The following is a 137,781-nucleotide window of genomic DNA, read 5'->3' on the forward strand; positions in this document are numbered from 1 at the left end:
AGATTGAGATGAGACAGGTCAAGACGAATGATCAAGTTGCGGACTTGTTCACAAAAAGTTTAAGTACAGGCAAGCTTGGAAATTTTCGCTGTCTGCTCAGCACAGTGCAAAGAATGAGAGCTGACATTGAGGGGGAGTGTTGAGAATTAATGTCAATTGTAGGTGAAGTAGGTGGATGTTGTAGGTGAAGTAAGTGTGTGAGGTTGGTGAAGTAAGTAGAGGTTGTAGGTGAAGTAGGTGGATGTTGTAGGTGAAGTAAGTGTGTGGTGTAGCTTTCATTTGGTTTGCTATAAATACCCAAGTCCCCAAGCATTGTATATCATCCAAGGAAAAACAAAGCCTAGAGCTAAATAAGAAAAACTTTGCTAATTAGTTTGTTTTGTGAGCTTTCTTTAAGAGTGTGCTCTATTTTCTTCTTCTTGGGATCATTAGAGTTATCTTGGATACTCTTCTTATTCAACAATTACCAACACCGTGCCTTTGTTTCCCAGTAAACAAAGTGCCCAACAGACCACAATGTGAAGAAGAGCTGTGACTCCGTCACTCCAGAACCGATCATCATTGGAAACACATTGTTTTGTGTATGTAAAAATCTGTTGAGGCATTGGAGGAGACTATAGGCAAACAGGCTCGGAATCATCCAGTGGTTAAAGGCTCCTGCCTCCGCGGATATCTCATGGTCTTGGCCAAGAGCCATGAGAATGGTACTTGTGTAGAACCAGATGACTGCTAAGGGGATGCTTACTGCAAATAGTGTAAGCATTGCTCTTTGCATGTGGACTCCAAGCATGTGGTACTGTTTGGCTCCGTAGGCTTGTCCACATAGGGTTTCTAATGCACTTCCCATTCCCAACTCTGAGACATATTTCATGTTTTTGAGAGAAAATTAGAGGAAAATCACTTGGGGCTTTCAGATAATTTAAAGTGCAATGTTCTATAGAAAAAGTTGAAAGTGCTCTTATGTTGTGAAAGCACCATAAAGAACCTTAATTTTAATAAAAAATTTTGGTGGGCCTCAAAATTAAAGTGTTTTTAGCAAAAACGCTGACGGACCATAAAGAATCACAGTAATGAAAGAAGTCCATGTTACTCAACTAATGAACGACTTACATGAAATGGGAATAAAAGGTCGTTGTGTAGCAAATCAATCATATTGGCAATACAAAAAAGTTAAAATGCGCGACAAAGATGAAAAATTGCCACCTTAGCATCTTCGTTTCATGTGAAGAGAAGCAACTTACCAGTACACTGAAACCAGTGACAGAAGCAAATGAAGAGGCCATGGAAGCACTGGAGAGTGCCAACTCTCCAAGATGGCCAACGAACATGACTGATGTGACTTGTAAGCTGTACTGCAACAAGCTCACTGCAATCAGAGGCCCTGCCAGCCATAGCTGCAATTTTGCTTCTTCAATAACATCCCCACCTCTCCAAATTCCTCTTTGAGATGGTATTGTTTCACCATCAAATCCTTGATGATCTGGAATTAGAGGAGTCTTAACAATCGAGCTCACTTTTGCCATTGTTCACCAAATTAGCATCTTTGCCACTTGAATCTGATTGTTTTTGTTTATTGCTGCTAACCACACACAGAGAGAATCCATCCAAAATGTATAAAAAAATTAGAGAGAATACAAAACAATAAGGGAAGCGTTTTTGGCACTTCAAAAATCTCATTCTACACTCCTCACACGTGTATTTTTCTTTCCTAATATAAAAAATTTGGAGTGTAAAATGAGATTTTTGAAATGCTAATAACAATTCCTAACAACAAAACACATAAAATATGAGGGTTGGCTAATATGATGGAGAACTTCCAAAACTCTCATTGTCTGTCACGTGTCAAATATTTTTTTAAGCATTTCTTGTTAAAAAGCCTTTTAAAGCTTAACATTCGAGTGACATCATTCAACTCATAGAGATTTCGGTAAAAAAATGAGAGTAAACTTTCAACTCATTCCTAACCACAGTTAAAAGGCACGTTTTTTTTTAAGTTTTCAATCAGAAATCATCTTGTCGGGGGATTGGTGCAAATATTTATTGACACAACCCATTCCTAACCATAATCAAACTGGTCCAAATATTTATTGACACAACTCATTCCTAACCATAATCAAACGACACACGTTTTTTTAAAGTTTTCAATCAGAAATCATTTTGTGAGGGGATTGGTCCAAATATTTATTGACAAAGGGATCAATTAATCTTACAAAATAGTTGCAGGTTGAGTCTACCAGAATCTACCATTCCATCCCCCAACTGTCTCGTAAAATTCATCCTGCAATACAAAAAAGTGCTTGAAAAGAGGGGGAGGACGGACGTTTTCCTTTTGCCCCGAGGGCGCCCGGCGGGGAGGGGGCGGAGGACAGTCGTGATTGAAAGTGGGGGGGACGGTCGTGATTTAGGGGGAAGAGGACGGGCGTGATTTGGGGGTAGGGGTACGACGGTGGGTAAGTGTTTTTGTGAAATGACAAGACGATAACAAAGTATTTTCTCACTAGGTATTGTTTGTTAAACGAATTTTAAAAAGTTATTGCACTTGATTTTGCGTTAGTTGTTTTGTTATTAATGTATTTTTTAAAAATTTCTTTTTAAATTCCTAAATTATCATTCTTTTTTTATCTTGAGTTTTTGTCTCACGATCACATTTTTTTTTATTTGGTAATGTTAGTGAGATTAAATTTAGAGACAAAATTTATAAACTAAATGATGTGTCACTAAAAATGAATACATTTATCAATGTTTAAGTAATAAATCAATCATCAACTTTCATAAACTTTAGTTTCTAAAATTTTGTGTTATATATTTGTCTATTAATACTTGGGAAATTTTATTTAAACCCATGTAACATATTTCTACATCCAACTTACTTTTTGTACCCATTTGATTTTTAACTAAACTATCAATATCACATCCCGAACCTAGACGGATCACTTCCCGGCCCCACTACACCACTGTAGCACAATATTGTTCGCTTTGAGCTTACCATTCCCTCACAAATTTATAAACTAAATGATGTGTCACTAAAAATGAATACATTTATCAATGTTTAAGTAATAAATCAATCATCAACTTTCATAAACTTTAGTTTCTAAAATTTTGTGTTATATATTTGTCTATTAATACTTGGGAAATTTTATTTAAACCCATGTAACATATTTCTACATCCAACTTACTTTTTGTACCCATTTGATTTTTAACTAAACTATCAATATCACATCCCGAACCTAGACGGATCACTTCCCGGCCCCACTACACCACTGTAGCACAATATTGTTCGCTTTGAGCTTACCATTCCCTCACAATTTTGTTTTTGGGAACTCACAAGCAACTTCCCAGTGGGTCACCCATCATGAGATTGCTCTAGCTCCCTTCTCGCTTAACTTCGGAGTTCCTACGGAACTCGAAGCCAGTGAGCTCCCAAAAGGCCTCGTGCTAGGTAGGGATGAGAATATACATATAAGAATCACTCCCCTGGGTGATGTGAGATGTCACAATCCACTGCCCTTTGGGGCCCCATGTCCTCGTCGGCACACCACGACCAGGATTAGGCTCTGATACCAAATTGTCACATCCCAGCCCGGGGTCCACCACTTCCCGGGCCTGCTCCACCATCGTAGCACGATATTGTCCGCTTTGGACCCCGACCACGCTCTCACGGTTTTGTTTCTGGGAACTCACACGATCAATATCTCTTTAAACCCAAACTTACTACCTTAAATACCCTCACAAACCCAATTCAATATGTAAATTTATCTTTACACCCATTTGAAAAATAAAAACCCAAAATCAAGCATTTTATTTTCCTTAAGTCCCACAGCTTAACTTTCTTCTCTTTCCTAGTCTTGTTCATAAATATCTCTACCAACTTTATATATTTTTTTGTTGTGTAAAAGTTAAATATTTTTTGCTTTAAATACATGTTCGTTGTGTTCATTGGCCTGATTTGATACTGAGGTGATTATGAAAAAAGCTGGTATAAAAAAAAGTTGGGAGCTATTTTTGTGTTTGGTAAACATTCAGCTTCAGCTTTTTTTCACAGTTTTGGGTGAAAAAAAAGCCAAAAACAAGAAGCTGCAAAACCCAGCTTTGAAAAACAGGCTTTTTTTTACATCTATTTTACATAAAAGCTTACCAAACACTATAATACTGCTTTTTTTCTTTTTCAAAAGCACTTTTATAAAAAAGTTTACCAAACACTCTGCTGCTTTATTTCACAGCTGCTTATTTTTACAGTACAATAGAAGCAGTTTTTTTTTCAAAGCACAACAATACCAAACCAATCCTAAAGTTTTCTTCATCAGCTTTGGAAGCTGCTATTGGAAGTTTGCAAAATAAAATGGAATCGACATCGTTACAATAAATCCAGGATTGGTGATTGATCCTCTCTCACAACCAACTCTGAACACAAGCATGGAACCTATTCTGAATCTCGTAAATGGTACTCCTGTTCATTACTCATTAATATATTGAATGATTTTGTCAAGTAATCATTCCTACTAGAGAACCCATTTTGAGGGGTAGCATCCATCATGATTAAAAGCTTAGGGTTTGGACGGTGGATGGTTGTTAAGTTTTAAACGGAGAGCCCAAAGCTCTTCGATCAAAACGAAGATGGAAAATCCGGACTACAGAGAGGTTGCAGATTTTTAACATCATCGATGCAACAGTGAGCAACAACCAGAGCACATTGGGTTGATCAATTTACATAAAATTCCCTCCCCTCCCTCCGCGGTGGGTTGATTATGGATGCCAATTTCTTCCTCTTGATTTTAGACAAGATTGTATCTACAAAACAAATAACATCTTAGGTCAAGGTCAAGAACGTCACTCACCCACGATGAATGGGGGCCTTTGACCGAAGAACCTCTGATGCCAAAGTTAGAATTTAGAGAGAAAAGTATTTGGAGAGTTTTTGAAAATTTTACAAGAATGTGAAATTAGTCTTTCAAAGAAAATGGAGTCTTATTTATAGAGCATGACCGACCCTCTTTGGAAGAGAGAGTGGCCGGCCCTAAGATGTTTTTTGGAATGTAATGCTGATTAATTTGATGATTAATGAATTAATTAGGAATTAATCCATTACTTAGCCTAATTAATTTAATTTATATAGAAGGTTTTGAAGGTTATGGAATGATTTCCTTGTAGCGGATATGAAGTAAAGATGAATGAGATAAATTTGAACTTGTTACCTAGTTTGGGCACTCTTGACTCGGTTGATGGATGATTCTCTACTGCTCGCGTGTAGGAAACCCGGTGTGTCTCGATGGTAATTTTGTTATTTTCACTTAAAAATCTACATGTCGCCTCTTAATATTTTTGGCTTCACATTAATCAATTTACTTGGCCTCGGTCCTTGAAAAGGTCAAATTTTCTCCTCCACTCATTCCGCAATCCGCATATATTACATAAAATTCCAAATCCAAACCTCCAACGTCATTAGGCGACGAGTCACTGATTGAGCTCCACGCTTCCACAGCAGACGTCGCCATGGAAGAGAGCTTGCTGTTACCAAAACGCCGAGAAGAAGATCAGCAACAGAGAAGATATAGTACTACAAGTATTCTAACGTGGACTTCTTTTTTCGAAGAAGTGAAGAGGTTGGGATGCATAGCGGGACCCATGGTTGCCGTGATTCTCTCTCAGAACTTGTTGCAGGTCATATCGATGATGATGGTCGGCCACCTGGGCGAGCTCGCTCTCTCCAGCACCGCCATCGCCATCTCCCTCTCCAACGTCACCGGCTTGAGTGTTTTCGTAAGCGCCCTCTCTTCCTTCCTTCATATCTTTTGGAATTATGCTTTTAATTTCCAACTGTTTTCGTTTGCTACGTGTTTGAAGAAATGCCAATAAAACATCGTATCTCTTTTCTTTTATGAATAAGATTACATTGTTTTTCAAAATGTGAGATTCTAAACTACTATAATTTGTTGGGGGAGAAACTCAAACTCGGGTGCAAAAGACCTTAATCAACTGGTATAACACACGTCTACAAAACTAAATAACTTAAACACGAACCAAATCAGGATTTCCAGATTATATATACTTCTTGTATGATTGTACTTGAATATTTGCTCTAATCTATACCAGTTGCATTGCATCTGGGCAGTTTTTATTAGAACTAGCTGGTAGCCAAAAACTCAGAACAAGCTAGGTATGTGCCGATTTGCTAGTGTTGATGCAGCAAATGATCGGACCGAGACGCTTGATTCCTCTGATATTTTCTGATGAATACAAATACTACACCAAAGACTACCTTTTAGATTCTATAGAAGGTGAATCGCGTTATTCACACACTTTTTTTTTACTTTCCACACATCTCTTTTTAATTTTTGTTGTTTGGTCTCTTCCATTCATTTAATTCGACGACTAAAAATTGAAAAGAAAGTTTGGAAAGTAAAATTAGGAATGTAGACAGCATCCATGACTCAATTCCACTGCACTTGGTATCTACCTATGACAAGAATGTCGAGACGCAGCACAAAAAATTTGACTTTGTTAACGTCTAGGCCCACTTGCCATCAATCATTGGGCCAGCTAATCATGGATTATATTAAGTATGCGAGTTTAATTTGTCTACTCAAACTATTGTGTCCACTAAAAATGTTTCCATTCAAACATTGTCCACAAACCATGAAGAAATTAAATCCGTGTAGCTTTTGCAAAAAGACTACAGATGTAAGGATGCTATGACGTATATCATGAAACTACTTAATGATAATCTTATAAGCAACAAATTGAAGATAATTAAGTACAAATTTCGGCGTAGATGCAGTGTTAATATCGAAATAATGACGAGTTTCAGTCTAACAGTGCTAAGGGGTAGATTGTATAAATCTCTCTCTTATAACCAAGTGGATTTTGTAACTTGCTGTTTGAACAGTTGGGAATGGCTAGTGCATTGGAAACTCTGTGTGGTCAAGCATATGGAGCAGAACAATATCAGAAACTTGGACTTCAAACTTACACTGCTATATTTTCTCTCAACTTAGTCTGCCTCCCTTTATCTTTGATATGGATTTATATGGAGAAATTACTGATTTTCATGGGACAAGACCCTGTAATTTCTCGCGAAGCCGGCAAGTTCACAATCTGGCTTATTCCCGCGCTATTTGCTTATGCCACTCTTCAGCCGTTCATTAGATACTTTCAGACACAAAGTTTAATAATTCCTATGCTCGTAAGCTCGTGTGCGACGCTTCTGTTCCATATTCCTCTGTGTTGGCTTCTAGTATTCAAGTCTGGATTGAACAACCTGGGAGGAGCATTAGCAATCAGTATTTCATATTGGGTGAATGTGATTCTACTTGCATTATACATGAAGTTTTCTGCTGCCTGTTCCAAAACCCGAGCTCCAATTTCTGTGGAGATCTTCCATGGAATCGGAGAGTTCTTTCGCTTTGCCATCCCTTCTGCAATAATGATATGGTAGTCAGTTTATTTTTTGCATGCTAGTCTCAAGAAGACGTTTCACTATGCTTGATTCTTACAATATTTGATTTTAAACGTCATTTCTTTATTTGATTGATTTTTATTGATGGTTGTAGCCTTGAGTGGTGGTCATTTGAGCTGCTTATCTTGCTGTCTGGACTTTTACCAAATCCGGCTCTTGAAACTTCAGTTCTGTCTGTATGGTATATATTCTGTATAATAAAATAAATTTGTCAATTTGATCACCATGTAGAAAAAAGTGAGTATTTTAACCGATTGTTGTGGACAGTCTGCAGACGATAACGACGCTCTATGGAATACCTTATGGGTTTGGTGCTGCAGCAAGGTATGCTCAAGCACATTATACCATCAGATTACATATTTATAGGAAAAAAATCAGTGTATCTTTTTCTTTCTTTGCTTATTGTGCAGTACTAGAGTTTCAAATGAACTAGGAGCTGGTAACCCACAAGGTGCTCGAATTGCTACTTTTGCTGCGATGTTTCTTGCAGTCACAGAGGCAAGTATAATAACCACGACCCTCTTTGCCTGCCGGAATGTATTTGGTTACACTTTTAGCAATGAGAAAGAAGTCATCGATTATGTCACAACCATGGCTCCTCTAGTTTGCCTGTCCGTTACCATAGACAGTTTGCAAGGGGTCCTTTCAGGTTTGTTTCCTTATCTTCTCCTATTAGCAATAAACGATTGAATTCTTTCATGTTTCAGCCTAGTGTTTTGTGTTTTGTGAATGGTTAAACCAGGTATTGCCAGAGGAACTGGGTGGCAGCACATAGGGGCTTACATAAACCTCGGAGCGTTTTATCTTTGTGGGATTCCAGTTGCAGCCACGTTGGCTTTCTGGGTACAGCTGAGAGGAAGGGGCCTTTGGATTGGAATACAAGTTGGTGCTTTTGTGCAAACCATGATGCTCTCCTTAGTAACAAGTTGTACAAATTGGGAAAAGCAGGTATATTCCTCAACCCTAACTTCTTGACAATGCTGATCTTCTGCAATTGCTTCAACGATTCCGCTATTTTCTATTGGTTGGCAAGAATTTGGGAGGGAAGATGAAGAACATTTCGTATCTTATGACTACCATTCTTATCCATTTGCTTAAACTGTCCCAAGATGTGTTATTTTTCGTCAAACTCCCCACAGCTTTGGTTTTTCTTAGCACGTAAACAGAATACCTATCCAAAACTAATGTTTCTGAGAGGATTTTGATGTTGGTCCTTCGATGTTTCAGGCAAGTATGGCAAGGGAGAGGATATTTAAGGGAAGCCCCCCACAAGGCAATTGCTTGTGTGACAAGGCAGAGAGTAATGAGTTTTGATTAGCACAATTCTCTCCATCGCGGGAATAAGGAGAAAGTATTAGGTTTATCCGTACTTCTGGCACCCAAAAAAATTGTAATAACACATTCGAATATGATTCATGCATATAGACTTGTGGCATTCAGTCTTGACTACAATCAAGTGAGATAGACGTTCTCGAATGCAATATGGTGTCCTGAATCTCCTAATAGCTTGCATCGCAGTTGCTGCTCAAAATTATATTTTTAAAAAGCCCAAACCCAAAACGACGTCATTTTGGACAATTTTTTTCATAAAATTCATGGCTTTATGATGTCAATAGAGAAAAAATAATAGCAGTCAAATATTTGATTCCTTGGCTTGCTTGCTTGATTGTTAAGAATGTGTTAGTGTAGGAGAATCCGGTTAGAATTTTATTGGGCTTGATCTTGTAAAATCCTGTGGGTTTTGAATTACTTGTACTCTTTAAGTGATAGACTAGTAAATAAGATATTGTACTTGTGTTATTAATATAATTCATGAAATTATAATAATTCTACATGGCATCAATCATTTAGGTTTTTTTTTTTCCTGGTTTCAACACTAGCCCTTGCCGTTCCCACACAAACACAAAACTATATATATATATATATATATATATATATATATATATATTAACTATTATAATAATTTTGGGTACTCTAGCCTCACACCTCAAGTCTATCGTCTAGAGTCTAGACAAGATTATTCATAAAACTACTTGGTTTTGTTTTTGCCTTTTAAAACATTGAACTTATCCACAATAAATGATGAAAATTCACGCATCCAATGCAACAATTACTTCTTTACCCTATACCGAAAATTAACGTGTACAACATGATTTTTTTTTGTTCATATGAGCGTTGAATAGAAGCGCAACTTACCAACACACTGAAAACAGTGACAGAAGCAAATGAAGAGGCCATGGAAACACTGGAGAGTGCCAACAAACGTGACTGATGTGACCTGTAAGCTGTACTTCAACAAGCTCACTGCAATCAGAGGCCCGCCAGCCATAGCTGCAATTTAGCTTCTTCAATAACATCCTCACCTATACAAATTCCTCTTTGAGATGGTATTGCTTCACCATCAAATTCTTGATGGTCTGGAATTAAAGGAGTCTCAACACTTGAGCTCACTTCTGACATTTTTCACCAAATTAGCATCTTTACCACTTGAATCTGATTGTTTTTGTTTATTGCTGCTAACCACACAGAGAGAGAATCCATCCAACATGTATAAAAAATTGGTGAGAACAGAAAATGACAAAAGACAAAATATACGAGGGTTGGGTAACATGACAGAGGAGAACTTCCAATAGTCTCACTGTCTGTCACTTGTCAAGTGTTTTTTATGGAAGCATGAATTATTCCACAATTTGAATGGGAGGGTCAATTTCCAATGGGCTAAAGATATTTCTACTCATTACTAGCCACAATCAAATGATACACGTGTTTTCAAAAATTTCAACCGCAGATTCATCTGTGTTTTTGTCCTTTCACTTGTTAAGTTAACTCATCTATAAACCCATCGATAATATTTTACTGTGGTTGCATATTTTGTCATTAAAGATCATAACGGGTATTCTATTGTTGCCAGGACGTACAATCTTGGGGAGAATACTACATTTATAACTAAAGCACTTACCTTACGTGCCGCATTGAAATTTGCAAAAATCAAATGTTTTAAGAATGTCTGTGTTAAGATGACTCAACCCATTATTGATTCTATTTTAAACAAATGCAGACCGCCATGGTGAGTTTCTTACTATTATTGAGGATATCAAATTACTTGCACGATCATTTTCTTCTATACCTTGGGCTCATGTCTTCTGAAAATGTTAAATTTCTTTCTGATGTCATTTCTAGTGATGGACACTCCATTCATAATACTTGTTAACCCAATGTTGCTAAAAAAGTTTTTCTTTTTTATTGTACAGGAAACATTTGTATTTTGTAGTCCAGATTTTTCTTTTTGAATAAATTTGTTTTTCCATAAAATAAAATAAATAAATAAATAAAGTTTACATGGAGGAGAGGCTACCCCATTCCAGGGCAGGCCGCAAGCCTCTTTGAAGACTTACAGATGGATATTAGCCCTTTCTTTTCTTACCAACTCAATCAACTTTCGTTAGCGTTGATAAATTTTTATTTTTCTTATATTCTTGCTTTTCTTTAAGGTTAGCAAGTAAAGATTGTACATATTGATCTGTTTCCTTGCTGTCATATTAGTCGTATACTGCCACTCTACTCAGAGTCAGAGAAAAATGAAAACTTTTGACCTCTGTTCTTGAAAAAGGTATAAAATTTCTCCACATCTCCCTCCGCAATCCACATATATATTCCAAATCCAAACCTCCAACGTATTAGGCGACTACTCATTGATTGAGCTCAACGCTTCCACAGCAGACGTCGCCATGGAAGAGAGCTTGCTATTACCAAAACGCAGAGAAGAAGAGCAGCAACAGAGAAGAAATAGCACTACAAGTATTCTGACATGGACTTCTTTCTTCGAAGAAGTGAAGAGGTTGGGATGCATAGCGGGACCAATGGTTGCCGTGATTCTATCTCAGAGCTTGTTGCTGGTCATTTCGATGATGATGGTCGGCCACCTGGGCGAGCTCGCTCTCTCAAGCTCCTCCATCGCCATCTCCCTCTCCAACGTCACCGGCTTCAGTCTTTTCGTAAGTCTTTCTTTCACCATTCGTATCTTTTGGAAGGACTGTTCAACTGTTTTGTTTGCTATGTGTCTATACAAATGGCAATAAAGCATCCAATCGTTTTTTTCTCTTTCGAGTCAAGAATACTTTGTTTTTTAAAACGCAAGATTCTAAACTACTATAATTTGTGTGAGGAAGAGATGGGTGCAAAAGATCTTAATCAACTGACTTAATATATGTTTGCAAAACTTTTCTCGTAACATAAAATTAAGCACAAACCAAACCAGCATTGTAGATTATATATACTTCTCGTATGATTGCACTTGAATATTTGCTCTAATTCATACCCAGTTGCATTGGCATTTTTAATTTTTTTTGTATTTGGTTGCAATTTTGCTATATATTTAAGGTTTTTTTTTAGCCAAAATGGTCTCAAAGATTGGCATAACATTTTATTTTGATCATTGAACTTTAAAATCGATAGAATTGGTCCAGTTTGTCCAACCATCAATCATTTTGGTTATTTTGTGAAGAAAAACTCTATTAAATAAGGATAAAATGACAAAAATACACTCAATTTTTGTCAAATTATTTTTGCATATTGTTAATTAAATTAATGATATTTTTATCATTTTGATCCTTATTTAACAAAGATTTTTTTTCGGAATAACCAAAATTATTAATGGTGGACAAACTCACGGACCACTACTATCGATTTCAAATATAAGAACTTAAAATTATGCTAATCGCAACCATTTTGGCTAAAATGTCTTTATCTAATCAGAGCAAGATACTTTCTGATGAGTACGAATACGACACCAATCTGGGGCCAGCTAATCACTGATTATATTAAGCAAAATATGCGAGTTTAATTTGACTCTGCTGCTGTTACCTGCTGGGGCATCTTTGCTAAATGACAACAGTGGCACATTCAGATTAATCTGTCTTCTCGTAACTATTTTGTCCACTGTAAATGCTTCGTGTGCAAACATTATTCACAAACCATGTGGAAATTAAATCTGTCTGCACTGTGGGTTTGTAAAAAGACTACAGATGTGAGGATGCTATGATTTATATCATGAAGCTACTTAATGATTAAGAAAAAAATTGATGATGATTAAGTACGAATTATAACAAAATAATGACGAGTTTCTGTATAGATTTCTTTCCAAAAACTAAGTGGATTTTGTAACTTGCTGTTTGAACAGTTGGGAATGGCTAGTGCATTGGAAACTCTGTGTGGCCAAGCATATGGAGCAGAACAATATCAGAAACTTGGACTTCAAACTTATACTACTATATTTTCTCTCAACTTAGTCTGTCTTCCTTTATCTTTGATATGGATTTATATGGAGAAGTTACTGGTTTTCATGGGTCAAGACCCCGTAATTTCTCACGAAGCCGGCAAGTTCACAATCTGGCTTATTCCCGCGCTTTTTGCTTATGCCACTCTTCAGCCACTCATTAGATACTTTCAAACACAAAGTTTAATAACTCCTATGCTCATAAGCTCGTGTGTGACCCTTGTGTTCCATATTCCTCTGTGTTGGCTTCTAGTATTCAAGTCTGGACTGAACAACCTTGGAGGAGCATTAGCAATCAGTATTTCATATTGGGTGAATGTGATCCTACTTGCATTGTACATGAAGTTTTCTGTTGCCTGTTCAAAAACCCGAGTTCCAATTTCTATGGAGGTATTCCATGGAATCGGAGAGTTCTTTCGCTTTGCCATCCCTTCTGCAATAATGATATGGTACCCAGTTTCTTTTTTGGATTCTAGTCTCAAGAAGACGCTTCGCTATGCTTGATTCTTACAATATTTTATTTCAAAAATCTTTTTTTTATTTGATTGATTTTCATTGATGGTTGTAGCCTCGAGTGGTGGTCATTTGAGCTGCTTATCTTGCTCTCTGGACTTTTGCCAAATCCGGCTCTTGAAACTTCAGTTCTGTCTGTATGGTATATATTCAGTATAATAAAAATCAGTGTGTCAATTTGATCACCATGTAGAAAAAAGAAGTGATTTTATAACTGATTGTTTGGGACAGTCTGCAGACGATTTCGACACTCTATGCAATACCTTTTGGATTTGCTGCTGCAGCAAGGTATGTTCAAACATATTTATACCATCAGATTACATTTACACCATCAGCTTATCTTTTTCTTTCTTTGCTTTTTGTGCAGTACTAGAGTTTCAAATGAACTAGGAGCTGGTAATCCACAAGGTGCTCAAATAGCTACTTTCGCTGCGATGTTCCTTGCAGTCACAGAGACAACTATAACCACCACCACGCTCTTTGCCTGCCGAAATGTATTTGGTTACACTTTTAGCGATGAGAAAGAAGTCATCGATTATGTCACAATCATGGCTCCTCTAGTTTGCCTGGCCGTTACCCTAGACAGTTTGCATGGGGTCCTTTCAGGTCAATTTCATTATCTTCTCTATTAGCAATGAACGATTGAGTTCTTTCATGTTTCAGTCTAATGTTATGTGTTTTGTGAATGGTTAAATCAGGTATTGCAAGAGGAACCGGGTGGCAGCATGTAGGGGCTTACATAAACCTCGGAGCGTATTATCTTTGTGGGATTCCAGTTGCAGCCACATTGGCTTTCTGGGTACAGCTGAGAGGAAGGGGACTCTGGATTGGAATACAAGTTGGTTCTTTTGTGCAAATCATTCTGCTCTCTTTAATAACAATTGGTACAAATTGGGAAAAGCAGGTATATTCATCAACCCTAACTTTCTTGATAATGTTGATCGTCTATTCCACTATTTTCTGTTTGGTTGGCAAGAATTTGGGAGGGAAGACGAAGAACATTTTGAATCTTATGACTTCCATTCTAAATTTTCTTAAACTGTCCCAAGATGTGTTCTTTTTCTTCAAACTCCCCACTGTTTTTGTATTTCCTTGGTTTATCTTGGCCCTTAAAACAGAACATCTGTCCAAAACTAATGGTAGTAGCCATCCATAGACGCAACGTTTTATGTTTCTGAGAGGATTTTGATGTTGGTCTTTTGATGTTTCAGGCAAGTAAGGCAAGGGAGAGGATATTTGAGGGAACCCCCCAACAAGTTAATGGCTTGTGTGACAAGGCAGAGAGTAATGAGTTTTGAGAGCACGGTTCTCTCTATCGCGGGAATAAGGAGAAAGTATAAGCTTTATCCATATTCTTCTGGCACAGAAAAAATTTGTAATAACATATTCGAATATGATTCGTACATATAGACTTGTGTCCTCAATCTCCTAATAGCTTGCATTGCAGTTGCTGCCAAAAAAATTGAAATGTGTCACTACAATTTCATACAAAATAGGTGGTGAAATAAATTTGTGCATGACCATAGCGGTACTCTTGTAACATCCCACATCGCCCAAGGGAGTGATCCTTGTATGTATATTCTCATCCCTACCTAGCACGAGGCCTTTTGGGAGCTCATTGGCTTCGGGTTCCATCGGAACTCCGAAGTTAAGCGAGAGGGGGGCTAGAGCAATCCCATGATGGGTGACCCACTGGGAAGTTGCTCGTGAGTTCCCAAAAACAAAACCGTGAGGGAATGGTAAGCCCAAAGAGGACAATATCGTGCTACGGTGGTGGAGCGGGCCCGGGAAGTGGTCTCGCCCGGGCCGGGATGTGACAATTTGGTATCAGAGCCTAACCCTGGTCGCGTATGTGCCGACGAGGACGTCGGGCCCCTAAGGGGGGTGGATTGTAACATCCCACATCGTCCAGGGGAGTGATCCTTATATGTATATTCCCATCCCTACCTAGCACGAGGCCTTTTGGGAGCTCACGAGCAACTTCCCAGTGGGTCACCCATCATGGGATTGCTCTAGCCCCCCTCTCGCTTAACTTCGGAGTTCCGATGGAACCCGCATCCCACATCGCCCAGGGGAGTGATCCTTATATGTATATTCTCATCCCTACCTAGCACGAGGCTTTTTGGGAGCTCACTGGCTTCGGGTTCCATTGGAACTCCGAAGTTAAGCAAGAGGGGGCTAGAGCAATCCCATGATGGGTGACCCACTGGGAAGTTGCTCGTGAGTTCCCAAAAACAAAACCGTGAGGGAATGGTAAGCCCAAAGCGGACAATATCGTGCTACGGTGGTGGAGCGGGCCCTGAAAGTGGTCCCGCCCGGGTCGGGATGTGACAACTCTTATCTATTTAGTCTTAACGCTTGAGCTCACTTCTGCCATTTTTCACTAAATTAGCATCTTTGCCACTTGACTTTGTTTATTGCTGCTAACCACACAGAGAGAAAACCCATCCAAAATGTGGAAAAACTTAGTGAGAATAGAAAATAACAAAAAACAAAAAATATGAGGGTTGGATAATATGATACAGCAGAACTTCCAAAAGTCTCATTGTCTGTCACTTGTCAAGTTGTTTTTTTTTTTTTTTTTTGGTTGAAGCATGAGGTATTCTTCGGGGTAAGACTATTTTTAATGTGACTGAAGGCATTTCAGCTCATCTCTAACCACAGTCAAACAACACATGTTTTTTGAAGTTTTAACCAGAAATCGTGTTTTTGTCCGGGGGATTGGTCCAAATATTTATTTACTTGGATTAATTAATCTTACACAAAAGTTGCAGTCTGAATCTACCAGCATCGACCATTCCATCCCTCAACCGTCTCGTAAAATTTATCCTGCAATACAAGTGGGGTAGGATGGACGTTTTCCTTTTACCCGGCAGCGGGGGAAATAAAACATTTTTATTGATTGCAAAAGGTGAGGAGGAAAGGAGGCTACCCCATTTGAGAGAGAGAGTGCATACTACAAGATCACCTATCAAGAGGGATTGTTGGCAGCGAGAGTAAGCTTTGATTTAGTGAAGAGAACGATAATAAAACATTTTTATTTTCTCATAATAGTGTCAGTTTTTTTATATTATTTTAAATTTAAATCTTGCCTGTTTTTGTAGATTAGCAAATAAATTGTACAAATTGGTCCGTTGCTCTTGCTGTCGTATTGGTCGTATACTACCACCACGCAGTCATAGAAAAATGAAAACTTCTGGCCTCTGTCCTTGAAAAGGTATAAAATTTCTCCACATCTCCCTCCTCAATCGCCATATATATTCCAAACCTCCAACGTCATTAGGCGACTACTCATTGATTGAGCTCCACGCTTCCACAGCAGACGTCGCCATGGAAGAGAGCTTGCTATTACCAAAACGCAGAGAAGAAGAGCAGCAACAGAGAATAAATAGTACTACAAGCATTCTGACATGGACTTCTTTCTTCGAAGAAGTGAAGAGGTTGGGATGCATAGCGGGACCCATGGTTGCCGTGATTCTATCTCAGAATATGTTGCTGATCATTTCGATGATGATGGTCGGCCACCTGGGCGAGCTCGCTCTCTCAAGCTCCGCCGTCGCCATCTCCCTCTCCAACGTCACTGGCTTCAGTCTTTTCGTACGTCCTTCTTTCTTCATTCGTATCTTTTGGAATTAATGTCCAACTATTTTTGTTTGCTATGTGTTAGTAGAAATGCCAATAAAACATTCTATCTTTTTTCTTTCATGAATCAAGTATACATTGTTTTTCAAAATGCGAGATTCTAAACTACTATAATTTGTTGGGAAAGAGACTCGTGAGTGAAAAAGTTAAAACACAAACCAAACCAGCACTATAGATTATAATATACTTCCTGCATGATTGTATTTGAATATTTGCTCTAATCTACACCCAGTTGCATTGCATCTGGACAGTTTTAATTTTTTTATATTGGGTTGCAATTTTGCTATATATTTATGCTGGTGCTATCCACACACTTATTTTTACTTCTCACACACCTATCTCAATTTTCGACCGTTAGATCGAATGAAATGAAGAACATCAACGGATAAAAATTAACAAAAGTGCATGGAATGTGTGAATAGCACTACCATATTTTTAATCACTTCTTCTGATATTCTCTGATGAATACGACACCACGGCACCAAAGATTGCCTTTGGATTCTGTCGATTTTATTGAACTATATGATATGGGGAATATTTTTGCTCACACTCTTTAAGTGATGGTGATATTCGCCACTCATTTATTACCATTGAATTTAAATTTTGAGATATGTGTAGCGGATAAATACAAATCTGAAAATTTAATCCAATTCAATAGTAATAAATAGGGTGGTAAATATTACCAACAAATATGCACCGGAATCATGAATGACTTAGTTCCACTGCACTGGGTATCATCTATGACAAGAGAGTCGAGACAAAGCACAAAATTTTGTCTTTTTGTTTTGGCCAAAGGTTTAAGGATATACTTCATTAATTATAAGAGGTTCATTAGGATTTTGCCACCAACCGGCTGATCACGAGTTTAATTGGACTTTGCTGCTGCTGCTATTGGGGCATCTTTGCTAAGATTCACTGCATGACAACAGTTGCGCTTTCAGATTAATTTGTCTTCTCATAAACTATTTTGTCCACTAAAAAATGCTTCCTGCGCAAACATTGTCCACAAACCACGTAGAAATTAAATCTCCGTGCACCGTGGGTTTGCAAAAAGACTGTAGATGTAAGGATGCTATGATGTATATCATGAAACCACCACTTCATTATAACCTTATAAGAAACAAATTTTGATGATGATTGAGTACGAAGTTCATCGTAGATGTAGTATTAACATCGAATAATGACGGGTTTTAGTGTGATAATGCAAGATTGAAACCATTAGCCATGCATTGCTGAAGGGTAGATCATGTACTGGTTTTTGTATGGATCTCTTTCTTACAACTAAGTGGATTTTGTAACTTGCTGTTTGAACAGTTGGGAATGGCTAGTGCATTGGAAACTCTCTGTGGTCAAGCATATGGGGCAGAACAATATCAGAAACTTGGACTTCACACTTACACTGCTATATTTTCTCTCAACTTAGTCTGTCTTCCTTTATCTTTGATATGGATTTATATGGAGAAGTTACTGATTTTCATGGGTCAAGACCCTGTAATTTCCCGCGAAGCCGGCAAGTTCACAATCTGGCTTATTCCCGCGCTTTTCGCTTATGCCACTATTCAGCCACTCATCAGATACTTTCAGACACAAAGTTTAATAATTCCTATGCTCATAAGCTCCTGTGCGACCCTTCTGTTCCATATTCCTCTGTGTTGGCTTCTAGTATTCAAGTCTGGACTGAACAACCTTGGAGGAGCATTATCAATCAGTATTTCTTATTGGGTGAATGCAATTCTACTTGGATTGTACATGAAGTTTTCTGCTACCTGTTCTAAAACCCGAGCTCCAATTTCTATGGAGGTATTCCATGGAATCGGAGAGTTCTTTCGCTTTGCCATCCCTTCTGCAATAATGATATGGTACCCAGTTTATTTTTGCATTTTAGTCTCAGGAAGACGATTCACTATGTTTGATTCTTACAATATTTTATTTCAAACATCATTTCTTTATTTGATTGATTTTTATTGATGGTTGTAGCCTTCAGTGGTGGTCATATGAGCTGCTTATCTTGCTGTCTGGACTTTTATCAAATCCGGCTTTTGAAACTTCAGTTCTGTCTGTATGGTATATATTCTGTGTAATAAAAATCAATTTGTCAATTTGATCACCATGTAGAAGAAAAGTGATTATTCTAACTGATTGTGGTCAGTCTGCAGACGATTTCGACACTCTATGCAATGCCTTATGGGTTTGCTGCTGCAGCAAGGTATGCTCAAGCATATTTATAACATCAGATTACATTTATACCATCAACTTATCTTTTTCTTTCTTCGCCTATTGTGCAGTACTAGAGTTTCAAATGAACTAGGAGCTGGTAACCCACAAGGTGCTCGAATAGCTACTTTTTCTGTGATGTTTCTTGCAGTCGCAGAGATAAGTATAACAACCACGACCCTCTTTGCCTGCCGGAATGTATTTGGTTACACTTTTAGCAATGAGAAAGAAGTCATCGATTACGTCACAACCATGGCTCCTCTAGTTTGCCTGGCTGCTGCCCTAGACAGTTTGCAAGGGGTCCTTTCAGGTTTTTTTTTCTTTATCTTCTCCTATTACCAATAAACGATTGAGTTCTTTCATTTTAGTCTAATGTTATGTGTTTTGTGGATGGTTAAACCAGGTATTGCTAGAGGAACTGGGTGGCAGCATATAGGGGCTTACATAAACCTTGGAGCGTGTTATCTTTGTGGGATTCCAGTTGCAGCCACATTGGCTTTCTGGGTACAGCTGAGAGGAAGGGGCCTTTGGATTGGAATACAAGTTGGTGCTTTTGTGCAAATCGTTATGCTCTCTTTTGTAACAATTGGTACAAATTGGGAAAAGCAGGTATATTCATCAACCCTAACTTTCTTGATAATGTTGTTCTATTCCACTATTTTCTGTTTGGTTGGAAAGAATTTGGGAGGGAGATGAAGAACATTTCAAATCTTATGACTACAAGTCTAATTTTCTTAAACTGTCCCAAGATGTGTTCTATTTCTTCAAACTCTCCATGGCTTTGGTATTTCCTTAATGGTAGTAGCCATCTATAGACGCAACAATTTACATTGCTGAAAGGATTTTGATGTTTCAGGCAGCTAAGGCAAGGGAGAGGATATTTGAGGGAAGCTCCCCACAAGTTAATGACTTGTGTTTCAAGGCAGAGAGTAATGAGTTTTGAGGAGCACAATTTTCTCTGTCGCTTGAATAAGAAGAAAGTATTAGCTTTATCCATTCTTCTGGCACTAAAAAAATTTGTAATAACATATTCGAATATGATTCATACATATAGACTTGTGGTATTCGGTCTTGACTACGATCAAGTGAGATAGACGTTCTCGAATGCAACATGGTGTCCTGAATCTACTGATAGCTTGCATTGCAGTACCTGCCCAACATCTGTATCAGAATGTCTCCGGAAAGTGTACTGCAATATCCGGCAAGAAAGAACAGCTGAGTTCTGAATCAGCAAATTTATCATGATAAGATGTGTAAAGTTGACAAAAACTCAGCTGAGTTATGCAATTTATTCACACATCCAATACAAGGATTACTTCTTTCTCAACCCCTATATCGAAAATTAACGTGTAAAACGTGATTTTTATTTTTTATTCATTTCAAATCAGCCGTATAATATTTGCTCTGTTTTTCTTGCTGTCACATTGGCTCTTTTTTTGTAGCCTAGCAAATAAAGCAAGCAAATAATTGCTCCATTTTTGTATAATATTAAAAAAATCTGCACAGAATCTTTAGAAAATATGTAAACTACCACTATGCAAATAATGATGCTACATAACTGGTTTGCTTCTCTTGCTGTCATATTGGCGGTATACAAACCACTCTTTGCAAATGCCGCCGCGGCGATTGAGTTCCACAGCAAAAGACACAGCCATGGAAGGGAGCTTGCTATTGTCAGATTACAGTAAAGAGCAACAAAGAAGAAGTAGAAATTCAAGTAGTAGTAGTTGTTGTCTGACATGGGGTTCTTTTTTCGAAGAAGTGAAGAGGTTGGGAGGCATTGCAGGACCCATGGTTGCTGTGGTTCTTTCCCACTTCATCCTGCGGTTCATTTCAGTGACGATGGTTGGTCACCTGCGTGAACTTGCTCTCTCCAGCTCCTCCATTGCTTTCTCCCTCGCCGGCATCACCAGGTTCAGTCTTTTTGTAAGTCTCTATCTTCCTTCCATCTTCTTCTTCATCTTTTGTTTGGTTTCTGTTGGTAGAAATCCCAATTAACCTTACCATGTATAGAATGCATGAAACTTCTGTTCTGTTTTTATGAATCAAAAGTCCATATCTTTTCACAATATGATATTCTAAGCTACTACGTCTATTGAGATGAGATTTGAACTCGGGTACAAACTGCCATGATCAACTGGCATAACCACATAAATTTTAGCGTAGAAATAATCTGTCTCGCAAAACTAATTTGATTTGTAACTTGCTGTTTGAACCGACAGGAGTGGCAAGTGCACTGGAAACTCTGTGTGGGCATGCATATGGAGCAGAACAATGTCAGAAACTTGGACTTGAAACTTACACTGCCATATTTTCTCTCAACTTGGTTTGTCTTCCTTTATCTTTGATATGGATTTATATGGAGGAGATACTGATTTTCACCGGTCAAGACCCTGTGATTTCTCGTGAAGCCGGCAAGTTCATAATCTGGCTTATTCCTGCTCTATTTGCTTATGCAACTCTTCATCCACTCGTTCGGTACTTCCAAACTCAGAGTTTATTAACGCCTATGGTCATAAGTTCTTTCGCCACTCTTTTATTCCATATTCCTCTCTGCTGGATTCTAATATTCAAGTCTGGATTGGATACACCGTGTTGCACTGTGCAGCAGAGTCAGGACATGCGGAAGCGATTGAGATGTTGGTAAAGAAAGGAGATGATGCTGAAGCTTGAACTAACAAAGGTGTGACTGCACTGCAGATTGCTGAGTCTTTGCACTACGTTGGGATTACTAGGATACTTATTCATAGAGGTGCAACAAAAGACAATAGTAATATGGCACATATCTTGACCCAGGCCTCAATTTCATTTGGGAAAAAATCTATGGGACTAGAGGAGGAGATCATCAAAAGAGGAATGAAGAAGAAGAAATCGAGTCAAGCTAAAGCTCTTTGTGGGAGCTTCGATCGTTCGATGCCTTTGGCTGTTGTTTAGCTAGTAAAGCTGGAACTAATATTGGTGCATTGGTATTTTGATAAACGTAGGATAAATTGGAGGATTCAAAACTTCAAAATCACGATCCATCAATAAATAAATAAACTTGGTTTTCTCTATGAGAGCTATTAGGGTTTTAGCCGGAATGAACGTAGGATAGACAAAGAGTGATCCTAGGGTTTAATTATAATGTTTGAGTTTATTGATAATTTTGAGTTTTATTATTAATTTCATTTTGTACTTAATAGTAATTCAGCAATCGGGTAATAGACAATTAACATTTAAAATTTAAGTTGGGTGTAAACAGAGGTTACATGGATTTAAATAAAATTTCCTTTACAAAAATGGTAAACCATATAAAAATAATGAAACAACAATGAAATACTTATCTTTGGTAGGTAGAGAATGTAGAAATCACAGTTTCTAAATATCTCTCTTATATTAATTCTTTATTAAAAGTTACAATGATATGGCAGTGTACATATAGACAATATACTGCCCTTACAATTACAATTATACCCTTGTCTAATCTATCTATTTACATAAGAAACCTAACAAACATTTAACAAACATCTAACTAATTTTACTTGATCCTTTACACCCCCTCAAGCTGAACTTGGATGCATCAAAAGGACCAAGAGAAAGCTTGGATTGCAAGTATAGAAATCGGGATTTAGACAGAGATTTGGTATGAATGTCGGCTAACTGATCTTGAGAACACACATACTGAACTTTGAGAAGATTGGCAAGGACCAGCTCTCGAATATAATGGTAATCAAGTTCTATATGCTTGGTGCGAGCATGGAAAACTGGATTGGAAGCAAGAGATATTGCAGACAGGTTGTCACACCAGAGAGAAGGAACATGAGGAAGGTGAAGACCAAGATCCTTGAACACTTTACAAATCCATGTGATTTCAGCTGCTGTGTGGGCTAACGACCTGTATTCGGCTTCAGTGGAGGAACGAGCAACCGTTGGTTGCTTCTTAGCACTCCAGTTGATAAGATTGGATCCCAGAAATATACAATATCCACTAGTAGAGCGGCGATCAAAAGGACAGCCGGCCCAATCAGCATCAGAATAGGCAGTAAGATGAATATCACATTTCTTGAACCACAAACCATGACTGACTGTTGCTTTCAGAAATCTGAGAATGTGTTTAGCTGCTTGAAGATGTGGTGCACGGGGAGCATGCATAAATTGACAGACCTGATTTACAACAAAAGATAAATCAGGGCGGGTCCAAGTTAAGTATTGCAAGGCACCAACAATGGATCTGTACTCGTGTGGATCAGGTAACAAGGAACCTGTGTGATCAAGTTGGACCGACCCAAGAGATGTAAGACAGGGTTTAGCACCAGCCATGTTTGTCTTTTGAAGCAGGTCAAGGATATACTTGCTTTGATGTAGGAAAAGACCAGCAGAGGATCTCTGAACCTCAAGACCCAAAAAATAATGCAAGGGGCCTAAGTCCTTCACAGGAAAAATAGTATTGAGTTTCTGAATGAAACTGTGACAAGCAGTAGGACTTGGACCGGTGACAAGAATGTCATCGACATACACCAAGACAATGATAGGGACAGGTGTTTGAATTACAAACAAAGAAGCATCAGATTGTGATTGATGGAATCCCAAGTACTTCAGAACTACAAAGAGTTTGTCAAACCAGGCCCGAGGAGCTTGCTTCAATCCATACAAGGATTTTCGAAGTTTGCAGACATGATTAGGATAATTGGGATCACTGAAACTAGGGGGTTGCTGCATATAGACATCTTCTTGAAGGTCTCCGTGCAGAAAAGCATTACTGATATCCAATTGGTTGAGAAACCAATCACAGTGAACGGCAAGAGATAGAAGAATGCGAATGGTGACTGGTTTGGCAACTGGACTGAACGTTTCCTTGTAATCCAAACCAGTTTGCTGATGAAAGCCTTTGGCCACAAGCCTAGCTTTGTATCGATCTATAGTGTCATCCGGATGTTTCTTAACCCGAAACACCCACTTACAGCCAACAATATTCTGATGAGATTGAAACGGAACGAGAGACCAAGTGCATGTGGACTGCAGGGCATTATACTCATCCTGCATAGCAGATCTCCAATGGGCATGTTTAGAGGCCTGAAGATAAGTAGAGGGAATAACATCAACAGTGTCGGGTAAAGGATGGTTGGTGGCTGAGTAGGCTTTGGGTTTAGAGATACCAGCTTTAGATCGGGTGATCATAGGATGGATATTAGTGGGAGGAGAGGAGAGTGGAGATAAGGTGACTGAAGAGGGCACAGGAGAGGGATGCACTTGAGAATGCAGTGGAGGTACAGGAGAATGTGTGCTGGAGGGATTGATCAAAGGAGTAGGTGATGAACTCAAAGGAGCAGGGGAAGAAGGAGCATGTATAGGAAATTGCAGGTTGACACAGGATTGACTTGGGAAGTATCAGCAAATGAAGAAGGGGGAAGAACAGTGGCAGAGGATAGAGTATGGAATGGAAAAGTGGTCTCATCAAATAGTACATGCCGAAAGATATAAACACGTTGGGTAAGTGGATCAAGACAACGATACCCCTTGTGTTGAAGACTGTACCCAAGAAATACACAGGATTTACTCTTACTATCCAACTTGGAAGTCGTATAGGGTTTGAGCCAGGGATAACAGCCACAGCCAAAAACTCGAAGGCGAGAATAATCCGGAGAAGTGAAGAAGAGGAGTTCCCAAGGGGATTGCAGTAGACCACCAAGTGGAAGTCGATTAATGAGATAGATAGCAGTAGAAAAAGCTTCAACCCAAAACATATGAGGCACTTGAGATTGCACTAAGAGTGTACGAGCAGTTTCAACCAAATGGCGATGTTTCCTTTCAACGCATCCATTTTGCTCAGGAGTATGAGGGCAACTAAACTGTTGTAAAATGCCATGAAGTTTAAGAAAATGCTGAAACTGATGACTTGTAAACTCACCCCCTGAATCAGATCGAACAACCTTGATTTTATTACCAATAGTGTTCTCTACATAGGATTTGAACTCCACAAAGATTGAAAAGACAGAAGACTTAGACTTTAAGGGAAAATACCAACTATACTTGCTGTAATCATCAACAATAAGCAAGTAATATCTATAGCCACTGACGGATACAACAGGAGACGGCCCCCAGACATCACAATGCAACAATTCAAGACTGGTCGAAGATGCAGATGGAGTAGTACCAAAGGGAAGCTTGTGATTCTTTGCCAAAGCACAGTCTTTGCAAAAGAAGTCGGGAGACGATCTGCCTTGGACAACAACTTTATTCGTAGACAGAACTTTCCGAAAGATAACAGAAGAGGGGTGACCAAGTCTGCTATGCCAAATACGAACATTAGTAGAACTACTTACTAGTGCAGTAGGAGAGGTAGGAGCTTTGGAGGAAAAAGAGCCTTGAAGAGGAAAGAATCCACCTCTAACTGGGCCCCGCAAAAGCGTCCTCCCCGTAAAACGATCCTTGACAGAGGATCCATGAATGTCAAGAGTCAATGAACAATCATTATCTTTGATAAACTGATAGGCAGAGAGTAGACTATGTTTCATATGAGGCACATGAAGAACATTGTGTAATTGAAAAGAAGAAGCAGGAGTATGCAAAGTAGATGTGCCAGTATGAGCAATAGACAGACCTTTACGATCTCCGATGTACACCTTGTCTTCACCATGGTAAGGAGTTGGAGATTGAATATTGGAGATATCATTTGTAATGTGAGAGGTAGCACCCGAATCTATGAGCCAAGAATTGGAGGACTTCGCAGTGTAATGAGCACACATGGCAGCAAGTTTAGCTGGGGGAAACTTGCCTGAGATTTCTGGATTCATTCTGTCGAAGCAATCAAGAGCTTCATGGCTAGTAGAACCACAAATTTGACAAGAAGTTTTGTGACCTGAAGGAGAGGCATGACGGTTGAATCCAGAATTATAAGAACCACGAGAGAAACTAGAGTTGGAGTTGCTACGATTAAAACCACGATTGGAGCCTCGATTGGAACCACGGGTGTAGCCTCGATTAGAACCACAATTGTAGCTTCGGTTAGAATTATACCGAAAGGAATTCTGAAGTGGTGATGCTCCAGGAGTCTGAGCAGCAAGAGCCTGTGGTGGTGTGGGAAGTAGAGGCGGTTGACCTTGCACAGAAAAGGCATGAAAAGGCTCAGAGGAAGAGATTTTCTTACGACGCTCCATGGATAACTCCTTAGTGAGCAACAGGCCATGTAATTCATCCAAAGAAGTAGACGAAAGGCGAAGTAAGATAGAATCAGTAAACGATTCAAAATCATCAGAGAGACCAGCAAGAGTTGCGGCAATGAGATCACGATCAGTGAAAGATACACCAGCAGCAGTGAGAGAATCGGAGATCTCCTTGATTTGTTGAAGATAGTCAGACATGGACTGAGAACCTTTCTGAATATTTTGAAGCTTCGAACGTAATTGATGAATGTGTGCATCCGAGACACCACCAAAACGTTGCTCAAGTTTGAGCCAGAGATCACGAGCGGAAGAGACACCGACTGTGAACGGAATGATTTCCTCAGAGAGCGTTGAATTGAACCAGATAAGCAGATTCTGATCTTTCTCATACCATTGCTCAAAAGCAGGATTAAGAGAGCGATCAGGAAGAAAGGGAGATGGACAAGGCTCAGTGCCATTAACAATCCCAAGGAGCTTGTAGCGACGAAGAATCGGAGCAAACAAAGCACGCCATGGCAGATAATTGGATCGCCGGAGCTTGATCGGAACCATGCTGCCAATGTTCTGGATCGTAAGAGAATTATACATTTGAGAGGAATTGAGATTTGGGGAAGAAGAATTAGGGTTTGGAGGAGGCACCGACTCAATTGGAGATGAGGATGCAGAGGGAGACGCCATGAAGATTCAAGAAAAAGAAGTCGAGAACCTGAATCGAAGTAGAAGAACAACGCAATCAATTTCACCGGAGAAGAAGATCAGAAAGGAGCAGAAGAAAATGACAGGATCGAAGAAGCCGTGAGGCGATTTGGCGATGGTACCATGTAGAAATCACAGTTTCTAAATATCTCTCTTATATTAATTCTTTATTAAAAGTTACAATGATATGGCAGTGTATATATAGACAATATACTGCCCTTACAATTACAATTATACCCTTGTCTAATCTGTCTATTTACATAAGAAACCTAACAAACATTTAACAAACATCTAACTAATTTTACTTGATCCTTTAGAGAATACTCTTCATCGATCCTTGATTAGAACAAGATTTAGGTTGAGGCGTGTAAGTTCACTGTTCTTAAGAGTACATTCCGCCTCTCTAAGACTAAGTCTCGATGTAGCAGATTATGGCGCCCTACCTTTCAGAATACAACAATCTATAATCCTTGTAAGCTTACACTCGCAATACTTGAATTGGATGAACAGCCCAATATTTACTTTAGTATAAAAGTGAACAATGAAAGATATGGATTGAAGACTTAGAGAAGTGAAAGGGACAGAAGATTGGAGCTCTATATTTCTCATCTTTTTATTTACGCAATAGTAGTGTATATATAGGCTTAATCACAAACGGACGTTGGCCAGATAATGTGAATTCAAAGAGCATTATTGCACAATCAAATGCTAACATTATAAACCCCTTTTAAAGCATCAGTTTTGGTTTTACAAATAAAGACTGAAATTAAGACTTTAAAACAAATTGAATAGTATTAAGTGACTAATGAAGAGTTGCATTTTAAAATACCCAATCAAAAATTCCAACAAACCCACCCCCACCCCCCTCCCGATTCTTCCTCCATTTTCACCGCTTCCCAACTTGTACAGTCAATGTTGAGAATGAATTTTATATTGATGGGAGGAAAGATTCTGCAGGAGCTTATAGGTTAGGCTACTTCCCATATTGCTTTTACGGTCTCAAGACTGTCGAAGGTAGCATTAAGACTTTTCAATGAATACCTCGACTAATCTAGAAAAACAAGTTGGTTCCAAATGCATCTTCCATTCATCTCGATTTGGGTTTTGCCGCACCATATTTTGATATGCCTCTTCTTCAATCTGGAACTCTCAGTGAAAAAATGCGGATACCACTGCATCTAAGCTAATGTAAGTACTAATGTAAGTTGTTGATTCCACTCAGTAATTGGCCTAGCCAGAGCACCAATTGAACTAGTCCTAGCCAGCATCCCTGTTGTTTCGAGGAGGTGATCCTATTTATGTACAAGAAATGGCTATATTTTATACAATTTTTTTTCTAGGCATTTGACTTAGGAAAAAAAATCGTTATGGTGGAATCACAACTTTCTTTATTCAACACCAACCACTCAATAATTTAGATCGCCTTCCGCATCTATTTTCTGGAAAGACTTCCATTTTTCTTCTAAATTCAGAGATTCTTATATCATTCTTCAAGAAAATCAATTAATCGAACACAAGGCCGGAAAAAGAAGTAAAATTGCATCTTAAAATAATGTTCAGCAGAATCCCGCCGCTATTTTCGACAATATTTCGACACACTACGTCAAATAAGTGATCAACCAACCAAGACCGGATACTTAGTTGATCAACCAACCAAGACCGAACAGTTAGTCATTCGGTGGTAACGACCGTACCGTCATTTAGTGATCAACCAACCAAGACCGAATAGTTGTGTGTATATTACTTTAACGCAGGCTGAGCGTGCAAAAGGTGGCCAAGACACTTCACAGACAGATATGGAAGAGATCTTGTTATTGCCAAAATGCATGTTGCCGTGATTCTACCTCGGTACTTATTGCCCTCTAGCACCTCCATAGCCATCTCCCTCTGTGGCGTCACCGGCTTTATCTTTCGTGCAAACCATTCTACTCGCTTTCGCTTTCGTGCAAACATTTTTCTATACTATAAGCTGAAAATCGTTTTCTTGAAACTTCGCCCTCGGTATTGGTACTTCCTTTTTATTGTCTTGGCAACCAAAAGACAAAGGTTATAGTAAAACTCATTGATATAGCAGCTAATACAAAACAACAACATTTTATTATTAAAATTGCCTAATTTTACCGACAAATTTTTAATTGTGACGGGAACATAAGTGGTACACCATGTGTTTTAATAGAAGTGGGAAATTTCATTTTTTAAGTTATTAACTTTTTTAGTACACATATCTCACCATTTGTATAGTGACACGTAGTGTACCACCCTTATACCAGTCCATTGAAAAATCTCTCAATTTTACCAGCCTTTGTTAATTACAAGGATCTTAACATACGTTGGGTTTTTCTATGTTCCAACCAAGGCAAGGGAGAGGATATATCAATGAAGGTGTCTAAATTCTAATGATGGATAATGCATTGTACAACTGATTTAAGCTTGATGAGCTTAATTTTATTCATCGAGAAACATTTCGTGCTAAAAGAACTACGTCGAGTTTTATTCATTTACTCTGCTATCCTTTTGATAAAACCACTTATCCAATACAAGCCAACATCTACATTTTGTTTATTTTGATTCCTGGAGTTTACACACATACACACAAACTTAGGTGTGGATTAAATCAAAGGAAAACTAATGAAAAGAGCTTGAAAATTTGAGTTTTAATGATAAGGACAAAATAAAGGATAAAGTGAATAGTATCAGGAGTGACTTTTTAGTGTAAAAATGTGGTTTTTTGTTAAAGTGAACAGTACCGTGGGCTTTTCTTTAAAACTCCCTTAAATCAATAATCTCACTTTGTATTTTCTTAAAGGAAGAGAATAAAAACAAGAAATAGCACGAAAACGTGAGTTTAATTTACTCAAAATTCCATAAATAATGGAAATTTGGAGAGTACAGACTATTACTTCATCCTAGAGAGAGGTCATGGTCGATGTGAAAGCACCCGTTGTAACATGGCGTTCTTCCTTCCAAGAAGCAAAGAGGTTGTGTTACATAGCAGCACCCATGATTGCTGTGAACTTATCCCAGAGCTTATTGCGCGTTGTTTCGATGATGATGGTAGGTCAACTTGGCGAGCTTGCTCTCTCTAGCACCTCCATAGCTATCTCCCTCTCTGGGGTCACCGGCTTTAGTCTTTTCGTAAGCCTTTCATCCTCCATTTTTGTTCTTTCGTTGTTTGTAGAAACTAGTTAAGTATATTTTTGTAACATGCTGACAGCTAGGGATGGCAAGTGCATTGGAAACTTTATGTGGACAAGCATTTGGAGCAGAAGAATTTAAGAAAGTTGGACTTCATACTTACACTGCTATATTTTCCCTCACCTTAGTTTGTCTTCCTTTATCTTTGATATGGATATTCATGGACAAGTTACTAATTTTGATGGGTCAAAACCCTGACATTTCTCGCGAAGCCAGAAAATTCACAATCTGGCTTCTACCTGGTCTTTTCGCTCATGCTGCCCTTCAACCACTCGTTAGATACTTTCAGGCACAAAGTTTGACATTTCCTATGCTTGTAAGCTCTGTCGTCACCCTCTTGATCCATATTCCTCTCTGTTGGGCTCTCGTCTTCAAGTCCGGGCTGGATCACCTTGGAGGAGCATTAGCAATCAGTATATCCTACTGGCTCAATTTGATTTTACTTGGAATGTACATGAAGTTTTCCTCTGCCTGTTCGAAAACCCGAGCTCCCATTTCTAAGGAGATATTCGAAGGAATCGGAGAGTTCTTTCGCTTTTCAATCCCTTCTGCACTAATGTTATGGTAGCTCTTCAACTAGAATTTTCTGACATGTTTTCATAAAATATTTCCTTGTTTTTTTTAAAATTAAAAATAAGTAAATAAATACAGGATTAGGCGAGATTAGCTCCTCAGTAAACGTCAAAAGTCTTTGCAATTGATTCTTGTTGATGGCTTTTGTAGCCTTGAGTGGTGGTCATTCGAATTGCTTATCTTGCTCTCCGGGCTTTTACCAAATCCGGCCCTCGAAACTTCAGTACTGTCTGTATGGTAAGTTTTTATGTTTTCGTTCTATAATTTATGTAGAAATTTTAAAACCAGTTTTTGAATTTGGATTTGATTAGATCTAATCAAATTGTTTCTGGACAGTCTCCAGACCATTTCAACACTCTATGCAATACCATATGGCTTTGGTGCTGCAGTAAGGTATGCTTAATCAATACAGTTAAAATCTGCATAAAAATTAACTAACAAATCGATCTTTTTAACTTTACATTTTGCATGCAAAATTGTATAGTACTAGGGTTGCAAATGAACTAGGAGCCGGTAACCCAGAAGGTGCGCGTTTAGCTGCTCGCGTCGCAGTGTTTCTAGCAGCCATAGAGACCAGTATAGAAACCACAACCCTGTTCGCCTGCCGGCACATATTTGGCTACATTTTTAGCAAGGAGAAGGACGTCGTCGATTATGTCATAGCCATGGCACCTCTAATTTGTCTGTCTCTTATTCTAGACAGCTTTCAAGGGGTCCTTACAGGTTAAATGTTTTGTTATATTTTTACTGCCAATAAGCTAATTAAGCATCTTGCTTAGAGATAATTACATTGTTTAAATTTTTAATCTCGAGATTAAAAATCAGGTGTTGCTAGAGGAACTGGGTGGCAGCATATAGGGGCTTACGTAAACCTTGGAGCATTTTATCTCTGTGGGATCCCAGTTGCTGCACTATTGGCTTTCTTGGTACACCAAAGAGGAAGGGGACTTTGGATTGGGATACAAGTTGGTTCTTTTGTGCAAACGGTTCTGCTCTCCTTGGTAACAATTCGTACAAATTGGGAAAAGCAGGTCTATTTCTAACTTCAATCTCTTCATAATTTCGGCATATGATCATTTAGTCTAGTAGCACTTAGTTTTTCTTCCGGATCTTCATAGAATTTGGGTTTTGTTTTTTCAGGCAAGGAAGGCAAGGGAGAGGATATTTGAGAAGAAGGCTTCAATTGGATAATCAATTGTGCCACTAAGCAAAGGTTGACGGAAAATCTTGGCTTCGTACTTGTTCCTCCGTACATGCATACCACAATTTAGCACATGTTCAAAAATGCTTTCCTACGTCGCTTATGTATATTTGTCAACGGTTTTATAGGTAAAGAGAAATGACTCTTTAACTATAACGAGCAAGTAGTGTTCTTTTATTATTTATCAGAGCTTTATATTTCTCGGTATTTTCAATTTTACTCACATTGTTGAAATACATTGTGAACTCGTATGCACAAAGCATATAATTTGATATTTTAATCTCAATCGATCAGAACCATAATAGTGAGTTTTTGATCGAGTTAAGAAATCATTTGCAAGATAAGAGATTGGCCTCATATCTTCCTTGTGCCCTGTGCAATCAGAGATTGATTACAAATTTACAAACGATATTTCTATTTCAAATTAAACTAAGAAGAGGACGGCATTCAAAAAAAAAAAAAAAAATTAAGAAGAGGACAGGCTCGAAGCTATGCGATAGGACGAAAAAAGAAAAACAAAAGATTTCTCACAAAGATAATTCATCATTTATATAGAGCCATCAGATCTTACATATCAGCACTTTTGCAGTTGAATTTACTAAACCGTGAACGTACCCGGCTATATATCCGCATGTTGTCTCACACATCACGTGGTGATACAAGAGATCATGATCCACACATGTTCATAAAAGTGTTTTTTATTATCAGAAAGACTTTTAGTCATTCTAGAAGTAATCCCAAACATATGCCCTACAAGATACAAAATTTGGCAAGTTTTGTGTTTGGTGAAGTATGCACAAATAGGCCCGATTATAAACTTTGATCGAAAATGAACTTGAACGACACTAAACATACATTAGCGGGATATTAAACCCTGTTTCTATATGACTTATAGTGACCTCCCAAATTCCCAGTTCCCTTTTAGAATGCCAAATTTTTTCAAGTATTTGTGTGTATTGAGAGAAACTTACCCACACATGAGTCAGTTGCGACATTGATCACAGTTTAAATTAATTTAAAATAAAAATATTTTTTGTATAAAAAAAAATCAGAAAATAACCTATTGGGCGATTTCGAACGAATGATATATAGATGGAATTTTATTTGTAACTATGGTTTAGTATGTTGACAAAAGTGAAGTCTTACATCAGAAACATATATAAGAGCAACCAAAGAGATAACAGATGATCTTTCTAACTATGGAGGAAAATTGAAGTCTTAAAACACAAAACTGACCTAATTAAAACACTCAAAAACTTTGGCAAATCATCTCTCTCAGACTCTACTGACACTCTACCTGAATCGTTACATGACTGATATTATATTCTCGCTTGATGTAGTTTATAATCTCTTCCAGTACCATGTCGGCATTAGCATCTGGCTTAACGATAAAATGGCAAGCGATTAGTACCTTACCAACAGTTATCGCCCAGATGTGCAATTCATGAATGGCAACTACCTCATCCACCTCACAGAGATCTTTCTCAATCTTTGTAGCATCAATCTCTCTCGGAGTGCTCTCCATCAGAACACCCAAAATGTTCCTCAACATCGGGATTGTGGTCGAGAACACGATTACTGAGAATACATGGGTGCATATCAGATCAACAATCTACCACTCGGGCTTGTACCATATAATTGCTCCACCAATCATCACTCCGATACTCTGAATGGAATCGCCAAGTACAAGAAGATAAGCCCCCTGCACATTTTTCTTCGGTTTCTTTTCACCTTCACAGCTATGCTTGAGTAGAGGTTCCGCGGTTTCAACTATATGACGGTGTTTGCCATCGTGATTGCAGTGCACCTCATGATGGTAAGAGTGATGTGTCGTCACAGTAATCCCATGGTTATGAGTCTCATCGGGATCCTCATGACTATGAGGATGATTATCATGTCCCTGTCCATGTCCATATCCATGATCTCATGACAAAATAAGAATGCCATGCTAATCTTAACCACTAAACCAAACGTAGAAAGTGAAGTTTGACTTTTGGCTTACTTTTGTGTTAAAACGGTTTTCTCCACAACTTCGTAATGTATGGCTAGCTTCAAGGTTTTTCTTGCTAATGGCTATTTGGAAGATGCGTAACAAAGTGAAGTTTGAAAGTAAACCCTCTTCCTTCTCACGCCTTTGCCATTCCACCTTGGCTTGGATTAGCCAGGTTGGAGTTCTCATCCCTTGGTCATGTACAAGGCATTTTGGATAGGCAACTTTTAGTCTCTCTTGGAATCTCGGCTAAATCTTGTAAAGCTCCTTTTATAGTCCCTGTTCTTTGGCATCCCCCTCCTTTTTCTTGGGTCAAAGTGAATACTGATGGCCTTGCTAAAGGTAACCCGGGTCCTGCGGCTTGTGGCGGGGTTTTCCGAGATTCTGCAGGCTATTTTCTTGGTGGTTTCTCCCTAAGCTTGGGGCATCATACTTCTTTCTATGCGGAGCTCCATGCTGTCATCATTGCTGTGGAATTGGCTCATGCGCGGGGTTGGCAAAATCTATGGCTTGAAAGTGATTCTTCTAACGTGATATCCTGTTTCGCTTCTGGATCCTTCTCTCCTCCTTGATCACTCCAGACATGCTGGAACAATTGTATTCTCCAATTGCAAAACATGGTTTTCCGTTGCTCTCATACATTTCGAGAAGGGAATGATGTTGCTGACAAATTAGCCAATTTAGGGCTTCTCTTATCTTCACTTGTTTGGCATTCTGCTCCTCCTATAGAGATTCTTCCTCATATGCACTCAGATTTCTTGGGCATGCCAGCCTACAGGTTTGTCTCCCCTTCTTGATGTGTGATTTCCCTTTTTTACCTAATCTTTTTGGATTTCCTTTTTCGCTTTGCAGCTTGTCTTGCAGGTTCTTACCTTTTAAGGTTTATAGAGGGGTTTGGGTATATGTCCACCCAATCTTTTTCTTGTATTTTCTTTTTAAAGAGGGGTATGATCTATGTCCCCCCTTTCTTTTTTCTAGTATTTTCTTTTTCAAAAGGGGTAAGGTGTATGTCCCTCCTCTTTGTATTTCGTTTTTCTTGTTCTATGAGGGCTAATGTTTATGTCCCCCCTAACTAGGTGTAACTTCTTTTTATCAATAAATTTACCTCATCCTGCCGAGGTTTTCGAAAAAAAAAAAAAAAAAAAAAAAAAGACTTAGGAACAAGAAACATAATATAGCCCTGAATTTCACTTGCACTACCATGGATAAGTCCTGCAATGGCTTCATAAACAAGGATCCCAGAAAGCGCCCAAATCAGCTGGACCGAAACTAGAGCGCCTAGTATTTCAATCCTGCAGAAGCCGTACGACTGGCGAGGAGTTGCCTCCCATCCCGATGCCCAAACTGAGAACAAAGAAATTGCAAATGCTGCAACATCCGTCAACAGATGAGCTGCATCGGTGAGAATTGCAAGACTGTTGGCTTTGATACCTCCAACAACCCATGGCGTAGTCAGAAATTATTCGGTGGGTAGGTTAAGCTAAAATTATCAAGTTTTTAATCCTATGTTACATACATAAAGTTATATAATAGTAAAAACTTGAATGTAGTAATTTAAAGCAAGAATTTTATACTATGTTTTCTAGGTTTCTAGTCTTCAAAGCTTTCAAGTAAATAAAATAAGGAACCATTGGTTAAAGTGATGAGTTTATTTAACATCTATTAGCTCTTATTATTCTTAAAAATAAGCTTACTAATAAAAAATTTCATTTCTTATGTGAAATATGACAATTAAAAATCATAAACTAACCTAAAAATTAATATTTTTAAGCTTGAAGAGCCATACTCTCCCTATGCTATAGCCTAAAGAAGCCTTGTACTTGACTCTGCCCTTGCCAACAACTTCCACGCTCATGAAAACGAAACAAAGTGCAACTGCTATCATAAGCTTGCGCATGGATGCCAAACGTCCCTGTGCATCTTTGGAACTAGATTTATCATCTAAAAATCCGCAGGATCCATCCCGACATATCTTTGTCCCACTCAAGCTGGTTTCTATAGCGGGAACATCTTCACGTACTTCGATTATACGCTCACGTTCGGAATTTTGCGCTTCCATCTCTTGAATGCACTACTGTGCTGTGGAGGGGGAGGCCAAGGAGGAGGTACAAGAGAATGGTGGTGGTGCTATCAGATTCTTTGAATATTATTATGAGGGAAGCTTGGTTTTTGTGACGTGATATATATAGATATACATACATACATTAAAAGTCCAAAGATATTAGGGAAAATCTGTTTCCCTTTCGGATGGGTTCACTTATTATATTAGGAATGAGTTTATTTTCGCCTTCAGGTTTAAGAAGATAGAGGCTGTATATTTTACTTTCCCATATTTTCTATTGAAATACAAGTCTGCAAGCAGCTCCTTACTCTGTCATTAATCCAAAGCTGTGCAACATTGGGAATAAAAAGGTAAATTCAAAAGGGAAAGGAAGAAGTTGTGTGATCTTAAAAAGGACAGCATCGATTTCGAATATTTGAACTCGAAATTCACAAGCCTGTTTGTGATTTCTTAAGCGTATACAACATATTGTTGGAGAATTAAAAAGCAGGAAAGTATATGAAATTGGTATGAATATATTTCCTACTTTTAAGAGGAAGTGATATATCTAGATTTAGATTAAAGTAAGTGGTAAAGGTATGGCCTTTCAATGGAGCAAGTTCAAGGACCTTCTAGATATAATTGGTGATTTGTTATTCGAAGATAAAATTTAATTGTAATTAGTGCGGGATACTTTTTTCTTTTCGATCAGGTTGAAATCTCTGACAATGTTTTATCCAGGCCTAAATAAAGGCATCATATCCTTGTATTGTTGTTGACCCTAAAAACTACCAAGCCTACGTGGCGCGCAGGCCAAGTAATTAGTAAGCTAACTACATCCTTCGGTTGTGTGTAGGACGTGCCAACTCGTAGACCGAGCTCAGCCGATGAGTAAAATGTGTTGATGCTGCGTTAAGCGCGCTGCTGACTTCTTGATCTTGCTACTGTGGCCGAGAAAGGAACACGTATCGGCCTTCGGGTTCTAGAGTCTGAAAAGGCTGCTAGTTTTGCAAAGCTCAATATCAAATTCGGCTTTCAATGTGCTGAATGTAGTAACCTGTAACACCTTACTTCGCCAAGAAGGCTAATGAGATGACCTCTGCCAATAAGGATTCAAAAATCCTTCTTGACCGAGACTTGGATAGATAACCAGTTGGCCTCGACGCAGTGCTATTTATCCAAACTGAAGGTGCTCCTCGGTCGGTTGATTTTACGGCAACAATGCTGTTTATCCAAACTGAAGATGTTCGTCGGTTGCCTTCACAGTGTTATTTATCCAAACTGAAAATATGTTGGCGGAAAAAGAAAATAAAAATCTCAAGGTTGTTGAGAGATTTCGCGTAAAGCGAGAGTTTGTGCAGGACAGTTTTGTGTGTTGAATTGGAGAGGGCTTTTTTTGCTGCACGGTGTCTTGTATTTATAAGGATGAGTCTGTGTTGGTTGATGAGCTGATAAAGACTCTGCCATGCAATTAGAACTCTTCCACTGACTTAAGCCTCAGATAAACCTTACTAAGACTCTGAACTTAGTCAAAAATGCAACCAAATTCAATCCTTGTGTTTCGTCTTGTCACGTTGAATCCTAATATAGCCTGCATGCTTGGATTTGAACAAATAATGTTTATCTAAACAACCACCAATCCACCTGCACTGGTGTGGTTGGTTCCTTTTTTTGGAGATAATCACCACCAAATTCGCAGTACATAGTTATATGGGAAGTAGTCTTTCACACGGCATGCATTGTGATTCCATCATCAATTCATCTGACAACATCCATCACTACTCAAATAACCTAGCCTACCTAGGTTTCTTATCACCATTATCCAAGACCATCAAATCCCACGCTTATCACATCATCATAATTTCATTACCTTTTAAACCCATCCATGCATGCATCCTGATCAAATGAATTTCAAATTCATTTTTAGCTTTCAAGTGCCATTAGACATCCCAAATCAACTCGAACTGTACTGCTTTGGGATATAATTTGCATCCTATTTATCTGGTTTAAGAAGATGCCAATATAATTCTTATTAAAAGATAATTATTATGATAAAAACCATCATATTATCCTTTAACAATAACAAAATTATCTTTACTTTTCCATCCGAAGGTTGGGAGCTATGCTCACTCAACGGCCTTGATTGCATAGGCCGATGGTGTAAATTTGGGTCCAAACAATTGTACTTATTCATTTACCTCATCAACAAATATCATACTTTTCCTAAAAAAGTGATGGATAGATTTTGTGGTTAAGTTGTGAGAAAGCACACCGTTCCACATACACAAATCGGTATTCCCAATAATTCCCCACTTTAGCCACTCTAGTTTCAACTATTCTCTCTTCCCTAAGTTTCCTTGTTATCCTAGATTTAGTTTACTTATCTAATTAAGATTGGTCTAGCAAAAAAATTCATACGCTAGTACAAAATTAAATAAATAAAAATAAAAGCTCATTGCCATAACGGGCCGAAGGTCATTTAGCCCAATACAAAAGACGAGACGTCGTCGCTTAACGGAACTGGCTGTTAATCGCGTTACCCTATTGGCACTTGGCGGCAGAAGATTTTCCCCTCCACAAAACCCCTAAACCTCTGAGAATTTTGAGAATCCGCTGCTGCAGCTGCAATTCCTTCCGTCAAACGCCGAGCGATGGGCCGAGCCGAGAGAGACCAACTGACTCGAACTCTCAATCACCACCTCAACACCGTCCACGAGACCTTCCAGGTTCAATCTCTCTCTGTCTCTAGAAATTCAATCTTTCCTTCTTTTTTTATTTTTTTATGGTTTTGTTTGTTGAATTGGATGAAATCAGGTGTTGGATCAAACCGCACCTTCAACACTTGAGAAGGTGAGCTGGGTGGAGGTCACAAAGATGGGCGATCAAGTCTCCAAACAAGCTACCATTTGTAAGTCCTATCAATCTTCAATTTTTTTTTTCTTGCTTTTATTTTAATTTTTTTTGTCATCTGTGTCCACTGCTAATATCTTGGTATAGTTAATTCGAAAACGTGTCCTTTCGAATGGCAAAATCTGGAAAATTTATAGAAGGAATTCTGATTTCACCTTTCTGGACTTCACAAATAGGGTAATGCTAGGGAGACTAAATTTTGGAAACTAAAGGATATGGAAGTTGATGATTGGTTTATTCTTAAGCGTTGATTAACATGCTCAATCGTATTGGTGACATATCATTTAGTTTGCAAATTTAGTCTCCCTAGCATTATCACCCTTACAAATATGCTTCTGTAACTCAACAACATATTCTTCAATGTGCCTTGAGTGATCATGTACTCCGAAAAAAGGCGCCATGGAGATCTGACGTATATGTCTATCTATGTTTCGATTCGTGATCTGGCTGTATAGTTTCTTCTTCTCCCTTCTGTTGCATAATGCCTGATGCTCAAGTGACTAAATGTGACTCGATAATGCAGTTGGAATGCTTTGGACCGGAGGAGAAACACCGCAAGTTAGATCACTTGAAGAAAACATGGTTTCCTACTTCAATACCCTGCAAGGTTTTCTTCTGCTTTCACATGGGAGTACAGTGGGTGCAGGGCCTACGCTAGCTTCTTGTGTCCATACGTCTGTAAAGCAAGTTGTTGACACCAGTTTTAAGCTGTGGAAGGAATCTATCTCTTTGTATGGTAATCTCTCTCTCTCCCCCCTCTAAACCATACATTGTTTCTGTAGCATTTCTTGTTCTTAAAAATCACTGCATGCTTTGTATTTTTGTTGAAATCACATACACACTGTCATTGGTGTATGACTTCAAAGTGACCATGAACTTCAGGTGTATGACTTCAAAGTGACCATGAACTTCAGCTTCTAGAGTTAGCTTTCGTGTAGATCATTGACATCAAATTTTGGAGGCTAATGCTGATTAATAACCATTAGAGTCTATTTGATTGCATATTATGGTAGTTGGAAGTGCAATTGTCTTGGCTAAAGATTTGACGACTACTTTAGCTAGTAGGAACCTCATCTTCACTTGGAACATACACTTGCAGGAGCACGGAATAAAGATGGGAAACTCTCAATTCCACAGTGGGTCGGTGCAGTATGGGAAGCGTGTTCTGCTCTCAAAATGACACCTGCCACAAATATTACAGCAATTGGGCGAGCAATGACCAAGGTTGCAGTTTCGGTGAAGGATGTTCTTCGTGAGATGAAGGAGCTTAAGCCAGCTTCCTCTGACCCGACAGATGAATCCTCTATTGAGCCTTCTACTGAAGCAGAGATTGAACCCGATGATGATGAAATTTTAAGTGATGGTGATCTGGGCAACGACTTGTCACCTGAAGAGATGAGAGTTTCTCAATTGGCAATTGCCGTTGTGTCAGAGGCTCTTGTGGTAATAAAGGAACTAATTCGCACCATCAGCGGTTTGCTTAAACTGGAAAACCCAAACGGCAGCAGTAATCTTGTGGATTCCTTGGAGAAATTGTTGAATATGTGTAAAGAAATCGGAATACAAATAGACGAGCTTGGAGCTTGTTTATATCCCCCACAAGAGGTTCCGGCTATCAACGCAGCATCCGAGAAAATCTCCAGTTTTGTTGATGATATGCAATCCGAATTGCAGAATCTCAACGGAAATCTGGAAGCTTTTAGTCAGGCGTGCAATTGTTTGAAGAGTTCATTGAGACAGCTCGAATCTGAAGTGGCCTCTCCTAATACTGTTGATTTAGAAACCAGTGTGCAGAATATTGATTTGAACAGTTAGGCGAGAGAGAGAGAGATGAATTTGAATTTGCAGAGCTTTGTAAGTCTTTGTTTTCGAGAAGAAAATATATCTTGTTTTGACATTTGAATTCGAGTTTAGAATCCACCCTCGTTCTATATAAGATCGCATTTATGTTACATGTTGCAAATGTAAAGATCCTTACAAACATTGAATGCGCGATACTGCAAATAAATTTCATGCGTTTAATAGGGTTCACCGGCCAGTAAGCTTAACCACCCAGGCACCCCCTAAGTAAAGACCGAGGAGGGGTGCTGCCAGAAGAAGCTGAGTGAGTGGATCCGTTGACGGGGTAACCACAGCAGCTGCCACAACAGCGCCAACCACAACATACCTCCAAATTGATAGCATTTGGTCTCCTGATACCAGACCGACTTGTCCAAGGAGAAATTGTATAACCGGAACCTATAATAAGATGAAAGGTAATTTGTTAACGGAGCTTCTACTGAGAGATCCACTTCAATGCATGCATTTTAGGGGCACAAACCAACAGTAAATTTCGGTTACGAATACTTGAGAGGAGAGTCGTTACCTGGAAAGACAAGCCTGTGCTGAACATGAGAACAAGTACGAACTCAAAGTATTGATCGATGGACCATAAAGATTCCACAACACCTTCTGCATACGTAACAAAAAAGTTCAAGGCTGCTGGTGTCAACACCATATAGGAGAAGGTGATACCGGCATAGAAAAGAACCGATGAGCCTAAAACAATTGGCCCCAGAAATTTTCTCTCGTCTCTCGTTAATCCTGGGAGAACAAAGGCTATAAGCTCATACAGAATGATGGGGCTCCCCAATAGAATGCCGCAATATCCTGATACCTGCAGTAAACAATCAAAAGAACTTTCTTGTTACAGTGATTTACTTCTGAAATAACCAAATGAAAACACGAAAAAAAGGAGCAAGAGGTAATATTCTCATTTAAGACTGAGATTCTTATGCGAAATACTAATCATAAAGTCCCTACAACACTTCATTACACTTCCGCAATAGCTAGCCGGACTGATTTGCACTTCCGGAAAACAAAATCTTAAATGCAGCAATCATTTCAAGGACCGGATAGATATTCACTGAGTCTAACCTTTATAGTAGTAAAGAAAAACTCGCCAGGAGCTAGCTGCAGGAACTTTACACCTTGTTCTTTAACCGGAGCTTCAAGAAATACTATAAGGTCTTTAGAATATGCAAAGCACCCCCCAATAGAAACACCAACCGCTATAACTGATATAAAAAGTCTCTGACGCAGCTCTTCCAGATGATCGAATATGGTCATCTCTTTATCATCCGGGAGGAGCTCTTGACTAGGATACAGAAAATTGGAAATCGAACTTCCTCCATTGTCTTCTTTCACTCCATCAACCAAATCTATATTGTACATCAAAATGGCATGTCAAACTTCTAACTGAAAACATTAACGCGTACTTTCTCAAGGCAAGATCTAAATTGTGATAAGTGAGTAAATTTATATGCTTTTACAGAAGCAAAACCTGTACAAACGAATTGTTTTCGAAAAAGGTCCAAATTACACTAGGAGCTAAATAAACTCGGTTTCTTTTCTGTAGTAGCAAAAGCACTTTCTTCCACTCAATCAAACGCACTTCTAATTACATTTGGAAGAAAAACTTAGAAGTGAAGCGCTTTCTAGAGGTGCTTCTCAAGAAGCACTGGATTTTTAGTAAAAAGTTCAATGTGTTTCTAAGAAAAGCACTTCTAGCAAAAGTGCTTCCTGCCAGCAAAATGCTTACCAGGGTTAATTACAAATTACTTCTTGAATCAGTACCAGACAATTATTATACTTAACGGATATTACAGAGCTCCCAGATCAGATTTAAGGTATATTTTGCTTCTAAACATACTCAAATTACTCAGATTAGCAAAGAATCAAAAGCACTAGAATTACTAACAATTGTAAGAAAATCCATGTTTAGCTCTTATTAACTTAATAACAAATTCAGTGAATTTTTTTTTTTACAAATTGTGGATGTTAAGTGTTACCAGTAGAAGGCCTCTCCTTGACAGCGGACCCAACCCCAGGTCCAGCGCCAAACTCCTGCTGCTTCTCTCTCAAATCATCATCAACAGCGTAGCAAACGACGTCACCGCGGAGGCTCCTCCGGATCCGCAGAGCACTGAGCTCCGGTCTCAGCCTCCTCGAGTGGTGGACTCGAACGGAACCCAGCTGATTTCTGATTGGTCCCCGCAAGTCGAAGCAATTGTGGGTGTGATTCCGGATGAAGTTCAAGTTGGAAATGGAAGCATAACTGATGCTTCCCATCTCTCCTCCGACGCTTCCAACTGCAAGTTCGCTGCTTCTTCTTCTTCCTCTGGTTCTTCTGAACGACGTCTGAATGCGAATGACTGGTCGGTGCTTCTTTCTTCAGCTCGTCGGGACGATATTTTTGGAATCGCAGCCAATGGCGCATCGTAGCCGGTTCTCTATTTGTTTTCTACTATGCGCCGATGACGTAATGTGTGGCGTAGAATGGGCCTCACAAGCAATTTCGGCCCACAGAAAAGGTTCAGTTCGGCCCATATTTAACTTGGGCCTTCGGTCTTAGGTGGGGCACATGTGAGTACTGTATAAACCGACTGCGCATTCATTCCCGCCATTTCTCCCTCGTCTCATTTCATCCCGCTCCGAGCTTGCTTCTCGAAATGGCGCGGGAAAATCCGGCGGAGAAAGCCCTATGTCTGCTCCGGAGCCGGCTCTGCGACCCAAATTTCGCCTTCAAAGCTCTCTCTCACTCCGACGACTCAAACTACAGGTCCCCAATTTCCTTCAAATCAAACGCTTCGACCCTAATTTCAATTTTAAAAAATAAAAAATTGGGGGCTTTTTGGCTTTGATTTTCTTATTTTTTTTATTTTTTTTGCAGCAAGTTGAAATTTTTAGTTTCGAGTTCGATCACTGAGGCCTGCAACAACTCCATTTTGCTTCTGGGTCCCCGTGGTTCCGGAAAAATTGCCGTATGCCCCCCAAATTTTCCATTGTAGTTCCTCTTCAATCCTCTTATAATTGTAATATAAATATACAGTTGATTTTATTATTCTACTCGTGTCTTAGGTATTGGAGCTTGTGCTCAGCGATTTATTACAAGAATTTCCTGATATGATTTCAGTGGTATGCTTGCATTTTTCACTTTTATTCTCTATAATATCTTTGCATTTTCCTGCTTTTATTTTTATTTTTAATCCCGTTTAAATGTTTATTTGCAATTTAATTTGGATTGGAAATTGTGCTGCAGATTAGGTTGAGTGGCCTTTTACATAACAGTGACAACTGCGCATTCAAGGTTGATGATTCTGTCTACTTTTCTTTTTATTTTTTCAGGTCTGGGGTTGAAATTGTGATGATTCATTCAGGAATCTTAGATGGTAACATTATGTTTTTCTTTGTTTAATATGGTTGTTGGTCATTCAGGAAATCGCTAGGCAGCTATGCGTGGAGCATCATTTGGTGTTCTCGAGAATGGTAACGTGCATAGTTTTATCTGAAACCACTTTTGAAGCATTGTACTTCCGAAAACTTCTGGTTTCTTGATGTTGTGATCATTTTGTAGGCATCGTTTGATGATAACTCTCAGTTTATGATAGCCATGTTAAGGTGCGTATAAAGTTTCCGTGGTGCGATTCTTGTCATATGGATTAGAGGTTCTAACAGATCTGTTTCTCTGCTAATTAGGGAGTGTGGATTAGCGCATAAAACAATTATTTTTGTGTTGGATGAGTTTGACTTGTTTGCTCTGGTAAGACCTCATCTTCCTTTGCCCGTTTGTTTTTCAATTCTGCAGCCTTGCTCTTTGACATTCATGATTTATCTTTGGCTTCTTCGTTCTTTGAAACTGGTGAAGATTTGTGAAAAGCAATTAGTTAACATGTAAAAAACTTGTGAATCTTATCTCGGGCTGCAAAGTTACACTGGAAATCGTAGGAAAGTTTATCCTTTCGTAAGGAGTAATTTAAGTCTTTTATTGAAGAAGAGTACGTGCAGACTGAAACATAAAGAACAAGCACACTCTTCGGTCTACTGAAACTAAATGTTAGAAGAATGTCAATGAAAATGTAATTATAACCTAGAGAAAATATAGTACTTTTTCTCTCTCTACTGGAGCTTTCATGAAAGGGGTTTGCTTGATCAGAGCTCAAATGAGCATACTTGTTTTCTCAAAATTGACTCTGGTTGGGTGCTTTTGGTTGAAGTATCAACTATAAATATTAAGACAAGACGCCATTTGGTATGTGAATATTGTGCAACATATAAGGTGTAAGAAGTGTATGACTTACAAGCTAAACCTACGCATACCTTAAAGAGTTTCTTGTCGGTTACTCACGGGAATATGTTATGAGTCTTGACTGATATGAATTTTGACCCATGTCGCATCTCTGCAAGTTGTGCAACTCATTCGGTGCAAATGCCATTTTGAGTTCTTAAATTCACGCTGTCTTTATAGAATAAAAATAAACAACCATTGACTCAATATTTCTTTTTCACTTATGGTTCCTTACAGGGAAAACAGAGATTGCTTTATAGTTTACTTGATGCAATGCAGTCAGTTACATCTCAAGCTGTTGTCATTGGTGTGAGTTCGCGACTGGTATGTTGCTTTAAAATTGCTGTGATCTTTGCCTTGTTAACTTTTGTTGCCATAACTGTGAATGCCTAGGTTTTAATGTTAGCATATGGATTAGTTGCATCAAAGTTGAGAAGAAATTTTCATGCAGGATGCTGATATGCTTTTGGACAAACGAGTAAGATCTCGTTTTTCACATAGAAAGCTTTTGTTTCTTCCTCCTGCTTATGAAGACATACAACGGTAAAGTTATTAACTTATGGCTTGGGTGCTGTTATTGTTTCTTCCCAAATATTGACACTTCCAATGTAGTAGTTGCTTTTCTGATTTTCTTAATTTCCAAACGAGGCAGATTGTTGGAGCACATTTTACTATTGCCAACAGACTCAAGCTTTCCACCAGACTATGCTATTGCATTCAATGCAAAACTTCAAGTATCCTTTCCTGACTATGTCTTTTAATGAGATAACATAGAATATTCATCTAAAACAATTTTTCATTCTATAGTATTCTAGCAAATCAGATCCTTCAGCTTGTAAAGTCCTTGACATTTTACAGACTATATTGGCTGATGAGAGATTCAAAGAGATTATTAATACATATCTGAATCTTGATTCAACCGTCAAACATTTGTTAAGATATCTGTAAGTTTTTCTTTTGAACGTGATAGAATTGAATGAATGTATTGCTTTTAGTGTTCATCATTCGTCATATACTAAAGTTACTCGTCGTGGACCATGATACTAGATTCCGCGCTGTTTCTGATATGGATTTAGAATCTGGAATGCTGTCACTAGAAAACTTCAAAACCGCACTTTCAAATATCCAAAGGCATCCAAAGTTGGAATGCATAAAAGGTCTGAGAATTTATATCTTTCTTTGTTGGACTTCATTATCTGCATTCTTTGTTCCTCCCATATCCATCATTTCTGCCTGCCAAAGACTTGTGTATATAACTATGAAGCGAAGCAAAGCAATGATGTATTGTTTCCTGTCTTCTTCTTTTCTACTTTTCTCCTTTTTTTTTCTTATGAAAATCAACGATTTAAGCAGATTGCTCTGTATTGGAACTTTATATTCTGGTATGCATGAAGAGGTTGGAAGTTAAAGAGCAGAACTCATACAATTTCAACGCTGTAATGAAAGGTGACTATGTGATTCTTGTCATTCTAAGTCCTATTATTAAGTTTTCGCTTACATGTTTGGTATGTCTGGCAGAGTATAAAAGCATACACGATTCGGTCAAGACAGCTGACTATTTTGCAAGAAATGTTTGCTTACGGGTACTCTTAGCTCCTTGCTAAAATTGTGTTATAACAAATCTTATTGTTGTGTTACATTTTAGCAGAACATTTTCACTTTTCACTTCTGCAGGCATTCGAACACCTTCTACAACGTGAACTAATTGGGTTTGCCGACAACAGAGGACAGAATCAATCCATTGAATTCGGTCCTGTAAAACTTTTAATCTCATCCCATGAACTACATCAGGGGATGAAATCATACGGATCCTGTCCTGTAAGTCACTACAACAAAACTTTGTGTTTTTTTTATCTGCATGTGCTTGCAATTTATAATAACTTGTGCAGTGGATAAATGCATCAAAAGCTCAACTGAATCCGATCTTTCGAGGAATTTAATCACAATGTAGGAAAAGTTTTTAACATGTATCAGAACTTTTTGTTAGGTTTTATGTCATCGTCGTTGATCTTAATGACGAAAATAACGTGTACCAGACCACATGGGTATCATGAGTTGTTGTTTGTGTTGTTGACAGGCAATTCTTCAACAATTAATGGATCGTCAGAAGTAGAGTTGCTGAAGGGAGCTGCTTCGTGTGCTTCATGTGTATCATAATTACAAGACGTGGTGTAATCTCTAGCATTTGTTTCATTTGATCTTGTTTGTGTATCAATATAAATAATTTATTTATGTAAAAGCATTATTGCTTTCTGTCACTGCGGTAAAGTGCAATCTGCAGTCATTATGATGCGCTAAAGTAGGGAGTATGACTGAAGTACAACTTTTTTAAAGAGCTCCTAACATAATGTTTTGATAATTTTAACTGCAAGGAGCGTGTGATTGGAGATACTCTACAGTCTAATATAATTTAGGAAATGCTACTGATTTTTTCAATTAGACCTTCTCGTTATATTTTTGAGCTCTCCTCATCATTTAATGTTGCACGGTTCGTTTTATCTATTTGATTAACACTTTCAAAATTTGAGTCTTCAACAGTATTACATGTTTCATTAAAAAAAAATGAATAACATGATTCGTCTAAATAATTTTGAATTTAGTTGATTTTTGGTCGAGTTGATCTTTAAAGTGTGAATTAAAAAAATAAACAGTTGTGGATCATAGAGTAAAACCTAACAGTAAACTTGAAATTCGGATTACGAAGTCCAGTGTTTTGGTTTGGGCTGGGGTCCGCAATACACTAGCCACCATCACCATGGCTGCTTCCACACCTTTACCCAAGCTCACTTCGATCTGAGCCGTCCATCAACCGTCGAACTCACTCGAAACCCAAAACCCAAAACCTCTCTCTCCGATCCTCCGCCACCGGATGAGTCGCCTCTGCACTCAATGACCCTCTGCGCCAGAGCTTCAAAAGCTTTAGCCGCCACTGCCTCCTCCACCTCCGCCGTACACCACCGTCCTTTCAAGGTACGCCATTTCTTCGCCCTCTCTGGGTCTTCCCACAACTGCTTCTCAATTACTTCTCTACCCACCACAGCTTTCTCCCAAACGCATTACCGGGACCTTATTTTCGACACCATTGACGAAAAGCCCTGGGCTTTTTGCAACTCCAAGTGGGTCTCCGATCGTTTCCAAGCTGTTATTGTCGACCCCGACTTGTTTGTTCGAGTCCTCGTCGAGATTAGGACCCGACCCAGAATCGCTCTGAGGTTTTTCCGATGGGTCGAGGGCCAACCGGGTTTTAAAAGATCCGAGTTTGCGTTCTGTGTGATTCTTGAGATTCTGGCTCACAACAATTTGATGAGGCCGGCGCATTGGGTTATGGAGAGGGTGATTAGTGTAAATATGCATGGGATTGTGGATGTTTTGATTAATGAGTATGTGTTTTCGAAGGTCTCGTTGAAGCTTCTCGATCTCTTGTTCTGGGTTTATACAAAAAAATCGATGCTTGAGCAATGTCTCTGGATTTTCGATAAGATGGTTCGAAACCGGTTGTTGCCAGACGTGAAGAACTGCAATAGGGTTCTTAGGATACTTAGAAATAAACACCTTGTGACTAGAGTTAAAGACGTTTACAGAATGATGGGCGAGGCTGGGATTAAGCCGACGATTGTTACCTATAACACTATGTTGGATTCATTCTGCAAGGAAGGAGAAGTGCAACAAGCACTTGACCTTTTGTCAGAGATGCAAAAGATAGAGTGTTTTCCGAACGATGTAACGTATAATGTGTTGATCAATGGGCTGTCAAAGAAAGGGGAGCTGGAGCAGGCCAAGGGACTGATCCAGGAAATGATGAAATCTGGATTGAGGATTACAGCATTTACTTATAACCCTTTGATTTGTGGGTATTGCAACAAAGGGCTGCTTGAAGAGGCATTATGTCTTGAGAAAGAAATGGTAATTAGAGGAGCGAATCCCACCGTGGCTACTTATAATTCGTTAATGTATGGACTCTGCAAGCGGGGAAGAGTGATTGATGCCAGGGAACAGTTTTCCAATATGTTAAAGAGAAATATAAGGCCGGATATAGTGTCCTACAACACTCTAATATACGGGTATTGTAGATTAGGGAACTTGGGGGATGCTTTCAGATTGTTTGATGAGTTGAGGCATAGGACTTTCACTCCTACTGTCGTCACCTATAACACACTTATGGATGGTCTTTGCAGATCCGGAGACTTGGCTGTTGCTCGACAGCTTAAAAATGAAATGACCAATCAAGGAACTTGCCCTGATGTTTTTACATATACCATCTTGGTAAATGGATCTTGCAAGGCGGGAAACTTATCGATGGCCAAGGAGTTATTTGATGAGATGTTGCATAGAGGAGTGAAGCCGGACCGATTTGCATACAATACTCGAATAGTGGGTGAATTGACGCTTGGTGACCCTTCCAAGGCATTTAGCATGCAAGAAGAAATACTGGCAGGGGGTTTCCCTCCTGATTTGTTCACATACAATATTTTTGTGAATGGGATTTGTAAATTGGGCAATTTGGATGAAGCATATACCTTGTTGCAGAAAATTGTACGTGATGGTATCGTTCCAGACCATATAACTTATACTAGCATCATTCACGCTCACCTGGAGAGTGGCCAACTCATGAAGGCAAGAGAGGTGTTCTATGAGATGCTTAGCAAAGGTTTGTCTCCTTCGGTGATAACTTACACAGTATTGATTCATGCACACGCAGCTAAGGGAAGACTAGAACTGGCATATATGTACTTCTCAGAGATGCAAGAGAAGCGTGTTTTGCCAAATGTGGTCACCTACAATGCGCTGATAAATGGCCTTTGTAAAGTGATGAGAATGGATCAGGCTTACAAGTCGTTTGCGGAGATGGAGGAGAAAGGAATAACTCCAAATAAGTATACATACACTATTCTAATAAATGAGAACTGCAACATAGGCAACTGGAAGGAGGCTTTGAGGTTGTATAAACAGATGCTTGACAGAGAGATCGAGCCTGATTCTTGTACACACAGTGCACTTTTTAAGCATCTAGACAAAGACTATCAGTTGCATGCAGTTCGGTACCTTGAGAATTTAATTTCAAGCTAGTGAAGGAACTGCTCGTTTAAAGTATTGATGAGGCTATTGGTGGCGTTCAAGGTTTATCAGCTGACTATTCAAAGAGAGGCATGAGATATTAAGAGGGATTTCTCAACTCCGAGAGAACTCTGTTGTGTTAACCACCAAATTCCCTTGAGTTATACTGCAAGTAAGATATCTCCTTTCAACTTTCGCTTCAACATATCACATTCTCAAACTTTAATATTCTTCTTGGCTTGACAGCTTTCCCGGTTCAATGTTTTACAGGTCATTTGCTAAATAGGGTTGCTGATGATGATTGGTGAGTTCGGCAAACCTGTAACTTGAAAGGTTGAGTCCATATTTACCGGATTTTTGTGCTGTTGCCAACTTTAGAAGAATATACTCAAAATCAGTTGTTGAATTGGATTATTGATTAGTTATCAGAAACCATTTTTTCGGAAGAGTCAACATCAGAGTGTACAGATAAAACTCTCAAGTGTATCATATTGTTCCAAATAAAACATCTGACAAGATTATTGGTTCATTCTTTTCCTTCTTATTTTGTTTCATGAGGTAATAGGAAGGATGGAAGTGCTGCCATGTTCGGGATTGTTGTAACGAATGTGGTTTTTTGTCCAGTTTAAAATCTGATGTATTACTTTTTGTTTTTAACAGAGTTTTATTAATACTGAGCAGATAGTGAAATCTTCTAGTTTATCCAATTCAGCTTGAAATATCGTTAATGTTGCTGTAGCGTTATCTTGGACAGTCTTCCTGTAACCATGAAATGTAGGTTCCTGTGATTCAAGAACTTTAACAGTACAGAAGGACTCTTTCCAGAGGACATGCATGTTTCAGTTTTGTTCACGTTTGCCTGTCTCTTCAATTATTTCCAGAGGCGTAGAATGTGGCAAGTAGAACTTCAACTTGAAACATAACGGCCACTACATTCGTTACACCCTTCCGGGCAGAAATGAACACAGGACTCGTGTTGGTCTGCATCTCCTCGGTTGCTGCATGAGGTGCGTGTGAGGTGACTGAAAGAAAATTTATCTGTAGATGTTGGTCAAGGGGGCCAAAGAGTCTCACTTGCACACATTCACTTCTAATTTATAATCGCCTCTTTTGTTCTTTCTGATGAACCCACCTGTTAGCAATGTGGGACAGAATGTTGTTTATATGATAATTAGTAATTAATTACGCACTTAATCTCGAAGAGCAACATGTCTAAAAGTCCAAACATTCGTTCAACCCGATGCTTAGCATAATCAGACCAAGGGAAAACAATTGCATAATCGACATGGTAGCCATCGGTCGTGCTTAGTTTTACTAATTGTTCAAACAGAAGAGTCTACTGCTTGTCTCATTATGTTTGATGGACACATTCCTTAATTCTCCCTTTGGCTTTGCTTGTTTGTTCCCTTCGTATGCAAGGCATCCCCAACCTCATCTCCCTAACTCTTGCCTGTTCACTAACTCACGGCGACGCCGTCATTGTTGCAGGTCAAACTTTGCTTGGGCGTAAAGAAACAGAGCAATTTCCCGACTGCTGATGTTGAATGACACCGACGTGTTAGAATTTTTCCAGAACTTAGATGCAGAAAAAGGAAAGGGATCCGAAGAGGATCCTTTCCGCAGAAAAATACTGATAAGAGTTTGAGTTCACACTGTAACTTGGCATTGAGGAATACGTGGCCGGTGGACCGCAAGAATCAACTTCTTGAGGCAGTGAAAAATTATGCACTGCCCGTCTTGTGTTAGTTTTCTGTATTACAGCAGCATTGTGGATTTCTTTTTCATTGGATAACAGAAGACTTAGAAAGACTCTGAAATAGACTATAAGAAAAGATATAGAGTATTTGGAGCTAACAAAAAACTTGGCGCAAAACTTAGTACAGCGGTATTCTAAGATTCATTAAACCAACCCCACCTAGTAAGATAAGGATTGATTGTGGTTTTATTCTCTTTCATCGGATGTAACTTTAGAATGGTAAATGTAAATTTATTCACCATAATTCACCTCCTACAACTCAAGTCATAGCTTGTACTAAACATATGCAATTGTTTTATTTTTATTTTTTGGTCAATATGCAATTGTTTTATTTCACAAAAAGTGAAGTAATAACAAGGGTTGTGTGAGCTTGTGAAAGGACGCTTGTAGGTTAACCAGTGTGTTACATCTCCATGTAAAGACGCATTTTGAGCTTAATAGCTGAGATACAAATTTTTGCTAGCATGCTCAAAGCGAACAATGCCTTACTATTCTAAGATGGAAAAAAAAGACGTGCGGAGATCACTTTGCGATTAACTTTTAACTGTGAAACATCCCATAACATCAATTTTACTTTCTACCTCGAAATGTACAAAAAACAAAGGGAAAAAAGAGAGGAAAGAATCCTTCTCCAAAACAAAGGTAACCTTCAAAAGCAAGAACCAAAATCAAATCAAGGTAGGCAAGTCTTGGAGAGAAGGAAGAGTTTGGGTTTTCTATATCCAACAGCCAATTGGTTCCCCCAAATGTCCTTTTACCACGGAATGGTTTGGAATGAATTGTTTGTTTGTATTAATCCAATCATGCATTAAATTCAAACCGTGCTTAATCGGAGACTACGAGCATCAAATCGTACAAAACTACGATCCTCACGCTGCTGTCATGCCTTAAAACTGCCACATCCACCTCGCTTTGCATTTTGCATTTTTGTTAATACGAACGATACTATACGTATATGACCAAAAAGACTAACTTTAACTTATCTAAAAAAAAAAGGGTGCCTTTCAGCTAAAAGCGTTTTTATTGCAAATACGTAAAAAAAAATTGCAAGTGCTTTCTAGAAAAGCATTTGAAAGTGCATCATGAAAAAGCATCCTCATGAAGCTTTTTTTTTGTTGTCAAAAAACACTTTTAGTGCTTGCAGAAGCACTCTCAAATGGAGACAAACTCACTATATACATAAATCGAAAAGAAGTTGAAATTTCGTCATAAAATTAATCAACAGTACTAGAAGTAATCTAACTTCTTTTGAGCACATGCGCGATCCTTCAATCTTTCAACATATGATATCATCGTCGCATTTACGTGAGTTAAACTCGAAACACCCCCTTCAAGTAAGTGAAAACCCAAACGTGGCTAGACCAACCAGTCATGTTCACTTTGTATTTGCATCTCTCTTCCAAAACATGACAAAACAAAAGAAAAATATGCGACAAAAACATATACACTAACCCTTTTGTCTGCTTTGTGAAGTCGATCAAACCTATGTTATCACAACTCAAAAATTTAGAGCACCAAAAACTTGACCTTCAACACACACAAGGCAATTCTTTGAGATATACAACTCCTTCCTCTTTTGTCCTCTCAAATTTCCTAACTTTTTCCGTCCACAACCAACTATTTAACCATCTCCTTCCCCATTTCCAAATTTCAACCTTTCTTCTAACCAAAATAAAATAAAAAATAAAAAATACCCCCCTGAAAAAAGGTTTCATGCCATGGCCACCATCTCTTATCTTGCCTACTTCCCAGTGAGGTGTTCTTCCAGCAGAGATAGCCACGACTCCAATAAGCAAAAGCTGAGCAGCATCAAGATCAATGGAACTTCCACGAAAACCGCAACCAAAGTTGATATGGCAGCTGGTGTGGCAACCAGAAATGACTTCGTGACTGAGCAGCAGGCTAGACAGAACATTCCGACAACCAAGCAGTCCGTTGATCATTTCCGACAAGCGTTTAGCATCGAAGGCGGCGTGGGGTACAGGCAGAGGGTTGTCGTTAGGTCCTATGAGGTTGGCCCGGATAAAACTGCCACACTTGAGAGCATCGTCAATCTGCTTCAGGTGATGAAGTTAAGAAAGCTGTTTTTCTTACATGTGATGATTGTGTTACATTGTTTCGAAACTCAAAAATACTGAATTTTTTTTTGGGTATGATGCAGGAGACGGCATTGAATCATGTTTGGATGTCTGGACTCCTGAGTGATGGATTTGGAGCAACACATGAAATGATGAAGAATGATCTTATTTGGGTTGTTTCAAGAATGCAAGTTCAAGTTGACCAGTATCCAATCTGGTAAGTCCAATCATCGGTTTTCATTGTGATCGAGCGATATTCTAATCTAATTTAAACCTCAGAGAGGGGACTCGAACATGGAGTTGTTCTCTTTTTTCTATAAATTTTAAAGCTAGGTAGTAGGACTCTTTGTAGCATTGAACAGTTTTTAAGTTAAAAAAAAATGTGACAATCACATCCTGCAGGGGAGAGGTACTGGAAATCGACACTTGGGTTCAAGCATCAGGGAAGAATGGTATGAAGCGAGACTGGTTGATCCGAAGCCAAGCTACAGGCCATATTTTCGCTCGTGCAACCAGGTACTGTATAATTTCTTCAAACTTCCAATCACTTTCATGATCTCCCATGAATGATTTATTTCAGTCTTGTCATTGATTAACCATGGTTGTAATAAAACATGGAACAGCACCTGGGTGATGATGAACCAGAAAACTAGGCGCCTTTCGAAAATGCCAGAGGGAGTGAGGGGTGAGATTGCGCCTTGGTTCATAGAGAAGCAGGCAATCCCAGACGATGTCCCTGAGAAAATCGTCAAGTTGGACAACAACGCTAAGTATGTCAACAACGATTTGAAGGTAACATTTCGTGTCCAAATTATTCCCACGTTTCAGAGCTACATCCATATATACAGTTGAGACTTGCGAGAATTAAGCATATTCTGAATATGCAATTTTCTTATTACTTGTAGCCCAAGAGAAGTGATTTGGACATGAACCAGCATGTCAACAATGTCAAGTACGTACGATGGATGCTTGAGGTAAATAAAATCTGTTTTCCCTAGTTAAAAGCATGTTTGGCACTGCTTCTGAAAGGGTTAAAATCTCGGAAGTAGTTCTAAACAGTCACTTAAGTTTCTTTTTACCATAATTAACTCTTAATTGACCAATTTAATCTATGTTTTCGACAGACGATTCCTGACAATATTTTGGAGACTCACCAACTGACTGGAATCACACTAGAATACAGAAAGGAGTGTGGGAGTTCAGATATTGTTCAATCGCTTTGCGATCCAGACAAAGATGGAATGTTGATAGAGGGACTGAAACAAGAGAATCATGACACAAGTCTACTGAACGGATTTTCTCTGGGAGCTGGGATTCTTGAGAACAGCGTGTTTTTGGGCTCCTTTGAGAAGATCCCATTTAGATATACACATCTCCTCCGAACAACTGGGAACCATAAAGATGAAGAGATTGTTCGGGGACGGACTGTTTGGAAGAAAAAACCAGAGCCCTCCCCATTTGCTTCTATGTAGAAAAATTGCATCAAAATCTATGTAGAAAAATTGTATCAAAAAGGAGCTTAGAAGCTTGTCCTCTAGGAAATGGGATGCCCTGAATAGTAAAGAGCATGCTGTGGATTAGGTCTAAGCCCCGGGATCTTTCATTGTTTCGGATCTTGCTAGCTTCGTCGAAGCTGACCGAAGATCCTAATAAATGTGTCAGACGTGTAAATGACGAGTCTTCGAAAATAGGGTAACAAAAAACAAGAAACATCATGGATTCTATAATGTGAAAATAAGTCTAATGTGTGGTCATGAAAGTAAGAAGGTGAACTTTAAGCCTCATAGTAAAGGGTACAGGGATTTTGATTAAAATGAATCATTTCATTTGGGTTTGTAATTTGTACAGCCATTGTCGTAATACTATTTGTAAAGAATAATAGTAAATTCATCACTAAAATTGTTTACAGAACATACTTTTACTCGTTTCGACTTCCACTCTAGAGAGAAACTACAATGGAATGAACTAATTAAGACAATTCTCAAGTCAGATATAACCAATATAAAGTCGGGTGGTACAAAATATAAATATCACATTTTGCGAGATGTGCCATACAATCGGTATACCTTCAACATTTCCTCATATCGAACGAGTTAAGCGGATTGACAAATTCTATACTCTCAAGGAAATTTGACTCAGCTGTTTGCCATGACTCATTTGGTACATTATTACATAGATGAAACATTCATGCAACTAACAATTTTTTAACCTGATGGCGCTTTATCACAATGACAGAAGGTAATAATTGAACAAAAATTCGATCACCACCGATTCCCCTTCCCCTGACATTTAACCTTTTGTCAAAAAAAATCAAAAATTTAACTCATAAAAATAAAAAATAAAAAACTAAACATTAGCATGAAGAAATCGGTAATTGAACAAGGCTCATCCTCTAAAAAATCTGCCAGTAATGGGGGCAAACCAGTAATTTCCCGAGCTGCCTAGCAAGAAAAGAATGAATATTCTCTACTCAAGGAACTGTGATCCGCTAATCTATAAGAAAATCAGGATGGATGTACAAATTTAATAAAAAGCTGATAAATATTTACAACACGCATCGATATCGAAACCCTTTGAGACGACGAAGCAAATCAAAGAATGATGTACACAATTGTAAATTCATTGCCTCTTTCGCCGTAAACTTTGATGCAGTTGCCATGACCAGATTATCAAAAATATTACGAGGGCTGCTCCCGCGGATGCCCAAAACGTTACCAGCCACAATGGCATTGGTTTAGGATATAATCCTGATCAAGAGAAACAAAAACAAATCATGTAAATTAGCATCTGTCAATCAATGGACGGAGAAATTTCATAAAACCAAGGAACCCGAAGAAAAGAAGGCCATACCATGTCCAAACTTGATGCAAATGAGAAGTTCAATAATGCAAATAGCTACAGAAAGCCAACAAAATGCCCCTACTTTCTTCACTGGTTTACTGCAAATACGGTAGTTGAGCAAAAAGAGTAAGCCGTAAACTACATCACTGCAAATAGTTTCTGATGAAATGTGGTGTGTGTGTGTGTGCGTGTGTGTGAAAGAGAGAGAGAGAGAGAGAGAGAGAGAGAGAGAGAGAGTACCGATCTTGAAGGTATGAATTGTACTCGCGAATTGTCGGAATTGCAATTAGCCACCACAGGATTAACCTATAAACGATCAAGGGGTTCCGGGGAGGAATCCATAGACAGAACTTAAGAAAGAATGTATTAAGCTCTACAGTCATGAATATAATGCAAAGAGTGAGGACTTGAATGAAACGCCATGGATCAAGCAAGGGATGCCACTCGTCCTTGTCCCACTGAGCCGGTGTAAACTGCCCCAGTGTTCGTTTGACCTGAAACCATACAGATTGCATCTCCCAAAATCACATATTGCGAGTAACTACGTACAGAAAACCAATTGCAAATAGCAATGTCGAAACCACACTAACTATTTATTATAATTGCAGTAGCTACAGAAATTTGCCCACGTTATATGATTACTTCCAATTTATTATACCTGTTTCAGTTAAAAAATTCTACAAGCCAATTAGCAAAAATAATGCAATCATGGTCAACCAAAATGTGTAACTGAAACCCAAAACATACTTTTCCAATAATATTCGGCTGACGGCTCAGACCAACCCACTTGTATGTTTTTCCATCAAAGTACCTGACCGTATGCATTCCTGCCCAGATACCTGCAAAGCACCCAAAGAGAAAACTCAGGAGGCCACAACAATAATCTCTAGATATTGACTTTTGACTATAAACTTTATTGAAAAAACAATGGTAGATTTGGCAAATGATTACTGCAAATACAAGATCTCATCGTCCCAGTTTTTGCAAAATAAGCAACTGGTGGTCTTAAAGTTCTTAGCAAATCGAATAATAAACAGAGATTATGATCAACTGACAAATGGAAAATCAAAAAGATTTTAGTCAAGTGAGTCAATCTATTTGAATCCGAAGAACAGTCTCAAATGTAAGCAAAAGTTTCAGTACACTACAAAGGAACTGACCAAGATACATCCCATGCACCACAGCCGTAGCCCCAATGTTTTTACTAAAAATAAAAACTAAACTTTTAATTGCTAATATACCAAAAAGTTAAATAAACGACAGAAAATGGGACAAATAACAGAACTCCTTTGCTAAGATATGCAAGATGTTATGCTAAGAGAAGCTCAAAATAATGTAAGAGAATTCTCACCAAACCAGTTGCAGATCAAAATGTCAAGAATGATACTATCCCACCAGCATTCATTGAAGTTTGGTAACATATGGCGGAAGGTAAACTGAACGTGCCGAATAAGCTTTCAATTAATATCAAGTCAACCACTTGAGCGTACATAGAATTAGGTATAGGGTCGAGAATCTAACCTCCATCAACTCAAATCCGATCGAAAGCACCCACAGAAGGGGCTGATTACGGATCAGTATAGCCTTTCCCCACCATCCAACTATATGAGCCACAACAAATTCATCAAAAAGAGTTTCCTGGGGAGAAAGGAGAAAGAGATATTATAAGATTCAGACCCTGATACTGTATTAATGTAGATTGAGAACATAACGATACATGAGAAACAATTAAAATTGATGGCGTGAAAGAAGAAATCATACATAAACATTCTTAAACCTGCTAGTAGGATTTTCAGGCAAATATATGCGACAATCAGCACCATAAGATTTTTCTGGAAGTTCTGTATGAAATCAAGAAATACAAACAACGGATGAATACCTTGATTATGCAGCCTACCTAAAGCATCCCAAATAATTTAAGTATAAAATGCTTTACAAATCTCATACGCATAACAAATTGAATGATAAATCATCCCTTATCAGTTAAAGCGCCACATTAAAAATTTATAACAAGGAATCTTGTGACCCATAGTAAGATAAGAAAGGTTAGGTTAGAAACTTATCAGCTAAAGTTCCACTTAAATAGATTTGAAAGAAAAAATAATAATTGCATTACCAACACCAAGATCTGGATGGAGAAACTTCATAAACTGCCGAGCATCATCACGCTTCTGTAAAGTGAGAAACCAAAATTAACTATCACAATACCGAAGACATTAGAACTTCCAACAAACAGACTTTCAGGTTTTATACTCGCATATACCAACATACATACATGTATACACCGAACCGACAAAGAAAAATCCAATTATAATACTATAAAAATAAAAACAATGATAATAATAAAGCCAAAAACTGACCTGGAAAAGCAAAAATGTGAGAGAAACTAGGTAAACAACAGCCATTCCATGAACCAAGCGCCAAATTGCTGGATGTGGTCTGATAAGCACTCTGTATGAAACACAATAGAACATAAAGCTAACAATTTCTCACCCGATTACTACTGTGACTACTAGCAGCAAAAGAAGTACTTTCATATGGGAAAAACGAACAAGGAAAAGTAAAACCAATCAAAATTTTTTAATCCCATTCGTTACCAAAACAACCATCCAGTAAAATGCAGAAACATTTTTCTACGATAAAAAATATACAACTAGCTCAATCCAAGAACTTACGTAGATGGGGCTTGCAGCAAGCAATAAGCAAGAAAAACTGCAATCATCGCCCATACACCCCTGCAGGAAAAGAGTCAGCATGGTATTTGTAAGGGGCAAATAAGAGTATTACTGTCAAACTAATCACCAAATTTAACAAATAAGAACTAACCTTTTTACAGATGTAACAACATCTCCAGATGCACTGCTTTCTGGGTCTAGGGATCCACTTACCCAACTGGTACATTTAAACAGACAACAAGCTAAGAAAATGTATTAACCAATTGTTTAATACAAACACAGCTCACAATTTCTTCAACAATGACCAGCCGAGTATAAAAGGAGACCAAAGGCCTGGGATGTGGTGGGTAAGGCATGCTAATTTGTAACAGTCACTATCATTGCATGAACGAAAATTCATCAAATGATTAGAGAGATACACTGTTAAACCTTAAAAAGAGACTACAAAAACCTAATAACGCCATTTACAATTGGAAAATAAATTCTGTAAGCCTAATAGAGGGACCTAAAAGCACCATTGCATCACCTATGTCGGTGGTAGACAATTTGACGTGCTAATGCAATCACATAAGCTTGAAATCTAACAACTCAACTACTTCTATATGACAACTGTAAGAAGAAGAAAATAAAATCCATGAGAATATTACTCGGCCAAAACCATCTGATGCCCCAATAGCTTTGGCAGGGATTGTATTAAATAGTGCAGAAGACCAGAAGTATTTAGTTTGTGATCCATAAAATAACCTGTATACCTACTATTTTTAGAAAATCTACTTAGTGGAAAGAGCACTCACATAAGGAAGCATGCGCCAATAAGCAACATTGAAATGGTCCGAGGTTTGTAAGCCCATGCAGTCCATGGATCCAGCTCATCTCCTGAATTTGACTGACTCATGTCACCATTTTCTAGGACATCCTTTCTCCTGACTCTCCTATGACCATTAGGCTCCATCAGCCTTGAGTACAAGGATGCCTACTTGTTCACTACAAATAATATATAACAATGTTAAGGTTATTATTTTTGCATGATAAGTATAAATAAACACAAGCTTTTCAAAATGCTATGAAAAGTATATTATTCATGACCCACTTATAACAGATATGCAAGTGGTAGTTTTAGACACATATGCTATCACAGTATCACCACAATACCTCAGCTTTATAAAGATTAAGGGCTCATTTGGGAAGGGCTTTTAAATGACTGAAAACATTTTTAGAGAAAATGTTTTTGAAACCAATACTTAGTGCAAAAGCAAGTTAACCCTAGGAAGTGCTTTTGGAACCCAAAAGCATTTTCTCAAAAAATGCTTTGAGTGAATTAAAAGCACTTCCCATACAAGCCCTAAGTTTTCTTTTTTTTTTTCTTGAAAAGAATTCAGCTTTGAAAAGATCATATCATATAGAATCCACAACCTCCCAAATTGGGTCCTAACTCCTAATACAAGATGACTGTCATTGATGTAACATAAAATCTAAAGCAAAGACCAATAGAGAAAGGTATAATGTCCCGTTCCTTGTAGTGGTATGAATGTTACAAAGCAGATATTCGATTCCCACAAAACCATTGAGTCCTACATGTTTGGGACATAGATTTGACGAAGAAATGGAAAATCTAGTCACACACAGTGTGATGCATCTTGCCCTACATAACGGTACAGTCCCTGCAGGTTGTCCTACAGGCTATAAACATCCAGCATCATCCTCTATAAAGTAACTATCGCCTTCCATACAAAATTTCCCACATAAAATTCTACCTCTCCTTTATAGAGATTTACAAAGACACAGCGGAAATATACAACAATCCTTCAATTAATCAAGTATATAGACCATTTCCACCTACAAAACCATATAAAGTTCAAACTTTTAGGGGTGTGTTTTGGACATAATTGAGTAGGCATCTATAGACTGATTTGCCCAATGTCTTTTCGAGGGTATTTGATTTGGGAAAGCCCATACCTGTTTATATCTAATATTTCAAACTAAAGCAAGCTCATCAACAATTCTTCCCCACACTTAACCCATGTGTGCTTAAGGTCCAAGACTCTCAAACCTAATCCCTATAATTATTATCTATGCTCAAAATTCTTAACCTAGTTTTGCAAACCCAGAAAGCAAAAGAAGTTCTACACATCATTGAATTGAAACGAATTAACAATTATACACACTGTGCAAGGATCAGTAGATTACATTCAACAACACGAACTAAGCTTAATAGTTCACCAAAACCGTACCACCGAAATCTAACAAACTCTTATAAGGTATACCAGCACACGCATATATACAAGATCAAATTTAGCTGCAGACAACACTAGCAAAAAATACTCATCAAGCAATTTTCGAAATTTACGGCTTTAAAAGCTATCAAACACTGCTTTGATCATGTACTTAACAAGCAGTAAACACACTCAGCAAACGAAATGCAGAAACTCAAATACCCCCTGAGCAGATTTCAACAGAAAAAGTAAATCAGATATCAGTAGCTAAAATCCAGAATCCCCATATCAGTTAACAAGTCATATAATCCAAAGTTAAATCACTGCATGTTGGAACTAATCAAAGCATGTTGGAACTAATCAAAGATTAAGTGTCAGATTTTAAAAACAAGACATGGGTTTTTTTCAAGAGATGAAAATTCGTAATTTCGAATGAATAAGAAGAAACAAAAACATAAGATTTATGAAGACACAACATTAAACACATGAGAAGAACACAGAAAGCGTGTATATATAGTGATATAAAAATACCCAAGTACGTATATCAGCGTAGAAAGAGTGAAGAGAGAGAAAGGTTGGTCAATAAGGCTATGTATTTGAAGAGGGAGAAATACTTACGTAGAGAAATAAAGAGGAAGTGGTAGTACGAGTGAAGGACGAGAAGATCGTGGCCGTCGGATCAGAGCTTTTTGGAACTTCGAACAGACGGATAGGGCGTGCGCAGATAGGGAGAGAGAGGGAGTTAAATTATGAAGAGGGAGATAAGCGATGCACTTAAACAGAAAAAGATATGTATTTAATCAATCCAATCCACAATGTGTCAAGCTTTTGCAGTGCCAGAGAGAACCAAAAGTGAAATAAGAAAGGGATCACTCTCTCTCTCTCTCTCTCTTCTTTATCTCACAACACGGGTAGAGCCTTTCTCTGCAAGAACGGCGAAAAGGCCAAGGATGATGATGGGAGAAAACCCAAAAAAAAAAAATCTGGAAAACCAAATTATATATATTTATTTGTATTTATATATTTATTTTGCAGAGGAGAGAGAGAGGGAGAGAGAGAGACAGTTCACGGCGGTCAAAGGGAGATTTGAAGATATGTCAGCAGATAAATAAAAGGGGAAGAGATTTTGAAGATGTTTTTATGTTTTTTCAGATGCGGTTGGATTGAGAACTGAGAACCTGAGAGAGATGCCTGATGCAACGATTAAATAGGCAAGAAAAACGATGCCTTTATGCCGAAAGTACCCCTGGGGATCTTCTTTAATTGCGGGATATTATCATTGATGATCCATTGATTCCCTTTTTTCCCATGTTTTTCATCATGCTTGCCTTTTTAAATTTGACTCCCTTTGATTTTATTTTAGATGCTAGTGTATGATGGTAACCTTTTAGTTTATGATGCAAAGGATGCAACGTGGTGGTCAAATAAAAATGAAATGATAGGTAAAAGAATAGGTAAGTATGGTCTACCATCTTTTAGTGCGAGAAGAGATCTGAAAATCTTAAAAACTTCGTTTTTAGTACTAACCTACGACGTAAACAACTAAAAGAACAAAAATGAACAATCTCACAATAGAAAGACACTTAAAAACGAGTTTACAACTCAAATATCAATATGATAATTTCAAAAACTTCCACTCCTTTTATGCCGTACAACTACAAGTATTTATAGACTTGCAATTTATACTGGGAACTATAAGAAGACAAATGAAATAAAGACATACAATATAACTCCTAGAAAACTAAAAGATTTCAGATAATCATAAGCCATAGATTTAAAGCACCACACATGCATCGTAGCTCCAAAAATGCACGTATTAATTATAATACTTAAATTCCAGCTGCCACTTGTTTAATATAATAATGACGTGGGTCCATGGCCTACATCAGTTTAAGAGAATGTATCATTGTGTTCGAGGTTGAATTCTCTATATCGATTACGTTTGAAGGGGCCAATTATTTGAACTATATCATTCATCTTTTACAGTTTAGACTAATTCTAATCGATGGGAATTTGTCTTGTCAACATAAACATGGCAATGTCGGCTTGGAATCCTACTTCGTGCATGATTTTTTTTAGTTGGTCCGAAGCACTATATTCTTGGGATTTCATGAAGTTGTCTGGAATCCTAGTGGTTGGATGGTTCCATTGAGTAGTCTTGAATGTAATGATTCATACTTGTTGAGTTCCATTGAGTGGTTATGGAACTCTATGTTTTTTAGTTTAACAAAATGGTGAACTATAACTGGCTTTATCCCTTCATCAGGTTCGTAGATAGTCTAACCTTAAGGTTAGGTACAACCATAAAATAAAATGAAAAGGTACTACAATGTAGTACTAATGGTTTGTTTTTAGTCATGTCATGAGATCAGGGCGTGGCACTAGTAGTTACTATTTTGAGAAAGCATGAATGGTCATAATCCGTTTGCACGTGTAGTCAATTGATCCTAACAGTCGTTATGCAAACATGTGTGACATTGATGATTGATTACATTGGAATTCGTATATTGTCAGTTAAAACATTGGCAACGCTGGTTTTGGTCGTTTCTACTTTGTGGGTCAATGATCTGCTTGCACATGTAGTCAAATGATCATAATAGTCGTTATGAAACATATGTGACATTGATAATTGATTATATTGAAATCCAATATCATACTGATTCTGGCTGTTCCTATTTTATAGATATACGATTCGCCTGCATATGTACTCAATTGACCATAGCACTTGTTTTGGAATCATTTGTGATATTATTAATTGACTAAATTGTCATTCGTACCTTACAAATAAAAACATCGACAATGTTAATTTTAATAGTTCTTATTTACTGAGCACGCGATCCACTTGAACATATAATCGACTTATCATGACACTCATAGTGGAAACATTTGTAACATTAGTGGTCGCATTACTAATTTACTTGTGTATGATCTTAATATGATTGCTTCAAATCCAAAACAATGAAAAATTAAAACTTAGATTGCAATTTGACCAAAACATGTGATAAAGAGCAAGACCAAAAGCACTCAATGTCCACTCATTTTCAGATTCGTTTACACGTGTAGACGACCTAATCTGGCACTTGTTAACAAAACATTTTTAACATTGGTGGTTGTGTACGAACTTAATCGATTGCTTTAAATCAAAACAATTATAAAGTAATTAAAACATTGGGTTGAAATTTGACCAAAACAATCGATAAGACGAATTGCACCAAATGTGCACTCATAGCCATTCAATCAGCACACACGGGTTGCTCTCAATGTCCATGTCATGATGAAAAGGGCCTTCGGGCACGACACTGCAAAGAGTCATCGATGAGAAAAAGCAGAAGCACTTATGACTCATGAGCCACACAACTCAACATCAACAATAACAAAAGTTTTATCCATTAAGTAGATCGGTTGTATGAATTCAGTGTCGCTCGTTTTTATGTCAAGTCTTCTGTTAGTTCCAGGTACTCTATGTCTTTTTTAAAAGTCTTTCCAAGTTTCCTAGATCTTTTTCTACTTATTTTACTCAGAGCTTCCGTCTCACAACGCATTCTCTAACCTGAACATTATAAGTCTTCGTTTCAAATTAATTGAATTCACAGATAAAATAATCAGACTATCAAAAGGAAAGGGGATCGAATCAAGCAGGAAACGACCGAGAAAAATAGAAGCCCGTGTGACCAAAGAAAGTATGCTTTTTCCGTTTAAACAAGTTGGTACTTGTACAAAAAGTTGGTACAGCTTGTATCTGAAGACTCGAGTGGACGCCTTGTTGAGAATTCAGAATTCGACAGCTCCGGAGCCATTCGATACTACCACGTAAAAGCATTTGAGAGTTCCATTTAGAAATCACCTCTACTCTACTCAAAAGCGTTTTTATTAGAAATTCTTGTTTCCTTATTTCAAAAGTAATTTTAAACCTTTTTCTGCCAAACACGCTCAAAAGTCAAAAGTATTGTTAATTGTCATAAAACACTTTTAACTCTTCCATGAGTATTCACACACACAAACCATTAGCAAAAGTTCAGGCATTGCAAAAAGAAGCACTTGTCATGTGTTTGAAGTAATTAAGGGCCTATTTAGTATTCTATCCAAAATAAAAAATTATTATTTCCAAATTTTTTTTCTAAAAGCCATTTCTTAAGACTTCATAAGACCAAAAAACTTGTTCGGTATAAATTCAAAATTGTATTCAAAGAAAGGGAGAGAGAAGAGAGAGGATCAAAAGAACAGAGAGAGAACGAAGAGAGAGAATCCGGAGTGAGATAGACGAGGGAGACGGAGAAAGTTGAAGTCTAAGGGAAAGGATTGTGAGAGGGAGGTGGATTGTTTGCCCTCCCATTTTCATACTCTCCTCATGCCCTCCTGTGATGTGTGGTCACGGTTAAGCCACGTCAACATTTTATATTAATTTTTATAGAAATAATAAAACAAAAAGTAATAGGAATATAAAATATTGACGTAACTTAACCGTGATCACACAAATAGAAGGGCATGAGGAGACTATAAAAATGGAAGGGCAGACAATCCACTTCCTTGGGAGAGAGGAGAGAAAAATCAGAGCAATATAGGAAGAGAGACGAGAGACTGGGAGGAGAGAGAAAAAAAAAATATATCAAATAGAGAGATATGAGTTTTAAAGACATCAAAAACTGCTTTTTTGGTTTTTTATGAATAAGCTAATTTTCCAAGTTAGTTTGAGTTTACTTTTTAAAAATAGTTCTACTAAACAAGAATTACCGAGTTGAGATTTAAAAATTATTTTTGAATTAAAAAAATTAAATTCAAGTTGAATACCAAACATATCCTAAATACTTTTAACTTTACCTAATAGATGTAATTAAAAACATTTGACTGTCAAAATCCACTTTCAATCATTCTTGGCAATTAGTGCCAGCTACTGCAGATTTCATTGTGTGTTTGAAATGATTAATGAAATTAATCAATATTATGCTCCAATCAAAGACAAAAGGCATTTGATTAATACTTAAGTACTTTGTTGAAATTTTGTTGGGGTACTTGATTACTATGACTGAATGTGGTCCGTGTGCGTTGATTTAATGATGATGAAGAATCGTGCAAAGTGTAGGGTTGGGGGTTCTATATAGAATTAATAAGGGTTCATTCGAAAGTGTTTTTAAAATGATTGAAAATATTTTTTGTGGAAATGGTTTTAAAATCAATCCTTAGTAAAATGATAAATGAATTTTGTAAAACACTTTATTGTTTCATGCAAGAAGTTCATAATTAGTGTTTATTGTAGAAAGCACTTTAAATGATTTTGGAACCTAAACACATTTTTTCTAAAAGCACTTTCAATCATTATAAAACAAGCCAAAGTGAACGGGATAATTGGTGAATAAATATTGGGTGTATTTTTATTCACTATCCTAACGTGGCAGTAATGCTCACTACCCTTAAGTGATGGTAATGATCACCACCATATTTAGTATCATCAGATGAGTTTAAGGTTTGAGATTTATATTTATTCATTACACAGATCTTAAAAATTAAACTCACCTGCAATAAATAAGATGCTAAACATCATCATCACTCTTGAGAGTGATGGAAAAAAATATTCTCATAAGTATTGAATGAGAAAACGAAGAGAGAGCACCACAAAATAATAATAATAATCATGATAATAATAATTTGTAGTAGTTTGATGTTGAACGGAGGTAGGAAGAAGAATAATCCAGCTGGTGGTACTACGACTACCAACGCTTCTGTGTTTTGGGGAATATTTGCTTTGAGTTGTTCCACATCAAGATATGGCTCCACTTATGACTTCATCAAACCCGTCCCTTTGTTGTACACACATACCCTTCATGGACCATGGTGCATGCATTTCTCTTTTTTCTTTTTATGGATCAATTTCAATTTTATGAGATTTGACTTTAGAATTAGTCGAAAAGGTTGAATTCAAAACTTGCTCATTCGAACATTTCCTTTGTTGTACGTAAGGTTCTAAAAAACGCTAGGCGCTAGTTGGACGGTGGTCGAGCACTTAGCGCTTAGGCGGTTAGGCGAGATCTAAGCGAATTTAGATAAATTTCTTGTATATCTTGTAAATAAGTACATATTGACACTTACAAAAAATTATACTTGTATGAAATCCATAGATAAGATAATAAAATAATGATAAAATGCAAAAAGAGTATCCAACAAATCCAAAATTTAAAAACACATTAAGCATATATGCCATATAACCATAGTGAGAAGTATTGTAGGATGACACATGTACAATAAGTTCACAATTTTAAAACACTTAGACTTAGATAGGATTTTTTTTTTTTATTTCATTGAAAAAAAAAAAAAAACCGCCTAGCCCGCCTAGAGCCCATCTGATTTTTCCCACCGATTTGCAAGAAAACATCTCGGCTCGCCATTGCCCAGCGCCTAAGCCATTTTTTAGAACATTGGTTGTACGAACCTCTGTTGTACATGCATTTCTTTGTTTAGTTTCTCTTGTAACTATAAACAACAAAATGTTTGTGAAATTTGACGATTAAACCTATTCTAATGCGCGAGCAATTTTGGTAAGGTCACCTAAATAAAAAACTCTTACATCAGATGAGAACAGCGAGAGGTCAAGTGGTACCAAAATTCAAGAAAAATGATATACTTTTGTAAGAGTTGTTTCACAAATATCGTGATCGGATATCCCAATCAAAACCTTTCTCCATCAAACACGTACCTAAATTAACATTTTCATTTCAACCCAATGGTCGAGAGATAGATCTCTGATTAGGAATCAGTTGTATTTAATTGCATGGTCTATGTAGACCGACGGGTTCCTCCTTTTTCCTAGTATTTTATTTTCTCTAAAAGTTGAGACTCGTTAAATTAATGTCACGGGATTCACAAACCCTGCGATGTGCGATCGGACTAAGTGGCCCAAGCTTGTGCTCCCTACGCACACAATCCACCCACACACTTGCATTCTTTTATTTGTTTTCTGATTTGAGTTTATTAACATATAAGGGCCAACGGGGTCCGCCAACCTTACTTCCGTCAATTTCAGTTCGCTACCGGATCCAACGACCACACAGCGCAACGACGAATCTGCTTCCTCCTCCTCACATGGTCCTATGGTTTCGAGAATTTTCTGTTTCAAGAATTTTATCAGTGTAATCGTTATATTGTTACATTAATGTGTTATAAAATGAGTATACAACGCAATTGATATGTCATGAACATAGTTAAGCTTGACAAGTTCACCTAACACGAAAATAACAAGTTTCGAGTTAACATGTTAACATGTCTTGTTATTATCGGATCATCCGTTAAGAACTCGTTAACGAGTCAAGTTATTATTGAGTCACCCGTTAAGAACACGATAAGATATTGTTTGTCAGATTTTGACATTAGGCATAACAATTTCTTGCTTGACCCATTAACCCGACACGAACTAACACGACGTATTAACAAATCAGTTTGTTATCAGGTAACTTGTTACGAACCCGTTGAAATAACGGATTTGACACGACATAATCCGTTTGCCAGTTTGCATGATTAGCACATTAATTAACGTGTTACAATATAAATAAAATAATAATATAATGTGGAAGTGCAATGGCACACACTGAAAAATTCATGATTTGAGACTTTGAGGAGATTTGAGAGCTTCATTTGGGCACAAAAAGAACCAGTCTTTGTCACCTCCCTAAATATCTACCCAAAATGTAATATGCTTCAAGTTTAATGCGTCCTAAGAACTAGACGGTCATATGGACCATTGGACATGAAAGGGGCAGAGAGCTTTCCCAGCCTGTCCCATACTCGTCTCTTACGGTTCAGATTCCATATTTTTTTTCAACATTATTTACCGAATCAATAAGAGCCTAAAACCCGACAGCCGTATCGGTGTCGCATTTCGAGGAAGAAGTGGGATCGAAATTTGCTTTCTGTGTTTTCCAAATTTTAAACAATTAATTTAGTTTATCATCACAAAATGCCAACGATGCTTCAATTGGTTTGTGGCTGGGAACAATCCTAGTGCAGTGTTATTTGACTTAAATGCATTTGGTCTCAGAGACAGAGCTACGAAGGGACTATGATGGTTTAAGGCTCATCCTGATATATATATATTTTTTTTTTATGCAGAGAAATTTAGTGTTATACTTATCATTTCAAAGTTTTTCGTAGGTTTAAGACTTCAATCTGACTTTTTATTTTAATTTTTTTTATCGGGTTTGATTTGAGGCTTGTGGCTTCTAAGGAGTTCAAGCAATCTATTGCTTTTGAGACTCAAGTTTGGGGATCAGTGGAGGGAGAGAGAGTAAGATAATCATACAGGGCTAGGGTTCAGATTTAAGGGAAAGGATGGTGGGGACAACATACTATACTCAAAACGATAATGGTCAATTACTTACCACACGACATGGTAATTTTTATAAGATCAAGAAGACGTTTCAAATTGAGACTTTTTGACCTTCTAGGCTAAAATTATGTCTCTGCACCATGGTCTGATCCGTCTAAGTTGCTCTTAAGATCTGGCTTCTCTGCTCTCCTAATTCCCATACACTCTCATCCCCTTCTATTTGTATGGTCATGGTTAAGTCACGTCAACATTTTATATCACTATTGCTTTTGTTCTTATTATCTCTATAAAAAAAATCAATATAAAATGTTAACATGGCTTATCCGTGACCGCACAAAATAGAAGGGGATGTAAATGTATGGAAACTAGGAGAGTAGCGAAGCGGGGTCCAAGATTTTTTGCAAAAAGTTATTTTAATTGAAAAGTGATTGTGGTCCCTTATTATTTTTTTTTTCTTCTTGGAAAGAAATAGAATTTGTTTTAATAAAGCGAAATCAAAGACCCACGGTTTTATCTCCCATGCTATTATAACAGTCACATGCAGGTGGAAGTCGTTATATGGGCAATTGGGTATGGATAGGTCCCCACATGCAAAATATGTAAAATTTCCAATCCGCCTGTGTTTTTGTACTTTGCTTACTCAAGTTTAACATCTCTGCGAGAAAAGATTACCTATCCCAAGTTGCATATCACTCTCCGTTTTATGTAAGTTTCACTCCCGCTCTACCATTTGTGCGCTTGCCCGTTTGGCGAGCCCAAGTGTGTCAGGTTTAAAATTCATCCATCCAGGACAGTACTGGAAGCCATTAGGACATCTCCAATTGAGGGCTAAAGGCACAAAACCTAAAAAACAGCATAATTTGTCTTAAATTTTATTTCTAACAGATGATTTGAGTTATAATTCTATAAAGCTCACCAAACCATTATTGATGAGGCTACGTTTAGCCCTTCGATTGGAGACGATGTATGAGTATAGCCTGACACTATTTATTTAAAAATAATTTTTTACCAGACCAAAATACTGAACAGGACTATATTTAGCCATCCCGGTTGAAGATGGCCTAACACAGGGGAGAGAAGGAAGTTACGATTACACTACACTAGCCTTGCAAGCTATCCAGAAGAATAATATGTTACAGCAAAGTGAAAATCTGAGCACGGCGTGTGAAGTAACTTTTTTTCACTTGTGCGAATGCGTTGTGTATATTAATCCTCGACGCTAAGTACTGTTTAACTACAATTGTACCCATCTTTGATGAGATACCTTGGCCACCATCAATGTCTTGATCCAAATGCAACAACTGAAATGGCCAAAAACGTCGACTTCCGTCCCCTCAACTTTAGCTCCAATGTATCTTTATGTCCCGATGCAGATGATCCAAGAAGCCAAAACCAACCACAAATTTGGCACCTCGGATACTATTTGCTGGTGATGTCTGATCAATTATGGGTGTAAAAGAATGTAGATACAAGGCCAGGTCTGCTGGCTTTTTAGTTGATAATGCTGCCCGACCTTAACTGTTTTTTGCGGCGGGTAGAAAGTCGGACATTGTGTCCACATTGATTCTAAGTCTCTCCGAAGCATGCACCACAAGTTGTGCTGACCGCCCCCCTCGTAAAGTCCTTTTTCGAGAGGGAAAACAGCAAACAGTTGATTTATTTGTGCTCCTTTTTGCTTTTCTTCAACATCATTGACATATGATTGATGTACTCATGGCCCATTTGTGTTCCACTCACCAGCCACTGAATGGCCTCTGCTGCCGCATCTTTTTCTGCACTCTTCTTGTTGTTACATGGGTGGCCCATAATTTGCATTCCGTTAAACTCCACTGTAGCTCGGAACTGGCTGTTCTTGAGCTGCGTAGTTTTGTACGTGGGTGCATTATATCCTGCTCGTGTGAGCAATGTCTGGAGCTGACTCTTGGAATTGTCACCCCCGGGTCCACTTTCAGTTCTTGAAACCAAGGCTGGCTGTGCTGCCACCACAGACGGCTTTGACTTTGAGGGTGCAAGGACCTGGCGGCCAAATACAAATCTACCTTCACCTTGATCCTCCGAGAGCAGCAACCGCACTGCAGAAAGGAGTTCATGATAACTGTGTGTGTCCATCCTGGGGTTCAGTAGCTGTTCAGGATTCACAATAATTCACATTAGCCAGCGGTAACATGCGGAGAAAATACATTCAAAATCCACTTCACTGGGCAACTGGGAAAGTAAAGTAGAAAGGAGACCAGACATTGAAGTAAAAGAAACGATAATAACAGAGACAACAGAGCTCCATCAGGTTAAGACTTAAGAGAAATGAAGTTTGCTCATAGCTTCACGTACTTTGATTTGAATTAACTCATCAAGTTCCTCTTTTAAGCATTGATACATTTCTGCTATAGCAGGTTTCATGAAGAATTCCAAATATCCTCCCAGCATTTTCAAGTGTCCATCCTGCCAGAACAGGAATCAATTGCATTATATCACTTGTACAGAAAACAAAAGACATCCAGAACCAAAATACTTACAATATCCCCATTAGAAAAACTTCCACCAAATAGGAGGAGCACTGAGTCAGACACAGCTGTTGAATCCCGTAGGAAAACAGAGTTCACCTTTATCTTCTCATTGAAAACCAGCCATGGATATGGAATTTTAGAATCCCTAGCATTGACAGAGTTCTAGACAAATGAAAAGAGCATGAGACTAAATTGAAACAGAAGAGAGGCCAACTTTTTCGTAACCCGATGCACAAGAATGCTTACCGAGTATAGCAGCACCTGGCCATCCTCCATGGTTTTCAGCGAAAATGACTTCTCATTGTGCTGCATTCAATATATGTAAGTCCTCAAGAAAATTATATGAGAAGAAATGGAATCCTACTTGTGCGTATCGGACAAACCATATAACTCAATAACAAACACTAAAGCAAATTCAGTTACATTCTTATGATTAACTTATCTTTACTTCCCAATTTGATTAGTAAGACATGTATTCATTATGAAATAAACATCATGAATCCAACATATGTAGGAGATTGACAGCATCAAGAATTTAGGGAGGTGAACAGAATAGATCTTGCTCAGCTATATTACAGAAGGAAAAGAAAATGGATCTATGCTTACCACAACAGAGCAGATTCCAGGATACAGGCCATAGCAAATAACTGCACGGACGAGATGCTCATCATAACTCCATGCATTATGAGTGGTGGTGTTGGTATCAACAAGATCAGTATCCCTAAGCAAAGAGAGGAACTCCTTCCTAAGGGAATCAATAGCTTTCATCGATTGTGCTGAAAGAAAATTCTTCCAGCAATAATCATATCCAGCAAAGTCTCTTTCAGCAACCTTCCAGCCCTCATAGGCCCGCACAAGTGCAAGGTGATCACTATTGTCCCGGGAGAACTGAGATTTTGCAGCCTCAGCAAGCTACAAAGACAAACAAATACAATATTTATCATAAATTGTTTTTAATGATAATGATACAGGCTGATGCAACTTTACAATGCTGTATCTCCACCGAAAATGACTAAAAACGACTTCAGCCAACAATTTGTCGCTAAGAGGCCTCTAATCACCGAGCCAAAACCAGATGGGAAGAAAATATATTATCTTTAATTCTAGACTCGCTCCTCCCTCATAGTCTTGTTTTAAAGTAAGTGATACATAATTACAATGTGAACAAGGAATATAACTAAATAAATCCAACTAGTACAGCCAGGCACGCAATATATCCACAAAAACAATAATTTGAGCAAGCATGTCAAAATAACAATTCAACTATTTGGCCTCCAGTTCTGACCAAGAAATAAAGAGCATGATATACATAATGAAATGGGAGAGTGGCTTACATCTTTCTTGTCAAATGGTGTAAGGAAAGGATCTCTGACACTAAGGCCAGAAACAATAGTCAAAACCGGATCCAGGCAGTTGAAGATGGCACCTACCAAGAGCATCTTTCCAAGTTTTGGCTCAACAGGAAGCATAGTTAGATAGCGTCCTGTCAAGTGATTTAAACTGCATTAGGCTAATGATTTTCAAATTTAAACTCTCAACCATTACAAAGAGTTGCAAGCATCACAATGCATAATTGAAATATTAAAAGAATAATAAATCCCTCCCCACCTAAAACAGTCAGATTTTCATTCTCATCCAAGGCCCCGATGATCTTTAAATACTCTATGGCGTTTTGCACCTGTAAAAGATATCAAGAGACAAAAGGTGAATTGCAGATGAGCAGCAAAATTTACAAATAAGCACAACATCATTTCAGGAGGAACAATTTGGGGTAAGCCTTGAGCTGCACGTGTGCAGGGTGCAACTACACCACCATATGCCACTAAGATAACATGACAGACATTAATAAGCACATGCACTGAATGCTAAGGAATTAACAATCTTTAGCTCTAATCAGTTTAAGAAAGTAACGCTACAATGAAAAGCAAATTACAACAATTCTCAATAAGCTTTCAGCAACAAAAAATTATGCAATTGAAGATTTAAGTTAAAATAACATTAGGTAGAGAAATATAAATTGACTGTTACAGTGTTACCGCGAGTAATTCTGGTGACTGCAGAGCCCTAGATAAGAACTCAGAAATGCTTCCGAGGTTTAAACTTTTTATTTGCAGACAGAGAGACTGCAGAGGTGTCCTCAAAATCTCTGGCAATTGATACTCTGCAAATGCATCATAGACACATCTAGGATAGAGATGATAACACTCCCCTGGCTGGACACGTCCTGCTCTTCCTCTTCTCTACAATATATAAGCAGAGAAGATTGTAACCAATCAATGTAACAGACTGAAACTTGAAATGTGCTGAAAAACATAAAGGAAAACCAAAGTTGCCCACAAGAAATCACATAAGCATGCACACTCATAAAGAAAGACCAACATGTAAATAAGCATTTATAGACCGTCTCCTGCTGGGTGTTTATACAGAAAACCTAATGATCTCAAAAGAATTAAAAAAACAGAAAGATGAGGTTGCCTTCAGGAACGTTTTCTCTGCTACTCATTTTACCACACTTGCATGCACACAACAATGTAGTTAACAACCTAGGATAGATTTCGTCTAAGAGAGAAAAATCTTCAGCCAGAACATATCCTTACTTGTTGAGCAGAAACCTTGGAAATCCAGGAAGGAAGCAAACAAGGAGTATTGTTCAGTGCGTCATATGAAGTCTCTTTTGCCTTTCCACAATCAAGTACAAAAACAACATCATTAATTGTGATACTTGTCTCAGCAATATTAGTAGCCAGCACTATTTTCCTCACTCCATCCCCAGGCTCATCAAATATTAGCCTCTGCATGCAGTCACAACATGGAAACGATGAAAATAAGAGAAAACACCATATGAAAATTGGCTAGAAAGTAGATTCAGTAGTAATTCTTTAATTCACCACCATAGATAACAAAGAACTATGGAATTATCTATCCAGGATAGATCACTAAATGTGAAGACAAATTATGGCAGCATTAATTAATTAATTGACAATTAAGTCGATATATGCCGAACAGTGTACAACAAGCATGCACAACATGCTAGCGATAGTACAACTATTGGAGCACTAAAAATTACCTGCTCAGTACTTGCCATAGAACCATGGCATGCTAGTAACAAGACTCGGCTTGGATCGCCTAATAGAGGATTGGCATGTAACTTTTCCTTCAGAGAATTGATGTCATCCCACCCAGTCATAAAAACTAGAATGGCACCAGGCTTGTCGCTCTCACAGATATTGCACAAGAGATACTCAATCAGATAAAAACCGATACTATCAGGATTCCAACATGCTAGAGACTCCCGAGTCTGTGGACTATGCCCCTTAAAATCGGCTGCTTTAAGTGCATCCTGAATACATTCCATGAGGGATAAATTGAGATGATACGGAAAACAAAAAAGGACAAAACTGTTTACGCAGTAACTTGTATACCTCAACAACAGAAACAATTTGGCTTTTCCTCTTTCTTGGTGCCTGTTTGCTCATTTTCCACATCTTTTCTTGGCCATAATCATCAATCTGATTGTATGGAGTTAATTTGCATCCCGTAATTTCCAGAACATCCTCCAGAAAATGAGTCCGAACTGGATATGTAAAACCCTAGTTTAGAGGGAAAACAACAGAGATAAAAAAACCATATCAGACATTATTATCCATCTCTGCAATCATCATTAAGACTTCCCTCAGGAAGCAAACGGAAATACGCAACAACCACCTCAAATATAGGAAATACAAACTTTTAACAGAAATACACTGGAATTTCAAACTTACTGGAACATGAATTATCTGAGCCCTACCAAAGTAGGATGAGAAAAGTTCAGAATCTAGGGTTGCACTCATCAAAATCAACCTCAGTTCTGGTCGCTGAGGAAGGAGATCCTTGAGAACAATCAGCAGAAAATCTGGCATCAAAGTATTACAGTGAGAAATCACCCCTCATCATCCAAAATTGAAACCTTGATCTAGCTTTAAGTTACCTTCATTCATTCCACGTTCATGAATTTCATCCACAATCACATGAGTTACACCTTTCAAATTTCTATCAACTAGTAATCTTCTCAACAAAATGCCAGTGGTGCAAAAGAGAAGGCGAGTATCCCTTCCCTTCATACCTTCTAACCGAACCTTATACCCAACCTAAAACCAAAGGAATGCAAGGAAAAGGTTAAAAGAAAAAGAAACCACCAGAAGTTCTTTTTAATTTAAGGGTAATAATTTGGTCAAGTATCCCGAGAAACTCACCGAGTCACCCAATTTCTCTCCTCTCTCTGAAGCAACTCTTTCAGAAACAGACATAGCAGATATCCGTCTAGGCTGTGTACATATAATACTACAAACAGCTCCACGAACAGCTTCTATCTCAGATTCTAAAATGAATTGTGGAATTTGAGTAGTCTTGCCACAGCCAGTTTCACCTGATATGATAACGACCTGCAAGTACAAACGTGCCAAAAAGTACATTGTCAGGTTACAGGCCACCTTGAATAATTGAACTAAAATAATTGCATGATTCACCATGTATCCACATCTACTACCTTACCTTTGAAAACAACCCATAAAACAAAGAAGGGAATGACCACCACTTACAAGAGAAAAGCGCCGACCATCAACACAGGCCAACTACCGAATTGTAAAACTAGGACCAAAGCCAGAATAAGAGTCCTGCGTGAATTTTTCTGAAAAAATAATTACTAACCTGATCCCGTGAAATTGCTGCCAATAATGCATCCTTCTCTTTATAAGCAGGAAGACTTCTACGAAGTTCAAGCATTTTTTTCCCTTCAGGAGATTCCTGAAATAAAAATATATATCACAAACACATAGAACAAAACACATGATTCATCTTATGAGTAATAAGTGAATGCAATCATGCAGAGCAATCTGCCGAGGTAAGACAAACCTGCCAAGCTTGTTGCTTATCGCGCAGCTGCGTACTTCTCCGCCAAAGAAGTTTTTCCATCACACCCTTACTCGACGCAAATGATTCTGGTTGCTCAAAAAGCCCTTCGTCAGTAGCAATGCTGCCACTACTGTTTGATCTAGAAAAGGAAAGATTTTGAAAGCTTTCCCTTGTCCTAGACTTCTGGGAAAGGAACTCTCCAAGATAGCTCTCAACTCTCCTCAGCAACCCAAGAGGCAAGGTCACCTTTCAAATTTGAAAACCTTCACGTAAGAACCGTGTAGAATGAAGTACAAAATATTCAGGCATTAAAAACATCATGAGGTGGAGGGAAGCCATCCTAAACTCGTAGCTAATCCATTATTACATTTTCACATAAGTAAACTAGTCAGTTGGGACAAATTAAAATAAGAAACATCAACTGAAGATGGTGGAGCAAGAAGTGAGGGTTATCAACAAAAGGAATCCCCATTAGCACTAGAACTCAGTGAATTAAAGGCAGTATGTTTTGAATGACTATAAGATTATGTTAAACAGAAACGTCAACTTTAAGGAAAACAATACAATCAGAATTACCTCTCTCTGAGGGCGCCTATCATCCAGGTCAAATCTGTAGTTTGGCAGTGGAACCTTACTAAACACAGCAACTTTCGAATACAGATAGCTGTAAAAAATCCTTACAGTCAGACTTCTATAAAGTTAATGAAACACTTAAACGCTGACAAAAACCAAAGATACCTATAAAGCCCCATTCTGCTTGCCAAAGCAGCTATTTTATCAAAGTCACGTCTATCTTTTTTCTCCCTCGTAACCAACTCTTGCTTCATCTTGTCACGTAACAGCATGGTTAATTTCCGTTTCCACTCATCAATATCAGATGAGTAAGGACTCAGTGTCTGCAATGTTACCATAAGCATCTATCTATGTTATACCTTTCAACTGGATAAAAATCTCTGTAGACATCATTTTTGATGCCTTAATAAATCAGTCATAATGGCACGCCTTGAATTAACCTAATATGTATGGGCATGAAAAGGCTAAATTAATATGCAATTTCGAGCCATTAGTGGTTGATGAGAACTCCATGCAGGGCTAACGAAAACACTCCATATATTGTCTGCGAGGGAAAATGTGGCTGGAAAACTCCCCACCTTAACTCCCAACGGGCAAAAGTGATTTTCTTAACTCCCAATGCCTTTGAGTATGCAATGGAAAGCAGTACAAATGAAATTGAAAGATTTAAGCTGCTAAACCAAACTCAACAAAATCTCTCCACTACTTTCAATCATCGTCCGCAACCTAATCAGATTAAGCTTCGAATAAACTACCCGAACCGCAAATAGAAAATCAACACTGCATTTCACATCGCACCAAGTACACGACTCGATCAACAACCAAATCAGAAGCTATAAATGAAACACCCAACTACCACTTCCAAAATTCAGAGTCTGAGCCCTAGTTGCAACCCAAGTAACAACTCTACGCGCACACAATTCACATACAAAAACCTCACCGGATGCGACGGTAACTCAACTTCGCGATCGGAGCCTTCCTCGGAAACGCCGTCGTCGTAAGCAGAAGTGTGCTGAAGCTTGGGCTTCTGAAACTGCTCCTGTTGCTGCAGCTGCTGCTGCTGAGTCTGGTAGTATGCCAGAGCACCATTGGTGCTGCTCCTCCGGTTGAGAGCAGCAGCAGCAGTCTGGTTTTCGCGGAGCTTGGAGCCGATTGAAGCAGGGGAGGTATAATTGGGGGTGCTGATGACGGAGCGGAGGCGGTGGTGGGGAGGGACATAGACGGAGCCGTACGAGGAAGGAGGCCGGTCCTTCATCGCCAGGAGTGAGGGTTTGGAGGAGGAGGCAATGGGTTTTGGATGCGAAGGCGACGGCCCGCAAGGGAATTGCAGAGACGGAGGAGATGGGAGGAGGAGGAGGAAGAAAACAGAGGGCATGCAAGGTGAGGCAGCAAAGTGGCGTCGTGTTCGATATCAGAGGAATGAGTCCCCGGAAGCGAAGAGTTTTAGTGTACTTTGAGTTCGCACGTTAGCGCTGCACTTTGGGCTTTAAACTGCACCTGGTGCATCTTATGCTCTGGGCCTCTTTTGCAGATAAAACGCTTTTCAGACTCCGGAATTTACAATTTATTTATCTTTATTTTATAAAACAAAATTCAATGCCCATTCTGCCCCAACAGGATCCTCTCCGGTTCCTTTCAGTGAATATCTAGAGAATTCGTAAATCATGTCCGTTCATAATATATTGTGCGATCAATTTTTGTCAGGTATTGTTTATGTTTAATTTTAAATAAAAATATTTAAAATCATTTCTGACCAGATGATGTACGATGAACAAACACGCTTCTCGGATCCTATAATCCTATCCAGACTCCTTTCTACCCGGATTTTACAAGAAAATATACATGCTTTTTCAGTTTTTCCAGATAAAAAAAATTTATTTTGGATGACAACTTATGTGCAAGGTATAGGGTTGGTAGGTTTTATTTAGGCATTCAGTTACGGATTTTATTGTGGCACTCACATAGTTTTTATTTGTGTACATGAGGAAATTGAGAAAAATTCATAGTAATTCTAATATTTCACGTCAATTTTCAGAAAAGGAGTTGGTATTGTCATCTAAAAATGTCATTGAGAGGAAAAAGTGCATATCGGCCTCATCTGGAAGTGATGCTTTTTCAAGAAACGCTTACATTTTTATGCAATACTGCACTAGTTATGTGCTTCTTGAACAAACAATTCGAGTGCTTTCCAGGATTCACTTACACTTACATAAAGATTGATTCCAAAAGCGCTTTTAATCATTTTAAAAGCATTTCCATACTCGTCAACTACTAGACAGGAAGCACGAAACAATCTCAAGAATCACAAATAAATAGGAGGATCTTAACCTTGAGAGGATAGAAATACTTTCACTACTCCCACCTTCATAAGTTACAATTTGCAAAACATATCGTTTTATCGTCGGTCTTATTCAAGCCCTCGAGTCTTCTAATGGGGAAGAAAGAAATCAAAAAGCTTTTACTCAAGCATACGTTAGCACCGAAAAAGAAACTGCTGTAAATTACACCCGTCTCGAGTTTCAACTCCCAAGGAGAGGAATGAATTGCCTCAGACTCTGGCTTAGTATGTATAGCCCTTGACGAACATACCCTTCTTGGCTTCCTCGTCCTCACCCGCGGCAGAGTACTTTCCTAGCTGAGCCAAGGAATTTGCCTTTGCTCGCACCAAAAGTGCCTTTTGTGCGGCCTCCACATTCTCAGGACGTCCTTGCCATGCCTTAAGCACAGAGTTCTGGAGGGCACGTGCATACGAGAAGGATACATGCCAGGGGTTGGGGCTCTGGTTCATTGCATGAAGGTTGAGGGTTGCTTCTGCTTCGGATTGTCCTCCTGACAAAAACTGAGAAGTAAACAGAGAAAATATCAATTAGCCCATGGGTCGATGGTAACAAATATCATGAGTATTACGTTCTTTTAGTAATATTATTGTAGTAATATTCAACAACACCAGAAGGTGAAAAAACAAGTTGTACAGTTCGGTATTGTTTGCAACAATCTTACCATGATTCCTGGCACTGCGGGAGGAACTCTCCTTTTAAGTACTGTGAGGGTAGCCTTTGCAATGGCTTCTGGAGTAGCCTTTTCCTTGTGTTCAGCCCCTGGGGTAACCATGCTAGGCTTAAGAAGCATTCCTTCGAAAACCACATTGTTTTCGGCCAAGTAATAGAATACTTCTGCCCAGACCTTCTCTGCAACTTCAAGTGTCCTTTCGATTGGGTGTTCCCCGTCGAGAAGAATCTCAGGCTCTACAATGGGCACAAGACCATTGTCCTGCAAATAATGTCATACCAATGAATCATACCCAGAATGTTTTACAAGTATTACCAATGGGTAAAAAAAAAAAAAAAGGAAATATCTATTTTTTACTTTCAAGTTGGCAAAAAAAAATTTCACTCTTACAACATAAAATGTTTTACCAAATCCAACTAACATAGCTATCTAAAATTGAACATACCTGAGATATGGCAGCATAACGAGCAAGTCCCCATGCAGCTTCCTTAACAGCTAGAGCAGAAGGACCACAAGGAATGCTAACAACTGTACGCCTGCACATTTCAATGAGAGGACACTTCGATAAGTTTATCTGTTAACTAGAATAGACCAAATGGACTGAACAATAGTAGAAACTCTATATAGCAGATGTCCACAAGAGATACTAGTTGACTTACCATTTAGCAAAACGAGCACCTTGCTTATAGTACTCCGCAGAACGTGAAGCCAATCCATCTAAGCCTTGGCACCAAGACTCATTGTTAGACCCGGGGAGGGGAACCAAACCCTGAACCACGAAAGAAGCACGTGAATGACAATCAAGGATCTCATCTGAAGTAGAAATTTCACAAACTATATAGAACCCAGATTCCTAGTGGCATCTTACCTTATCAACTTTGATTCCAGGTACAATTTTCTGGTCGCGCAAAACATCCACAAATTTCTTCCCATCGGTTGTAGACTGGTAAAGTGTTTCCTCAAAAAGAATGGCACCAGAAATGTATTCGCCAAGACCAGGGGTGGTCAACAAAAGCTGCCTGTAAGCCTGTCTGTTAAACTCGGTATTGTCCAACCCAATCGAGTCTAACCTCTTTCCACAAGTTGCATTTGATTCATCAATAGCGAGTATACCACGACCAGGGGATGCAATGGTTTTCTGTACCATCCAAAAACAAGCAAAAACGAGTTAAAATATATAATAATAGAGCTGTGACTGAGAAATCAATAAAATCAATTGCAAGCAGTGTTAGATCAAACTACACAGGAAAGTAGAAACACAACTTTCCAATCTAGTCACCAAAATCTTCAGCAATTCTATCGATCACCAAATATTTTTCTTATATTTAGGAAATCAACAGGAAACAAGAACATATATATTAATCAATTGAAGAGGAATAGCACTAGACCACATGATGAGCCATACTAATTAGGTATGAAACGGGTCGAACATGAGACCTTTCACTTACTAGTGAAGCAGAATACTACTAGACACCGTAGTGATAGTCATATACTGATCAACTGAAAGGAATAGCACTAAACCACGCGATGAGCCATAATAATTAGGTATGAAACTCGCCGTCTGAGCGAGTCGAACATGAGACGTTTCACTTCCTAGTGAAAGCGGAATACTCCTAGACAGTGATACTGACATATTAATCAATTGATTAAGCAAGACATATTAATCAGTTGAATTAAGCAAACAAATCAAATTCATCACATCCGGACAAACAAATCAAATCAAATCAAATCACAAATAAATAAATAAATAAATCGTGATTAAGAAAATGATCAGTCTAAAATAGATTCAAACTTTCAGCCAGCGATGAAATCACCAAACAAAAACCTCGAATTGTGCATAAATATTAGCGAAACGAAAACAAGTTAAAGAGAATACGCACGGCAGTTAGGACGAGTTCGTCGGTGTAGGCCTTGGCACGGATCGGGACGGCGACTCGGCGAGAAGCGAGGCTAGTCGACGATCCAGGACGCTGAGTGAAGGACTGCTGTCCGATCCACTGAGACGACGCCGCATTAAGCTTCGCTAAGCTGGAACAGGCCATGGCTTCGAGCAGAGACGTTCGAAATTACTTTGGAGAGGTCGACTGATTGTTTGTTTCCCGAGAAAATGTTTAAGCCTGACGGGGGGGGGGGTTTGGTGGGTGCGAGAGAAAGAGAGAGGGTGTGATATAAAAATAAGACGTTATTCTTGGGGAGTCCGCACTTGGCTTTACGAGTTGTAATGGGACAAGCAACATGCGAGACTACCAAACGGCCCTTATTGTATCATTGTGTGATTTACCAGATTACCCACTGCCAAATGACGATCATTGGGTCGGGTCACGTTTACCCTTACCTAACAATTGACAGCTTTGCCAATGCGGCTCGTTTTAGGTTGGTGGAGGAAAAATAAAAAATAAAACTATGATTATGTAGGAAATTGTGATCATTTCATTTTTCAAATAACACTTTAGTGAAGCGGCATAAATTAATTATCTTTATGTATATTGATGTGAGTTTAATTGTTATTGATTTTTTTTTTAATAATGATATATCGCTATACATAAAAGAATTATAAGCTACACTTAATGAAAATTTTGCTTTTTTTTTTTAACAAACGATAATCCACATTAATGGAAAAGGAATGGATCAAGTCTCACATACAATGAAATAGCACCAATATGGTTCAAATTCGTCTTTGTCGAGAATCGAACTTAAGATTTCTCATTTACAAGTGAAGAATAATACTACTAGACCATAGTACTAACTAACCTCATTTTTTTCTTTATTTGTTATAAAAAATGTAAAATAATATTTTTAGAGTGAGAATTACATCTTCAAATTTAATTAGGAAAAAAAAAACAAAAGAGAAAGAAATGAAAAGGAAACCGAGTCACCGACCTCCCACGGGACATGACGAAAGAGTCAGACACTTGCTTTGTATGACAAGTTTGACATAGGCCAAAGGAGGCTTTATTATTTTTTCCAAAAAAAAAAAAAGGAGGCTTTATTTTATGTTTGGTAAAGGTCAAGGAGAATTTCCTTTTTCTGAAAATGGTGAATTAAGTACTAACGGATAATTTCCGTTTTATAAGAAAAAAGGAAGATAATATTTACTTCTATATGATGTCTTCATTTGGTGAGCTATATTCTTAGCCTAGCCCATAAAATATTAAAAATTTCCTATTTGTCTTTGAAGCCCACGGCCCACCCATTTTTAATTTGAACGCTGAGTCAAACGTTAAATACAACACGTGTTAATAAATAATAAACAAATGATTGTCAACTCCTAATGATATTTAGAGTTTTACTTGTTACTTTGATTTCTATTTCACATGCGGTTATCTTTGTAACTGTGAAGAATTTTTTTAATTTGCTAAAAACACAGGTTTGAACATTAATTGTTATAATACAATTAGTTGAATTTTTTTTTTAAGTTTTTAACCAATTACATTTTGACACTTGTCTTCATAGCCACATTACTAGCACACTAAAAAATCTTCCATACCCGTGGGATGCCTTAGTAAGCAGTTGAACCGGTTTTTTTTTTTTTTTTTTTTTTTCGTTGGCCGTTCGTGTCTAGCAGCTATAATACTGGTTTTTGTTTGCCTACATTAACATTGCTAGGTAATTTTCTATTTGTTCGTTGGATCGTATAATGCAGCAAAATAATTTGGATACAATATCGCATTATTGACTATTTTTAGTAAACAATTAAACAAATATTTTTTTTTTCGTTCGTGTCTTGGTGCTATAATACTGATATTTATTTGGCTGCATTATACGTTACTCGGTGCTTTTTTGTTTAGACATGCTCTTCTATTTACACGTGGGAACGTATAATGCAGTCAAAATAATTTTCTATATTAGATCACATTACTAACTATTTTTAGTGAACAGTTGAACAATCTTGTTTTTTGTTTTCATTCGTGTCTTGCAACTATGATACTGGTTTTTGTTTGGCTACACTATATGTTGTCAGGTGTTTTTCTGTTTACTGGTATTTGTTTTTTTCGTTCTTTGTAACGGTTTATCATTATTCGAGATTAACTAAGCTGGAAGTTGAACAGATGAATCACGAACAAACAAATAAATGTTACATTACAATGATGTATATCTTTTAGTATGAATTTTCTTGTATGCTTTGATGTATAAAATACACCACAATCTTCCATTGTTGAGTCCTTGGCCGCATTAGCTTTGTGTTTATTTAGCACATGTCATAAACTAAAGCATAGTAAAAATTTCGCTTTGTGTAACATTCAACCCTATTCAAAATAGGTTTGTTTTTTTTTTTATAATCTAAAATGGTTTTTGAGATTAGTATAACTCATCACTTTGGTTTATGATAGTGAAAATCGATTGAAGTAGTCCTTGAGTTTGTCCGTATATTATTTTGGTCATTTTGGAAAAAATCTGTCAATATCTTTATTAAGTTGTCATGTAAATGACCATGTGATTACCATTTTAAGAATATTTTTGTCAAACCAACCATTCCGCTTAATGAGCACGTTGACAAATTCTTCACGAATTGATCAAAATGATTGACAGTGAACAAACTCAGATACCACTTATATTAATTTTCATTGTTAGGGACCAAAATGAGAAATTATGTCAATCTTATAAAGCCCTTAAGCTAAAAAGCCTTCAAGAAAATGCTTCAAAACTCCACTTGTTTTGATGTTGATGTGTCATGTATAAGGATTAGAACCCATAAAGAACGACGCAGCCCAACTACCCCACAACATTCCCCAGGTGAGTGATTTATCACATTGGAGATGCAAATAAGACCAGATCCATTTCCCACCAAATCACCTACATGATCAACACATTTCACTCATGCAACCATAAAGTGCCAAAATGGCCGTTGCCTTAACACAGAAGTCCCAGAAAAATTCCAAAAAGTGAATTGAATTCAAGAGCCCCACATCCACCGATGCAATATAAAGATAAAACAAAATTGTATAACGCCATCACAGCATAAGCTGTAAATTTATCAAGTTTCCATGTAATACTATATTGGATTTGGAGCTGTATATATACTACGTGTTTCTGTTCATGGCTAAGTTATCAACCTACAAATCGTGACCCTCCGAGAACCAGAGCGAAACGGGCAGTTTCCGATACAACTAGGGCACATTCCCGCCGTCCCTCTCAAACCCATTTCATCGTTTTCTGTGTAACCAAAAGGTGGTGGAGGAAATTCTGAGTGAAGTGAGGGAGACATGGGTGTGTCGTTCCAGGTTGCAAAGACGGGTACGAGGTACAGACCGAAGCTGCTTCCGACTGAGGAGAAAGACAGCAGTGAAAACGACTCGGGTTCTGACCCTCAGCAGCGAGAGAACGAGGTCCTGTAGATGTTATGAGTTCGAGTTTTTCACCAGCCAACCTTTTATCCAACCTGTTTCATAGTATTATTTTGATTGATCTGTTGTTGTTCCTTGTATTGTTGTTTTATTGTCTCAGTTGGATTTTGGGGTTTCTGGTTTCTATGACATTTCTGTGGTTTTGCTTGATGGGTTTCTTTTCGGGTGGAGCTATCTATATACTTATTTTTACCTCTCACACATTCTCGTTAATTTCTGTCGTTTGATCTTCTTCAATTTATTCGATCCGATGGTTAAAAATTGAGAAGGATGTGAAAGGTAAAAACGAGTGTTTGAATAGCACCACCTGTTTTTTTTTCCCTGTAATTGTGATTTGTTGTTTGCATGGTTGAAGGTTGTTGGAGAGTGAACTTTCACTTGTTTATGTGTTTTTGATTTTCCCCCATCTTTCGATTTTTTTTTATTTTATCGAAAGATTGCCCTTTTTTATACAAGCGATGTTGAGAAAGGAGAATCAAACTCGGGAGTTTGGATGCAAAATTTCGCCTTTAATTGTTGTCTTTTGTTATATAAAATGGACGTTTTAAAAAAATAATTTAGTTAACAAGTTGGATGTTTAGTTGAAACACATTTTCAAGTGCCTGTAAGGGTTTTAAATTATTAAATCTTCCAATGGTTTTGTGAAGGTTAATTGTACTGGGATGGGAGCTAAGGTTGCTGCTGCTGCTGATCCTTCAAGTGTATTAGTCAATCCTCAAAACCACTCAGTTTCAGAGGGTAACGCACCACTTTGATCTTGTAAGCTTATGATCTGCTGAGAATTTTTTTTGTTGAGAGTCGATTTTTCGTGCAGACTTTGAGGTATCCTTTTCACTGAAGTTGTTTGAGAATGGATTTAACGTGGGAAAAGCTAACGAGGTCAGAAATCATGACGATAGATTCTTACAGATGTTGCTTGCATTTGTTAAACTGTAGTGTCATTTGTAATCTTTCCACCGGCCATTAACGCACACCTTAATGCTTTTGTAGCTGCTCAATGGCGTACCAGAGCACTTGCATCCATACGGTAGAGCATCAGAGAAATTTTTTACGGTAAGTCTGTGATTCATTATTTGCGCGGTGTGATTCACCGGAATGTCTTGGCAGTGACTTTAAGTTTTTGTTAGATGAGTCTTGCTATCTTGTTGTTGTACTTAGATCTTAACGGGTCATAGCCAGTGGCTTTTCACGACAACACTCATGGTCATTGCTTCTACTTATGCTGCTTGTGCTGCATTTTATGCTTGTTAATTGTTTGAGTTCCTAATACCCGGTTAAAATTTTAAGATAGGAAGGTCAGTTTCCATACGCATTTTATCGCCAGATAAACAGCTTACCTCTTTTCCTAAAAGCCGCAAACATCACAAATTTTTAGGGGAATATTGGATAGAGCTATTGAAAAAAAAGTTCCTACATATTGGGGTTTGTTTAGTTGTTATTGAACATCAAATGCTGGAATGAACGGTCATGGAACTTTGATATCTTCTTTTCTTTTATTTTTAGATAAAATCTTCGAATATTGTTCAACCTTAAAGTGATTCGTTAATATTTTAAAGCAAGCTGCAGGTTCTTAACCTTAAAGCGATTGGTTTTCTATATTTGTCGTGTTTATCAGGCGATTGAGAGTGGTTGGTTACCTGGAGATGTTTTTGATGCCTTACCCTGCAAATATGTCAATGGAGCCATCCTTTGTGAGGTGATGTCTTTGTTTTAGTGTTTATTTGGTCATTGGCATTAGATATGGTAGTTTTGTCTTCTTGAAAGATGTTTCCTTCGCAGATTCAAGATTACCGCAGTTGTTTGATCCAAGAAAGAGTGACCGTTCCTACAAATAAAGTTCCAAGTGTTCACAAGGTTCTCTTGCATATGCGCACGGAAAATGTTGTCAAAGACATCTTGTCAATCTCCAATAATTATTGGACCTACAGAGACTTTTTGGTTGGTAGACTTTCTTAGTGAGCATCTGTATGCTCCTTGGCTTTCCACTCAAGCTTATTGCCTCGTTCTCATGTTCATTTCCTTGTTCTTGTTCAGGAAGTTGAGTCCCAAATTGTCAAGGCTCTGCAACCTGCTCTTCATCTAAATCCACAGCCATTGCAGGACATATACTCTGGAGAATCCTTAAGAAAGAAGGTACTGGAAGTGATAGAATTCGTGTAATGCGTGCCAAAGTTCCAAATGCGTGAAGCATATTACCTAACTCTTACATTTTGTAGCAGATCGATCTTGGAATTGTGTGGAGCTGGAAAAGGCGAAAGCTGAGTGATGCATCAGACACTGACATAGGTTTCAACAACTGTCATCGTGTAGCTGACATTACTGTTAATTGTGCTACTCAGAGTTGCAGCTCTCTAGCTGGTTTATCGTATCAAGAAAGAGGCATTACATTTTCGGAGCACAATGTTGTACGAGAGAACTCATTATCCAAAAGAAAACAACCTTCTTCAAGAGAATTGGGGAGCTCACTTTCCAATCTGTTGACATCACAACCTAGATCTAAAGGTGCATATAATTGTAGCCAGGCTTCTTTACCGATGGTTGCAGCATCTGATTTTGCCACTTTACCCAAACCAAGTCTTAACTACTCAAATAATGGTTTGGGTATGCCTGGTTCATCGGCTCTAGATAAGAGAGTCAGATGTGAAACACAAGCAGTTCAAGCACCAATGCTAAAGAAACCCAAGCTAGAGCCTGTGGACTTCTCTTATCAGCAGCTTACTGGAAGCCAAGCTGAAACCAGTCTTCTACCTTATCTACAGTGGAAGAAAAATTTGTTGCATCAACCCAGTGAGGGTGGAAAAGTTGTACATGAAAGAATCCAGGAGAAAGTGCGTCCCTCGGTGATAATAAATAATGGTCAGACAAGAGGTTTTCAAGGAATCTCAGAGCTGCAGGCTGCTTTCGACACTTCTAATGTTAAGTTAGAGCCTGAAAAAGATAGTTTCCCCAGTTCAAATTTTAGGAAGACCAAAAATGAGCACCGTGTGATGGACAGGATACCTGTTCAGTCTTATCTCCAGCAATCACAAAAGCAACAATCATCATCTCAATTAAGGGATAATGTAACTACTAATATGAGGATACACAGGGGTCAACCTGTTGACGAAAATACAAATATGAGGATGCACAGAAGTGTCTCTCAATTGAGGACGGATTCAGATATATTTCAGGTTGCGGCTCCTGAGAATTGTGCGTCTGCAAGTTCTCCAAACATAACCTTTCTGCCATCAGAGGTAGTTGTTCCTCCAAAGCAGAAAACAAATCCTCGTCCTAAACGCTCCAGAAAAAAGACTGATGATTCTAGTGCTGGCATGGGCAATACCAATGCTGCTGATGCAAACCATGTTTCCATGAATCTTGCTTCATCTCGGTCATCAAGACCTAAAGTTGGATCTTTCCCTGAGAGCTTTTTGAAGATTCAAGCAGTGACTGTGAGGTAATATCATAGTTAAAGTCATGCCAGTTATACTGCAAATAGTTCTGTTTCTGCAGTCTTGCTTGTTATGATGTGTAATGCCTTGTAATGCATCAGGTATGGACTACATAACAGGGAGTACAAATTGGACCCATTTTTGCGAAGGAAACCCTGTTCTTCCGTAACTCCATTGGTTTCTTACCAACTCTTATCTTCAGGAGATAACAGAAAGTGGGAGAATACTTCCACAGATAAAGTTTCTCTCAAAGAATGCTTTCTGGACTGTGGTATCGGTATTTATGAAACTCGGACATTGACTTTTCTATGTCAATCTCACATCCATCAAGGTAAAGAACTGATTATGTTTGTCTTCTATGCATGTCATATATATACATGTATGTAATTTTCAACCCTTATCGCTTCCTTTCTTCTCATTTTGAGTAATTCTATGCAATCCCAGGAAATGAGACTCCCATCGTTGATAGAGAGGCTCAGGTCAGACTGATCATATCGGAGAAGCTTAATGAGGGAATGATGAAAGCAAGTGTTGTTTATGGAACCGAAAAAGAGATGTTTTCAATTGATTATCCTCTTCTACCAGCTTCTACTAGCACTGTGAGTTTCCATTTGTGATTATTCAGAGTCTCCTCTGTTGATTATTGGCTCAAACAAGTAGTCTAAAACCAACAAATGTTGTTGGCTACTTTTGTGGTCAAAATTGATGGTTGGTATGCTACATGTGGGAAATAAAATGGATGCTCTTATGCCTAATTTGTGGTCAAAGAATGGATGCAATTATGCCTAATTCTTTTGACTTGATGAGAGGCCTTTGGCCTATAAAAGGAGGTGTAGGCATAACTCAAACAACACCAAGGAGAAAGGAAGAGAGAAAAATAGCAAGAAGCCATTTGGCATAGAGAAGAATTTTCTCAAATTGTCTTGCTTTGTATTTTTGGTTTTCTCTTCCTATTGTAAGTGTGTGAGCTTGGGGTTATTCGGGTCTTTGGGAAATTGAGTGATAAACACTATTGTATGTTCTCATTGATTATAGTGGAATACTCCGTCGTCTCCAAACTGGATGTAGGCATTGCCGAACCAGTATAAATCTTGGTGTTCTTGTTGGTATTGTTCCATTTATCTTTTGTCAGTTATTGTGGTTTATTTTTCACTCACACTTAGTTGACGCTTCCGCACAACAAGTGGTATCAGAGCCTAGTGTTTCGACTAGGCGTTCTCGTGGGAGTGAAAAATTTGTTGGCGCTACAGTCCCGTGAATAGTGCCAAGTAGATGGCTGGAGATAAAGATGAATCTGTGAAGGGGAAGGAGTCGGCATCGTCTTCGTCGGCGTCTACATCCAATAGACATCAAATTGCTACTACAAGGTTAGAGGTTGATAAATTCAATGGCTCTAATAATTTTGGTATGTGGCAATGTGAAGTTATGGATGTGTTGTATCAACAAGAGTTGGATATGGTTCTGGAAGATAAACCAGAAGATATTGATGACAAGCAGTGGACACGAATTAATCTTCATGCTTGTGCTGCTATTCGATCATTCCTTGATAAGGAGTTGAAATACCCGTATATGAAGGAAACTTCTGCTAAGGAGTTATGGACAAAATTGGAGGAGAAGTATATGACCAAGAGCGCAGAAAATCGGCTCTTCTTGAAGAAGCGACTCTTCCGATTTCAGTATAGTCCAGGTATTTCTATGCATGAACACCTCAATGATTATAATAAAATACTTGCTGATTTAGCAAACCTTGATGTGAAAATTCCTGACGAGGACAAGGCACTATGTTTGTTAAATTCATTGCCTGATGATTATGATCATTTGACAACTACTTTGTTGTATGGAAAATCCGAGGTGAAACTTGATGAGGTGTCTGCGGCATTGGTGAATCATGAGTGTCGAAAGAAGGAACTGAAGACTCACAATTCACAAACCGAGGCACTTGTTGCAAGGGGTCGAACAGTGGAAAGAAAATATGTGAAGCGGGGACAATCTCGTTCAAAGTCACGAGGGAAGTTTCCTGCTAAAGATGAATGTGCCTTTTGCCGCCAAAAGGGTCATTGGAAGAGAGACTGCCCCAAATTGAAGAACAAAGAGAAGGAGAAAGCGGGTTCTGAAGCAAATATTGCAAAATCTGGAGATGATGATTTCGAGTTTGTTTTGGCTAGTTCATCTGCTGATGGTCACTCCAAGGAGTGGATTTTGGATTCAGGTTGCACCTATCATATATGTCCCATTCGAGAATGGTTTTCTAGCTTCGAGGAGCTGGATGGTGGAGTTGTTTTGATGGGTAATGATAATGCCTGCAAAACACAAGGGATAGGCAAAATCTGTTTGAAGATGCATGATGGAACAGTCAGAGAATTAAGTGATGTTCGGTATGTACCGGATATGAAGAAAAATCTTATCTCACTGGGTGCATTGGAATCCAAGGGTCTCAAGATCACCATGAAGGGTGGAGTTCTTAAAGCTGTGTACGGGGCACTGGTGGTGATGAAAGGTACAAGACGAAATAACTTGTATTTCTTGAAGGGGAGTACAGTTATTGGTGAAGCAGCTGTCACCGAAGCTGCTGACGCAGATAGCAAAGACACCACGAGGTTATGGCATATGCGTCTTGGGCATGCTGGTGAAAAAGCGTTGCAAGGATTGGTGAAGCAAGGCTTATTGAAAGGTGCAAAGGCATGCAAATTGGAATTCTGTGAGCATTGTGTGTTGGGTAAGCAAACTAGAGTAAAATTTGGCACTGCTATTCACCACACTAAAGGCATTCTTGATTATGTTCACACTGATGTTTGGGGACCTTCCAAGAATGCATCTTGGGGAGGTAGCCATTATTTTGTCTCCTTTGTTGATGACTTCTCTAGAAGAATATGGGTGTACACCATGAAGCGTAAAGATGAAGTCTTGAAGATATTCCTGAAGTGGAAAAAGATGATTGAAACGCAAAGCGGTCGAAAGATCAAGACTCTCAGATCAGACAATGGGGGTGAATATAAGTCTGATCCTTTCTTGAAAGTTTGTCAAGATGAGGGTATTGTGAGGCACTTCACGGTTAGGGAGACACCGCAACAGAATGGGGTGGCGGAGCGCATGAACCGTACTTTGCTTGAGAAAGTTCGGTGTATGTTGTCTAATGCTGGATTAGGCAAGGCGTTTTGGGCTGAGGCAATTACTTATGCAAGCCATCTCATTAATCGATTGCCAGCTGTTGCGAATGAGGGCAAAACGCCCATGGAGGTATGGTCTGGTAAACCTTGTACTGATTACAAGTTCTTACACATATTTGGTTGTCCTGCTTACTATCATGTCAGAGAAAGCAAGTTGGATCCAAGAGCAAAGAAAGCTCTATTTATGGGCTTTAGCACTGGCGTGAAGGGATACCGACTCTGGTGTCCAGATGAGAAGAAATTTGTTGTAAGCAGAGATGTGACCTTTGATGAGGCTGCTATGGTTAATCAGAACAAGCATGAAGGTGAAACTGAAACAACCGAGACCATGAGTAGCTCAAAGCAGGTGGAGTTACTGAAGACTCCAGTTGTTCCAGTAAGGTCTGATGTTACAGACACTAGTCCTACAGTTAATCATGATGATGAGGACGAGGATGATGAAGAGGAGGCACCTACCCAAGAGCCTCCACAGCAACAAGACTATATTGCAACCAGAAGATCGAGAAGGGAGATTCGAAAGCCTGCTCGATTTACTGATATTGTGGCATATGCACTTCCCGTTATTGAAGATGATATTCCATTCACCTACAAAGAAGCTATCATGAGTTCAGAGTACGAGTTGTGGAAGAAATCTATGGATGAGGAGATGAAATCTCTTCATAAAAATAAGACTTGGAAGCTGGTTCAGTTACCAAAGGGGAAGAAAGAAATTGGTTGTAAATGGGTGTATGCCAAAAAGATGGAATCTTTGGGAAAAGACAATGTAAGATTCAAAGCCAGATTGGTAGCTAAAGGCTATGCTCAGAAAGAAGGCATTGACTACAATGAGGTATTTTCTCCTGTAGTAAAACATTCTTCTATTCGTATTCTGTTGGCTTTGGTTGTGCAGTTTGATCTTGAGTTGGCCCAACTTGATGTCAAGACTGCGTTCTTACATGGTGATTTGGAGGAAGAGATTTATATGTCTCAGCCAGAAGGTTTTAAGGTTGCTGGAAAGGAAAATTGGGTTTGCAAATTGGAAAAATCATTGTATGGCTTGAAGCAGTCTCCAAGACAATGGTACAAGCGATTTGATCGATTTACGATCGGGCTTTCGTTGCTCAAGTTTAAGCACTGCTTAGACTTGATTGGCATTTGCAAAATTTGTTGATTGCCCCATGGGGGAGTGGGAGACGACTATTGGGAGATCTACTTAGAGGGTTTGTGCCAAGGTGGAGATTGTTGATTATTGGCTCAAACAAGTAGTCTAAAACCAACAAATGTTGTTGGCTACTTTTGTGGTCAAAATTGATGGTTGGTATGCTACATGTGGGAAATAAAATGGATGCTCTTATGCCTAATTTGTGGTCAAAGAATGGATGCAATTATGCCTAATTCTTTTGACTTGATGAGAGGCCTTTGGCCTATAAAAGGAGGTGTAGGCATAACTCAAACAACACCAAGGAGAAAGGAAGAGAGAAAAATAGCAAGAAGCCATTTGGCATAGAGAAGAATTTTCTCAAATTGTCTTGCTTTGTATTTTTGGTTTTCTCTTCCTATTGTAAGTGTGTGAGCTTGGGGTTATTCGGGTCTTTGGGAAATTGAGTGATAAACACTATTGTATGTTCTCATTGATTATAGTGGAATACTCCGTCGTCTCCAAACTGGATGTAGGCATTGCCGAACCAGTATAAATCTTGGTGTTCTTGTTGGTATTGTTCCATTTATCTTTTGTCAGTTATTGTGGTTTATTTTTCACTCACACTTAGTTGACGCTTCCGCACAACATCCTCTTCTGATATATGATTGAGACGTTCCTTTTGGAATGCAATAAATCTCGATTATTAATCCCCTGACATCTGTTTTGAGTTTGTTACCCTGTGGTCTATTTTACATTGCAAAGCTCACGATTTACAGATATTTCCTTGATATTTCAAGTAACTAATGAGCACTTATATCTTTTGTCAACTACTTCCGAATTGCGGTGTCCCATGTTTTTATTTGCGCGGTCCCATATTTCCTTATTCCAATTTTCTTTTTCGAACCAACAGTAGGTCTATTTTGTGATTATAATTTTACGAGATTAAAATCTATCCAGCCTCCGTTAGCAAACTGTATATAATAAGAAACAGAAGCCAATTTACATCTTAGAATCGCGTTGCTGTGTTGATTTGATGAAGAAAGCATCTGATTTTATATGTTGTTCTTGGCAGCATTCTGCATACCTCTTGGCTACTCAGTTCGCCACACTGGTAAGTATTTTCATGGATTAGGTTTGTTTCTCAGAACATAAAATAATACTTCGGTAATTACTCTTTCGTCATTCTTTTGGACAGATGAAGCGTGAAGGGTACTTCCTATCTAGTTATCAAGTAGAGCCGATTTCTCCCAAGGCTGATGGGGGCTTCAGCAGTCAGTGGCATAGTGCTAGTATTAGTGCCACTCCATCAGCTCGACCAATCGTCCTACCTTCCTCAACTCTGACCCCAAGGTTATCACCTTCAGGACTTAGTCCCATATCCATGCAACGCCTTTCACAGAACATTTTCTCTGGAGGTCAATTTCTCCCACCTGAAATCATACAGTTAGCTGCACAACTCCCGGGCACTTGTATACCCAAGCAAGCTCTCAGCATTGCTACACAAGAAAATTGCATGATGCCGCAAGTCCGGCAGATTCTGAATAATTGTGCCTATTCAATGTATCAGACGCTGCAAATACAACAACAACAACGAAATCAATTCATGCAGGGGGGATCAGGAGGTGGAGGAGTAACTCCAAGTGGTTTAGGTATGATTGAACGGGGTGGAGTCCAGGGACTTGGAAATTCTCGTCTTGGTTTGTTGGGTAATGGCATGGGCTTGAGGTCCTCTACTCCTACGGAATTGGGAGGACGGATGCCTTGGGTTGGCAATGTAGGTCAGTTTAACAATCTTGGCAGTGAAATATCTGGTTTAAATGACAGCAAGCTGCCTCTTGGCCCGGTTTCTGATCATCTGAGGGCCGCAGAAGGCCAAGGGAAAGCCTTGAGGACTGGGGTTTCGGTGGACATATCAAATTTTCCAGGCGTGACTAGTAAATTAAGCAACCAGCAGCTGCTACAATTGCAGATGCATCCACTGGAAATGAGATCACCGTTTGAACAGCAGATACAACCGGAAATTAGATCACTGGTTGAGCAGAAGATACTGCCACAGATGCATCCACCGGAAGTGGAATCATCAGTCCAGCAGCAGATACAACCGCAGATGTATCAAGCGGAAATGAGATCACCAGTTGGGCAGCAGCTACAACCGCAGATGTATCAACCAGGACTGGGATCACCAGTTGAGCTGCAGATGCAACCGCAGATGCATCAACAGGAATTGGGATCACCAGTCCAACAGCGGATGCAACCGGTAATGAGATCACCAGTCCAGCTGCTACAACAGAATACGGAGCAGCAGCAGGAAATGACATCATTGCTCCAGCATTCAGTGCAGCAGCCATCGTAGTCCAGCATGCAGGTTCACCTCATTGTCAAGTTACCCGTCATCAACAATGTGACCAAAGCCAACAACTTATCCCAGAGCCAGCAGCGCAACAGGCGAATGGAACGCGGCTTATGGAATCCAGGAGATGAGCTTGCAGACTTATGGCTATGTGGGGAAGTAACAAAACTTGAGCTCAATGAGTGTTGTTTTTCTAGTCCCTTGGTCTTTTCGTTTTTGGTGAACAGTAGTCAAGAGGTAAGATTTAGTGGGAAAAACCAGGGTTTTTGGGTGTACATTCTTACATAAGCAGGGCTTACCAAGGTAGGGAGGGGAAGGGTATACACATCCATTTTGTCTTTTTGAAAGAAAATGTAAGGGAAAACAATGACCCTCATGTTTCTTCAATGTTTTTCTTCTACCTATTTGTTTCATGTGGGAGAATGGTGTGCCAAGTATATGTTGCCAAAACAAGATCAACAGTCCACTTACGTGGTTGGAGCAGTGTGCTTCTCTTAATGCATTCAAGTTCGATTTTTTTTTTTTTTTTTTTTTTGTGATTTAGATTAATTTAATATAGTATTTCTCGTATTAAAAAAAATCAAAACTCAATGGTTCATTTTTTTTAATACAAATGATACCTTAATTCATACTAATTAAATTATACAAAAGAGAGATTCAAATTTTGAGTGCATATTAAGACACTTTTTTTTTAGCTAAGGCTGCTATCCCTTGTCTAAATAATTAGAAAGTAAGTCAAGATTGCATCGGATTCAAATAGGATTGTAATGATAGCCGATTCAATTACAATATATTCGTGTAGAAAGTTGTTCGAATCTTATTAACTACATCAGATTCGGTTCATTCGGATAAGATTGTAATTACCATTTTCAAAAACAAAAGTGCGGAATGAATTGTTGAAAAAATGCATCGAATTTGAATAGGATTGTAATGATATCCGGTTCAATTACAACGGATTCGTTTAGAAAGTTGTTCGTATCCTATTAACTACACAAGATTCGGTTCATTCAGATAAGATTGTAATTGCCATTTTCAAAAATAAAAGTACGGAATGAATTGTTGTTGAAAAAAATGCATCAGATTCGAGTAGGATTGTAATGATAACCGGTTTAATTACAACGGATTCGTATTAAAAATTGTTTGTAACCTATTAATTACATCAGATTCGGATAAAATTGCAATTACAATCTAAACCAAAAAAAAAAAAATGCTCAATGAATTGTTGTGGAAAAAAAAAGGTAGGAAAAAGAAGTAAATGCACTACTTGAAAATTTGTGGATAAGTTTCCAACACTCCACGTCAGAGTGTCCCCACAACTAAAATAAAAACCACCCCACGTCATCACGGTGGACCCTACGTCCAGATCCCGCTCGCGCGTCCACTGTCAAGTGTTTAACCAACCAACCAACCACGCCACAGGGAACCCAAGCCCTAACCTGCAGCTCAAACTTCTTCTTCTTCATTTTTCATTTCTTCAAAACCCTAACAAAATTCCACCAATTCAGTCACTATATCTCTCTGAAAATCCCCAATCTCTCTCACGAAGAGTCGAAGACTATGGCTACGGACGGCGCGGCGGACCGACGGAGGCCACCGCCGCAAACGCTGAGAACAGGCAACAACGGAAACTGCGTGATGAGCTTGTCGAACAGGCTGAGACTGATGCCGAACAAGGATCACAAGGCGGAGAGCTACGAGGACCTGGAGCAGTTGGAGTTCAGTCCCTTGCTCTTCAGCTCGCTGGAGCGCTACTTGCCTCCCACCATGCTCAATGCCTCACGTGACCTCAAGCTCCAGTACATGAGGGACATTCTCCACCGGTACTCACCCGAGAGCGAACGCACTCGTGTAAGATATGATAACTCTCTCCCTCAAGTTTGGTGCATGCATGAAACTGAAAATGAATTTGAATATTGGAAGTTTCGGAATTTCTTGTTATGTGAATTTGAATATTTGGATGAATGTGTGAAATGAGTTTGCTTCAGTTGCGATTGGGGTAGAATGTGTAATTTCTTTGAATTCTCCAGAAATGATTGATGTGGATATATTCCTGTGTTAAATTTTGATTGTTGATGCGGATTTAGTTTATGTGCCTAGTCAAGGGAGATAAGCTTGAGTAGAAATAACATATAGTCAGAACAGGCAGGGGCAATGTGCTTTGGTTAATTAGTCAATCCGGCGTCACTGCATTCCTGAGTGGCTCATATGTTTTTTTCTGTTTGAATAAACAGGTTCAACGACATCGAGAATACAGGCAGAAGATCATCACACACTATCAGGTGCATTTAACGGCTAATATGCGGTTAACATTTCGAAACTTGCTGTAATATGTAAACAACACATTTATGGATCATGGTCGAATGTTGCAGTCATTAAAGTTAAGCCCCTTCTTTTGGTACTCCTGGAATTGGGGGCTTGAGTTCTGCATTAGACATTTAGTCATGATGGCTTGTCAACAAACTTAAGTATTTCCTTCTTAATCGGTCCTTCCTCTTTGCAGCCTCTAAAAAGGGAGTTGTACACTCTGCAAGCTGAAAAGTTCTTTGTCCCCTCATTTCTCAGAGCAATCAGTGAGAACACAGAGGATAGCTTTAGAAGTATACTGTCTGAACCCTCTCCTGGAGTTTATACATTTGAAATGCTTCAGCCGGATTTCTGTGAATTGTTAGTAACTGAGGTATCATTTTGAATAAAAGTTAATTTTCCTTTATGTTACCTTTTCTATTTTCTTATCAAATTCTGATTGCTTAGGTGGAAAATTTTCAAGGGTGGGTCAATGAGACAAATTTCAGAATCATGCGACCAAATACAATGAATAGATACGGTTGTGTTCTTGATGACTTTGGCCTGGAAACCATGCTTGACAAGTTGATGGAGGACTTTATATGTCCTATTTCCAAAGGTATTTCATCTCTAGTATTGTGAAATTGTAATTAGAAAAAGTTCTTATATGTGAAAGATTAGAAATAAGGTTATACTTTTTTTTGTTGATGCAGTTTTCTTCCCGGAAGTTGGTGGATCCACACTGGATACTCATCACGGTTTTGTTGTTGAATATGGAATTGATAGGGATGTAGAGCTTGGTAGGTGCTCATCCATCTAAAGGTTTTAGATCTAGTTTTTCGAAAGAAACATTTGTACTTAAGCCTTTATCTCTCTGCCATTTCCACTCTTTATATTTTCTTAGTTGAGGGAGATATGCTGTAGACTGCAGAGAAATACTGAGCCTTTAGTATCTGACGGGACGATAATGTACTCTATTGCATTTTTGAGTTATTTCTACTGATTATATTGTTGGTTTAGCTGATTTGGCATTATTTCTCCTTATGTTTTCGTAATTGTGTCCAATTGTTCAATACTGTATGTGTGTCTTCATCTTAAACCCCTGTGCTAGATTTATAGCTTGTTAAGCTTTTATGAATCCGCAACAGCTTTATATTGCAGGTTTTCATGTGGATGATTCAGAAGTCACCTTGAATGTTTGCTTGGGAAAGCAATTTTCAGGTGGAGATTTGTTCTTTCGAGGTGTTCGATGTGATAAACATGTTAATTCAGAGACACAATCTGAGGTATGCTATTCTTTATGATCAATTTTTGGTACAATTTTTTTATGTAGGGTCATATTTTTCATCTTTTAGTAATACAAAGACTTTCGGGTATCATATTGGATATCATTTCTAATATATGATAAATAGTAAGTAGCATGTTTGTTTTTTTTCTTATGTTTTGTTAGTTGTAATAAATCTTTTATTTTCATACATTTTACCATATATGTATTGAACTTTTTCTTGGAATTCTATTTATAGGAAATCTTTGATTATCCTCATGTCCCGGGACATGCCATTCTTCATCGTGGTCGCCATCGACATGGTGCTAGAGCCACGACATCAGGGCGTCGAGTCAACTTACTATTATGGTGCAGAAGGTACCGTTCTCCACATTTAATCCCCCCCTAAAAGAATTTCAAGAAACCTTACCCAAGGATTTCAAGGATATTACAATCTCCCTAACTTTCTGGTTACTGCACAATCTCCCTAACTGGTCTTGAAGTAGAGTTCAGTGAAATGTTGGAATATCCGGTTTCACACAGTTGGTTTCTCCTAAACGCTATGTCCTCTATTGTTTTCTCAATTGATTGTGCACATTGCAAAACACACTGAATGGCCTTGTAAACATACATTACCAAAACGTGTCATCTAAGAAATTAATAGAATTTATTTAAGGCTAAGTAACCTTTGGATCTTGGGCTCGTTAGGTTCTAGGATTTTTTTCCTGTGTGCCGGTGAATTTACTTACGAACAGTTTTGCAGAAGCTTTTCGAGGTATGCTTACAGTAAAACTGTCAAACATAGGGTTCTACTGCAAGGATTATCTCAATTATGCATTCTTGTTTACCAAATTACTTACTTTGTATCCCCAATCTTCTTGTAGTTCGGTCTTTAGGGAGCTGAAGAAATATCAGAAAGATTTTTCCAACTGGTGTGGAGAGTGCAAACGTGAGAAGAAAGAAAGGCAGCGCCAATCAATTGCCGCAACCAAACTGGTATGGAATATTTGATGAGACAGAAAAATATTCAGCGTGTTTCCATGTTTGGCATTCATTAACTTCTGACCTCTGATTTTCTTCTCACAGGAAATACTTAAGAGAGATGGACAAACTGCTTGAGCTGTTTATTTCTTTTATGTTTTTACTTCCGATTCTTCTTGATCTGTTCATCTTGCAACTTTTGCTCATGAAGTTGTAAAATCTCATCCTTATCAGCACATAGACGTTTTTCGTGTCTATTTTCAAATTCGTATTCCATCCATTAATACAGACTACAGTCGGGCTATATGTTAGTAATATGAAAGGCCGGTGGCGGTGTGGTTTCACTGTGTGTTTCAACGCTTTAGCATGCCCAGTTCGACAAGTAACTGTGTTGTGTTGTGCCCTTTTTATGTAGTCACACACGACTGTACTTGACATTGCGCGATTGGCTTGGATAACCCCACAATGGCAATATGGCATTTCTGCTGTAAGTTTCTCTCCCACCATCCACATACAAATCTCATGAAATTCAAAGTATAGAAAGCCCACTCTGGTATCATGAAAGAAGATGTTACTCAACACCATCTTTAGTTTAACTCGTTCTACACGTTTGATCAAAATATTCAAGTCAAACATGCTTTCTCTGTTTGTCTACTCAGTAGGTCTGTCTCCACAACACTAGCTCTTAAGGAATTGGTGTAAGAAAGCAAGCCATTTAGGACCAAATGGTATATTGTTGCTTAAATCCATATCCCAAAGGTCGTTACGCGTGCATGAATCTGTCAATTATCCTTCTGCATTCATCACATATTACCATATAAAAGTAAGAATGTCAACCATCCGATCACAATTTTCCACGTGAATATGAGTGGCGGTGACACTTTGACTCGATTACAAAGAAAGTGAGTTTAACCGAGTGTTAAAAATAAAAATAACCATTAGGTAAGAATAGTGTTCAATGTCAGAAAAGGACATCTTAAGACCAAACTCAACTCTGGGTTAAATATTATATTTTAGGTTTTATTCCACCCCCTCCCAAAACCCAACCCAACCCATATTAAATGTGTGAGCTAAAAGCCAAATTTTCCCCAGGATTTAGCCCATAAAATGGTATGGGCACCACCAACAGGACCCCACCCACATGGGCATGTCTCCTAGGATTTATTGAATTCAATGGCTGAGATTTAATATAATCAAATCTAACGGTAAAAAAAAGTTCTAACGACCTAAATTTAAATCCAACGGCTAAAATAATTAAAAATATATAGTTAACTCAAAATTCACCCAAATTTAGTGATTTTTCAATATTTATCGGAGTTTATATATTTTTAGGTTAAAATGTTCATAAAATTAAATTATGATACTATACATAATTTTTTTTTAAATTACTTTAAAAGAAAAAATTAGCCTAAATTTTTTCTTTAATAATCTCAGGCTAAAAAATTTAGGTCATAAGGGTTGGAGTAGAAAAGTTGTTTCTGAGCTAAAACTTAAATTTTTTGGGCTAAAAATTTTAGGTTTTAGCCCAAGGGTTGGAGATGGTCTAAGGGCTTGTTTGGTATCTTATTTGAAAATTTTTATCATTTCTCAAAACATTTCTTAAGAACATTTATTGAAAATAGTTTTCTTTAAAACTCAAAAACTTGATTGGTTTGCGATTTAAAAATTTTAAATCTTACAACTTAAACTAGACAAAGATATCTAAAAAGATGGGGTCGCAGGAGAGGGAGAAAGAGGAGAGAAGGAAAGAAAGTAAGAGATGATTGAGTCAAAGAGAAAGAAGAGAAATGATCAGATGAGATAGAGAGGAAGATGAGTGAGAGAAAGAACCGAGAGAATGAAGAGAGTGGATTGGAGGAGAGACAAAAAAAGTACAAAATAAAAAATAAAAATGAGGAGATAGAATGAAGAAAAGATAGAGAGATAGATTTGGAGTGAGAGGGGAGGAGGGAGAGAAAAGAAAGAAGTGAGTTTAAGTTTAAAAACTTCAAAAACTCACTTTTTATGTTTTTAGATAATAAACTATATTTTTGAGTTAGTCTTGAGTTCAGTTTTTGAAAATAGTTCTACCAAACAAGTTTTTAAGGTCTAAAACTTGAAAATTGTTTTTGAGTTTAAAAAATTAGATTTAAGTAGAGTACCAAACAAGCTCTAAAGTTTTTAAACTTTTTATAAGAGAAATTTTTTCCATATCCGTATTCAAACAAGTATTTTACTGTGTTATAAAATAAATGAAAGGATACAAAAAGTTATATCATTTCCTCTATTTTCATGACATGTGAAGTATTTTTTATATTGAAAGAAAAAAAATATATCGATAGGTAATGGTCAAAGTAAAAGTACCCTTCTGAAATCAATTTCATGAACACACTGCACACGTGTTAGTGTTAGTGCTATTAATGGGGTAAAGATAGAAGGATTAAATTAATGTGGGAAAAAATATCAAGTCAATGAGCTTATAAGCCAACCCGATAGTACCAAATGAATGAGGCCTGACCGCTCCATGGTATCGTTTGACTATCAGCTAAGAAGTTTACAAAGAAACATAAAGATTGTCAGACCAAGTGTTCGGGGTGGTATTCTGTTGACAGCTCAGGGCTGAGCAAAGCACTCGACACGCATTCGATTAGGAAACATTGCAACTAGGAGCCAACGTCACTTCACTTCCACGTGTTACTTAGATAGTGGAAGAATAATTTGTTGGTTGGATTTGTGTGTTTTGACCATCCAATGCGAGAACAGCGGAATACTCTAGTGCCAAGACTTTGTGAGACTTTTTGGCTCACAAAAGGCCTATGTGAAGACTAACGAGGAGCAAGTACCTCTTATAGTCATCGAATGGAACGATACACTATTACCGAACGTTTCTAATAACCTATGTCATATAAATACGAAGAATTACAATAGACATAACTCAGTTTTAAGAGTGAACAACTTCAATATCATTGTCCGTTACTTAAAGTCGTGATCTCAAATCCCATCAAAAGTTGGTCACACTGATCTTTGTTGACCTCCTAATTTTGAACGTCAACAAACAAAATTGCTGTTTTCTTCTCAACCCTAGAACTAATCGTTAGTGTTGGGCACAAACTATCAAAGAAACATAAACATATCTTAGCCACAGTAGTAGTGATTTTTAATTTTAAATAAAGTTTCTACTTTAGGTGGCCTCTCTCAAGCCTCAAGTACAATGAATGGGAATGATTTTCCAAGTCATCTTCTTTTAACAACTAAATTTTCTCTGGGATTCTTCTCGACTCTCGAAGACCTACAAACAAGGCATCCGAAAATGATTCCTGCTAATAAATATATTATTTTTATTCTCGACTGTTCCTGCGGGGATGTGATCGTGTAATTATAATATGATTTCAAAGCCTTTTCTTGAAGTAATTGTGATTAGTTTACTCTAATTCATTGCTAGGGTGTCCTATATACCGTCCTACCCGTCGTCCTTTTCATTGTCATCGTCGATATAATTGTTGATCGTCAATTAAATATTGTCTCGATAGAGGTAGATTATTTGTCTTCCTGTTTGGATGCCCTTCTCATCTTTTTCTATTTGTGCGATCATGATTAAATCATGTCAATATTTTATATTTATATTATTTTTTGTCTTATTATTTCTATAAAAAAATCAATATAAAATGTTAACGTGACTTAACAGTAAACGCACAAATAAAAAAAGATGGGAAGAGCACCTAAACAGGAGGGCAGACAATCTCCTCCTATCTTGATCCTTCTAATAAGGTCTTTGGACTGACTAAATTATAATATGTATATGATTGGCACTTTTTCGTCGAGTAGACCATAGATTAGACACCCCTATGCACCTTTTGTTTATGATAAGGTTTTGATTTGGTACAATGGGAGTTTCGATTACCTTCGTTTAAGAACATCTTCAATGAAAGAAGTTAAACTTGGAGAGCTGAGTTGGTTTAGCTCTTCCTTTGCATCTTTAATGTGAATAGTTGAGTTCCCTCACTCCCAGATGAATGTGCACATTTTTTAGCAATTTTATATCACGTTTGCACCAATTGTTTTCTATGTTGAAAAATTTATATGCAATCAGAAAGTTAAAGCGACATTATCCGAAGTTTATTATGCATTATTTTTTATTACTCACATGATATTGCATAATTGATTTGTAATACCGTTATTTTTACATGTAATTTTTTTTTCTTTCTAAATACTTGTCAAGAAAATGATAAAAGTGATAAGTTAATAGGCTCACCTTGTCACATAAGATGATTTAACTGAAATTTTAACAAAGCTAACGAAATGAGACAAAAAATTGACATTTAGAGGATTAAGTGAGACGTTTTGAATTTTAAGTAACAAAGTGAGATTATAATTGAGTTTCAAGGGACATTGATGTAAATAAGCCTTAATAATTATTCTCAACAACAGAAAACCTTAGGCCTTTTGGGTAACTTGGAATTTTATTTATGAAAAAAAAAAAAAGCGATATTATCTAGGGGGAGGAGGTTGAGCTTAGCTTAGAAACGGAAAATTGACAACTAACAATGAGATTGGTCATTCAGTACTACGATCTAGTGGTATACCTCTTCACTTAAAAGTGAGAGGTCTTAAGTTTGAATTTCGTGGATGGCGAATTCGATACTAAATTAGGTTGTCAATTGTGTGGTTTAGCTGAACTTCCCCTCCCCTTAATATAAAAATATCGATATCGATGTATTCAAAAAAAAAAAAAAAAAAAAAACAGTGAGGTCGGCGGATACGTGGATTTTCGTGGACGGTGGAGATTGCATCATGCATCTTCTAATTATTTTATTTCTCTCTTTCTGATGAATTAATAAACAAACACAGGGGTTACTAATTTTAATTTATTTGTAGGTTTAGTCCTCAATTTTTAATGTATCCTTGATTAACCAGTCAGCGGAGATCACGAAAGAATCCTTCTCCACTAATCACACATGTCTGTTTTGGTTTTTGGTCAGAATCACGCATGTTTCTTTATGTATAGAACAATATTTTACTACTCAAAAGATGAGTATGAGTTTTTATTCAATACTATTCGTCGCCAATTTATAGAACTAAAGTCGTTTAGTCATCAAATTGTATAAAAATAGATGAACAAAATTGATAAAAACATTACGAATGATCTGTGTATTTGCTATAAAATTATTTTTATGGTTAAAATTGGAGTTCATGCACATAATTTCTTGGATATGGATCGTTACTAATATTTTTTTTTTAAAGTTTTTTACATCAGCAATACTTTACATTAAATTATCTAAATTACAACAAAATATTCAATAATTAGGTGTAAAAGGTGAAGTACATTGTCGTGTCTCTAATCAACTTCATGAAGTTCAAACATGCTGGTCACTGTCACTAATTATTAATGTGGTTAATTCCAACCAAAAATAGAAGAAGATTTGGCTTTTGTTATCATACATCCTCTTTTCTTTATTTTTAATTACTATTTTTTCCTTATCAACGTGCTAATCATCTCTTTAGCAAGATATGTAAATGTGACCTTTACCTGTTTAATAATTTTATATTGATTACTACCAATAAAGCGGCATGGCTTTATCAACAGTACAGATAATTATTTTAAACTTAATTAACTAACAAATTGATCAAACCATATTATTTTGCCAATAAATCAATTTATTTGTAATGCAAATAAAAGAAATTATATGGGTCTAAGTGTTATAAACAATATTCTACACTAATCTATACGATGAGGGAGAAAAGTTTGAACTCGGAATGCAATGAGCAATCCATCACCTACAAATGAGGGTCATCTTCAATCATCAAAGGCTAAACGTAACCCTTGACTATGTTTTAGCCCTATAAACGTTTTATATTTTACAGACTAATTTAGGGCTAATTTTTTTTCATCTCAAACCATGCGGTGCTTTATTTTATTCCTCCTTCATATTTTATAACTTTTTTAGGCCAAACTTAGTCTACTCCGAGGCTACATATTACCTGCCTTGTGACCAAACTAATCATGATTTTGTTAGCCCGAATTCCTTTAGCCCTGTGGTTGGATACTGATCCTTACAATTTTTTATGGCTAAATGTGGCTTATAGTCTTTAGCTCGAGAGGACCTAATTATATATTAATTCAATAATTATCTTATAAATAATCAAATGTATCAATCGCACATTAATGTTAGGAAAATAGGTTTCTTAACTCGAAAGAGTAAAATGATGACCATACGCTCGAAACTAGCTAGTGGCGATGGGCCATGCGTGGCCATATATATTCTGACTAAGACAGGCTGAGCCACAGCTCTAATGGTTATGTAATGTAATGCATGCATCGAAAATTCGAAAAGGTCAAAGAAACTTTCATATTCATTAGGACTAGGATCGGGGTTGAGTTGGATTTTATATCAAGTAGGATGGACAGCAACTCGTAATTTCGTACGCAAACTATATTTATTGGTTAATAGTTTCCTCTGTATTGGAGAACAACTTACATATTACAGATATACTATTAACGTGACATTTTATTTTAATACCTACAATATTTTGTATAAATTTTCTCAACATAGAGTTATATTATTAGCACAGAATGATAATGAATGCGTACTCATATCACAAAAGTCGTAATCATATTATCACAAAAGTCCTTCTCCTCGTATTGTCAAGATCTCATGCAAGAAGATCCAAAGTACATATGATGAGAAACCACATGGATGAACATGCATGATTAGGCTTTGCAGTTGGCAATTTGGCATGCACCACCTGCACTTTCCCCTTATTTTTCACGTGGAGTGGGAGATGTAATTTACATCAATCTAATCAGGGTTTCGTGTGGTTGTTTTGACGTATTGGTGTATCAGATTCATTTAATGTGTAAAATTAAATGAGGGCTCATTGTGATGGTGGGGGAAGTACTTCTAATCAATCATACAATGTAAACTGTGTTAAAAACTTAAATTAAGTATAGTTTATTTAAGATGCCAGTACTTTAATGTTTTTGTTTCATGCAAGTTACCGTCGGATAAAAGAGAGGTTCGAATTCAAGTGTGGAGCGCTTGGCTCCTTGCCTTCTCCAGGTAATGCTAGAGAGATAATATTTGAAGACAAAATTTAGAAACTAAATTATATGTCATCAATAAAAATAAATACGTTTATCAATGTTTAAGTAATAAATCAATCATCAATTTCTGTATTTTTTAGTTTCCAAAATTTTATTTACAACCGTGGCCTCCAGTCAATCAGTCTTATCCTATTTCACAGTTGGCCTGCTTCCTTCCTCATCCAATCACAAAACTGAAACAAAACAAAAGAAAGCGAAGAAAAGAAGTGAGAGGCCTGAAGGTTGCAACTTGCAATCGTAAAGTCGCCCCTTCACAGACACCCACCCCTCCCTCCCTGCTGCCTGCTGTCCTCCCTCTCTTCCCCACACATACTTCCCAGTACATTCACTGTATACCCTCCTTTTCCCCTACTTTTTAGTTTCCCCCCCACCCATTGCCTTTGCCCTTTTGATTTCCTTCCCTTTTTAACCCTATGTATTTACCAAATTGCCATGCCCACTGCCCAATATCTCTCTCTCTCTCTCTCTCTCTCTCTCTCTCTATATATATAATATAATATATATATATACACACACACACATAGCTGTATATTATATCTCACCTTCACAACATTCACAACCACTTTCCCTCTCACTTCATATATGTACATCCACCATGGAAAGACGCTTGAGAACTAAGCTAACATCATATATATAACATATATGTATCTATAGACTATATTGTTGCTATATACAGAGAGAGAGAGAGAGAGAGAGAGAGAGAGAGAGATCATAATCCATTAATTTAGTATGGGGTTACAAAGCCAGCTGAACGACGTCTCATCCGACTCCATCCCACTCCTACTCATCGCACTCATCGCCAGTTCCATCAACCACCTCCGCTCCTCCCTCCTCACCCTCCTTCATTTTCTGGGCCTCAGCCCCCATCCCGGTCCAGGCACAGACTACGACGAAGGCGATATTGCGGGCCCGACCGTGGGCTCGGGACTCGCGGGTCCCGATAACCTGTCCGACCAACTCGCCATCAACCGCCAGTTATCCTATCCATACGACCGTGACGACGCCGTTGCCACCGCACGGGATTGCGATTGCGTGGTGTGCTTGTGCACCTTAAGGGATGGGGAGCAGGTCCGCATGCTCCAGTGCCGCCACGTGTTCCACAAGCACTGCTTCGACTCCTGCCTCAACCACCTCAACTTCAATTGCCCTCTCTGCCGCTCTCCCGTCGTAAACCTCGACGGCGGCGCGCTCCCGCGCTCCCGACTCTCCCGCGACCTCCGCCACTGGCTTTCCATCCGCTGAGAATCAATGGAGATAACATCATAAATATATGATCACATGGTGTCCACTTATATCCGCCCATCCGCCGGCGGTTTCTTCTTTTTTTCCTTCTCTGCTTTTTCCATTTTTTTTTTTTTTTTGATATTTTAGAGAGTTGTTGGCCATGGATTGTTTGGTCCTTCTAACTTCTTCTTTTTTCTTTTCTTTTTTTTAACTCTCTGGGTTTTTTTTTTTTTTTTTCTAGACTGTAAATTTTTGGTGTGCTAATTAAATAAGGAAGAGGGATGTTTTTGTATTTACCGCCATTTTTAATATATTTTATGATGCATGTTAAGATTAGAAATTTAAAAAGGTTACTAAATGGTAAATAAAAGTGGGGAATTATATGATAATTTGGGTTTTACTAGTTCTATGTTCGTGTAAATATAAAAATTAAAAAAAAAAAAGAAGAAAAATATATAGAAAAGAGAGAAGTCATAGTGTGTGTAAATATAAAAATTAAGAAAAAGAAAAATATATGAAAAATAGAGAAGTTGAAGAGAAATGTGAAAAAAAGAAGAGGGAGAGAAAATGTGGGTTATGTTTTCTTTTTAGATACTTGTACTATCATTTGTATCATTATGTAGGGCTTATCAACGTATCTAAATTTTATCTCTATTAGAAAGATGATACAAATAGATAGTAAAAGTAATATTTTTATTTATTTTTAATTATATATGCTAAGTGACATAAAACAGAAAAAAAAAAGAAAAGGATTGGGCTGTTAAATAATTGCAAAGCCCAAACATATAATTGTTCTACTTCCTGCGGAGAAATCTAAAACATCAAGTACCCTTTTCGTCTAAAGGGACATCCATCTGGCTGCGAAGATCCTGACGACGAGTGTTCTTGCGAACGTGAACGGACAAACCATCTTAGAAATTATCCGGGGAAAATACTACGTGCACAACATCTCATATGACGATTAAATCCTCCGTTTGGTCGACGTCAACTTTGCCTACGGATCCTGCAGCCTTCCGTCTGGAACTGTCGAAACAGGCGACGGGAATGTCAAGGATTTTCAGTTCCAAGGAGCTGTGATACCATACTAGTCGATTTCGAATCGTCAAGTGCTTCAAAAACATCAGCGGCCTGCCAACAGCTGCTAATTACACAAGAGTTCGATGTTTGGCTGCCACAAATGAGAACTACTTCTATGCGGTTTATGTCCCTGAGTATTATTATCGTCCTCAACCGTCGTGCTCGCTTGTTGCAATGGCTCTTGTAGATTATCATCCGGACATGAAGTTCACTTCGTACGAAGCCGTCATGAAACTATTGTAGGCAGGGTTTGATATTGGATGTTCGGTTGAGTGGAGGGACTGCTTCTTGGCTGGTAAGAGTTGCGGAGTACGTTCATGGCATACTAAGCCACGCACCTATGTATGTTCACAGGGTTAGTATTGTTGGAAATTTTGAGTAGAATTTCATTGTCTCACATTGCTCACCATTAAAAGGCCCCCTCACTTTATAAGGCTTTGTCGCTTAAAAGAAAGTGATTGGAGTGATGGACCATGAACAATAAAATTGGGCTTACCCTTGAGGTTGGGCTTTGGGATGTATTAATTATCAAAAGATGGGCCTTGGGGCTCGGGCTCTAATAATTAAATTATTTAATTATTTATTTTCGAATTTAATTAATTAATTATTTTTTACCAACAAACTCATCCTTTCAGATGAAGTCTGAAGTGTGGTGAAAGAACACAGAAAGCAAACACCCCTCTGAGAAGATATCTCCCAACATATGCATCCCTTCTCCATACCTATTGCGAACATGCATAATCATATTATATATACATCCATCTGCATGACATTTAGAACAAATAAAAACATAATTCTCCTTCTACAATCCAAAACATTCTTACTGAGAGAACCACAAAGAAAATTCGTCATAAGTTAAGTTTTTCGATGCTGGAATTCTAACTTGATCGTTGAATCCTGGTGAAGCAGACGTTCGTAGAACTACAAGCATTCAGTATGGACGAAATTTCTTTTTCAAGGATATTGCAGTACGTAAGCCTCGATCTTCTATTTATCTGCTTAATTATTATTGCATTCTGTTTATATTCTGTAAAATATTTATTCGCCTTTATTATTAGCCTATATAAGTTTGTTACAGATTGTTGACATATATCCAACAAGTATCACATCCGAAGTATTATAACGTCACGTCACAATGTAACAGTCACACTTAATAATTTATGAAGTATCCATATGCGACTAATTTTGTGTATGCCTAAGTTTATGACCACGCTTAATTTTATGTCTTGCTTATGTAAAGCCAAGCCAGAAATTGTTTTTGAATTAGTTAAAAGTGTTTTCCGACAGGCAAAAATGTTCATTTCACTTGATATTCGTAGGAATCGGTGTGGGAGGTATTCTATTTTTCTATATATACATTATTCATTAATCTGGTTCAAGTTTGCAACTTATAGAAATCATCATTTCTCTGCATTTTCAGCTGTAATTGGTCTGTTGTGTATAATTCTTGTACTGGTGGTTGTTATTCGAAGATGTCATAGAAGCCGAAACGAAGCCCAGAAAAATCTCCAGAATCATAACCAGCAGTCGTCGGCCCCTGCAATCACCAATTCTTGAGCTTAACATTTGTATGTTGATGTGTGTAACTTCCAAAGCTCCTGGGGTGCTCATGCAAATAATTCAGATATTGGGTCAATTTGGGCCTATTGGCAGTTTGGTCTAGTTCTTTGTTTATGGGCCATTGAGCCTTGTACATTTTCCAAATAGGCCTCATTTCATTGGGCCACTTGTTATAAATTGTTTCTCAAAAGACTATAATCTCCTTCCAACATGAAATTGCATATTATAAAAATAGGAATTGTTATTGGCACTCCAAAAATCTCATTCTACATTACAAACTTTATATATTTGAAAAGAAAAATACACTTGTAAGGAGTGTAGAATGAGATTTTTGGAGTGCCAATAACACTTCCCTATAAAAATAACCAGCTAATAAATTAAAAAACTGGGCACACCATGGTCCCAACAATTAAATGGCTCCAATGACAAACAGTCAGCTTGCTCATGAGCTTATCCAATCCAAGACACTAGACATCTTCGGTCTTCAAAATTCAGAATTTCAGATAACGCGTTTATGTCATATGAATATTAGTGAGTTGCACTAGGTTCAAATTTACTCATTTAGTGAGGGGTCTCGCAAATAAAATTTTATTTGAAAGACGTCTTACATAATTTTTTAAAAAAGACCCTATAAAATAGAGGTTTACAATAACAACTATCAAGTTTTATCCTATTAAGTGAAGTCGATTTTATGAATCATAAAATGCACTGGACTCAACTTTGTGTCAAGTATTCCGTTAGCTCCAAGTACTTCATATTTTTTTTACAGTCTCTTTCAGAGTTTTCCTAGATCTTCCTCTACTCTTTTTTTCTTGAGGTTACATTTCATAATCGCAACTCTGATCAAAGCAATTGTAAGTCTCTGGTTCACGTGTCCAAACCATCTTAACTGATTTTCTCTCATCTTATCTTCAATTGCGGTCACTTCTACTTTACCTCAAATATTCTCATCAAACATCTAACGAAGCATTTTTATCTCCGCTACACTCATTTTTTGCATATGTGCTAACACATAAACGATTAACATCTTAAGATACAATGTGGGTGTGGGCTTTACAAAATGCCCTTCAATGATTCCAACCGTTATAGCAGGCAACTTGACAGAGTCATTACTATCTTTAGAAAAAGACAACCCAACTGGACGTCTTTGTGCGGAGAAATAAAAAGAATCAGCTACCCTTTTCGCCTAAAGGGCGATCCACAGCATGTAGCTGGAAAGTTTTGACCCACTCCCCTTCGTTGACTAACAAAGGAACATCAATGGAGATTTCCTTCAAGAAGAAGAAGATAGGGCCATGGCGTTCCAAACTTTGGATAAAAATCAACACGCCTAAACAGTTTTTTGAAATTCCACGAGACTATATATACGTAGAGCTTCATCCCAAATTATTCACCCAAAGTTCTGAATTGCATGATTATTCTGCAAAAGCATATAATATATATCATGAGGACGGTCCAATATACATCTTCTCTTCTCTATTCTCTGCTGATTATGTTATTTTTCGTTCAAATTCAAGCACAACCCAACTGTTCGTCTTCGTGCGGAGAAATAAAAAACATCAGCTACCCTTTTCGCCTAAAGGGCGATCCATCCGGCTGTGGTGACTCCGATTACGAGCTCTCTTGTGTCGACAACAAAGCCATCCTAGAGATATTCCCCGGGAAATACTACGTGCACAATATTTCCTACTATGATCAAACAATCCGGTTGGTCGACGTCAACTTTGCAAACGGAAGCTGCGGCCTTCCGTCTGGTCCTGTCGAAACAACGGACGGCTACGTCCGGGATGTTCGATTCAGGGGATACGGGTTGAACCCAGGAAGTCGTTTCCGGTTCGTCAAGTGCTCAACAAACATCAGCAGCGTGCCGGAAGCTGCTAATCACACAACGGTTCCTTGCTTGACAAGAAACGGGACTTACGTCTACGCCGTTTATGATGGCGATTACTCGTATTATGAACCTCAAAAGTCATGCTCTGTCATTTCGTTGGCTCCTGTCGATCTTCGTAAAGATGTTGCGAAGTTCAATTCTTATGAGGCCGTCATGGAACTACTGAAAGCTGGCTTTGAAATTGGATGGTCAGTTAAGTGCAGAGATTGCTCTTTGGCTGGTAAACAATGCGTAGTAAAATCAATGGATAAACCACTCATCTATATCTGTGCAAAAGGTCGGTTCCTACATTACCTTTTAAGTGGTTTAAATTCGTCTGTTAAATTTCCTAAAATTCTTCAAAGCATGTTTTACCGTTAATTACGCAATTTATTTTCACAGTTCGAATTCGTAACATATGATCAATTGCACTTTATGTCTCTTGATTATGTTTTCTCTTCCCTAACGTTGCACTTTTTTTTTAATGCAGAATACAAAGAACTGACAAGAGCTGAAGGAAACTGGATAATTGCTGCAATCGTTGTGGGAGGTAGTATTACTATCGTATTTGTACATACATACATACATTGACAAAGTTGTTATTTTTTTTTCCCCTTTTTTATTCCGTTCCGATTTGCAACTGATAAAAATCTTGTTCCTGCATTTTCAGGTCTGATTGCTCTGGGAGTTATCATTGGTATAATTGTAGTTGTCATCCGAAGATGTCGGAGAAGACCAAATGCAGCAGATAACACGAACAAGAATCTGCAGAATCGGATTGATGCTTGAGCCAACAATCAGAAATTCTTGGATGCGTGAATTCCTTAAAAATTATTTCCTTTTTTTTTGTAATGCATTTTAAAGAATGTAGCTCGATTTTTCCGTTTCTTTTTTGGATGTATAATTCAGTAAATTACTAAGTGTAATTCCAAATTATTTCGGAAATTACCAGGAGAAATAAATCAAATGTGAATTTTGGCCTGTAATCGGATACGTGAATTCCATCATTTGTTATGTTTGATATAAAGATTACACGTGGACACTTAGTACTACAATTTAATGATATTCTTCTTCACTTGTACGTAAGAGGTCTCAGATTCGATTTTCGTCAAAACCAAATTTGAACCACATTATTGCTAGTCATTGTGGCACATAGCCCACTCCCACACTCTCTTAGTATAGATAATATTGTTGGTTCAAAAAAAAAAAATACACGTGAAATATCTTAAATTTCCTTATATATATATATATATCACCTACTGCTGTAAAAATCTTAGCATTAGGCGACTGACCACCGTCCCGATTAATTTTTAGATGTTTGAAAACTAAGAAAGAGCGCATAGACCTGCCTAGGTGCCCGTCTAGCCCGCCTAAGTCGCGACTCTCATCTAAGCAGAAAACAGATAACTTTCATTTTGCATTTAATTTTTTCAATAAATTATGAGAGACTTGTTAAATACTTGAATGAACGTTCATTATATGGTTGTTTTCAATATGTTCTCATATTTTTTAATTTATGTGTTAATTTATTTTTTGGTCAAACTAGAAACTTTCATTAATTACAAAAACTATTACATGAAATAACAAGCCCAAAGACAATCCAAATAAAAGAATAACCCATAAGAAATTACAACAGAAATGCCCAAAAAAACAAGCCCACAACAACAAAAACCCTGGATTTGGAAGACTACTGCCTCCACCATAGCAGTTGCTCCCACCATTGTTGATTAGCCAGCACCATCAAGAGAAAGAGCCCACGAACAAGTTGGATGAAGGGAAAATGAGGGCGAGCAAGCCACCTGCATAAAAAGCGCTCCAATAATCCTACAAATAGTGCTAAAAACACTTTAATAACTACCTAACACCAAAATGCGCCACCGAGAAGAGACGCACGATGGGCCGAATATCAAAGGTCGGCGGTTGAGGATTGACAATGGGTAAAAGCAATGGGGGAAGAAAGGGGCATAAAATCTAGATCTGAGACAAGCTCAGAGAGGTTGAGACAATTTCAAGAAAACTAGAAATTAAGAAGATTACTGGAAACAAGGAAGAGAAAGAAAACAGGAAAATTGAGAAGAGGGGACCATAAACTATTGCAAGGAATGGGGAGGTAGGGGAGAGAAGATGGGAGGGAAGGAGGAGGGTTTGAGGGAGGGGTAGCGGGCTAGATAGGAGAACGAAAAGGAGTAGCAAGGGGGTTGGTTGGGGTCGGTGGTGAAGGTTGGGGACTTTTGGGGGGAAGGGGGGTTGTTTCGTGCAAAAGAGAAAATGGGCTAGAACGGCTTCTAAGAATTTTTTTTTTGTAGTTTTCAATTTATGTATTTCAATATAATTATGTATATTTTTTAATATAAGTGGATATTAATTTATATATTATATAATAAATTTAAAACTGAAAAAAAATGCCTATACCCGTCTATACGTCTAGGCACTAAGCCTCTAACCGCCATCCTAGTAATACCTAGCGCCTTAACCTTGTTATATAACATAAAATATCTTACATACCCGTTTACATATATACCACGTAAATAACATATTCGATAACCAAGATGTTCATCTATTATTTACCTAACATAAGACCATTCTTTTCGGGGAAAAAAAAAATATGACCCATTCTCACTCATTTATTTATTTAAAAATAGAAAAATAAATAATATGTCATGGATTGGCTGACCCTGACCTAATGACTCTTGACCGTTTGATTTTTCAAACACAAATTGCGTCTTTGCTGATTGATCGAAAAGAATAATGAGGGAGAATCGTCTTAAATCCATTATTTTAACAAAACGCGTAGCCCTCCTCCCTCCAAACTATGGCACTTCACGTCTATAGACGCCTTCAAAGTTCATACCCTAATTATCTAACCTGAGAAGAAACGATACAGAGCTAGCAGAAAACTCTGACCAAATCCCACCCATTAACTTGCAGGGGATCAAGTATAAATACAGATCCAACACTTCCTTCCATTATTCCATACATAAGAGGATTACAACTTTGGATTATAGTTAATATCTTGTTAATTTATAAATTCGTTCAAAGATAATACAATGATGAGAGGATTAGAATCGAAAACTGCATCCACTATTCTCTTTTCTGTGCTGATTTTCCTTATTTTCATCAATGAGGAAGCTCGAAGTGACAAAGAATTCTGTTCTTCTGCTTCTTCCTGCGGGGAAATCCGAAACATCAGCTACCCTTTTCGCCTAAAGGGCGATCCGTCAGGCTGCGGCGACCCCGACTACGAACTCTCTTGTGTCAACAACAAAACAATCTTGGAAATTTCTCCAGGAAAATTCTATGTGACAAGCATTTCGTACGATGATCAAACAATCCGTCTGGTTGATGCCAACTTCGCCGATGCCAATGACAGCTGCAGCCTTCCGTCTGGTTCTGTCGTAACAACGGATGGATTTCTCAAAGATATACGATTTAGAGGTGTCTCAGACCCTGATAGCCGTTTCAGATTCGTACACTGCTCAAGAAACATCAGCAGCGTGCCGGAAGCTGCTAATCACACAACAATTTCTTGCTTGACAAGAAACGGGACTTATGTCTACGCTGTTTATGATGGCGAATACTCGTATTATTCTCCTCAACCGTCATGCTCTGTCATTTCGTTGGCTCCTGTCGGTCTTCGTAAAGGTGTTACGAAGTTCAATTCTTATGAGGACGTCATGGAACTATTGAAAGCTGGCTTTGAAGTTGGATGGTCGCTTCAGTGCAGGGATTGCGCTCTGAAAGGTAAACCCTGCGTAGTAACCTCGAGGGTTAAACCAATCACCTACAGGTGTGAAAGAGGTACGTTTTTCGTTCTTAACTTTAGGATTAGTAATTTAATTACACTTTTCAGTTACGTCACTTGATTAATTAGTCGTTTTCTTTTAAATGTTTCACTCTTTTTCTTTTTGTGCAAGTGCAGAGAACAAAGAGCTGACAAGTACTGAAGGAAAATTAATAATTGCGGCAATCGTTGTGGGAGGTATTTTTTACAATTTTATTTGTAAACATTGAAAATCTTGGTAGTTTTTTTTCTTGCCTGTTTCGATTTCGTGGGGATTTGCAACTGATGGAAATATTTTTCCTGCATTTTCAGGTCTAATTGCTCTGGGGGTTGCCATTGCTATATTGGTATTCGTTATCCGAAGATGTCAGAGAAGACGAAATGCAGGGCGAATTAAGTATTAATCCTTGACGCCAACAATCAGCCAGTCTTGAACCACATCACGAACCCTTACCCTATTCACCCTTTATATGTGTGATTAAAAAGTTTGATTCAATTTTTTTCTTTGTTCTTTTTTCGTGTACAAGGAGATTGTAATGTTCTGTATTCAACTTGTATGTGGAATCGAAAACTATTTCGTAACGTTCTAATCCAAGAAGTTGAAAAAGAGTGTGACCGTAACCTTGAAGATTAAGTCGAAAGCTCCTTTAAAGTGACTCGGACTAGAAAGTATAAAGCATTACTTATTTAGATCGAAAGATGTAAGTATTTCAAGAGGAGCAGCGCCTTAATCTATGTCTATAACAATGTGATTCATTAATTAAGCACCTTAATAAACAAATTAGGCCGGTCGAGTACACTGATTAGTGATCGAATCAAGCCAAAGAACTATATAAGTGAGAGGATTGCTTGCCAAACAAGCAAACAGAAAATCCAAGGGATTATATATTTTATCAGCAAATGGTACTGATATCTGCATATTTTAAAAGTAAGACGGCCTAGAATATTTCATAATATTAAAGTTGGTGATGGGTTATGTCATCTAATTAATTAATTAATTAATTTGTGAAATGCTGAAAACTCAGTAGGTTTCAGCCAAAGAGAAAGAGGAAGACAAAACGAAAAAATGAAATCTGTGGGAGGCACAGTGATCGTTCTTTCAAGCTTGCTGTGTCTGCTCCTCCTCTTAGCTCTCATCAAGATTTTTCATAAACTATGGTGGACTCCGATTCGAATACAGAATCTGGTGGCTCTGCAGGGAATCAAAGGCCCTTCTTACCGATTCGTCCATGGAAACACCAAAGAGATCTCCAGCATGCAAGAAGAAGCCATGAGGAGGCCCAAAAGTTTATCACATGACATATTTTCTCAAGTTCAACCTCACATACACTTGTGGACAAAGACATATGGTGAAGAACCTTTTACCAGTCGATAGTTTTCAAATCATTGTTCTAATCTAAATTTGTTTCGTCTTTGACAACAGGAGCAAATTTCCTTCAATGGTATGGTGTTCAAGCCCAATTGATCATCACAGAGCCTGAACTGTGCAAAGAGATACTTACGAATAAAGATAAAGCTTATCCGAAAAGCGAGACGAAAGGCTATGCGAGAAGGCTATTAGGAGATGGACTTGTCGTAAGTGATGGTGAAAAATGGGCTAAAATGAGAAAGTTAGCCAACTATGCCTTCCACGGAGAGATCTTAAAGGTAATATTACTTGTGTGTTGGTTAAGTTAGTTGGTCAAGGTAATGTGCCCGTTCTCTTGCACTCTAGTTTGAATCATTCTCGTCGTACAATAAGCTAGGAGCAAATAGGGAACAAATATGTTAATTGCTTTTGCTAGGGTATGGCTCCAACAATGATAGCTAGTGCTGAGACGATGCTGGAAAATTGGAAAGAACACGACGGCAAAGAGATTGATGTGTTTAAAGAATTTAGGTTGTACACCTCAGAAGTGATTTCCAGGACGGCCTTTGGCAGCAGCTACTTAGAAGGGAAGAACATTTTCGAGAACCTGGAGAAGTTAGCCTACTTATCATTCAAAAATGCGTTCAACCTCAGGTTTCCCGGCATCAGGTAATTACTTCCATTTAACTAAATAACCATGAATTGGAACATTGCACTACTTAGGTTCTGATTTTAATCTGCCCTTGATCAATACTTCAGTAGGTTTATTAAATCCAAGGATGAGATAGAATCAGAAAAGCTTGAGAAAAGTATCCGCAACTCTATCATGGAGATGATCAGGAAACGAGAAGACAAGGCAATGGTTGGAGAAGAAGGCAGCTTTGGTGATGATTTTCTTGGAGTACTCATAAAAGCTCATCATGACGCCGATGAGAACCAGAGAACTTCGATTGATGAGATAGTTGACGAGTGCAAGACATTTTACCTTGGTGGACAAGAAACCACTAGTAGTGGACTTGCTTGGACTGTCTTTCTTCTGGCAATCCATACCGATTGGCAAGAGGAAGCAAGGAAGGAGGTGATCCAAATATTTGGAAAACAAAACCCTAATCTCGATGGCACTGCCAAACTAAAAATTGTAAGAATGTCAACAACTCACTCATTTTCTTGTCTTTGTTGCGGCATATATGTTACCTTGCAGCTCGAGGTTCTGTTTTTTATTCTTTTTCATGATTCATTTTTCGAGCAGATGAATATGATCTTCAACGAGTCGCTAAGGTTATATCCACCGGTAGTTGCCATGGAGAGGAAAATTGGAAGGGAAGTTAGGCTGGGAAAACATGTCCTTCCTGCTAATGTTGAAATAACCATTCCATGCTTAGCCCTTCAGCACGAGCCTCAAATCTGGGGAGAAGATGTGCTACTTTTCAAACCGGAGCGATTCTCGGAAGGTGTTGCTAAGGCTACAAAGAACAACATAGCCGCATTCTTACCATGGGGATTGGGACCTCGAAGTTGTGTGGGATCTAATTTTGCAACCATGGAAACAAAGATTGCTCTGTCGATGATTCTACAACGCTTCTCTTTCACACTTTCCCCAGCCTACATCCACTCGCCCTACCGGCTTCTTACAGTGCGGCCGCAACATGGAGTTCAAGTAATGCTACGCTCGCTCACATGATGATCAATTTATTAACATTGCGCTTTAGGTTACAAATAATGCAAGCTCTGCTTTGAGCTTCAGCCAAAAGGGGAAATAAGATTTACAATGGTGAATAGCCACTATATATTTTTCTTTTCCTGTTTTGCTTTTGGGGAATGTAACGAATAACGATGATGGCTTGTTTCGAACACTGTTGAAAGTACTTTGTTTAGAAGTGTGCTTGCTAGAAGTGATTTTACTAAATTTCGTAGAAATTTTATAAAAAAATCTAAGTGTTCTATGAAAAAGTACTTGAAAGTGCTTCTTTAAGAAGCATGGTATCTGACGCTTCTCTAGAAAATGCTTTTATATATGAGCTAGAAATACGGAATAAGATATCCTTTTCGAAACCCTTCCATCTGAATCCTTCATTCCTATCCATTCACCCAAAATCGAACGGTCAAGAAATAATTCCTTTTTCATCTTCTTCCGTCTTTTTCCATCTTCACTTCTCATGTTCATCTTCTTCCCTCTTCTCCATCTCTTTCTCACAGTCTCTCTCCAGTTTCAGAATTGAAGGATCCGGAAGATCCGAATGAATGAATCCGGAAAGAATCCAAGTCCTAAAAATACTTAATCGAAGGAGTTTTTGTTGTCATGCTAGTAGGCTAGCAGCATGTAAATCATTTTTCGTTGACCATTAGTACAATAGTGGGCCTAAAGCGTTTAATCGTTCACTGCCAAAAACGAAGTCGTTCTGGCCCAAAGAATCGTGGGTCTATATAATTCCCCATACGAAACGGGGAAGGTGTGGTCCAGACTTCAGGCACAGAGACAGATGTTGCATTTGCTTTTTGATTCTTTCAATGATATATTATGAATTATTATCAAAGAAAATTCTTTTTACCATCTTCCTCCTTCCAACAATAATGGGATGTTGGACAAAAAAAATAAAAAAAAAAGCCAATAATGATTGTAAGGACTCGTCTTAAAGTGATTTTGAAATGATTGTAAGAACTTCTTGAAAAAATATTTTTGGTTCCAAAAGAAATTATAAATTTATTTTCAGAATTTATTTGTATTTTTACTGAAAAATTGATTTCAAAAACATTTTTACAAAATAATTTTTAACTATTTTAAAAGCAATTTCAAACGAACCCAACTATAGACAGGGAAAAAAAAGTGTAAATATATAATAATTATATACAATTATATATAATGACGATTTGTCACTGGAGTTTGTTATTATATTATATATAATAAACTATGAATAAATGAATTATGAACGTCGCGAACAATGGCCGATTCTTTTCTTTTTATGGAATGGACAAAAATTCGCATCTAGCTAGCTCGCAGTTTTAACCCTAGATCTGGATTATCATTCTACTACTTAATTTTGGCTAAAACATGAACTTAATTAATGTAATTATTAAAGATTAATTAATTATCAAAGGATCAAAGTGCAGAAAAAAGAAAAGGAAAGCATGGAATTTCACGCTGCCAAGCTTTCACAAAAATCAGATTCTACTTTGAATCAGCATCTAGTTAGAACAAGAGAGATAACACCAAAAACAAAAAGGAAAAGAAGGTTTAATGGGGAGAGACAAAAGATCGAGAAGAAAATTAAAGTTCTCAATTCCATTAATTCTTGATAACAAAGCAAATTACATGATAGGTGTAAGCGATGCATGCCCAGCAGCATTACAAACAAACAAAAACCACTTAATTAATACAGACTGGCTACCTCGTATGCATCTCTTACATCCCATGTTTTATAACATTAAACATGCAAAAAAAGATAAAAATAAAAAGGAGAACTAGTTAAGAGCAAAGACTTACATATTCAAGCACAAAGAGGCCAAAGTCACTAAGTGATAAAAGAAAATTAAAGACCTAAGTTGTTAAGGTAAATTCGGACCGCTACCCTCAATTCCCCGCAATGCAATAATGCCGCTCTCCCGATTCTGCCCGCCACTTGTGTGCTAGCAGGCTAGAAATTCAGGAGAGCGCAATTGCAAAGCTTGTTGTGTATGTTGTTTTTCTGTCACTTTTCATCCATATTTATAACACAACCCTTCTCCGCCGCAGTACTGCCGCTGCCAACCGCCGCCACCTTCATGCCCTCCACACAAGTAGACGAAGTCCCACTGGTGGCAGCTGGCTATCATGGTCGACTTTGCTTCGTAAGTTGTCAATGAGAAAGCTATGTAGTTGATGAGATGAAAATTTTATGGCTAGCAAGAAAGGACTGGAAAGAGAGTGATGAGTGTAGAACTGAGGGGACATGATAGGCCGTATATAAAGACGAGATTGTAAGCCTTTTGTTGAAATATGAGCGTCACATTTCTCTTTTTAGTTATTTTTTTGATAAAATTTCATTTTCGTAAAGTGAGGTCGAAATTCTTGCTCCAAGCTGGTTAAGGGCATGTTTGTGGGGAATGCAAATAACTCCACTAACTCGGTTTCCAAAGCTCTTGGATTTTTCATATTATTCTCTCATGGAGAAGAGCAAAAAAAAGGAGAAAACAAAAAAAGAAAAGTGGAACTGGATGGGGTTGATTTGTCTGTGTGCGTGAACCTGACTTGTTTGCTGCATACAAAAGTTGCAAATTTTCCCATTAAGCTCAAGACAAAAACATCTTAGAAATGTTAAAGGGAATTTCTTAAAAATGAGTTTTTCATGAATTCATCATCTTAAGAAATTTTTTTAATATGACCGGTATACGGGATGATACATCACGTGTAACTATATAAATGGTGAGATATGTGTATTAAAAAGTTAATAACTTAAAAAATAAAAATTTTCACCACTTATATAGAAGCACTTGGTGTACTATCTATGTTTTGGTCACAATGAAAAATTCCTCCATCACTTCATAGTTTAACTTTAATTTCTATGCCAAAATTATAAAATATTGTGCATTAAATCTCTATTATCTTACAATTTAAAGTTAATTCTCGTGACGACGTTATAAAATTATGTAAAAAATATGAGGTAAATTCATAGAGAATTCCAATTTATAGAAAGTCCCTGCACGCTTCTCAAACAAAAAATTAATGGGCAACTTTATGGGTTATTACCATATGGAGGTGGATTGTCTGCCCTTCTATTTCTATACTCTCTTCATGCCCTCCTATTTATATGGTCACAGTTAAACCACGTCAACATTTTATATTCCTATTACTTTTTGTTTTATTATTTCTATAAAAAATTAATATAAAATGTTAACGTGGCTTAATCGTGACCATGCATCACAAGAGGATATGAAGAGAGTATGAAAATGGGAGGACCGACAATCCACCTCCATTACCATATAATTGTGTAGCTAGGGTTAGGGTTTTTGGGTGGATGAGGTGAATGCGTGGTGGGTCATTTGCATAGAATCCTGTGCATGCATGGAATTTCGAAGCAGACAGATGGTCCGGATTTCAGCTAAATCTGACTGTGTCTCAACTGTGCCATGCGAATTATGCAATACGAAGGAAAAGGCCGGATGATTGAGCAATAAGACTCTCTTGTTTTAACGTTTTAAAACGTCAGTTTAATCGTTAATCAATGCAGAAGGATGAAATAATAATAATAATGATGAAGCTAATGAAGAATATAAAGATTAAGTTTAGGCAACGTTAAGATGATCCTTTTTGTAGAGTTATGATTAGCGAGCATGCATATTCCTCTATATGCCCGCATGATCAAACCGGATCACATGATATCTTTTTGGCCATACATGTTTTGATGCTTCAAACTTTAAAGCTAAATCATTATATTTTCAGTGGGTTCAATGATCTCTACCTTTTCAAATCACAAATGTCTTAGATTTTCCTCTTTTCACATTATGTATTGGCAAGGAATCACGGCATGTTTACATGTCTCCAAAATATATAAATACTAGGTTAAATTGTACTGATCAAGGCTATCCACAACTCATTTTTACTTCTAACGCACCGTTCTCAATTTTCGATCATCGAATCATATGAATTGAAAAAGATTAATGTTCAAAATTAATCAGAAATACAAATAGATATGTGAACAACACTATTCTTTTTAAAATATACTTTAGAAATGAGAAATATCAACCAAATTGTCCACTTTCAATTCAACACGTAACATTATACACCATATTAACTTGTAGTCTCTAGATTTCCATAAAAAAATCTCTCAAATTATTGATAGTTTGTCAAAGGGAGATCGTGTGGGTGGTTTGATTGCCTTAAACCAAGAAACAAACAAAGAAAATGAAGCAAAATCACTTTGCCAAGGATACGTCCATGACATGATAAAGCAAAAGTTTATAAAGACGATGCACAAGTCAGCGCTCAGATTCTTTCTCTCACTTTACCCATTATTTTCTCTATTAATTATTTAAAAAAATATATCTGGTGTTTTGAATTGTCATGAACAAATGGATGATACTGTGCAAACCAGTCTACAAGAAGTTGGTGGACTGTCTCCATCTGTGTTTTTTCAGAACATTACCTCAAGCAGCCGTCTGATCCTGATCAAACGACTTGTGTTTTGACAACAATTATGTGTGGTAGTTGTCGTGAAAGTTGACATTCTGATACATCATGGAGCAATAATAAATGGGACCCATTACGCATTTGGAGGTAGGGCCCCATCTCCTGATCGTAGAATTTGAGGTCTAGCATTTTTCATGCTCAGCCTCACTGAATGGCCTCTACAGTCCTCCTCCCGCAAAATATATTTAAAAGTTGATCATATCATCGTTATTAATTAACAACGCCAAGTTTTACGTCTTGATTACGTCATTTGTTACATCAAGTGAACGCTGATAATCTTCTTTATCTAGTGGTTGGCCTTAGGGTTAAGCCTTTTTTTATATAATTTTGAAAGTAATTGTGCTATTTACTCACCCAAAATTAGTCACATTTTCAATCAATTCACTGAGAGTATAACTTGAGTCTTGTACGTAATATAAACAATTTAATTGTATTAGAGAAGTGAACTCCTACGAAGCGGCACAGTAGTTGAGAACAAATTTTAAGTTTTCATTTTATACGGCACATTCTGAATTTGATTCTTAACACGGTGTAAATCACACTATGATAATAAAAAAAAATGCTAAAATGCTACTGTAAATCTTTATGCCACGTATAAAAACTAGATAACAAATTCAGATTATCCATGCATACATAAGCATTTTTTAAGTTTGAGAGTGATAATCCATGAAACTAGTCGAGTCATCCCGAATCCCAACCCAAGTTCATGATTCGTAATTTCATCATATCCGGCCAGAAAAAGGAGAAGGAGAGAAAGCAAGCAACGTCCAGAAGTAGTGAAGATAAAATAAAATGAAATTACAATCATTGGATACTCGAGATATATCGAGCTGTCGTCGTCCTCGTGAGGAAAATCCAATAAAGCGCCATGTGTTCCTTGACTGTCCAGTGGTTGGTGGACAGGAAGCGGCGCGTGAGGCCTCGATAGTCCATCTCAGCTAGCACCGCGTTGGTCCCCTCCCAACCCCCGATCCTTTTTTAGCCGCTTCGGGTCAAATACGGCGCCCCATTGGACCAGAAAGCAGCGTCCAACCAAGCCAGCACGCACGCTTCCGCATTGGATCCCTCGTAGGCATGTAAAAGCCCAAATAAAGAAAGAAAAAGAGTTACTTTTCTTCTTCTTTTTTTAACTGTGGTTAATGGAGGCCAGGTAACATGACTGATTACAAACTTAACGGAGAAATAAATTAGGGTATTTCATGTATTTTACCTTAATTGTTGATTTGCACTCGAAACTTTTATTTTGGGCAATTTCTACTTGAATAATTATAAATATTTAAATTCACCGCTACCGTTATGTTATTTTTCACTTGTTATTTTCGTTTAGTTTTACTTCTGCAAATGTTAATTTTAACAACGTTAGTTGTTAAGAAGAGATTTTGGCTAAAATAAAATTTTAAAAGACACTATAACGCATAAGTTCAGTATTAATAGTCTCTTTTTTTTCCATTGATGATGGGTTTTTCAAACAATCTATTTAGTTTACTTGGCCTTCCCTTTTCTGTTTTGGGTTCCTCTCTTTTTTTTTTTTCTTTTTTTTTCTTTTTTTTGTGAACAACCGATATTATCTACATTAATGGTGGGAGGATGGCTAATCCTCACAACGAGCAATATATAATAATGTGATTCAAATTTGTCTTTGTCGAGAATCTACCATTTTCTGTTTGGGATCCTCTCTTTATTCTTTTATATTGTCTTGGAGTGATTTGTCATCTTTGGTATAATGTATCATTTCAGGGATATGCCCTTTGCATAAGGTAGTGATTTAATATTACTTCTGGGGACGAGGATTTGAGGATTCCGGTCTCTCTGTGTGAGATTTGGGTCCTGGGGATTCCACCATCAATATGGAAAGAGACAGTGACCAGGCTCCTCCCCTTGGTCATAAATCTTAGTAATTAACAGGCCTTAACTTTCAAACAGAAATTAAACGGATTGGATACTACACAGCCTCCTCATGTAAAACGACAAACAATAAGATTAGAGGGAAAAAAAAGCAACAAATAATAAGATTAGAGGGAAAAAAAACAAGGTAAGATACAAGTTATGAACCACGAAGGATATATGGAACATTTAAATCAGAGAACTAGCTCATAGTCACATATAGCATTTCAGTACACAACTTTTCTGGTTCGTTTTTGTTGCGTTCTTCCCAATCTCCACATTCCACAACTTCCTGCTACTTCTCCCTTCCCATTCTACTCTTTTCTCTATTTTATTTCCCCTCACAACTATACACCTAATTTTTCGAGGGAACAAAGTATGCAGGAAGGGAAAGAGACCAAAAGACATGGAATCGTTGGCCTTGGTGGTTTTAGGGAGAGAAGAAAAACCTCCCATCATATCAGATTTATGAAGTTTAAGGTTTTCTCTTCTTCCTAACCCACTAGAGCCAATAATTCCATGTTATTTCTCTCGTTCCCTCCTACAGTCCTACTGCTTTCTCTCAATTTTATTACAAACCTTTTTTCTATGCAGGAAAAGTTAGGGAAAGAGATGAAAAGGCATGGAATCGTTGGCTTGAGTGGTTTTAAGAAGAGAAAAAAACTCCACTTTCTGATTTTCATATTTGTGGATTTTTCTTGTTACCAATCCACTCAAACCAATAACTCCATGTCTCTCCTCCCTTTCCCCTCCTCCTTTCTATTTTATTCTCTCCAAAAGAAGAAGATGGGGGTGTATGGACAGTGGAAGAGGGAGAGATCAAAGTACAAATGGTGGGTGAGACTTTTTGTTCCTGAATTCAAAAGCATTGAATTTGAATGCATGCAGACTGCATGCAGCTGGCTCCTCTGCCTGGGAAGATTATGGGAGATACGGTGCAGTCTGACTTATTGATTCTCTCCAGAGCACTAAACGACAGCCTATACGAGTTTCATGTTGGGCTTCTCTTACCAATTTATCATGGATTAGAATTCTCTACCCTTATCTTTCCATCTTCTTCCATCATCTCTTCTTACATTTTCTATTTTATCTTTTTTTTTTTATAAAAAATTAATATAAGATATCTCGGACTTTCAGTTTCAAGGATAACAAAACGAATGCTCATATGTTGGTTTTAGGGTTGGATCAGCGCTTACTCGCGAAACACGATAATGAGATGTTATCTTTGTCATATATGATTTTATCTCTTTTTTTGTAGGAAAGAAAATCATTTAGTATACATTATAACTTATTTTCCAGGTATGATTTTCATGGTCAAATGGTTTGGACATTTGTTATATAAGAATGTTTTTGACATAAGATTTCATGGCTTTATATATAGCGTGCTTTCTCTATGTTATATTTGATACGATTCGAATATGTTTTGTGTTTTTTTGTTCGATTGACAAAAAGAAAGAAAAGAAACAAGTAAACAGGTGAAATACAACACAATATGACATGACGTATTGTAAAATTTATAAATGGTTCATAATTAGACACGATAAGTTAACATGTTCGATTGAGTTAAGCATAATCTCACCCGGCCCGAATTTGACAAGAGTTGCGTTGTTAGACATTAAAGAATGATATATGAAATATTTGAGCGTTGTGTTACTATTATCCCCGGTCCATGTCCACAGAAGGCCATAATTCCATACAACCTCACCCCTTGCCTCTCTTGCATTAATCTGTCGAATAACGATAACAACAACTTTTATTAATTAATTACTCTCTAATTGGGATTAAGCTCTTGTGGCTATGAGTAATCTTTCAATGTCTTTTTGGTGGGCTGTTTGGGATAGATTTATGACGAATTAAAATAGTTTGATTCCGGTCCTTATTCATGTGTGGCAAAATATGAGATGGATATAAATGGACATGCATGATAGGTTATGAATCCACAATAGAAAAGGCTATCCAGCATATTCTTATACATACATTGCAAGTCCTGTCTTACATGTCTCTGTCAATCCAATTATATTCGAAGGCTCAATCCCATCCAGCTCACCATATGTGCAGGGTTAAGGTCGTCTATAGTGTCAGTTGGAACAGAAGAAATGATGCAATTTCTCATTAATTTTGGCTTAAAATATTATGATACAAATTAATTTTCAGGCTTTAAATGATGCATAATATAGACTAGATTAATTAATACTAACAAACATTTGCACAACAGTTTGAGTTTTTGACTGAAAACTATTGAGATTATGAATCCCACAATAAGGGAAAGTAGCGAATTTGTATATGTTTATAAGGAGCTATACAATTCCTCATATTGTCAATTGAATCCAACTTTATTCATGGTATCAGATTGATCAAGGTCTTATATACATGGTTCAATGAGATCAGAATACATGGTACAAAAATACAACATTGTAACATTTGGTTCAATAAGATCGGTTAACCAGGTCAATAATATTGTCAGAATGATTTTTCGTTGGTAATAAGATTTGGTTCCAAATTTTTCAGCATGAATTTTAGTTTTTTTTTTATACAACGGTAAAATTTATTACCAAGAAAAGTTACAAAACAAAGGTCCAAAATAATTACACAAAGGAAAAGTGGATTAAGAAGTCGCAAAGAGATTTCCAAATTTCTCACTGTTAGAAGACAACTCCAAATTACCAAAAACCAAGGATCATCTTCGTGAAAATTAGATGAAGCTGCAAAGTATGATTAATTAATATAATGCATCTTTAACAAATACTACTTAATTAGGAAGAAAATTAGATGGAAGAAAATGGAGGAAAAGAAAAGGAAAGAGATGAACAGTAGGAAATCGTTGAAATGAGCGGTGTTGGAAAGAACTTTTCTTTTTCTTTTTCTTTTTCAAAGATTGTGTTCTTTCCACTCCGCTCATTTCGACAACTTCCTGCCACTCCTCTCTTTCCCCCTTACTCCTTTGATCACCATTTTATCTACCCCGCAACTAGAAATACACCTCTTCCTCTGATGGAACAAGTTAAGTAGGAAAAGCTAGGAAAAGAGACGAAAAGGTATGAAATCATTGGAATGAGGGGTTTTGGGGAGAGAAAAAAAACACCACTTTCTGAATTTATTGAGTTATTTTTTTTTCTTTCTTTCCAATCCGCTCATTCCACTAACTCCATGCCTCTTCTCTCTTTCCCCCTTAATCCTTTATGTTTTAATTTTCCTAGCGACTCAAATTAAACAGGAGACGGTAGGGAAAGAGTAAAAAGGCATGGAATCATGGGTGTAAGTGGTTCTGAAAGAATAATCTTCACTTTCTGATTTGTTTTTTAAATATTTGTGGGTTTTTTTTTTCTTTCTTTCCGATCCACTTACACCAATAACTCCATGCCACTCCTCTCCTTCCCCCTTCTCCTTTTTATTTGATTTTCCAAAGCTCACATAGAAGAAGAAGATGGTGTGTTTGTATATATAATGGGAAAGGAAGAGGGATTAGGATTCTCTCTCCTCCTCCTTCCATCCCCTCCTCTTACATTCTCTATTTTGTTTTTCTATTTCTATAAAAAAAAAACTAATATAAGATATTGACGTGATTTAACCATGACCGTTAAAATAAAAAGGGATGGAAGGAGAGGAAAAAAAAAAGAAAAAGAAAAGAATTATACTCCGAGGGAGAGGGAGAGGATAAATCATAAAAGTACAGAGGTTGGTGAGGCTTTTAGTTTCGGAATTCGAACGACTTGAAACACGCATTGATTGGAACTTGAATGCATTCAGCTGGCGTGCTTGCTTGGACGACTTTCTATGTTATATGGGCTTCACATTACATTGGGCTTGTTTATTTTGGGCCTTGAGTTCACAATTTGATCTTAGCCCAATCGATGTCCATGTTCTGCATTAGGAATTCTTATTCGTTTGTTGATCAACCTAGCCGTAGGGGTGGAAAAAATTCCCGAAAATCCCGAACCGAACCAAAAAAATCTCGATCTCAAACCAAAAATTTTCCAAACCGAGATTTCGGTACGGGATTCGGAATTGGCTTATCGATATTTTAGGAATCCCATACCGAACCGAAAATATATAAAATTAATTATTATATATATACATATATATTATATATATATATATTATTCTTTTATAATTGATGCTAGTAGTTTCTAATTCATGTTTTGCAACCCGGAATGCCCTGCACCTTGCATATTTTTCATGTTCTGTTTGATATTTTGGATTTTATTATTGTTGCTGCCATAACTGATAATTTCAGAAGGCTTGATTCTTTTGTCTCTCAACAGATTGCAAAAAGGGTTTAATTAATTTGAATTTTGACTTCAATAAAAACAGTCAAGCATGCTAGTATTTGATTAAATGGTAGTGTGAATGAAATGACATTCCTAGTTCATGAATGTGTTCTTGAATTATATATTTGAAGAATAATTCATAATTTCATATTTCAATTTGGGATTCCCGATTTGTCCTGAAATTCCAAAAATATTTCGGGATTCCGAAAAATTTGGTTTGGGATTGGTCTTCAAATTCCCGTCCCAAAAATTTTCGGTTTGGGATTCGGGATACTAATTTCGGTATGGTGTCCCATACCGAACCACCACTAAACCTAGGTACCCCTTCAATCACTACTCAAATGTATATTGTCAAACTTCTTGTTACTGCCCCACCTAACCATACCCCTCAAAATTAACCTTTTAATTTTGGGAATTTTAACGAAACACTCACGGTACTGTTCACTTTTAACGAAAATGACATTTTTACTCTAAAAAGTCACTTCTGATACTATTCCTTACAACATCTTTTTGTCCTTTTAATTAAAACTCAAAGTTTTAAAGCCATTTTCATTAGTTTTCCTTTTAATTTTTCAAGTTTATATTTTCTTCTAATATTTGAGTGTGAGTGTGTCAATTAGTTTTAGGTCGAGTAGGATTTTTTTGTATTTGTAAGTCATACTTTTTAGGTGCATGGTTAGTTTGATATTAAATTATTATAGCTCACTTATTTATATATAAAAAAAATTGTATTAAAGAATAATTTGGTGTTAATTGTTATTTTCTTTTGTTGAAGCCCAAAAATATCAGATGTAAGTTCAATTAAGCCTCAAAAGTCCAATTGTCATACAAGCCTCAAACAAGCTCAAAATACATGCCAAAGCGCGGAATCAAGAAGAAGTTATGTTTGTAATCATGATATGCCACGTTAATTAAGGCATGCATTTGTGTAAATCACACCACGCAAACCCTCTCTCTCATGCTAAACCAATAATCTTCTAGCTTTCACTCCACACTTCTCTTGAACAAGTTGTTATTTACTTGATCATGTCATTTTCAAATTATTAATCTAACCAAGATATTTCCTTAGACGAGCCAACTTTTTCGAGATATTTCAGAACTTGGTTCGAAACTGAACCAAGATAAACTAGAAGACGTTGTCAAAGCTCAAATCCACGTTGACCTAAAAGTCCTCCAACACCTTCTCTATCAAGTCTCTAAAGTTAGGTCTGTGTTGTTGGTCACAGGCACAACTCATCTATTAGTATGTCTTACCATATATCATCTCATCGCATAAGGGAATTGAGAGCACCATGTCTTTTCGTATTCCATAAAATCCTATATGTACTAGTGAACACTCTGTTTTTTTTTTTTGTCTTTGTTTTTGTTGTAGTAAATAAATATTTTGTGTTTCATTTTGTTTATTTATTTATTTTAAATACAATTGGAACGAACATCTTTTATCTTTCAAATCACGGTTAGTGCAAATACAATCATTACGAGTTGAAATTTTGTAAAGATGCATTTTTGTTTACCATCTTCAAGTGATAGTACTGGTCGCATTTTATTTTTCACCATTTGATGAGTTTAAATTTCGAGATATATGTAATGAATAGACACAAGTTTTAAATTATCAAGGTCTCAGTCACGAATTTTAGAATGAATCCATGTATCTAGTAAAAAATAAATGTTAGAAAATATTAAACAATGCAAAAAATGGGCAAATCAAAAGTAACTATTAACAAAAAATAGTACTGCAAAAAACAAATATTAAAGTACGAAGATGGTTAGTTAAGAGGAAAATGAGATCACATCGCAGAGAAGTTCACTCAGAATGGGTGTGGACCCATTTTGGGCGCAGAAGATCCTGTCACAAAAGTTCAAGGCGGAAGTAGAACCTGATGGAGGATAAGTTAGGGACAGACAAAGAGATGCAAAAAGTCACTAGAATGAGCAGTTTTGGAGACAACTCTAGAATATTTTCGTGTTCTTCCCAAAACGCAGTCTATTTTTACAACTTTATGCAACTCATCTTTTTTTCCCTTATTCCACAATTTTCTGTTTTCACTTGCGTTTTCTCTTCCGACAAAACAAACAAACAAACACACTATTTGCTAATGTATGTTGAAATACGCAAGAGGGGAAGGAAACGGGAGAAATTTAGGAAGTTGAAGGAATGGAGGGTGGGGGTGGGGAAGAAATGCCTACCCCTTAAATTAACTTTTTCAATTTTTATTTTTTACGTGATGGTAAAGTGCATAAATTCGTAACAAGATAAACTGAAAAATAAAAAAGTGTTTGGGAGGAAATTGGATCCCACGTTTTTCACTCATTATTTTGGTCTTTTTACCACGTTTCAGCAATTGAGTGTTTTTTTTTTTTAAGCTTGTTTTCAAATCTTAAACATTTAAAATTATTAAAAAAATAATTACGTTAATTTACGCTTCTTATCATTTTTACTCGTAAACTCATCGGTTTGGAGTTGTAGGGCGACCATAAAGTCGGTAACAACGCAGGGTCATCAAAATGTTTTAGCGTTCCAACTCGTTCATCTACAATTTCTCTACTCTGGTTTAATTTCTCATTCAATTCTACAATACAACGGATTCCGAGCAAGGTTCGGACTCGAAATTGGAGTCTGGGAGTAGCGGAGACGCCAAATGATACAAGAAGACGACGCTCGAATAAACACAAGGCCAGAAAAGTCTCGACACCCTAGGTAGGCAAGGTAGCAGGATTTCCTGTATTTGTCAATGGCGTTGGAAATTCCATGCCAAAATATTGCAGGATTTACAGTTTGCAGCTTAAAATATAACAAAATGAGAAATAATTTCAGGGAAGTAAAGTGCAATTTACAAAGTTTCCCTGGGCCTTTCTTTTCTTTCGAATTTATCCATTTCTTTTACAAACAAGGGACCAATTTCATGAACCAAATTAAGCTGCTAATTAACATCATTAAATTTTTGCCACGCAATAAAACACATCAACTTTCTTGAATCCAACATATTATAAACAATTAACAGAAAATTAAGGAAAAGCAAAGGAAATTGAAAACGAGAGGATAAGAGATCTGACGACTTTACCCGCATCTGAAAACGCATAAAATAATGATAAATAATAATTTAGTTAGAAAAAAGGTGGGAAAAGGAGGAGGCAGAGGAAATCATGGGACTTAGTGGCATCGGTAGGAGAAGAAGAACTCCAGATCCTCAGGTTTTCTCACCGAGCAACTAAGTCCAATAACTTCCTCAAACTCTTTCTCCCTTTCCCCCTTCTCTCACGTCATATTTCTTCCTTCAGCAGACGACGGATGCAACGCTTGCCTACTCCCCTTTATAGACACGACACAGAGCGTCACGAAGCCCTAATCAACCAAACACTATTCGGGCCCAGGACAATATTGGATCCACTGAGCCGGCCCAACACAACCCACAAACTTTCTTCTTCTTTTTTTCTTCATATTTTTGTTTTAAGTAGATGTATATAAAATTGAAGTATATATGATGATGCTTCCACATGTTCAATTTAGTTAGAACCCAAATCAACATATACAAAAATGAAATAGGAGCTCATATTTTGTCCACCTTCCGGGCCATGAAGTCTTTCCACATTTTACCTCAACAAATTTACCGTAGCATAGGACACTAATTATTTTTTATTTTATGTATTTATGTCCGTATTTATACTTACTTCATACCTAGTATATACCATTTATATACGATATCTTCCGATAGGAGGCATATGTAACATAAACATTTGGCTCTCCTTTCTCATCTTATTACTGTTGTCTCCATCATCATAATACCCCTTTATTTTACCTGTCCAGATTGAACTGCCTTTGCCTGGGCTTGTTTGGAACCATCAGCTTCTCATTCTCGGTGAGGGCGTGGCGGAAATGGCAGCGGTGACCGTATGGGCAGACAACACCGGAAAGCACCATCCTACAGACCTCGGTCTTGTAGCGTGGGTGGCGGATCACAGGGCGGAGTTCCTCAATCCCATGTGCAAACTGGCAGTGATCGCCGTAAGGACACTCTCCAACCTCCTGCCACTTGTTGCACAGCTCTGTCTTGAACATGCCTTGGTTGTACACCTCCAATTCCAGCGGTGGCTCCTCCTCTTTCACCCCTCTCGGAACGAACACCTTTTGCTGCATCATCCATCGTCATCATCAGTTCCCACCACCATCATTACACAAAATCAAACCGAAAATTAGTACACTGTTTATTCAAAAACTGTAAAAGCAACCAACTAGTCACTTTTTCTGTTGGAAAATTTCACAAACACCTTGCATGTCATCCGCCATTGGTGAACTTCCGAAATAAACAAGTGGCAAATTAAAAGCCGCATCGAAATTAGATTAAGAATTAAGCAAATCAAACAAACTAAGTAAAATCAAAACGGCATTAAAATTAGACTGAAAATTATTATTTTGTGAATTAAATTAAAGAAAAATCAATAGTGGAGGATGTAGGAAATGGCTTACCGAAGCATTGAATGTAGTGGCGGCGCGAGGTCGAGAGGCGGTCCGAGTCCGAGCGGCAGTGCTAGCACCGGCTTGAGGAGCAGCCTTCACGTATCCATCAGACCTCACAGATATGCTCTTAGGCAGCGAAAACCTCTCCACATCAATATTCTCGGCATCGCCGCCTTCGCTCTCAATCACACTCATAGGGCTCTCGTCGGACATGTCCTGCTCTGCTCGCTTGTCATCAATTGTCATGTCGCGAAGTCCGTTAACGATCCCAAACGGCGCGGTCGTCTGAACAGAGGAGGGGGAACCGAATTGTTTCTGCACGGAGGCATGGATGAGCAGACTGAGGTGCTTGTTGAGCTCGAGATTGAGAGAGCGGAGATGAACGTTCTCGCGGCGGAGAGCATCGGCTTCCTCGGAGGTTTCTTGGAGGCGCTTGAGGCAACGGCTGTGGCGGTTCACCATCTCCTGATGATCTTGAACGAGGAGCGAATTGTAGAGTTGGCGGTGGCGGTGGGCTGAAGACGAGCTGTGGTCCGATTCGACGTCGTATTGACTGGTCGAAGCCTTGCGATCGAAAATGGCGGAGTAGAGTGAAGCGAAGACGGCGTCGTCTGTGTGGGATTGCGGCATTGCAGATGTGGCGTGGCCGCCATACGCGGTGTCGTTTTGCATCTGCGCTGTTGTTGTTTCGCTGCACAAAAGTAGCGTTAAATTCAATTCGCGAAAGGAAAACAAGAAACCTCTCGCTTTATAATCAAGAAAAGCACGCAAGCGTACAGGAATCGTACTTTTTCTCGAAATTTCGCTTTGATTTCTTCAATTTTACTCTGGAATTTAACAGAGGAGTAGTGTTGTGAATTTCTGAAGCAATCTAATTAATCAACGGAATCAGATCTAGGTTTAATTTCACATATGTTGGAAAAATAAATAGAATTATCGAAAAAATTGATGAGAAATCGAACAAAGAATTAAAGCAGAGACTGAAAAGCTGTTTGGATCGAGGGAAAACAGAGAGCAGTTGTTTACCTTCCGAAGCAACAGAAGATCTTCTCCTCCTTCTCCTTCTCCTCCGTTGGAGTGAGAAGAGTGACGAATGGAGGTGCTTAGGTACGGTGGCTGGTTTTATAGGTGTGGCGGTGGAGGAGAGATTTGGAGGGAAAGGAAGGAGCAAAACAGATTCGAAACTGTTTTGGACAAGCGCTTAACTGAATGCCTCATCAGCATTTCAATCGAGGCGGCTTAACCTTGTTTTGCCTGATCTGCCCTCACTATCAGACCAGCTTCGTTGCATTTTTCATGGTTTTTAAGTCATTCAGTAGCAACAATTAGTTAAGACTGAAAAGCAAGAAATTGTTTATTTAGCTACTTTGAGCCTTTGGATTTTTATGTGCTTGATCGAACGGATGCAAAACCTCTAGGTCCCGCCAAACGCGGGGAATGATGAGATATAACGAACGGCGCCCCCTGCAGATGATTACTCTTTTGAGAGAGTGCCAATTAGTAAACAGTAACAAATACAGATGTTACAAATTCCGACCATCCAATTGAAATGACTTAATTGATCAACGATCGTTTATTTTTAGAACATTACTCATAAATTATTGAAAAAAAAAAATAGATAAATTCAAAACTACTAAGATAAACATTTGTAGTGAATAAAATTAACGAATACGACTTGACAAAGAAACTCTTAATCTAGTAGTCATATCGTTTCAGGTTTGGGTAATTTTTGGTGGACATGATCTTTGAGGGAATACCTAAAAGATAGACGATTTGAATCGTTAAAATATATTACAAAGTAGGTTCAACAAAAACGTATGTCAAAAGTTGTGTCATGAATCCTTTGTCTAATTTGTATCAACTTATGGATTAATTGACATAAACGTTCACATTCTATCAGCCGAGAAGGGGTAAGAGCGAGAAGTGGTCCGCTTAAAGCAAGCACCTTACTAGTTCATGCTAAACCAATTCGTAGAAGAAGGCTTCACAAAACCCTGGTAATAATACAGTAAGGGTAGTGATATTCATACACTATTGTTACTTCTCACACATCCCTTTTAATTTTTAGTCATCGAATCGAATAAATTAAAGAAGATCAATGACAAAAAATCAATAACGGTGTGTGGAAACTAAAAATAGATATAAGACAAAAAAAGATAAAAGAAATGTCATTGTATTTTTTATATAATATTAATTGAATAGTGTTAACAATATACACATCAAGTTTTGTATTCGTAAAAGTTTCGAGTCATGTAATGTGTTATGTTCC

The 137,781-nt window shown here is 37.8% G+C and overlaps 19 protein-coding genes, 1 long non-coding RNA gene and 2 pseudogenes across 23 annotated transcripts in view; 15 read left to right on the forward strand and 7 right to left on the reverse strand.

Annotated features, from left to right (window-relative positions):
• The window catches only part of LOC137731248 (protein DETOXIFICATION 16-like), a 6,966-nt gene extending 5,443 nt beyond the window's left edge, over nt 1-1,523 (reverse strand). The window contains exon 1 of the mRNA XM_068470348.1: nt 1,242-1,523. Coding sequence (XP_068326449.1) covers nt 1,242-1,523 — 282 coding nt within the window. The remainder of the gene's footprint in view (nt 1-1,241) is intronic.
• Nucleotides 1,524-5,349: 3,826 nt separating this feature from the next.
• On the forward strand, nt 5,350-8,956 carry LOC137731714 (protein DETOXIFICATION 12-like). Its single transcript, XM_068470904.1, has 7 exons — nt 5,350-5,757; nt 6,884-7,428; nt 7,548-7,634; nt 7,721-7,777; nt 7,864-8,102; nt 8,196-8,401; nt 8,681-8,956. The coding sequence occupies exons 1-7, from the start codon at nt 5,491-5,493 to the stop codon at nt 8,765-8,767; spliced, it is 1,488 nt and encodes a 495-aa protein (XP_068327005.1). The 5' UTR covers nt 5,350-5,490; the 3' UTR covers nt 8,768-8,956.
• Nucleotides 8,957-10,905: 1,949 nt separating this feature from the next.
• On the forward strand, nt 10,906-14,727 carry LOC137732041 (protein DETOXIFICATION 12-like). Its single transcript, XM_068471334.1, has 7 exons — nt 10,906-11,448; nt 12,633-13,177; nt 13,297-13,383; nt 13,473-13,529; nt 13,609-13,847; nt 13,940-14,145; nt 14,453-14,727. Exons 1-7 carry the CDS (start codon nt 11,182-11,184, stop codon nt 14,537-14,539), a joined length of 1,488 nt encoding a protein of 495 aa, XP_068327435.1. The 5' UTR covers nt 10,906-11,181; the 3' UTR covers nt 14,540-14,727.
• A 1,700-nt stretch (nt 14,728-16,427) lies between these two features.
• LOC137731735 (protein DETOXIFICATION 12-like) lies at nt 16,428-20,240 on the forward strand. Its single transcript, XM_068470928.1, has 7 exons — nt 16,428-16,838; nt 18,198-18,742; nt 18,861-18,947; nt 19,033-19,089; nt 19,169-19,407; nt 19,501-19,706; nt 19,954-20,240. The coding sequence occupies exons 1-7, from the start codon at nt 16,572-16,574 to the stop codon at nt 20,038-20,040; spliced, it is 1,488 nt and encodes a 495-aa protein (XP_068327029.1). The 5' UTR covers nt 16,428-16,571; the 3' UTR covers nt 20,041-20,240.
• Nucleotides 20,241-20,632: 392 nt separating this feature from the next.
• Nucleotides 20,633-32,032, forward strand: LOC137732346 (protein DETOXIFICATION 12-like; annotated as a pseudogene).
• Nucleotides 32,033-33,186: 1,154 nt separating this feature from the next.
• LOC137730542 (metal tolerance protein 1-like) lies at nt 33,187-35,953 on the reverse strand (annotated as a pseudogene).
• Nucleotides 35,954-38,385: 2,432 nt separating this feature from the next.
• LOC137731742 (uncharacterized) lies at nt 38,386-40,793 on the forward strand. The gene is made up of 4 exons (XM_068470936.1): nt 38,386-38,661; nt 38,750-38,843; nt 39,369-39,581; nt 39,945-40,793. Exons 1-4 carry the CDS (start codon nt 38,587-38,589, stop codon nt 40,658-40,660), a joined length of 1,098 nt encoding a protein of 365 aa, XP_068327037.1. The 5' UTR covers nt 38,386-38,586; the 3' UTR covers nt 40,661-40,793.
• LOC137731743 (sec-independent protein translocase protein TATC, chloroplastic-like) lies at nt 40,686-43,089 on the reverse strand. Its single transcript, XM_068470937.1, has 4 exons — nt 42,676-43,089; nt 41,762-42,045; nt 41,211-41,501; nt 40,686-41,083 (listed from the first exon to the last, which is right to left on the reverse strand). Exons 1-4 carry the CDS (start codon nt 42,953-42,955, stop codon nt 40,874-40,876), a joined length of 1,065 nt encoding a protein of 354 aa, XP_068327038.1. The 5' UTR covers nt 42,956-43,089; the 3' UTR covers nt 40,686-40,873.
• Nucleotides 43,090-43,310: 221 nt separating this feature from the next.
• On the forward strand, nt 43,311-47,317 carry LOC137733037 (origin of replication complex subunit 4). 2 transcript variants are annotated; one of them, XM_068472264.1, is made up of 16 exons: nt 43,311-43,445; nt 43,557-43,647; nt 43,745-43,801; nt 43,926-43,973; nt 44,102-44,152; nt 44,241-44,284; nt 44,363-44,426; nt 45,189-45,275; nt 45,403-45,494; nt 45,604-45,685; nt 45,810-45,895; nt 45,999-46,108; nt 46,305-46,397; nt 46,470-46,534; nt 46,626-46,769; nt 47,029-47,317. In XM_068472264.1, the coding sequence occupies exons 1-16, from the start codon at nt 43,336-43,338 to the stop codon at nt 47,062-47,064; spliced, it is 1,260 nt and encodes a 419-aa protein (XP_068328365.1). In that variant the 5' UTR covers nt 43,311-43,335; the 3' UTR covers nt 47,065-47,317. The 2 variants fall into 2 exon arrangements, with proteins under 2 accessions (XP_068328365.1, XP_068328364.1); XM_068472263.1 differs by lacking the exon at nt 47,029-47,317 and having other exon boundaries at nt 46,626-46,983.
• A 388-nt stretch (nt 47,318-47,705) lies between these two features.
• On the forward strand, nt 47,706-50,151 carry LOC137732231 (pentatricopeptide repeat-containing protein At1g22960, mitochondrial-like). Its single transcript, XM_068471534.1, has one exon. The coding sequence runs from the start codon at nt 47,841-47,843 to the stop codon at nt 50,016-50,018; it is 2,178 nt and encodes a 725-aa protein (XP_068327635.1). The 5' UTR covers nt 47,706-47,840; the 3' UTR covers nt 50,019-50,151.
• A 3,113-nt stretch (nt 50,152-53,264) lies between these two features.
• LOC137732478 (palmitoyl-acyl carrier protein thioesterase, chloroplastic-like) lies at nt 53,265-56,108 on the forward strand. Its single transcript, XM_068471793.1, has 6 exons — nt 53,265-53,825; nt 53,924-54,057; nt 54,243-54,356; nt 54,464-54,632; nt 54,746-54,814; nt 54,965-56,108. The coding sequence occupies exons 1-6, from the start codon at nt 53,481-53,483 to the stop codon at nt 55,310-55,312; spliced, it is 1,179 nt and encodes a 392-aa protein (XP_068327894.1). The 5' UTR covers nt 53,265-53,480; the 3' UTR covers nt 55,313-56,108.
• A 123-nt stretch (nt 56,109-56,231) lies between these two features.
• LOC137732477 (CDP-diacylglycerol--serine O-phosphatidyltransferase 1-like) lies at nt 56,232-62,784 on the reverse strand. 3 transcript variants are annotated; one of them, XM_068471792.1, is made up of 13 exons: nt 62,188-62,784; nt 60,151-60,340; nt 59,508-59,573; nt 59,357-59,416; nt 59,042-59,132; nt 58,798-58,852; nt 58,443-58,513; nt 58,203-58,319; nt 58,033-58,117; nt 57,429-57,520; nt 56,922-57,175; nt 56,691-56,779; nt 56,232-56,587 (listed from the first exon to the last, which is right to left on the reverse strand). In XM_068471792.1, exons 2-13 carry the CDS (start codon nt 60,306-60,308, stop codon nt 56,460-56,462), a joined length of 1,266 nt encoding a protein of 421 aa, XP_068327893.1. In that variant the 5' UTR covers nt 60,309-60,340; nt 62,188-62,784; the 3' UTR covers nt 56,232-56,459. The 3 variants fall into 3 exon arrangements, with proteins under 3 accessions (XP_068327893.1, XP_068327891.1, XP_068327892.1); XM_068471790.1 differs by having other exon boundaries at nt 58,443-58,522; nt 62,188-62,779; XM_068471791.1 differs by lacking the exon at nt 62,188-62,784 and adding an exon at nt 62,101-62,127 and having other exon boundaries at nt 58,443-58,522.
• Nucleotides 62,785-70,959: 8,175 nt separating this feature from the next.
• LOC137731605 (DExH-box ATP-dependent RNA helicase DExH5, mitochondrial-like) lies at nt 70,960-79,323 on the reverse strand. The gene is made up of 19 exons (XM_068470761.1): nt 78,791-79,323; nt 78,016-78,173; nt 77,854-77,941; nt 77,278-77,523; nt 77,074-77,169; nt 76,620-76,808; nt 76,355-76,514; nt 76,149-76,279; nt 75,810-75,977; nt 75,455-75,727; nt 74,985-75,179; nt 74,424-74,627; nt 73,996-74,065; nt 73,722-73,870; nt 72,994-73,299; nt 72,634-72,693; nt 72,397-72,549; nt 72,212-72,322; nt 70,960-72,007 (listed from the first exon to the last, which is right to left on the reverse strand). Exons 1-19 carry the CDS (start codon nt 79,223-79,225, stop codon nt 71,540-71,542), a joined length of 3,660 nt encoding a protein of 1,219 aa, XP_068326862.1. The 5' UTR covers nt 79,226-79,323; the 3' UTR covers nt 70,960-71,539.
• An 829-nt stretch (nt 79,324-80,152) lies between these two features.
• On the reverse strand, nt 80,153-83,069 carry LOC137731116 (fructose-bisphosphate aldolase 3, chloroplastic-like). The gene is made up of 6 exons (XM_068470207.1): nt 82,740-83,069; nt 81,728-81,997; nt 81,519-81,628; nt 81,305-81,395; nt 80,851-81,120; nt 80,153-80,689 (listed from the first exon to the last, which is right to left on the reverse strand). The coding sequence occupies exons 1-6, from the start codon at nt 82,899-82,901 to the stop codon at nt 80,411-80,413; spliced, it is 1,182 nt and encodes a 393-aa protein (XP_068326308.1). The 5' UTR covers nt 82,902-83,069; the 3' UTR covers nt 80,153-80,410.
• A 4,815-nt stretch (nt 83,070-87,884) lies between these two features.
• Nucleotides 87,885-88,478, forward strand: LOC137730845 (uncharacterized). Its single transcript, XR_011068224.1, has 3 exons — nt 87,885-88,142; nt 88,239-88,337; nt 88,424-88,478. It is a non-coding gene; the product is annotated as an uncharacterized lncRNA (long non-coding RNA).
• Nucleotides 88,479-88,738: 260 nt separating this feature from the next.
• Nucleotides 88,739-95,923, forward strand: LOC137731249 (protein PHYTOCHROME-DEPENDENT LATE-FLOWERING-like). Its single transcript, XM_068470349.1, has 6 exons — nt 88,739-89,640; nt 89,737-89,966; nt 90,080-90,234; nt 94,995-95,033; nt 95,118-95,847; nt 95,892-95,923. The coding sequence occupies exons 1-6, from the start codon at nt 88,739-88,741 to the stop codon at nt 95,921-95,923; spliced, it is 2,088 nt and encodes a 695-aa protein (XP_068326450.1).
• A 1,779-nt stretch (nt 95,924-97,702) lies between these two features.
• Nucleotides 97,703-101,157, forward strand: LOC137731887 (2-oxoglutarate and iron-dependent oxygenase domain-containing protein CP2-like). The gene is made up of 9 exons (XM_068471134.1): nt 97,703-98,120; nt 98,504-98,551; nt 98,773-98,949; nt 99,024-99,174; nt 99,269-99,355; nt 99,717-99,841; nt 100,079-100,197; nt 100,704-100,815; nt 100,906-101,157. Exons 1-9 carry the CDS (start codon nt 97,830-97,832, stop codon nt 100,936-100,938), a joined length of 1,143 nt encoding a protein of 380 aa, XP_068327235.1. The 5' UTR covers nt 97,703-97,829; the 3' UTR covers nt 100,939-101,157.
• Nucleotides 101,158-108,402: 7,245 nt separating this feature from the next.
• Nucleotides 108,403-109,299, forward strand: LOC137732253 (E3 ubiquitin-protein ligase RHA2A-like). The gene has a single exon (XM_068471557.1). It carries the CDS (start codon nt 108,611-108,613, stop codon nt 109,121-109,123), a length of 513 nt encoding a protein of 170 aa, XP_068327658.1. The 5' UTR covers nt 108,403-108,610; the 3' UTR covers nt 109,124-109,299.
• Nucleotides 109,300-113,123: 3,824 nt separating this feature from the next.
• Nucleotides 113,124-114,687, forward strand: LOC137730495 (LEAF RUST 10 DISEASE-RESISTANCE LOCUS RECEPTOR-LIKE PROTEIN KINASE-like 2.1). The gene is made up of 3 exons (XM_068469484.1): nt 113,124-113,910; nt 114,103-114,162; nt 114,283-114,687. The coding sequence occupies exons 1-3, from the start codon at nt 113,154-113,156 to the stop codon at nt 114,399-114,401; spliced, it is 936 nt and encodes a 311-aa protein (XP_068325585.1). The 5' UTR covers nt 113,124-113,153; the 3' UTR covers nt 114,402-114,687.
• A 1,972-nt stretch (nt 114,688-116,659) lies between these two features.
• Nucleotides 116,660-117,797, forward strand: LOC137731251 (uncharacterized). Its single transcript, XM_068470351.1, has 3 exons — nt 116,660-117,353; nt 117,532-117,591; nt 117,706-117,797. The coding sequence occupies exons 1-3, from the start codon at nt 116,660-116,662 to the stop codon at nt 117,795-117,797; spliced, it is 846 nt and encodes a 281-aa protein (XP_068326452.1).
• Nucleotides 117,798-118,459: 662 nt separating this feature from the next.
• LOC137730481 (cytochrome P450 CYP749A22-like) lies at nt 118,460-120,422 on the forward strand. The gene is made up of 5 exons (XM_068469470.1): nt 118,460-118,742; nt 118,817-119,040; nt 119,178-119,410; nt 119,501-119,879; nt 119,991-120,422. Exons 1-5 carry the CDS (start codon nt 118,460-118,462, stop codon nt 120,420-120,422), a joined length of 1,551 nt encoding a protein of 516 aa, XP_068325571.1.
• Nucleotides 120,423-134,719: 14,297 nt separating this feature from the next.
• On the reverse strand, nt 134,720-136,187 carry LOC137730666 (zinc finger CCCH domain-containing protein 15-like). The gene is made up of 2 exons (XM_068469636.1): nt 135,522-136,187; nt 134,720-135,185 (listed from the first exon to the last, which is right to left on the reverse strand). The coding sequence occupies exons 1-2, from the start codon at nt 136,182-136,184 to the stop codon at nt 134,850-134,852; spliced, it is 999 nt and encodes a 332-aa protein (XP_068325737.1). The 5' UTR covers nt 136,185-136,187; the 3' UTR covers nt 134,720-134,849.
• Nucleotides 136,188-137,781: the final 1,594 nt, after the last annotated feature.

The sequence above is a fragment of the Pyrus communis genome, chromosome 4, assembly GCF_963583255.1.
Source record: "Pyrus communis chromosome 4, drPyrComm1.1, whole genome shotgun sequence".
Taxonomy (NCBI): Eukaryota; Viridiplantae; Streptophyta; class Magnoliopsida; order Rosales; family Rosaceae; genus Pyrus; species Pyrus communis.

What these genes read in the sequence shown, in the direction of transcription:
- LOC137731714 (XM_068470904.1), top strand. Translation starts at nt 5,491, where the DNA reads ATGGAAGAGAGCTTGCTGTTACCAAAACGCCGAGAAGAAGATCAGCAA. An exon ending in ACTTCAGTTCTGTCTGTATG is followed by an intron (nt 7,635 to 7,720) that starts GTATATATTCTG and finishes TGTTGTGGACAG; the next exon opens with TCTGCAGACGATAACGACGC. An exon ending in GTACAAATTGGGAAAAGCAG is followed by an intron (nt 8,402 to 8,680) that starts GTATATTCCTCA and finishes TCGATGTTTCAG; the next exon opens with GCAAGTATGGCAAGGGAGAG.
- LOC137732041 (XM_068471334.1), top strand. Translation starts at nt 11,182, where the DNA reads ATGGAAGAGAGCTTGCTATTACCAAAACGCAGAGAAGAAGAGCAGCAA. An exon ending in GGATTTGCTGCTGCAGCAAG is followed by an intron (nt 13,530 to 13,608) that starts GTATGTTCAAAC and finishes CTTTTTGTGCAG; the next exon opens with TACTAGAGTTTCAAATGAAC. An exon ending in GTACAAATTGGGAAAAGCAG is followed by an intron (nt 14,146 to 14,452) that starts GTATATTCATCA and finishes TTGATGTTTCAG; the next exon opens with GCAAGTAAGGCAAGGGAGAG.
- LOC137731735 (XM_068470928.1), top strand. Translation starts at nt 16,572, where the DNA reads ATGGAAGAGAGCTTGCTATTACCAAAACGCAGAGAAGAAGAGCAGCAA. An exon ending in ACTTCAGTTCTGTCTGTATG is followed by an intron (nt 18,948 to 19,032) that starts GTATATATTCTG and finishes GATTGTGGTCAG; the next exon opens with TCTGCAGACGATTTCGACAC. An exon ending in GGGTTTGCTGCTGCAGCAAG is followed by an intron (nt 19,090 to 19,168) that starts GTATGCTCAAGC and finishes CCTATTGTGCAG; the next exon opens with TACTAGAGTTTCAAATGAAC.
- LOC137731742 (XM_068470936.1), top strand. Translation starts at nt 38,587, where the DNA reads ATGGGCCGAGCCGAGAGAGACCAACTGACTCGAACTCTCAATCACCAC. An exon ending in CCGTCCACGAGACCTTCCAG is followed by an intron (nt 38,662 to 38,749) that starts GTTCAATCTCTC and finishes GGATGAAATCAG; the next exon opens with GTGTTGGATCAAACCGCACC. An exon ending in CTCCAAACAAGCTACCATTT is followed by an intron (nt 38,844 to 39,368) that starts GTAAGTCCTATC and finishes TCGATAATGCAG; the next exon opens with TTGGAATGCTTTGGACCGGA.
- LOC137731743 (XM_068470937.1), bottom strand. Translation starts at nt 42,955, where the DNA reads ATGGGAAGCATCAGTTATGCTTCCATTTCCAACTTGAACTTCATCCGG. An exon ending in CAAGGAGAGGCCTTCTACTG is followed by an intron (nt 42,046 to 42,675) that starts GTAACACTTAAC and finishes TGTACAATATAG; the next exon opens with ATTTGGTTGATGGAGTGAAA. An exon ending in TTTTCTTTACTACTATAAAG is followed by an intron (nt 41,502 to 41,761) that starts GTTAGACTCAGT and finishes TGTTTACTGCAG; the next exon opens with GTATCAGGATATTGCGGCAT.
- LOC137733037 (XM_068472263.1), top strand. Translation starts at nt 43,336, where the DNA reads ATGGCGCGGGAAAATCCGGCGGAGAAAGCCCTATGTCTGCTCCGGAGC. An exon ending in ATTTGGTGTTCTCGAGAATG is followed by an intron (nt 44,153 to 44,240) that starts GTAACGTGCATA and finishes ATCATTTTGTAG; the next exon opens with GCATCGTTTGATGATAACTC. An exon ending in AAACATTTGTTAAGATATCT is followed by an intron (nt 45,896 to 45,998) that starts GTAAGTTTTTCT and finishes CCATGATACTAG; the next exon opens with ATTCCGCGCTGTTTCTGATA.
- LOC137732231 (XM_068471534.1), top strand. Translation starts at nt 47,841, where the DNA reads ATGACCCTCTGCGCCAGAGCTTCAAAAGCTTTAGCCGCCACTGCCTCC.
- LOC137732478 (XM_068471793.1), top strand. Translation starts at nt 53,481, where the DNA reads ATGGCCACCATCTCTTATCTTGCCTACTTCCCAGTGAGGTGTTCTTCC. An exon ending in ATTTTCGCTCGTGCAACCAG is followed by an intron (nt 54,357 to 54,463) that starts GTACTGTATAAT and finishes AACATGGAACAG; the next exon opens with CACCTGGGTGATGATGAACC. An exon ending in ACGTACGATGGATGCTTGAG is followed by an intron (nt 54,815 to 54,964) that starts GTAAATAAAATC and finishes TGTTTTCGACAG; the next exon opens with ACGATTCCTGACAATATTTT.
- LOC137732477 (XM_068471790.1), bottom strand. Translation starts at nt 60,308, where the DNA reads ATGGAGCCTAATGGTCATAGGAGAGTCAGGAGAAAGGATGTCCTAGAA. An exon ending in CCATCCAGATCTTGGTGTTG is followed by an intron (nt 58,523 to 58,797) that starts GTAATGCAATTA and finishes GATTTCATACAG; the next exon opens with AACTTCCAGAAAAATCTTAT. An exon ending in TTTGATCTGCAACTGGTTTG is followed by an intron (nt 57,521 to 58,032) that starts GTGAGAATTCTC and finishes GGTGCTTTGCAG; the next exon opens with GTATCTGGGCAGGAATGCAT.
- LOC137731605 (XM_068470761.1), bottom strand. Translation starts at nt 79,225, where the DNA reads ATGCCCTCTGTTTTCTTCCTCCTCCTCCTCCCATCTCCTCCGTCTCTG. An exon ending in ATAGGCGCCCTCAGAGAGAG is followed by an intron (nt 77,524 to 77,853) that starts GTAATTCTGATT and finishes CAAATTTGAAAG; the next exon opens with GTGACCTTGCCTCTTGGGTT. An exon ending in TGAAAATCTGACTGTTTTAG is followed by an intron (nt 73,871 to 73,995) that starts GTGGGGAGGGAT and finishes ATCACTTGACAG; the next exon opens with GACGCTATCTAACTATGCTT.
- LOC137731116 (XM_068470207.1), bottom strand. Translation starts at nt 82,901, where the DNA reads ATGGCCTGTTCCAGCTTAGCGAAGCTTAATGCGGCGTCGTCTCAGTGG. An exon ending in ACGAACTCGTCCTAACTGCC is followed by an intron (nt 81,998 to 82,739) that starts GTGCGTATTCTC and finishes TGGATGGTACAG; the next exon opens with AAAACCATTGCATCCCCTGG. An exon ending in GTTATGCTGCCATATCTCAG is followed by an intron (nt 81,121 to 81,304) that starts GTATGTTCAATT and finishes CATTATTTGCAG; the next exon opens with GACAATGGTCTTGTGCCCAT.
- LOC137731249 (XM_068470349.1), top strand. Translation starts at nt 88,739, where the DNA reads ATGGTTGCAGCATCTGATTTTGCCACTTTACCCAAACCAAGTCTTAAC. An exon ending in ATTCAAGCAGTGACTGTGAG is followed by an intron (nt 89,641 to 89,736) that starts GTAATATCATAG and finishes GTAATGCATCAG; the next exon opens with GTATGGACTACATAACAGGG. An exon ending in GGACATATCAAATTTTCCAG is followed by an intron (nt 95,848 to 95,891) that starts GCGTGACTAGTA and finishes CTACAATTGCAG; the next exon opens with ATGCATCCACTGGAAATGAG.
- LOC137731887 (XM_068471134.1), top strand. Translation starts at nt 97,830, where the DNA reads ATGGCTACGGACGGCGCGGCGGACCGACGGAGGCCACCGCCGCAAACG. An exon ending in TGATAGGGATGTAGAGCTTG is followed by an intron (nt 99,356 to 99,716) that starts GTAGGTGCTCAT and finishes TTTATATTGCAG; the next exon opens with GTTTTCATGTGGATGATTCA. An exon ending in ATTCAGAGACACAATCTGAG is followed by an intron (nt 99,842 to 100,078) that starts GTATGCTATTCT and finishes TTCTATTTATAG; the next exon opens with GAAATCTTTGATTATCCTCA.
- LOC137732253 (XM_068471557.1), top strand. Translation starts at nt 108,611, where the DNA reads ATGGGGTTACAAAGCCAGCTGAACGACGTCTCATCCGACTCCATCCCA.
- LOC137730495 (XM_068469484.1), top strand. Translation starts at nt 113,154, where the DNA reads ATGATTATTCTGCAAAAGCATATAATATATATCATGAGGACGGTCCAA. An exon ending in CATCTATATCTGTGCAAAAG is followed by an intron (nt 113,911 to 114,102) that starts GTCGGTTCCTAC and finishes TTTTTAATGCAG; the next exon opens with AATACAAAGAACTGACAAGA. An exon ending in TGCTGCAATCGTTGTGGGAG is followed by an intron (nt 114,163 to 114,282) that starts GTAGTATTACTA and finishes CTGCATTTTCAG; the next exon opens with GTCTGATTGCTCTGGGAGTT.
- LOC137731251 (XM_068470351.1), top strand. Translation starts at nt 116,660, where the DNA reads ATGATGAGAGGATTAGAATCGAAAACTGCATCCACTATTCTCTTTTCT. An exon ending in CAGGGATTGCGCTCTGAAAG is followed by an intron (nt 117,354 to 117,531) that starts GTAAACCCTGCG and finishes GTGCAAGTGCAG; the next exon opens with AGAACAAAGAGCTGACAAGT. An exon ending in TGCGGCAATCGTTGTGGGAG is followed by an intron (nt 117,592 to 117,705) that starts GTATTTTTTACA and finishes CTGCATTTTCAG; the next exon opens with GTCTAATTGCTCTGGGGGTT.
- LOC137730481 (XM_068469470.1), top strand. Translation starts at nt 118,460, where the DNA reads ATGAAATCTGTGGGAGGCACAGTGATCGTTCTTTCAAGCTTGCTGTGT. An exon ending in CTTGTGGACAAAGACATATG is followed by an intron (nt 118,743 to 118,816) that starts GTGAAGAACCTT and finishes CTTTGACAACAG; the next exon opens with GAGCAAATTTCCTTCAATGG. An exon ending in CTCAGGTTTCCCGGCATCAG is followed by an intron (nt 119,411 to 119,500) that starts GTAATTACTTCC and finishes TCAATACTTCAG; the next exon opens with TAGGTTTATTAAATCCAAGG.
- LOC137730666 (XM_068469636.1), bottom strand. Translation starts at nt 136,184, where the DNA reads ATGCAAAACGACACCGCGTATGGCGGCCACGCCACATCTGCAATGCCG. An exon ending in CCACTACATTCAATGCTTCG is followed by an intron (nt 135,186 to 135,521) that starts GTAAGCCATTTC and finishes TGGATGATGCAG; the next exon opens with CAAAAGGTGTTCGTTCCGAG.